At 36.6% G+C, this 119,866-nt stretch overlaps 1 protein-coding gene and 1 pseudogene across 10 annotated transcripts; one reads left to right on the top strand and one right to left on the bottom strand.

Moving 5' to 3' along the window:
• Positions 1 to 568: 568 nt before the first annotated feature.
• LOC119873806 lies at positions 569 to 689 on the top strand (annotated as a pseudogene).
• A 7,732-nt stretch (positions 690 to 8,421) lies between these two features.
• On the bottom strand, positions 8,422 to 118,825 carry CCDC138 (coiled-coil domain containing 138). 10 transcript variants are annotated; one of them, XM_038550842.1, is made up of 16 exons: positions 118,561 to 118,684; positions 118,201 to 118,323; positions 117,102 to 117,159; positions 108,383 to 108,503; positions 105,650 to 105,777; positions 101,534 to 101,721; positions 97,063 to 97,221; positions 85,323 to 85,442; positions 75,911 to 75,988; positions 75,694 to 75,801; positions 73,585 to 73,749; positions 53,678 to 53,794; positions 37,656 to 37,848; positions 30,765 to 30,941; positions 10,715 to 10,853; positions 8,422 to 8,916 (listed from the first exon to the last, which is right to left on the bottom strand). In XM_038550842.1, the coding sequence occupies exons 2-16, from the start codon at positions 118,291 to 118,293 to the stop codon at positions 8,751 to 8,753; spliced, it is 2,010 nt and encodes a 669-aa protein (XP_038406770.1). In that variant the 5' UTR covers positions 118,294 to 118,323; positions 118,561 to 118,684; the 3' UTR covers positions 8,422 to 8,750. The 10 variants fall into 10 exon arrangements, 9 of the variants coding, with proteins under 9 accessions (XP_038406770.1, XP_038406771.1, XP_038406769.1 ...); XM_038550843.1 differs by lacking the exon at positions 118,201 to 118,323 and having other exon boundaries at positions 101,534 to 101,718; positions 118,561 to 118,726; XM_038550841.1 differs by lacking the exon at positions 118,201 to 118,323 and having other exon boundaries at positions 118,561 to 118,726.
• Positions 118,826 to 119,866: the final 1,041 nt, after the last annotated feature.

Here is a 119,866-nt window from a genome sequence, read left to right on the forward strand (position 1 = left end):
GGGCCGCGCAGCCCCCTCCGCGGAGCCGCCGCCCGAGCCCCTTCAGCTGCTCCGGGTCCCGCCGGGTCCCGCCGTGCGCGCTGCAGCCCTTAGGGAGCTCGGCGCACTCTCCTGGGCGCGCAGTTGCTGTTACTGTCCCCGGGAGCCCGAGGGCATCCCCTCCCTCCTGGGTCCTGCTCCACCTCCCCACGAGCCCCTTTCCCCCGGGAAGGTCGGTGCAGCTCCTGCTCCTCCGGGACGGGGCTCTCCTGTCCTGGGGACACTCGCCCCGGCCTCAGCCCGGCTCCTCGCGGGGCCCCTCCCCCTTGGAGGCCTTTGTTCCTTTATTTCTTTTTCCCCGTCTTCCTACCTTGATAGAAGCGCGAACTCTTCTCACTGTTGCATTCCAGCTGGTCTCTCTTTAAATCTCAGGCCGAATTCATAGATTTTCAGGATAATTTGAAGGTTTTCTAGGTAGTTTGGTGGAGACAGGTGATTTGGGGACCCTAGTCTTCCGCCATCTTGCTCCTCCTCCCTGCTTTTAAATTTCTACTGTCTTTGGTGTTCTTGGTGTTCATTTTCTACCATAAGCTTTGCACACTGGCAGTATCATAGCCAATGAGGTTTATCCGAGGCGCAATTATTGATAATTGAAAACATTTTCTATTAATATGTTTTTAGATATGAGTATCTTTTTATTTATCTTGCTTTTAACCTGTTTGGATTCTTGAACTGGGATTCGTATTTTTCACCAGTTCTCAATAACTTATTCTGTCATTATTTTTTCATGTGTTATCTCTGCCCCATTCCCTTCTTTTTTTTTATTTTTTAATTTTTTTTATTATTTATTTATGATAAAATAAATCACACACACACACAGAGAGAGAGAGAGGCAGAGACACAGGCAGAGGGAGAAGCAGGCTCCATGCACCGGGAGCCCAATGTGGGATTCGATCCCAGGTCTCCAGGATCGCGTCCTGGGCCAAAGGCAGGCACCAAACCGCTGCGCCACCCAGGGATCCCCCATTCCCTTCTTCTGGAACCCATTTACATATATGTTAGATCTCCTTATGCTTTATCCTTCATGTAATACATACTCTTAGACTTTTCGTTTCTCTATGGGCATTCTGTGTAATTTCTACAACCATTTTTCTTTTAAATCATATCTTGAATTTCTCATTTCACTATTTTCACTTGTAGAAGTTACATTCCAAAACTTTTCAAGACAATTATTAATCTTCTGTTTCATTTTATTTCTAATTATCTCTTGTTTCTTTAAAACCACTGAACATAATTTATGTTGTATTATTGTATTGTAGTTGTGAGTCTATTCTGTTGTTTGTAATTTCTGGTCTCACTTGTGTGTGTTCATTGTGAACTCATGTTCCTTGGTACCTTATCTGAGGAAACTTCTAAGGTCTGGGATGCTTCTAACAAGCTCCTGAGAGTAACCAGTCTGGGACTTATTTCAACCAGATTCTCTGCTTAACTGTTTTGACTGCCAACACAGTGTGAATTCAAGCCCCATGTCCATGTAAATGAGGACCATTCTAAGTAATCACTTCATCTGATCTTTTTATTCTCCTTTCCCAAAGTTATGCTTCCTCAGTGAACTCCTTTATTCCTCATCTGAAGCATGTTTATACTGCTTCATAGTAAATTTGTTACTGATTTCATATTCCTTTAGGCACATTGTAATAAGTTTTATCAGAGATGTAAACTGAATTGTAACATTTTTAGACATTTATTAAAATAACAATGGCTTTCTTCCTTTAAAAATACAGTAAAATATACTTTTAAAAATTTATTTAAATTCAAGTTCATTAATATATACTGTATTATTGATTTCAGAGGTAGAATTTAGGGATAAAATATATTTTTCTTACCAGAAGGCCAACCTTGTATTTCTAGAATGCATGCTAGTGTACTTGCTCATGGCTTGTTCTGGTGATAAATGATTGGTATTGATTTGCTCATAATTCTTTAGACTTTTGAATCTATTGAATTCTTTCCAACTTCCTTTGACACTTTTGGTACTGGGTTCATGTTAACTGTATAAAATGAATTAGGATGCTTTTTTTTTTTTTAAGATGCTTTTTCTACACTCTGGGACAGTTTACATGCATTTAGTAAGTATTTCTTCCTTGAAATATTAAAAACAATTTGTCTGTAAAACATCTGGATTTGATGTCATTTTTATTTTATTTAATTTTTTAACAATTTTATATATTTATTCATGAGAGACAGAGAGGGGCAGAGACATAGACAGAGAGAGAGAAGCAGGCTTCCTGTGGGAAGTTCGATACGGGACTCCATCCCAGACCCCCGTATCACACCCTGAGCCAAAGGCAGATGTCTCTGGTGCCTCTTAATGTCATTTTTAAAAAGAATTCTTCCAAAATTTTATCAAAGACTTCACTGATTTCCTATTGCAGATTTCTTGTTGTTTTCTAGAAAATAGTTCATTTCATCCAGATTTTCAAATTTATCTGCAGAGGCTAACACAGAATTTATAATTTAAAAATTTATGATTTTTATACTTTTATTTATCCTAATAAATAGTTTTGTTCTTTACAAGTTACTATTTTTCTTTTCTTCTTCTTCTTCTTCTTCTTCTTCTTCTTCTTCTTTTTTTTTTTTTGCTAAGACTATACATTTTTTCTTCTTCAGTTGGGAATATTTATCCTGTCTTTAATTTTTTATTTATTTTTTTATTGGAGTTCAATTTGCCAACATATAGCATAACACCCAGTGCTCATACCATCAAGTGCCCCCCTCAGTGCCCGTCACCCAGTCACCCCCACGCCCACCTCCCTTTCCACTACCCCTTGTTTGTTTCCCAGAGTTAGGAGTTTCTCATGTTCTGTATCCCTCTCTGATATTTCCCACTCATTTTCTCTTTCCCCTTTATTCCCTTTCACTATTTTTTATATTCCCCAAATGAATGAGACCATATAATGTTTGTCTTTCTCTGATTGACTTATTTCACTCAGCATAATACCCTCCAGTTCCATCCACGTCGAAGCAAATGGTGGGTATTTGTCGTTTCTAATGGCTGAGTAATATTCCATTGTATACATAAACCACATCTTCTTTATCCACTCATCTTTCAATGGACACCGAGGCTCCTTCCACAGTTTGGCTATTGTGGACATGGCTGCTAGAAACATCGGGGTGCAGGTGTCCCGGCGTTTCACTGCATCTATATCTTTGGGGTAAATCCCCAGCAGTGCAATTGCTGGGTCGTAGGGCAGATCTATTTTTAACTCTTTGAAGAACCTCCACACAGTTTTCCAGAGTGGCTGCACCAGTTCACATTCCCACCAACAGTGCAAGAAGGTTCCCCTTTCTCCACATCCTCTCCAACATTGGTTGTTTCTTGCCTTGTTAATTTTTCCCATTTTCACTGGTGTGAGGTGGTACCTCATTGCGGTTTTGATTTGTATTTCCCTGATGGCCAGTGATGCGGAGCATTTTCTCATGTGCTTGTTGGCCATGTCTATGTCTTCCTCTGTGAGATTTCTGTTCATGTCTTTTGCCCATTTCATGATTGGATTGTTTGTTTCTTTGGTGTTGAGTTTAATAAGTTCTTTATAGATCTTGGATACTAGCCCTTTATCTGATATGTCATTTGCAAATATCTTCTCCCATTCTGTAGGTTGTCTTTTAGTTTTGTTGACGGTTTCTTTTGCTGTGCAAAAGCTTCTTATCTTGATGAAGTCCCAATAGTTCATTTTTGCTTCTGTTTCTCTTGGCTTCATGGATGTGTCTTGCAAGTTACTGTGGCCAAGTTCAAAAAGGGTGTTGCCTGTGTTCTCTAGGATTTTGATGGAATCTTGTCTCACATTTAGATCATTCAACCATCTTGAGTGTATCTTTGTGTATGGTGTAAGAGAATGGTCCAGTTTCATTCTTCTGCATGTGGATGTCCAGTTTTCCCAGCACTATTTATTGAAGACAATGTCTTTTTTCCAGTGGATAGTCTTTCCTGCTTTGTCGAATATTAGTTGACCATAAAGTTGAGGGTCCACTTCTGGGCTCTCTATTCTGTTCCATTGATCTATGTGTCTGTTTTTTGCCAGTACCACACTGTCTTGATGAGTACAGCTTTGTATGACAACCTGAAATCTGGCAGTGTGATGCCCCCAGCTATGGTTTTCTTTTTTAATTTTCCCCTGGCTATTTGGGGTCTTTTCTGATTCCACACAAATCTTAAGATGATTTGTTCCAACTCTCTGAAGAAAGTCTATGGTATTTTGACAGGGATTGCATTAAATGTGTAAATTGCCCGGGTAGCATGGACATTTTCACAATATTAATTCTGCCAATCCATGAGCAGGGAATATTTTTCCATCTCTTTGTGTCTTCCTCAATTTCTTTCAGAAGCATTCTGTAGTTTTTAGGGTATAGATCCTTTACCTCTTTGGTTAGGTTTATTCTTATGCTTTTGGGTGCTATTGTAAATGGGATTGACTCCTTAATTTCTCTTTCTTCAGTCTCATTGTTAGTGTATAGAAATGCCACTGACTTCTGGGGATTGATTTTATATCCTGCCACACTGCTGAATTGTTGTATGAGCTCTAGCAATCTTGGGGTGGAGTCTTCTAGGTTTTCTATGTACAGTATCATGTCATCTGCAAAGAGGGAGAGTTTGACTTCTTCTTTGCCAATTTGAATGCCTTTTCTTTCTTTTTGTTGCCTGATTGCTGAGGCTAGGACTTCTAGTACTATGTTGAATAGCAGTGGTGAGAATGGACATTCCTGTCATGTTCCTGATCGTAGGGGAAAGGCTCCCAGTGTTTCCCCATTGAGAATGATATTTGCTGTGGGCTTTTCGTAGATGGCTTTTAAGATGCTGAGGAATGTTCCCTCTATCCCTACACTCTGAAGAGTTTTGATCAGGAATAGATGCTGTATTTTGTCAAATGCTTTCTCTGCATCTATTGAGAGGATCATATGGTTCTTGTCTTTTCTCTTGCTGATATGATCAATCACATTGATTGCTTTACGAGTGTTGAACCAGCCTTGCATCCCAGGGAAAAATCCCACTTGGTCATGGTGAATAATCTTCTTAATGTATTGTTGGATCCTATTGGCTAGTATCTTGTTGAGAATTTTTGCATCCATGTTCATCAGGGATATTGGTCTATAATTCTCCTTTTTGGTGGGGTCTTTGTCTGGTTTTGGAATTAAGGTGATGCTGGTCTCATAGAATGAGTTTGGAAGTATTCCATCTCTTTTTATCTTTCTGAACAGCTTTAGTAGAATAGGTATGGTTTCTTCTTTAAACGTTTGATAGAATTCCCCTGGGAAGCCATCTGGCCCTGGACTTTTGTGTTTTGGGAGGTTTTTGATGAGTGCTTCAATTTCCTCCCTGGTTTTAGGCCTGTTCAGGTTTTCTATTTCTTCCTGTTCCAGTTTTAGTAGTTTGGTTTTCCAGAAATGCATCCATTTCTTCTAGATTGCCTAATTTATCGGCATAAAGCTGCTCATAATAAGTTTTTAAGATCATTTGTATTTCCTTGGTATTGGTGGTGATCTCTCCTTTCTCATTCATGATTTATTAATTTGAGTCTTTTCTCTCTTCTTTTTAATAAGGCTGGCTAATGGTTTATCTATCTTATTAATTCTTTCAAAGAACCAACTCTGGTTTTGTTAATCTGTTCCACGGTTCTTCTGGTCTCTATTTCATTGAGTTCTGCTCGAATCTTTATTAACTCTCTTCTTCTGCTGGGTGTAGTAGGATCTATTTGCTGTTTTTTCTCCAGCTCCTTTAGGTGCAAGGTTAGCTTTTGTATTTGAGTTATTTCCAGTTTTTGGATGGATGCTTGTATTGCGATGTATTTCTCCCTTAGGACTGCTTTTGCTGTATCCCAAAGATTTTGAACGGTTGTATCTTCATTCTCATTAGTTTCCATGAATCTTTTTAATTCTTCCCTAATTTCCTGGTTGACCCTTTCATTTTTTAGCAGGATGGTCCTTAACCTGCACGTGTTTGAAATCCTTCCAAACTTCTTCTTGTGATTTAGTTCTAATTTCAAAGCATTATGGTCTGAAAATATGCAGGGGACAATCTCAATCTTTTGGTATCGATTAAGACCTGATTTGTGACCCAGTATGTGATCTATTCTGGTGAAAGTTCCATGTGCACTTGAGAAGAATGTGTATTCAGTTGCGTTTGGATATGAAAGTCTGTAAATATCTGTGAAATCCATCTGGTCCAGCGTGTCATTTAAAGTTCTTGTTTCTTTGGAGATGTTGTGCTTAGAAAATCTGTCGATTGTAGAAAGCGCTATGTTCAAGTCATCAAGTATAAGTGTATTATTACATAAGTATGTCTTAACTTTGGTTAATTGCTTGATTGATATACTTGGCAGCTCCTACATTCGGGGCATAAATATTCATGATTGTTAGGTCCTCTTGTTGGATAGATCCTTTAAGTATGATAAGTGTCCTCTTATGTCTTACTTTGTCTCTCTTTGGGATAAACTTTAATTTATCTGATATAAGGATGGCTATTCCTGCTTTCTTTTGAGGACCATTTGAATGGTAAATGGTTCTCTAACCTTTTATTTTCAGGCTGTAGGTGTCCTTATGTCTAAAATGAGTCTCTTGCAGACAGCAAATAGATGGGTTTTGCTTTTTTATCCAGTCTGAAACCCTGCGCCTTTTGATTGGGTCATTAAGCCCATTCACGTTCAGAGTTACTATTGAAAGATGTGAATTTGGTGTCATCATGATACCTATTCAGTCCCTGTTTTTGTGGATTGTTCCCTTGGACTTCCTCTTTCTATTACAGAATCCCCCTCCTGTCTTTAATTTTAATAGTTACCTTGACCTTTTCCAAAAGCATTCCTTTATCCTTCATTTCTCTAATTGTCAAAGTTAATTTTGACTCTATTTCTGATGAATATATAAAACTTTACTTACTTCCTCCTCCATCTATACCTCAATCTCAGGGTCTCATTAATTTTCAGCTTTTAATACCAGTTAATAAAGTTTATCCAAATATCACTAAATTATTGCTTTTCCCATTATTTATCCTTTTTGAAGAACTTAACATTTCACTCCATTTCATAAAGAGATTTACAATTATTTAAATTTATTTATATTTAAGTGGTTTCAGTTTCACTACAGTCTTTTGGTATGAGGTGGATTTAATAAACCAATTCTCTTTTATGTCTAAATTGGCTAGAATAATCTAAGTAGCTTCTTTTCTCAAGAAGTGGTATAATTTCTAAACACTTGCATATCTGAAAATGTCTTTCTTCCATTGTTTTCACCTGTGCAGGTATCTTCACTAGGTATAAAGTCTTGGGTTAAAATTTTCCCTCTCCAAAAGTTGAAGGGATAGTTTCCTATCAACTCCTGGCACTCCATGACGCTCACTGGGTTTTTCTTCTCTTGCAGGTAACTGGCTTTTGTTTGTTCTTGCCCTTATCCTCATAATTTAATACTTATATAATTAAATTATAATTTGTGTCTAAATTACAGGATGTGTCTTATTATTGAATGTTTTTCTCACTGATTTTTCTGGAACATGAGTTCATTCAATCTCTACATGTAGGTCTTTCTTCGGTCCCCCAAGTCTTTTTTTCCCCCCAAATCTTTATTCAACTCTTTGAACAAGGCTTCTGCTCCACCTGTTCTGTTCTCTTTCAGAAACATCAAATATCCAATGCTAAAGTGCCAACTTTTGTTCTGCCATCAGCTGTCCACTCTCTTGTTGGCACCATCTCTAGGTACTCTGTATTCTGAGAGCTGCTTTTTTTTTCTCGTGACACTGATTCTATTTTCTGATATGTCAATAATGATATATTTTTGTGTCTGCTGTGCATTTTTGCTTCTGCATTTAGTTCCTGTAAGTGTCACCATACTCACCTTACCCTGTTCTCTTTATGGCTTTCTGTTTCTGCTTCACAAACAGCATATTTTCTTATATTCTTTTGAAGAGATCAAAAGTTTCCTGAAAATTCCTCCCAGTTCCTGGAAATGAGATTATATACTGAGAGAGCTTAATTTTATGAGTGTTTAGGACAATGCTCCTTTTCTTAATTTTGCAGTATTCTGCCCCAAATCCAACCTCTTCTACTTTACTCCAACCTGTGGCTACTTCATTCATCTTTGGCTGTAGCAAGAAATATCCCCGGGTATTCAGACTAAGATATTTTTGCTTATTTTTCAGGTTTTTTTTTTTTAAGATTTTTGTTGTACATATATACTTTGGTGATAATTATTTTGGAAAAAATAAAAATAGAAAAAAATTCTTTCTTTAAAGTACTCTGAACAGCAGTTTTTGTGAATGCACAAAAATCAGTTTTTGTGAATCTAGGATATATACAAAAGTTATGATATGAAGATGGAAGGTAAAAGTTATGTACTTTTGCTTCAAAAACAAGAAACTGCTAACATATTAAGAAAGAATGACAATATGATCTAATCTTCTTTCCCACACAAACACCGATTTTATTCCAAATAATCACATAATTTAAAAAACTTTCCTAAAACATTCTTACAAAAAGTAACCCCAATGTCATTAATTCTGAAAATTCCATTTTGTACATTAGTGAGTACTACCTTAGTTGAACTGAAAGAGTTCAAAAATTCCATAGCTTCTATAGATTTCATTTTAAAAGTTAATAAAAAAATCTATTTTTCATGATAAATGATGCTACTGGTAACTTACTTGGTGGACTTGTAGTTTAGTAATTTTTACAATCTTACAAATAAGCAACACACATATAATATATATAAAATAATAATCAGCTAATCTAATGGCTTGCATTGGAGGCCAAGGAGTTGCATTTTGTCAAACCCAAATTGAACAGAGTGGAATTTAGGTTGATACAGAGAAAGGCATGCTCTGGATGTGTTGTCCTTTGTAATTCTTGAAGCATCAGATGAATAGTAAAAAGTTCAAAGAGCTTCTTATTACTCCTGTAAGAGAATGAGTATATTGACTTAGTCGGACACTCTTAAGGAGTTTGTCTGAAATGACAAGGAGAGGTCATCTATTTGTAAATATGGGCAAACAGCACCTGGTTTCAACACAGTGCAGAACATAGGTAACTAAAGGATTAATATGCTGAGACAGACAAAACTGGTTTTAGGAGATAAGCCTAAAGTGGAAAAGTATTCAAGGAAAACCAAAATATGCTTTATAATACTTAAATCTGCAACCTCATCACCATCAAAATGCTTGAGAATTTTTCCTCACAGCTAAAAAGAGTAAAACACTTGATCATCTTATTTTAAGCAGCAGAGTATTGGATTACCTTTTGACTTAGCTACAAAATATCTTTTCAACCATCCTCCTTCTAATAATCAGTAATTTCATTTTCAATTAGTTCTAATAACATCTGAAACACATTTATTTCCCTGTCTCCATATGTTTACCTCTTGAAAGAGATTATTAAATAACCTAAGTAACCACCCACTTAATACAAAAGGATTCACATCTCTGTGGTTTTAAAGCTTTACTTGAAGACCTGCTTGCACATCAGCTGTTCCCAGCCCTCCTGCAGGGGCTTTGTTTCAGCTCTTATCTCTGGCTAAAATGAACATAAGCTATAACACACAGCAGGAATAGGGTACAGTTGCAAGTTGGGACTGCATAAAAAAATCCCATGAACTAAGACCTAAGACCAAATTAAACCTAAATAACGTTACTGCAGCTTCGTGACAGCACAGGTAAACTAAAACAGCTCTTCCTGAGAATTTACAGACTATAAATTAAGACAACCATGGTACAGTCAGTCTGCAAGCAAAGGAAGACGATGAATTGGTAAGTTTAACTGATACCAGTCCAAAACCTGCTGAGTATGAGGTTAGAGTTTGACAATAACGTACTGTGGTGTGGTATTGTGTGCTAGGCACCAAGCAGATCATATGGACCTTCTATCACACAACTACAGATAATTTTAAGATGTATTATACTTACTATTCAAGTATACTGAGGCCTGGTAACATATCTAAGTTCATGACCATGCAAATCACAGGTGAGAGGAAAGGTAGGGCAGGGGCAGAGGAGCTGAACCAAAACCGAAATTTTACTGTTACAACATGAGACAGGCGTTTAATCCACCTCCAAAGAAACTATAAACTGGTATAGCTAGACTATACCAGGATCAGGAAAATAAAGCTTAAAATCTGTGTCCTTTATTTATAATTTAAAAACTGGTTATACCAATGTTTGCATCAGGGGAAAGAAGAGGAAATATAAAAAGAAAGCCCTTGGTTCTTACAATGAAATCCAAATTAGTGGCATAATAAGCTCATAATTATTTCCTAAAATAAAACCAGTTACCAACATTATTTTAAATCTCTTCTGCCTGCTTCATTCTCATTCCCCAAATTCATTTCAGTATGTCAATAGGATCTGATATATTTTTATTTTTATCTGTGGTACTTCAGTGTATCAGTGTGTAATAATTCACTCTGATACTACCACTTGGTTGCTAAAAACTGCTTACTTCTGCATCCTCTATGGTTCCTAAAGTTTACTTAGCAAAAATGAACTACAGAAACAAGACATGCCTAGACAGACACTCTGATTCTCATCTATCACTGAGTATGTATCTTAGACATGCATTAATAGTTCAAGAATCTCAAGATTCTACATTTATTGGAAACCGTTACTTAATAACGTTGAACCAGTATAGGATTCAGAAAGGCCTAAATCTTCACAATAATATGTTTTTCAATAAAAAAATATTGGAAATAAAAAAATCCTTACTTGATTTTGGAAAGCTTCTGCAGGATAATACTGAGCTTTTCTAGAATCTGAAGGTCAAGTTTAGGCGTTCGGAGCAGCACAGAGCAAGTACGGAAAAACAAAGTGTTGCTACAGGCTTCCAAGAAGGGCTGCAGGGACTCTGCAAAACAAAACACCAGGGCTTTACTGTTACAAAGTAGCTGGAAGGGAAAGTGATAACAAAATAAACCAGAACTATGTGGTACTGGTACCATGTGGTTCATCAAGTACTGATTTGGACTTTCATTCTTTCATACTTAAACTTTGGGGCAACAATACAGTCATTTGAAAAAAGAAAATCTCTAATGGCTGTTGTGGAACAAGGCAAACCAAAGATCCAACCTCCAGTAGGTATTATGTAGCAGAAATCTCATGTTTGAAAGAACGTGGGGAGGTCATTCTTCAAGAAGTTCATAATAGTAAGCTGAGTTTAAAAATAATTAACAATAAAAAATACTTTGGGGATAGCATTTTTTAAAAAATATTCTACATTTAAGAATTTCATTTGAGTGACAATTCACATAATCAATAGCTGGGCAATAACTTTTTAAGCACAGAAGCCAAAGGGTGAAAAGATTTATAAAAGACAAAAATTTTACAAAATAAAAAATTTTAATGTCTATGTAAGGTCTGTATAAAAAACAACTACAAAACTTAAAAGGCAAAAGCCCTAAAAAAACAAAGGGAAATGTCAAACTCGAGGCAGAGGGATTGGGAAGAAATTCCCTTGTAATATATTTGCCAGGAGATTGATACTATTAAAAAAAGCTCTTATAAATCAGTAAGAAAAAGATTGATCTAATATTTTCAGTAATGAGCAAAGAGCACAAACAAGCAATCATGATGGAATAAATACAGGAAAAATATTCAACCTCAGTAGAAATAAAATAATTGGAATTTGGCAAATTTGTATCAAAAGCAATGTAAGAAAAAAAAAAAGCAATGTAAGTGGGGATATCCTTTGATTCAGCAATCCTGCCTCTGAGACTGTGTCTGAATCGAATGTATGCACAGGTTTGATAATTAGGGCCACAGTAAAGTTTGCAATAGTGAAAACTAAAAGATCTGTTAAGGTGGTTATGAGTTCAAAATACAGCATCTATTTCTGATTAAAACTCTTCAAAGTGTAGGGATAGAGGGAACATCTCTCAATATCATAAAACCCATTTATGAAAAGCCCACAGCGAATATCATTCTCAATGAGGAAAAACTGAGAGCCTTTCCCCTAAGATCAGGAACACGACAGGGATGTCCACTCTCACCACTATTATTCAACACAGCAGTACTAGAAGTCCTAGCCTCAGCAATCAGAAAACAGAAATAAATAAAAGGCATTCAAATTGGCAAGGAAGTCAAATTCTCCCTCTTTGCAGATGACATGATACTGTATATAAAAAACCCAAAGGAATCCACCCCAAGATTGCTAGAACTCATACAGCAATTCAGCAATGTGGCAGGATACAAAATCAATGCACAGAGATCAGTGGCATTTCTATACAGTAACAATGAGACAGGGATGCCTGGGTGGCTCAGTGGTTTAGCGCTTGCTTTCAGCCCAGGGTGTGGTCCCGGGGTCCCGGAAGCGAGTCCTATGTCAGGCTCCCTGCATGGAGCCTGCTTCTCCCTCTGCCTATGTCTCTGCACCCCCCACCCCTGTCTCTCATGAATAAATAGAATCTTTAAAAAAAAAATGAGACAGAAGAAAGAGAAATTAAGGAATCAATTCCATTTACAATCACACCAAAAACATTAAGATACCTAGGAATAAACCTAACCAAAGAGGTCAAGGATCTGTACTCCAAAAACTACAAAGCACTTCTGAAAGAAACTGAGGAAGACACAAAGAGATGGAAAAACATTCCATGCTCATGGACTGGAAGAATAAATACTGTTAAAATGCCTATGCTACATTTAATGCAATCCCCATCAAAATACCATGGACTTCACAAAGTTGGAAGAAATAATCTTAAGATTTATATGGAACCAGAAAAGGGACGCTGAATAGCCAGAGGCATGTTGAAAAAGAAAACCAAAGCTGGGCGCATCACAATTCCAGACTTAAAGCTGTATTACAAAGCTGTGACAAAGCTTCGTAATACAGCTTTGTAATACACAATATTACAAATTTGTGACAAATACTTGTCATCAAGACAGTATAGTACTGGCACAAAAACAGACATATAGATCAATGCAACAGAAGAGAGAACCCAAAAATGGACCCTCAACAATATGGTCAACTAATATTCGACAAAGCAGGAAAGAATATCCAATGGAAAAAGGATAGTCTCTTCAACAAATGGTGTTGGGAAAATTGGACAGCCACATGCTGAAGAATGAAACTGGACCATTACACCATACACAAAGATACACTCAAGATGGTTGAATGATCTAAATGTGAGACAAGAATCCATTGAAATAAAAATAAACTTTGTGTATGACCTTTATAATGGAAAAAAGCCAAGACCAACCAAAAACTTTAATATATCAGCATATTTAAAAAGGGAAGCTTGTAAAGGTCTTTTAGAAGTAAAAAAGGTTCACTGGTTTAATTTCCAACCTCCCCTTTAAACCTATGAGAAAGATATAGAGAGAAGGGAAATCCTGAAATTCTTATATGCATTGGGTTAGGGTTAACTTTAAGACCAAAACTGCAGTTTTAACATTTTTTCACTACTCCAATGTTCAAATTCATTATATTTTTTAAGCCTAGAAAAACTTCAATTTGAATAAAGGTAGCTAGTATGAGAGTGGAAAATATTGAAGGTCTAATAGGGCAAATGACTTGTCTTCTAAAATTCATGTAACACTGGATAAATTACTCAGCATGTCTTCACTATTTCTACATTAAAATGGAAAGGTAAAAATGCCTGATAGAATTTTTCTCCCCTAATACCTAGTCATAAGGATCAAAAATTGTAAGACAAAAACAAAAAACAAAAACAAAAAAACACCGAATAGTAAAGAAGAGCAAAACAAAAACAAAAGCAAACCCCTTAACTACAACAACCAAAAAGGGGGCAGAAGTCAAGGTCACAAACATTGGTGGCCAATGTTCTAGGATATAAACACAAAATTCTAGAGTGGAGAAGAGTTGGGAGTGTAGCCAGGGTCCTAGCCCAGCTTAACCACCTTTTTTCCATATCACATATCGGGGTTGACAAAATCTTGGGAATTCTCACTAATAACCCTAAACCTGAAGAGGAACAAACAAAACAGCTGCTGTTACTTTTTCAACTTCTGACTGGGAAACAAAGAAAAGGGGTTGCCAGGGGGGCAGTGGAAAATAATGTTCCTGAGTACACACTGTACTAGGGAACCAGTCCAAACCCGAAAGAATTTCTCTATGGGAACAGGATACTTAGTCAAATCTCAGAAGAATATAGTCCTGAGAATCTAACAGCATGTTATTGCTACACCCATGGGACACAGAAAAAAACATATATATTAAGGAAAATAGCTTTTAAACTATAGGTCAGAAGGAAGAAAAGAAAACTGGACTTGACTATGGTGGTAAGAAGAGAGTGTCCCACACCCTCTATGAAGACAAACAGAAAGTCTGGACAAGGAGGTCCAAGCAAGAACAAGATTGATTAGAAACAGCATGGCAATCTGGCATACATATTACATTGATCAATCAGTCAATTAATCAATAAGAAAGGAATATAGCACACACAAAACAGTCAAGTGTAATTAATAGAAAACACAACTCAAAAAACAATAGTTTTCCATAAGAGTTTTGAGGTATATATTAACCTAATAAAAACATGGCTAGTCAATAAAATAAGAAAAGATGATAAAGAACAGGATTTTAAAAAGAAAGACAATTTAAAATCCACCATCAAAAACCAAATATTTAGGGCACCTGGGTAGTTCAGTCATTTAAGCATCCAACTCTCCTGCTCTCAGGGTCGTGAGTTCAAGCCCCACATTGGGCTCCCTGCTGGACATGGAGCCAACTTAAAAAAATAACCAAAAAACCCTGATAAATCACAAAACTGAAGTGATATAACTGAAAATTAGATTATTATAGAAATTTCAGATAATCACAAACAATACAAATGAAAATCATGTAAAGAAATAATTAGAAAGAAATCAAAATATGGAAGACCATCAAGAAAATAAGGATAATTTGTATTCTTGATATTAGTTTATCCTGAACAATGTATGGGTTACAAGTGGCGACCCCCCTCCACACACACACAATCAAAAATCTGTGTATAACTTCTGAGTCCCCAAAACTACTAACAGCCTACCACTGACCAGAAGTCCTACCAGTAACAAATAGTTGATTATTAAATATTTTGTATATCATATGTTATATTCTACAATAAAGTAAGCTAGTGAAAAAAATGTTAAGAAAATCATAAGGAATTAAAAGAATTATTCACCAGGATCAAGTGGGATTTATTCCTGAGTTGCAGCGGTGGTTCAATATTCACAAATCACTGATGCACTATAGTAATAAAAGAAGGGATAAGGACCATATGATCCTCTCAATGGATGCACAAAAGCCCTTGATAAGATACAGCATCTATTTTTTTTTAAAGATTTTATTTATTTATTCATGAGAAACACGGAGAGGAGAGAGAGAAAGCGAGAGGCAGAGACACAGGCAGAGGGAGAAGCAGGCTCCATGCAGGGAGCCTGTCGTGGGACTCGATCCCGGGTCTCCAGGATCACACCCTGGGCTGAAGGCGGCGCTAAACCGCTGAGCCACCAGGGCTGCTCTACAGCATCTATTCTTTATAAAAACCTTCAACAAAGCAGCTACAGATGGAACATATCTCAGTATCATACAGGCCATATATGAAAGACCCACAACTAATATCATCTTCAACGGGGAAAAAACTGAGAGCTTTTCTCCTAAGACCAGGAACATGACAGGAATGCCCACTCTCACTATTACCATTCAACATAGTACTAGAAGTCTTAGCCTCAGCAATCAAGACAACAAAAAGAAATAAAAGGCATCTGGGACACCTGGATGGCTCAGCGATTTAGCGCCTGCCTTCGGCCCAGGGCGTGATCCTGGGGTCCCTAGGATCCAGTCCCACATCGGGCTCCCAGCGTGGAGCCTGTTTCTCACTCTGCCTGTGTCTCTGCCTCACTCTCTCTCTCTCTCTCTCTCATTAATAAATAAATTAAAAATCTTTAAAACAGATAGATAATAAATAAATAAATAAATAAATAAATAAATAAATGGCATCAAAATCAGCAAAGAAAGAGTAAAATTTTCACTATTTGCAGACAATATGTAGAAAACCCAAAAAGATTCCACCAAAATACTGCTACAAGTAATACATTAATTCAGCAAAGTCGCTAGATATAAAATCAATGTACAGAAATTTGTTGCCATTTCTATACATCAATAGCAAAGCAGTAGAAGACGAAATCAAGGAATCAATCCCATCAACAACTGCACCAAAAACCGTAAGATACCTAGGAATAAACCTAACCAAAGAGATAAAAGATCTGTACTCTGAAAACTATAGAACATGGATGAAAGAAGCTGAAGAGGACACAAAGAAATGGGAAAACATTCCATGTTCATGGATTGGAAGAACAAACATTGCTAAAAAGTCTATGCTACCCAAAGCAATCTACACATTTAATGCAATCTCTATCAAAATACCACCAGCATTTTTCACAGAGCTAGAACAAACAATCCTAAAATTTATGGAACCATAAAAGACCCCAAATAGCTAAAGCAGTCTTGAAAAAGAAAATCAAAGCTGGAAGCATCACACTGCCAGATTTCAAGATATGTCGCAAAGCTGTGATCACCCAGATAGTATAGTACTGGTACTAAAACAGACACATAGATCAGGGAAACAGAATAGAACCCAGAAATGGACCCACAACTCTCTGGTCAACTAATCTTCGACAAAGTAGGAAAGAATATCCAATGGAAAAAAGACAGTCTCTTCAACAAATGGTGTTGGGAAAACTGGACCATGACATGCAAAAGAATGAAACTAGACCACTTTCTTACACCATGCACAAAGATAAACTCAAAATGGATGAAAGACCTAAATGTGAGATAGGAAACCATCAAAATCCTAGAAGAGAACACAGGCAACAACTTCTTTGACCTTGGCGCCAGCAACTTCTTACTAGACATGTTGCTGGAGAGAAAGGGAACAAAAGCATAAATGAACTATTAGGACCTTATCAGAATAAAATGCTTTTGCACAGCAAAGGAAACAGTAAAACTAAAAGGCAGCCTAAGGAATAGGAGAAGATATTTGCAAATGATATATCAGATAAAGGGCTAGTATCCAAAATCTATAAAGAATTACAGTGCTATATTGTATTTATAGGGAAAAAAACCCACACAGAAGCAGGTAGGCACAGTTCAAACCTGTGTTAAGGGATCAAATATATATATATATGAAATGCTAAATGAACAAAGAAGGATGAAGATTGAAAGAGCCCAATAGTGACTCAGGAAAATTTGCCTCAGAATATTCAACAGCAAGATATACCCTAAACTTCCAAGATAAAAGTCATTAGCCACCTAAGCAAAAGAGTAAATTATCACTAACAGGGAAAAAATCAGGCTATCCTTTCACTTCTCTGCAACAGTAAAAGTATAGTTTACAAAATTTTGAAAAAGAAAGGGAGCTCTAAACCTACTATATATACTCAGGCACGATCTTGGTAAGTACAAAAAGGCCATCATTTTCAAACATGAAATGACTCAGCACCCACAAGCACTTCCTAAACTGGGGAGGAGGGGTGTAGGATACACATGGGGGAGGGAGCAATTAAGTGATTATTCAAAAATAAGAACACAGGGCAGCCCGGGTGGCTCAGCGGTTTAGTGCCGCCTTCAGCCCAGGGAGTGATCCTGGAGACCCGGGATCGAGACCCATGTCAGGCTCCCTGCATGGAGCCTGCTTCTCCCTCTGCCTGTGTCTCTGCCTCTCTCTCTCTTTCCTCTGTGTATTCTCATGAATAAATAAATAAAATCTTAAAAAAAAATAACACAGAAAAATGCAGAAGTCACAGTAAAAGAACTATTCCTGAGCACTTAATATAACTGAATGTAAAACTAATTTAAGTAGTAAGAAAACCAGTATGAAGCACATGTGCAAATTGTGGTCACAGAACAGAATGAACTGTGATAATGAAAGGGAAGTGGAAGAAGGAGAGATGGAAAGTGCACAGTGCGGCTGTCTTCATCTTTCCTGGCTGGGAGCCAATAAACGGCTAAAACTGAAAACAATACTTAAAAGACAGGATACACTTAAAAATGACTAATATGGTAGGGGTGCCTATGTAGCTTGGTTGGTTGAGTATCTGACTCATGATTTTGGCTCAAGTCATGATCTCTTGGGTTGTGGGATCAAGCCCTGTATTGGGCTCCATGCTCATCATGGAGTCTGCTTGGGATTCTCTGCCTCTCTCTTTCCCTCTGCCCCTCCCCCTGCTTATTCATGCTCTCTCTCTAAATTAACCAGTTAATTAATTTTTTAAAGTGACTACTATGGTGAATTTTCTTATATTATTTTACAATAAAAAAAAGAAAAAGAGAGACTCAATGCTTTTTACCTTTTCTTAACAGAAGGAATTTGATATAAAATATTTGTAATTCAAATCCATTTTATTTTTCCTGTTAATTTACTCTTTTGCTTAGGTGGCTAATGACTTTTATCTTTGAAGTTTAGGGTATATCTTGCTGTTGAATATTCTGAGGCAAATTTTCCTGAGTCACTATTGGGCTCTTTCAATCTTCATCCTTCTTTGTTCATTTAGCATTTGTAATTCAAATCCATTTCATTTTTCCTGTTAAATAGATTTCCGTAGGCTAACTGGAATTTAAATAAAAACTTGAAAAAAAAATAGATTTCATGGGACGCCTGGGTGGCTCAGTGGTTGAGCATCTGCCTTTGGCTCAGTTTGTGATCCTGGGGCCTGGGATCGAGTCCCGCATTGAGCTCCCCACAGGGAGTCTGCTTCTCCCTCTGCCTGTTATCTCTGTCTGTGTGTCTCATGAATAAATAAAATGTTTTTAAAAATAATTTTCATTAAGTAATGTATAATAAATCCCATTTCTGTAACAGTATTTTTCATGTTTATCCACTCAATATTTTCGTATGTACAACTACAGAAAAGTATCTGAAATAATATTTAATGATGGTGATTACTAAATGATGAAGTTTATATGGTGATGTTTTAAAAAAACATGCTTTCTACATTTCTTTTTGGTCTCATTTTTTTTTTTTTTAGCTCTAAAAGCTTATTTATATTTAGTTTCTAAACTGTGGTTAAATATGCAAAAAACCCTCAAACCCTTACATTTTAACCATTTTTAGGTGTACTGTTTGTTAGTATTAAGTACATTCACATTGTTGTGCAACCATCCATCTCCAGAAATTTTCCATGTTCTCTAAAAGAAACTGTACCCATTAAACACTAACACCCACTTCCATCTGTCCCTCTAGATCCTGGCAGCCAACATTCTACTTTCTTTCTTTGTAGATCTGACTATTCTAAGTATCTCACATAAGTGGAATCATATAAGATTTGTCTTTTGGGGGGCCCCTGGGCAGCTCAATGGTTCAGCATCTGCCTTTGGCTGAGGTCATGATCCCAGGGTCCTGGATTGGGCCCCACATCAGGCTCCCTGCCTAGTGGGGAGCCTACTCCTCCCTCCCACTTGTGCTCTCTCTTACTTTTGCTATCTCTCACTCTCAAAAATAAATCTTTATTTTTTTAATTTTTAAATTTATTTATTCAGAATTTATTTATTTTTATTCATGACAGACACACAGAGAGAGGCAGAGACATAGGCAGAGGAAGAAGCAGGCTCCCCGGGGGGAGCCTGATGTGGGACTGTATCCCAGGACCCCGGGATCACGACCTGAGCCAAAGGCAGATGTTCAACCACTGAGCCACCCAGGTGCCCCAATAAATAAAATCTTTAAAAAAAAAATTGTCTTTTTGTATCTGGTTTATTTCACTTAGCATAATGTCCTCCAGGTTCATTTGAGGTGGAGCAGGTACCAAAATTTCCTTCCTTTTTAAGGCTGAATAATATTCCTCGTTATGTATATACCACATTTTCCCTTGCTGCTTTCAAGATTCTATCTTTGACTTTTGGAGTTTAATTATCATGTATCTTCTCTGTGGGCTCTTTGGGCTCTTCCTGAGGTTCACTGAGCTTTGGAATTTGGTGAGCTTCTTAGATTTGTAAAACTATGTCTTTCCTCACATTGGTAAATTTTCAGCCATTATATCTTTAAGTAGATTATCGAAGAGGCAGATTATTCTGCCCCCTTCTCTGTCTCTTCTTCTGGGACTACCAAAATGTGCATATTAATCTGCTTGATGATGTCCCATAAGTCCTTTAGGCTCTGATCTGTTCCATTTTCTTCATTCTTTCTTTTTTGCTCCTCAGTCTTGATAACTTCAAATGTCCTGGCTTTAAGTTCATTCTTTCTTGTCCCTGTATGAATCTATGAATCTGATGTTGAACTTCTCTAGTGTTTTTAAAATTCAGTTACTGTATTTTTCAGCTCCAGAATTTCTATTTGGTTCTTGATAATTTTTGCTCTTTGTTCAAATTCTCACTTTTTCATATATAATTTTCCTGATTTCTTTTGGTTCTTTGGTCTTCTTTTAGCTCTTTGAGTGTATTTAAGATAGTTGCTTTAAAGTCTTTGCTGAATGAGTGTACTGCATGTTTCTTTGGGGATATTTTTCAAGATTTATTTTGTTTCTTTGAATGGCCATGTTCTCAGTTTCTTTGTATGCCTTGTGATTTTTTTTTTTTTTCTGAAAATTTATCATTTGAAAAACAGCCACCTTTCCTAGTCTTTGCAGACTAGGATGAAAGATCTTCTTCATTAATTAGCAGTAACTTGAGCCTTTGGGAACAGTGCCAGGCCTAAGGCCTAAGGTCTTCTCGGGTCTTTTATAGGCATAAGTCCTATCTGGGCCTATGAATGTGCTTCTTCTTTTCTAATTTCCCCCTGGCTGATTTTATAGGTCTTAATTTCCCAGAGTCTTACCCCAGCTTATTCTCAAGACCTCAGATGTTGTACTGTACTCTTCTGTCCATAATTTCTTGTCCCAGGCATCTGCAAGTCTATACTCCCGTGCAGCTTTCAAGCGCCATGGTACTTACCACTGCCTTTCTCGCCTTCAGTCAGATCCAAACTATTTGCATATGTCCCAGTCTGTGCTCTGAGTCAGGCAAGAGAGAAGAACCCAATCCTTTGGACCACCCAGAAAGGCCAGAATATTGCATACTAGTTCTACTGTCTTTTCTGTCTCAAAGAAGGAACAGGAATGAGCCACCCTCTCCCATCTGCCCTGTACCACACCAGGGGTGGGGTGGTGTAAAGACAATTAAAAAGTAACAAAATTTCTTAATGTTTTGAATAAGGCTTTTTTTGAATGTGCATTAGGTTGACTGTTACAGATCTTTGACTAGTTTTCAGAGCTCCTATAAAGTTAATTTAGTCAGTCTATAGTTGTTAATTTGATGTTTCTGTGAAAGAATGAGAGCCTGGAGCATCCTAGTCTACCATCTTGCTGACACCTGTCTTTATTTGAATTTTAAAATGATAAACCTATACAATTTTACCTTCCAAAGAAAGACTTTAAAGAAAATAGAATTTTTATAGGGTAAAATAAAACTAACTTCAATTATGATGTGGAAGTATATGTTGGTTCGGTTGGAAATGTAACAGAAAGTCCAATTTATAGTGGCTTAATCAAACAGATTCTTGGTTCTCTCTTAAAAGGAGGCACTTCCTGTAACTGGTTCAGGTACAAGACAGTGTCATCGAAAACCCAAATTCAGACTCTCTGTTTCTTCATGTGTAATTCATGGTCAAAAGGCTCTAGACAACAAGGCAAAAGAAGGGAGTCAAGTAAGAATAGTACTTATCATCTGTCCCCTCTTACCAGAAAATCAAAACATAAAGTGTCTCTGAACCTCTCAGTGGATTTCCAACCTCACATGCAGGACACATGTGGACATTCCTGCCAGCAAGAGGGCTGAGAGCAAGGGAAGGAGAAAGAGATGAGAATGGTGATGGGGAAGCCAGCCCATAATGTTTGCCACAAAGGACTAAATTAAATTATCTCTTGAAAACAATTATTTCCAATGCTTTCTTGAGTCACAGTATTTCATGTAAATTTGCAGTTCACAAGCTTGGTGGGCAGTACTTAAGTCTTCAATCTCAGTTACCCATTACTTTCAATAGTCAGGGGAAAGTGGCATAAAAACTCCCTGTACCAACATTACACTAATATCTGACAAAATACTGTATTAGTGGGCAACTTAAAATAAATACATTCTTATTAATTTAAAAGTCAATCACTGAAATTTCTCAAGAGAATTATTTATTCAAGATCTGCCAATTCAAAAGTGGTTATATGTTTTAAAAAGTATGTGCTGTCAGCAGTTCAGTACACTTTTTGGTAATGATTATGTCTCTGCATGTTAGACATCAACCTGTTGTTAACTGATTAGAATACTTTATGTAGTTCATATGCTAAGAATCTAAGTCTGTATTTTCCAGATAGCAGTTATTTTAATCTTTTCAGAATTCTTTTTTTTTTCTTTTCAGAATTCTAAGGCAAAGTGGTAATTAGAATAAAATTATTTTATTTTATTTATTATTTTTTTTGAATAAAATTATTTTAAAAGCAAACTCTCAACTCTCAGATATATATATTAACATGTTATTACATGGGACAAAATATAGAATTTTTAGATAGTATGGCTTTTTGTATTTCTACTTCTGATGATTCAAAAGTTAAAAGCTGGGGTGCCTGAATAGCTCAGTTAAGCAGCCAGCTCTTGATTTCAGCTCAGGTCATGATCTCAGGGTCCTGAGATCAAGCCCTGGAACAGGCTCCACGTTTAGTGTGGAGTCCACTTGAGATTCATTCCCTCTTCCTCCCCCTCCTCCCCACTCCCCTCCCCCTACTTGCCCACTCTTTTTCTCTCTCTAAAATAAATAAATCTTCAAAAGTTGTAACATTGTGACATTCAGTATCAACCAAAAAATGTCAGCTGCCCACCCTTGTACTGAATAAAGGTCAATAAATTCTTAAAAAGTAAACAAGCAACAGTAAGAAGGATATACATAGGCAATCTTTTGAAAACAATTCTACATCAATTACCCTCTTTAGTTTTTTCCAAGTCTACCTTCATTCCTTTATGGAACAAGGCAGGTTGTAAAACAGAAGGATATACATAGGCAATCTTTTGAAAACAATTCTACATCAATTACCCTCTTTAGTTTTTTCCAAGTCTACCTTCATTCCTTTATGGAACAAGGCAGGTTGTAAAACACACTGAAGATGACCTACTACTTGAAAGACAAGTAGGAGTTTGTCAGGTGCCTAAGTGGGAGAAGTGCTAGTCCAGAGACAGTCTCTTCAGAACAGAACAATCCCAAGCAAAGTTCCTAGTCTGCTCAAATCCCTGTTCCTCCCTCTACTTCTTCATTCTGGAGAGAATTCCAAAGCTCCCCAGCAACCAACCCCATCTTCCTTTTTTTTTTTTTTTTTAATTTTTATTTATTTATGATAGTCACAGAGAGAGAGAGAGAGAGAGAGAGAGAGAGAGAGAGAGAGAGGCAGAGACTCAGGCAGAGGGAGAAAGCAGGCTCCATGCACCGGGAGCCCGACGTGGGATTCAATCCCGGGTCTCCAGGATCGCGCCCTGGGCCAAAGGCAGGCGCCAAACCGCTGCGCCACCCAGGGATCCCCCATCTTTCTTTTCTTTTCTTTTCTTGGTTCTTTTTTTTCTTCTTTGATTTTTTTCTGCTTGGTTGTTTCTGGGGGGAGGGGTTCTTTTTTCTTTTCTTTTTATTCCTTCCTGGAGGTGGAGGGAGGGGGGAGGGAGGGAGGGAGAGGAGGGAGGGAGGAGGAATGAAGGTGACGGAGGGAAGGAAGGAATGGCAGGGCGTGACGTTTAATGGTGGGGAGTGTCTTTATGTCCTTATTTCTTTCTTTCTTTCTTCTTCTCCTTTCTCTCTCTCTCTCGTCTTTCTTTCTTTCTTCTTTTCTTTTTCTTTCTTTCTTTCTTTTTCTTTCTTAATCCCTGGGACATAGTGAGTGCTAACTACTTTCTGCTCTGGAATCCCTCAATTCTGGGGTCTTAAGTCCAAGGGAAGCTTCTCCCTTGTCTCTACCTCCTTTTTCTGAAAGACTTACTTATTCCTCATCACCACCCTGTCCATAACCATGTGACATTAAACAAGTCATGTAATTTCTCAGAGCATCGGGTAATCATTTATCTACAAGCATACCATGTTTTATTCACTTCATTTACTTCACTGATATGGTGGGGTTGTTTTGTTTTCCTAATTGAAGGTTTGTGGCAGCCCTGTGTCCAGTAAGTCTATCAGTGCCATCCTTCCAACAGCATTTCCTCACTTCATGTGTCTGTGTCACATTTTGATAATTTTTACAATATTTCATTATGATTTTTGACTTATTATTTTTGTTATGGTGATCTGTGATCAGTGATCTTTGTTGTTACTATTTTAATTGTTTTGGGGGGCCACAAACAACATCTGTATATAACATGTTGAACTTAACTGATAAATGCTGTGTGTGTTCTGACTGCTTCACCAACCGCCATTCCCCCGTCTGCCCTCCTCTCCTCAGGCCTCCCTATTCCCCGACACACAACACTATTGAAATCAAGCCAATTAATAACCCTACAATGCTCTCTACATGTTCAAGTAAAAGCAAGAGGAAGACATTGAGGAAGGCATGTCGAAAGCCAAGATATGCCAAAAGCTAGGCATCTTATACCAGAGTTAGCCAAGCTGTGAATACAAAGGAAAAGTTCTTGAAGGAAATTAAAAGTGCTATTACAGTGAGTATATGAATGATAAGAATGCAAAACAGCCTTATTACTGATATGGAGAAATAGTGGTCTGGATAGAAGATCAAGCCAGCCAAAACATTCCCTTAAGTCAAAGCCTAAACAAGCAAGGCTCTAAACTCTTTTTAATTGTATGAAAGCTAAAAGAGGAAAGGAAGCTATAGAAGAAAAGTTTGAAGCTAGCAGAGAATGGCTTATGAGGTTTAAGGAAAGAAGCCATTTCCATAACATAAAAGTAGGAGGTGATGCCCCAAATGCTGATGTAGAAGCTGCAACAAATTATCCAGAAAGTCTAGGTAAGATAATGAAGGTGATTACACTAAACAAAAGATGTTCAATGTAGATGAAATGTCTATTATTGGAAGAAGATGCCACCAGGACTTCATAGCTAGAGAGAAATCAATGCCTAGCTTCAAAGCTTCAGAGGACAGGCTGATTCTCTCATTAGGTGGTGCTGGTGACTTAAACTGCAGCCAATGCTCATTTACCATTCCCAAAATCCTAGGGACCTTTAAGAATTATGCTAACAGGAAATACAACTTAGTATTTTAACTGTTACAGTAAATGTAAATGCTAATATTCAGTCTAGGATTTTGAATAGGTAACCATAAGTGAGACTAGTTTATTATTTTCCTTTGCAATGCAAACAAACAAAATCAGCAGTACACTATAAGAAAAACATCCCATGGCCAAATGTAGTTTATTTTAGTAATCTAAAGATTATCACTTTTTAAAAAAGATTTTATTTATTTATTCATGAAAGACACCAAGAGAGAGAGGCAGAGGGAGAAGCAGGCTCCATGCAGGAAGCCTGACGTGGAACTCGATCCTGGGACTCCCAAGATCACACCCTGGGCCAAAAGCAGATGCTCAACTGCTGAGCCACCTGGTGTCCCAAGATTATCACTTTTTTTCCCTTTATTAATCACATGATCCTTTTTTGATATATCAAACTCCATAGATACTAAAAGTTCATTTCACAAAATTCAACATCTACCTTTAAATATAATTGTATGGAACAGATGAATATTTTCTTAAAATGATAAGATATATGTATCTCAACCCAAGCCAGCAACATTTTGCTTAATGAAACACTAGAAGCATTCTCATTTAAAATGAGGACTAAGATGAAAATGTTTACTACCATTGCTATTATTTAGCATTGTACTAAAGGTGACACCCAAATTCAATGAGACAAGGCAAAATAAAATTATAAAGATTGTTAAGGAAGAAATAATATTTATAGATAATATGATTATGTATCTGGAAAACCCAAGAAAATGAAATGAAAAACCATTACAAACAATAAGGAAATGGAAACGGGCAGTTTTTAGGCCACAAAATAGAATGAACTAAATAATACAAATACAAACTTAAATCCTTCTATTTAAACTAAGTCGGATAAGAAAAGGAAAGTACTCTTTGAAATAAAATAAGACTCAAATTCTTACACAGCTAACCCCAGGTAAGTGAATAATCACTTTTAACCACTGACAGGAAAAAGAAAAACCACAAAGTAATTTTCTAAAATCAACACTACTAAGTGATTATATATACTCACACCCTAAAAGAGGTATTATCAGAAACCCTCAATCTAAAAAAAATGTGCTCATAACATATAAGTTGAGGTATATCAATGAATAGATCTCAATTTATACTCAAATGTATTTTAAAATAAAATATCTAGATCATTTTCTAAAAAAAGAAATGCATTTTAGTAGCTTTCAAAAAACAGTAAATACCAATGCAGCTAATAACATTTCTCATATCTGAAAAGATGAATCTTCTGGGGAAAAGCACAAGGGGGACAAGAAAAAAACAATCACTCTGTAGCAGTACAAACTACAACACAGCTTAACATGAAGTATCCGGTGGAGATGAAGTATTGTATTGCTCCTCAAACTATTCTAAGAACTGGTCTGAGATTTTCAATCTGGCATACAGAATGCAACAGATAAAATACTTTTTAAAATAGTCCAACAAGAGGATGTGGAGAAAGGGGAACCCTCTTGCAGTGTTGGTGGGAATGTGAACTAGTGCAGCCACTCTGGAAAACTGTGTGGAGGTTCCTCAAAGAGTTAAAAATAGATCTGCCCTGCGACCCAGCAATTGCACTGCTCAGGATTTACCCCAAAGATACAGATGCAGTAAAACACCGGAACACCTGCACCCCAATGTTTATAGCAGCGATGTCCACAATAGCCAAACTGGAAGGAGCCTCGGTGTCCATCGAAAGATGAATGGATAAAGAAGATGTGGTCTATGTATACAATAGAATATTACTCAGCCATTAGAAATGACAAATACCCACCATTTGCTTCGATGTGGATGGAACTGGAAGGTATTATGCTGAGTGAAATAAGTCAATCAGAGAAGGACAAACATTATATGGTCTCATTCATTTGGGGAATATAAAAAATAGTGAAAGGGAATAAAGGGGAAAGGAGAGAAAATGAGTGAAAGTATCAGTGAGGATGACAGAACATAACAGATTCCTAACTCTGGGAAACAAACAAGGGGTAGTAAAAAGGTAGGTGGGCAGGGGGTTGGGATGACTCGGTGACAGGCACTGAGTGGGGGGCACTTGACAGGATGAGCACTGGGTGTTATGCTATATGTTGGCAAATTGAACTCCAATAAAAAAAAAAATCTTGTTGGTAAGGTTGGTGTTTGATGAGGAAAAAATAAAAAAAATAAAGTAAAATAAAATAATAAAATAAAATAAATAAAATAAATAAAAAAATAAAATAAAATATAAAATAGTCCAACAAAAAGGCTATATAGACTGGGGAGCTCTCATGCCTTCAGCAGGATACCCTACCTTGACATTTTACAAGTCAAATTCTAATACAGTCAATACACTTGAATCTAAGAAAATGAAACTCAAGAAAAACTAACCATCAATAGTCAGCTAGAGTTTCTCAAATTGGAGAAAATGAGCCTCCAGAAAAAACTATCATAACAGCCAACTAATTAAATTTTAATTAAATGTTTGCCCCAACAAGGCAAACATTTATATTACAGCCAATTAAATAATTTCCTTGCTTTGCTTCCCTGTCTTTTCTATAAAGACCTCTGCTCTAGGCCCCACCTGCAGAGCACACCCCTAACCATTTTCAGATTTGGTGCTGGCCTACTGGAGTCACTGTTTGTTCAAATAAATTTTTCAAAATTTATCTTCTTATTTTTAAGAATTTTATTTATTTATTCATGAGACAGAGAGAGAGAGAGGCAGAGACATAGGCAGAAGGAGAAGCAGGCTTCCTGTGGGGAGCCTGATGCGGGACTTGATCCCAGGACCCCAGGATCACGACCTGAGTCAAAGGCAGACACTCAACCACTGAGCCACCCAGGTGCCCCAATTTATCTTTTTACAATACCATTAGAAAACATTAGAAATGAAATAAGACAAACATACAAAATCCAAATCCAAATGTTTTAAGTTATAACTGAACTTGATAAAATTAATAATCTGACAACTACCATACAGGTTTTAAATACTGTTTCTATACTAACATGTGTTAGAGAACCAATACTAAGCAGTTTGAGTACTGCAGGGCTAGAGCTTGCTCCACTGACACTTTCCTCCAGCCTCTTGCTCCAAAGCCCTAAACAGACATTGGAGGAAGCCCTAGGCTCAGCACCAAAGCACTGCAAACACAATGCTTGAAACATACTGCCTCAAGCACAGCTGGCTACCAAGTCCCATTGTGAGATAAGCATCTGCAAATCCATTCTACCAAGATTTCTCTTCCAACAACTTTTTCCTAGAAACTTAAAAAAAAAAATGGCATGTGGAAATTATGTATATGGTGGAATGAGTTTCTCATCTCAAATCTCATCTCTTTCTCAAAAAACAGAACAGAAAACCAACAGCTAGGTGAGTACTTGCTGCATTTTTATCTATCAATCATTTAATCTCTTCAACACATTTCTCTGGTTAACATCAGGTACTGGATTTATATTAAAAATGAAAAATATATCAAGCAAATAAATATACTTCAGTCAGAGATCTCAAAGATTCACTCATTTCTAATCTTCCAAAAGTTTTCCATCACTAAAAATGATATGGCTTTCTAGCAATCCACATTAGAAATTGCTTTATTTACTCAATTTGAACAAGAAAGGATAACCTTGGATTTGCGCATAATCTGAACATGTGTGAATGAACTGAACACCTGTTGACTTTATCTACCATTATTTCTCCAAATGTAAATGTTATGGTGCCACAAAGTCATTTCACCCAAGTAGGTCCACTATTTGATAAAATTATATTTAGTTTTCCTTTGGCTATAAGATTTCCTCTCTGTTATAAACATTCAGACAGATTTGTTTCAAACGAATAGACATTTGCATCTGATAAAATTTTTGTTTTCCTCATTAAGAAAAATCCTATGGGGGTGCCTGGGTGGTTCAGTCAGTTAAGCATCCAAGCATCCAACTCTTGATTTCTGCTCAGGTCATGATATTAGGGTCATGAGATTGAGCCCTGTGTCATGCCGTCTTGGGCTCTATACTCAGTAAGAAGTTGGCTTGAGATTCTCTCTCCCTCTGTCCCTCCCTACGCTCTCTCTCAAATCTTTAAAAAGAAAGAAAAATCCTATGAAAGTAAACTATAAATCTACCCACTTTAAACAAGTAATCTTGAGTATCTCTCATTTTATTAATTCTTCACCTTTTTGCTCTATAGCATATATTAGTAAATCAAGATATAAAACCCCAAGATTATTTAACTAGGTAGCTAGACCCTCAACTATAAGTCCAATATCTTAACAGTCACAAATGGCTAAAAATATTAATAAAAAATGTCAGAGAAAATTTAACATTTTGGGGAAGGAAAAAAGCCTCTGGAAAACCTAATCACAGTGCCATAGGAGAATGCATCTTGTTACTTCTAGAATCAGAAACATGGTTTCAAGTCTAAGTCTTACGATGGCCTAGGAATAAAAGCCATGGACAAGTTACCGGATTTTTCTTGGCCTCAGTTTTTCTACTCAGGCCCTTCATAGGGATGTTGTAAAGGAAAAACAAGAAAGTATATAAAATGAATTGAAAATGTGAAGCCATACACTGAAGGTACCTAGTTAGAAATATAACTATGCTTGGGCACCTGGGTGGCTCAGTGGTTCAGCGTCTGCTTTTGGCTCAGGTCCTGATCCCAGGGTCAATCCTGGGGATCAAGTCCTGCACTGGGCTCCCTGAAGAGAGCCTGCTTCTCCCTCTGCCTCTGTCTCTGCCTCTGTGTGTCTCATGAATAAATAAAAACAATTTAAAAAATAAATATAACTATGCTTTACATCCAGCTGTTAGGGATTCACCCACAAGCAGCAAGCAGCACCAAGTACCAGACTGCTTACTACCACACTGAGCAATGACAATGACTTTCTAGTTTTAGTTTCAACCTTCTGGAAGGCATAAACATTTCATCTTTAGAAGTGCCACAGAAAGAGGAGAGAATAGGGAAAAAGAAAAGCTACACTGAAAAAGAATTACTGAGGCAAAATGGTTGCTTATTACAAGTCAAGGGGCTATTTGAGGTTCAAAGAGCACTACCAACCAAAGCAAATGAAAATACATATTTTCATATGTACCCATATATATCTGGGCTAAATTAGGAACCATTAACAGCAAGTTAAAAGAAACTGTTACACCAACATAAGAACCGAATAGAAAAAGTAAAGCCACAGGCTACAAAATGTTACAAATATGAATGAAAAAGAGTAGCCACATGTACAACTGAGTGCCTTTCCCACCCCACCCCCCACCTTCCCACAAAACAGTAAGGTTGAAGAGGAACAGGAATATAGCTCTGTCATTACTCTCCTTTAGACAGGAACACACCTGAACATCTCGCTCCCTCTGAGAAAACAGGGAATACAGGTTTAGATCTTTCAGAACGATGAGACAGAGATGCTTGAAAACAGGACTCGCAATGTAGAGTATATCCACGTGACTGAGATGAGTACTGGAAATTGTGCTAGGTTAATGGAAATTTGAACATACGACTTCTAGAAGTGTTATTAACCATTGTATTACACAGCTATCAAAAATACTTTTTAACCATTTCTATTATAAAACACATTAAAGTCTGATATGTAGTTACACATTCAGAGTGCAAAGAAAATCATCCTACTGTCACTTCTTACTGTATCTAAAAACTTTAAAACTTACTAGATTCCACTGTCATCTGAAGCAAACTATCAATGACATTAGAGAGGAGTCCTTTACTGGAGATTCTTAGATGATTCAGTATTACCGGAACAGCTTGATACTCCAAAAACAAGACTTTTCCTTCATCTGTCTTCAAGTCCAAACATAGAGAATCAAAAGCCTGAGCCAGGTAGTCAGCTGAAAAACAGTACATAAAATCAACTGACATTATCAGTCAGGAGTATAGTTGGTAATCAGAAACAAAAGAAAGATAAAACCACCATTTAAATTCAAAAGGGAAACAAAAATAAAATGACCAGAGATCACCGGCTAAATTTAAAATGTTAGAACCCAAAGGCCTGAAACATGAAGAGGAATCACACTATGATGGGGTAAATTTCATTCATATTTTAATATCCAAATAACAATAAATTCCATTTTTAAAGAAAAAAGTTGATATTTAATAGTAAAGACCGTAAATAATGTTTATTTTCCATATTTGATAACTGCCATATGCTTCCAAAAGCATATTTATCTTTACCTAGCTTTTGAGATATTTTTTTGTTGCTAAGTAACTTTATGCAAATTTTTAAACAAGGATTTTTAATCTCTTAATAAAAATCAAACAGCCATTCAAAAGACAACTTCAAAGAACTAGATGTGCTCTGGTGTATTACCTTTTGTGATATATCTGCCATTAATGCAGCAAGGTTTTGCCAAGGCCAATGTTATGATGGAATCCATTAGATTAGAGTCCCTGGAACTCTCTTAAAGATGATTGGGAAGCTTAAAGCCAGGATTGAGAAGCATTAATTTAACCAGAATCAATGCAAGTGAGATATTAAGATACTTAAATTGTTACACTTCAATACACTAAACCCAAATCAGTAGTCTTACAACAATTTTACATTGTGCTTTTAATTGTACAAGAATACTCCAGTTTCCTAAACTCCTTCAATATACTATGGAAAGGAATTTTTTAAAAAAAGTGTTTGTGCTGTTCAAATACTAGTGAGCTAATTTTTCTACTGAGATTTCTGTTTAAAGAAGCCTTGAGAGTACTTTGAAAGACTGAAAATATGACAGAGTCACCTCCATTAAAATTTACTATCTTCTGGTTGATGTGTTGCATTTCATTCAAATTCCTAATTATTAAGAATGAGTAGCTGAAAATAACCGGTGTGAAATACCTATGAAAGAATTGAAATGCATAAACACATATTAAAATACATATGAAAGAATTTTGAGAAATTAAAATCTGTGCCTCAATTTATAGTATATTCTATTCTTACTTTTGGTAGAATTTAGTTCAAGGAACACTGCTACTATTACACTTACTTTTTGTGATTAAATAAAATATTGCAAACGAGTGTTAGGGTAAGCAAAGCTGCTGGATTCTGTTCAGGTTTACCTCATTAGGAACCTATCCTTATTTAGCAAAAAAATCAGTAGAAGAGTATATACATTAATTCTGAACTCAATTCTTCACAGAAAAGTGTTTATCACAGTGCCACCTGCTGTATTTGACACAGATTACTTCACTTCTCATTAATATATTATGAGATTAAATAAGCTAAATGCTATATGATACAGCAAATTTATAAACTTAAAAAATTGTCCCTTATTAACTTGGGGAGGGGGAGATGGTATTTGGTGATTTTTTTTTTTAAGTTGACTTATCTTTTAGGGAAAAGTAAAAGAATCATATTCTTATTTTCATTTCTCTACTAGTGAAGATTTTCTAAAAATCAAGACCAATTTAACTTCTAAGAGAGTATTTTAAGTAATTTGAGTTACCAATTTTACCAAAACTGGTTGTTGTCTTAAGCAACAAGTGTTTGGTGGTTTATTATGAAACAATAGAAATCCAACGCAGCCTAAGAGACCTCAATTCTGATCTCAAGTAAAACCAACTCTTAGAAGTTAGATAAAATAAATAATAATGTTTATGATAATGATAGCAGCTAATGCTTACTATATGTCACATTCTTTTCTAAACTTTCACATCAATTCTAATTTAATCTTCAAAAAAATGTGGTGAAACACAGAAAAGAAGGGACTTGCCCAATGTCACATCCTTAGTTATCTGACTGTAAAACTGAAGTTCTTAATACTACATTGTTCCTGCTATCTGAGAATGGCAATAATTCCTACATTTCTACAGGCCTCAAGTATAAATAAATACATAACTTATAAATATATAAGTCTGCGTAAGTTGGGGGCCAAGTGTTGCAGGAGCAGGACAGCACAACTGGCCGATGCACACAACTAAACGGGGAGAGAGTCTAATGAGAAAGACAAGAAATCTGTCCCTAAAACAATACTATTAGATAAGATTCTTATCTTTCAGTTCTCATATCTTTACATAGATCAAATTAGTATGTACATACTGAAGGTTTTATTAATTAAAATATTTTTACATTGACTGCCACACCTACATACTTAAAAATTGCTAATAACATATAATATCCTACTCTCCTCATGTGACACTGTTAAAGCTTGGAATATTTAGGGTCAAGAAAAGATCTAGGTCCCTTACAAATGCCTGACCCTCAATTTGCTCTTTTGTAAAAATGACATCATCATCTACCTCTTAAGGTTACTGTGGGGAATAAATTTGAAAAAACCAAATGAATGATTAGAAAAATGTCAACAACAGTGCAAGAACTTATTTCCTTCACTATTCCAATTGTGGGTTTGTCAATTATTTATCCTTTGTCATTATTAGACAGCACAGGTTATGATACATTTTGGTGATTCCTGTAAGCAGAACGCACTTCAAAAATGGTAAGCTACAACACAATCAAAACTGTACTTGTTTCAACTCTGAACTAGACACCACAAAGTTAGTACCTCTGGTTACTAGAGGGGAGGTGGTAGAGGGGTGGGGATAGAGTGAAATAGGTGATGGGGATTAAGGAGGGCACTTGTCATGATGAGCAATGGATGACACATGGAAATGCTGAATCACTCTATTGTACCCCAAAAGTTACATAACACTGTATGTTAACTAATGGAATTAAAATAAGAACTTAAAAAAATCCCACATTTCTAAAGATAGTTTTGGTAAATATTATATATTAATCTTAGAAATGAACTATTGCATTATAATTTGAAATACTGAATATCGAAATATTGTATTATAATTGGAAAATACATGAATTTTATCAATAAAGACTTAGTTGGCATTATATTCAATTACTTTATTTTTGTGAGTGTAATGGATATAAGACTATACCTTACAGTTAAATTTTATTTCTGAGGATCAGTGTAGCACAGTGACTAAGAGTGCAGACTTAACCTCTCTATGCCTCAATTTCCTCATTTATAAAATTGAGATGTTAATGACATTTTATAACCTTGTTATAAGAATTAAATGAGTTGGTACACATAAAGTGCTTGGCCCATAACACAGGAAATGCTATGTAAGTATTTATTATTATTTCTTTCATTATCTCAGGAGTACCGGCTCTTAGGAAGTCACACAATAGGGTCAAGAGGGTGGGCTCTAGATATGGATAGAGGTGAGCTGAACCAGACTCTGTCAAATACTGGCTGTGTGGCCTTGACACAATTATCTAACTTCTATAAACTAATAACCACTAATATAGGAATAATAATATTCAGAGACAATCTATAAAGGGCTTAGCATTATAGCATCAAATTTATACCAAGTATTATGTTTTTGAACAACCTATTTGCACTGTCTATTCAATGGAAATCAGGTATTATCTTACAAATATATTTATTTAGGTTACTGAGTATTTAATATTACCTAACACATTTATCTACTTCCTCTTTACTTTTTATAATAAATTTATTCATCTTGTAATGTATACTTTTCTTTTTATAAATAGGAAATATCTTCTTACCAGAGTTTTTTTGTTTTGTTTTGTTTTGTTTTTTTATTTCTTACCAGAGTTAAGACAAGTCTGTTACTCTAAGAGTTTTTATGTATGAAATTTTAGTTCTTCCAAATTTGCTGCAGCACATAAGACAATATATCTAACTTTTATTTTTCTCTATACTTTTAATTATTTCCCTTAATTGTATTTAACACATGTCTTTTTCCTTTTCTGTTCTTTTACTTGGCTGGCTTTGCTCTATCCCAAGAGACTATAAACTAAGGTCCACCAGCTGTCTTTCCAACCCTCAGCCTACTGAACCTCTAGAGCACCTGACAATGAAGGCAGAAAACACAAGGTCAAGAAGGATCAGTTCATTAGCTCTAGAATTTGATACCAATGTGAATTTCACCTTTCGTCCATTCACCTTTTTTAACATTAATTTTCTCTCCCTGAAAGTGTTCCTCAGGGTAATATGAACCTTCATAAGGTATTACAATTTTGCCTCAGAAACTGAAAGACAGCATTTCCCAAATTGTTCTTTGCAGAAAATTAGTGCTGCATATCACTTTTCCAAAAAGGGTTTGGAAGTTAAGTAAGTTTCGGAAATGTCGCATAAAAGTGTATTCAAGTTTTATAGATTCATAAAGCCCACTAGTAATGAAATTAAAGTACTGGCATTATTAAGTTTTAGTTACTCCCAAATTTCTCAAACATTTTTAACTGAAGGCCATAACAGTGAATTGAATGAAAACTAATCACAGATGTGTTTGTCATAAATGGCAAATTAGGAATGGTTTTACAACTTTAGAGAACCGTATTATTGCTTTATATGCTTTGTTAATCAAAATTAGGAGAGGATCATGGGTGGTAATTTTTTTTTAAGATTTTATTTATTTATCCATGAGAGACACAGAGAGAGGGGCAGAGATATAGGCAGGGGGAGAAGTAGGCTCCTAACGTGGGACTTGATCCCAGGACCCCGGGATCACAACTGACTCTTGATTTTGGCTCAGGTCATGATATCATAGTGGTGAGACAGAGCCCTGTGTTGGGCTCTGAGCTTAGCCCGGAGTCTGCTTGGAATTCCCTTCTTCTCCCTCTGCACCCATCCTGGCTTGCTCTCTAAAATAAATATATATATTTTAAAAAGTGTTATGATATAATTTGTATGGTTTTTAAAAGAAGATAAAAGTAATGTGCTTTGAGAGGTTGATAACACCATTTGAGGAGCAGCTTGTGACTGTACCACATGTTATTCTGTTGAATAACTCACTGTTCTTGCATGCCATGCTCTTCCATAATTCCAAACTCTGGCTCATACTGTTCCTTGAGGAATGGCCTTCTTTATTTTCTGCCTATAAAATCCTATACATCCCTGATAGTCCAGCTCAAATCCTAACTCCTTATACTAAATCCTCTCCTGATCTCCTAATTATACCACCAGAACTAATTTTTATCATCTCTCTTTAACCAGAAGCACATTATTTAAACTTCTGTATCAATAATAAGATGAAGCAGAAAAATATTTACAACCTACTTACCCAACAGACTCTAAGGACTTTGAAAGCAAGAACTGTCCTATAATTCTTTCTTCAAAAAGTGACTTACATAAGAAAGCAACCAATTCACTAATTCAATATATATATATTAAGTGCAAATTGTGTCATTTCTGGACTTAATATTCCTATTGCCCTATTTTAGTGTTTTAGAAGTACTCATTTTTATTATATATCATGACTATTTCAATTTAACTTTAAAATTTTATTTTTATTTTTTAAACAAAAATACAGTTGATGTATAATGTTACAATTGTTTCAGGGTTGTGAGATTAAGCCTTGCATCATGGAGCCTGCTTGAGATTTTCTCCCCCTCTGCCCTCCCCCGCCCTAAAAAGTCCTTTATTTCTGTCATTTAATCTCAGCAATAATCTTTATTACTCTGTCCATTCATCTATTATTTACCCAGATCTTGTTTTTTTAAGATTTTATTTATTCTTAGAGGGAGTGCATGTGAGCAAATGCAAGTGGAAGAAGGGGCAGAGGGAGAGGGAGAATATCTTTATTTATGCCCTATTATATTTCACAAAGAAATGAAGTTTACAGATACCATACTAGATTTATATCCAAATTTTACACTCTTTGTTTTACTTATATTAACAAGATTTCTTTACATATATGATTGCTGTTAGTGATATTCACAGTAGTCATGATATACAGCCATGGGTAGTCATAGATAGTAATGATAATATTGAAAGTCAACAGACTGTGAATTTCTTTGAAGCTCATTTTCTGAAACACAAATTTTATCAGGCTACTATAACAAATATCAGAGACTGTGTAGCTCACATACAACAGGAATTTTTTTGCTCACAGTTCTGGAGTCGGTGAAGTCCAAGACAAAGTTGCCAGTATGGTCGCCAGTATGGTGAAGACCCTCTTTCTGGTTCACAGCCTGTACCTTCTTTCTCACTGTGTCCTCACAAGGTGAAAAGCTAGAGATCTCTGTGGAGATTCTTTTATAAGGGCAGTAATCCCATTCATGAGGGCTCCACCCTCACGATCTAAGCACCTTCTAAAGGCCCCAACTAGTATTACCATCATCTTTAAGGGTCAGCATTTCACCATATGAATTTTGCAGGAGACATAAATATTCAGAACCCAGCATATGATATTCAATAAATTTCTTAGCTAGTTTTATTGAATGTCCTTGATTTATATAGAGTGAATGAATGAATGAATAGTTTTCTGTATTCCTTCTGGACATTCATCTTTTTTTTTTTTTAATGACTCACTGAAGATGGTCAGCATGTCCAATACTCTACTGCACAGAAGTGGTATTGAGTCCCACATCGGGCTCCCTGCATGGAGCCTGCTTCTCCCTCTGCCTGTGTCTTTGCCTCTCTCTCATTCTGTGTCTACCATGAATAAATTAATAAAATCTTTAAAAGATAAATAAATAAAAAATAAAAATGGAAAACATATTTGGCTATGTAAGAATTATTTCATTACGTAGAATTCCCTTCTGTTTATGAAAAACTATATCATAAGCAAATGTGAAAGCTTACCTTGAGTGACTGTTTTGAGAACAATTAAAGTTGATAAAAATCTCAATGGTAAATTGGAGCTTTTAAAGAAAGCAGCTGTCTTTGGTTTATTCTCCACTGAATGTTCTAAAGAATTATCCTGAATTCCCTTAGTTACTACTCCTTTGAATATGTCTTCACCCAATCTCCTCAATGTTGATGTCATGGTTGAATGCTGTCAAAAATATGTACCATCTTAATATATTTACTTATATCCATGATATATTTCAAATACGACAATCAAATATAGAAACTAAAAATGTCGATTTTTTCTAATTAAAAAATGGGTTAGAAATATGCAAGATTAAAAAGAAGTAATTTTATAATCAACTTTTCTAAATTATTTATGACTTTTCCTAAAAGAAATGAGCAGCCTACAAGAATTAAGAAATTGGAGATGTAATTTTCTAAGAACAAAATTAGGAGAATTGAGTCAAGATTCAATTTGAAAATGTTTAAGAACATAAGATCATGATATGTTTCTGGCACATACAAATCAAAGGAGCAGAGACACTATAGGTTCTTCACACTCCTCCACCATTACTGACAAATGGCTTGTTTGGGTATATCTTACAGTGTTGGCTTATAAAGTGATCACCTAGGGCCTTCCTGTTTTATAGATCACTATGATCATAACCATCACAGTAATTTTGATAACTTTTAACAATTGCAGAAGAACAAGACACTAGGTTAGAATCATGGATAATTCTCATGATGAATAAACTAAAACAAGACAATGGGCAAAACAGAAATACTGACATAAATACTTCTAAAATAATATAGGCTTAAAAAAAATAAAATAATATAGGCTTTTATGATATTCCATATATATTTTAAGAACCAAGTAAAGGAAAATCATTTTACAGAGAAGAGTGCATGAGCTAGACTCAGAAGTAGCTTAAATATAGGTAACAAGTATTTGCTTTAGAATTTCAATATATTAAAATTAGAGAGATATGGGCACGTGGGTAGCTCAGTTAAGTGTCTCTTGATCTCAGCTCAGGTCATGATCTCAGGGTTGTGAGATCAAGCCCTGTGTCAGGATCCACACTGGGTGTGGAGCCTGCTTGAAATTCTCTCATTTTCTGCCCTCCTCCACTCCCTCCCTAATTATAATAACAATAATAATAATACATTAAGATTAGAGAGATATATTGAGATTTTATGGGTATCAAAAGGCACAATGTTTCGGTGGTGAGTGGCATAACAAATGCAATCTAATTTAAATATATGGCCAATAAACTTTAAATTTGAAAAGGAATACTTATATACTATTGGTGGAAATATAAGTTGGTATAGCCACTGTGGAAAACAGTATGGAGGTTTCTCAAAAAATGAAAAAAAGAAATACCACACTACCCAGTAATTCTATTAGTTATTTACTCAAACAAAACAAAAACATTAATTTGAAAAGATGTGTAGGGCAGCCCAGATGGCTCAGCGGTTTAGTGCCACCTTCAGCCCAGGACGTGATCCTGGAGACCCAGGATCTGAGTCCCACATCAGACTCCCTGCATGGAGCCTGCTTCTCCCTCTTCTTGTGTCTCTGCCTCTCTCTGTGTGTCTCTCATGAATAAATATATAAAATCTTTAAAAAGAAAAAAAAAAAAGATGTGTATACTCCTTTGTTTATTGCAGCACTAATTTACAAGAGCCGAAATATGGAAGCAACCTAAGTGTCCATTAACAGGTAACTGGATAAGATGTGGTGTGTGTGTTTATATACATATATATACACATATACATATACATACATACATACACAAACACACAATGGAATATTATGCTGCCAAAAAAACAGATGAGATTTTGCCATTTGTGACAACATGGATGGACCTAAAGAGTATTATGCTAAGTGAAATAAGTCAGATTGAGAAAGACTGTGATTTAACTGCTATATGGAATCTTAAAAAAAAAAAAAAAAGGAATAAACAAACAAAAAGCAGAATCAACCTTTAAATATAGAGAATAAGCTGATGGTTGCCAGAGGGAAGAGAGGTGAAAAGAAGGGCAAGATGGGTGAAGGGGAATGGGAGATACAAGCTTCCAGTTATGGAAGGAATAAGTCACACTAATCAAGGCACAGCACAGGGAATATAGTCAATGATGCTGCAATAGTGTTATAGAGTGACAGATGGTACTTATACTTCATGATGAGCAGAGCATACATACAGATAATTTGAACCAGTACGTTGTATACCCAAAACTAATGTTAACACTGTGCATCAACTATATTCAAATTAAAAAAAAAAAACTAAGTTTTTACAATCATTAGGAAAAGATAATATGTATGTATGTGTTCTAAAACTTTGGTATAAAAATAGAAGAAAATATTAGAAATTCTACAAGTTTGTTAATGCCTCACATTTCTCAGACTTGGAGTTGAAAAAGCTGACAACCTGGCAAATGCAGACAAAAAAGACCCAACATAAGCTTGTTCTCTCTAGCCAAAAGGCTAGGAAAAGAGCAGCCTTGCAAGACCAAAAACGTTTTTAAAATTTTTATTTAGATTTTTTTTTTAAGATTTTATTTATTTACTCATGACAGACACACAGAAAGAGAGGCAGAGACACAGGCAGAGGAAGAAGCAGGCTCCATGCAGGGAGCCCGACGTGGGACCTGATCCCGGGTGACCAGGATCACACCCTGGACTGAAGGCGGCGTTAAACCACTGAGCCACCTGGGCTGCCCTAAAATTTTATTTAGAGAGAGAAAGAGAGCGAAGAGTGGAGAGGGAGTGACAGAGGGAGAAAGAGAATCTAAAGCAAGCTTCACACCTACGCAAAGCCTGATGTGGAGTTCGATCTCAGAACCCTGAGCTGAAATGAAGAGTCAGGGGCTTAACCAACTAAGCTACTGAGGTGCCCCAAGACAAAAACTTTTAGACAAAACCACAATCCAACCAAATATCCCACCAAATATCTAGATGATCTAACACCCACCTAAATGAGCAAAATTCCAAGGAGAGCTTACACTTCTACCCTCAACCAGGCAGTTACAAGGTATCCATGAAGGCTATGTGAGGGGTAGTAATTAGATACTCCCATCCTTCCCAGTTAGGGAGGTATCAGTGGAGGCCTAGTGGGGAATCTGGACTTCTACTTCACTAGGCAATAAAGAGAAGCCAACCTGTATTTCCTCTGCAAGAGCAGTGTCAAAAGAAAGTCAGATAAAACAGAGACCCAGAGTCTTATAACAGAATACCAAAATGTCCAGTTTTCAATAAAAATCACTAATCACACAAAGAACCTGGAAGATCTCAAACTGAATGAAAATCAGTAATTGCCAACACCAATGGCACAAAGATTTAAGAATTATCTGACAAATATTTTAAAGCAGCAATGATAAAATTAGTAATTATGCATTTTTTTAAAAAAATGAAAAATAGAAAACCTCATCAAAGAAATAGAAGTCTTACTAAAGAAAACATAAGGAACCAAATGGAAATTTTATAACTGAAAATACATTAACCAAATTAAAAACAGATGGGTTTACTAGCTAATTGAATCCAACAGTACATTAAAGGGATTATTCACCACGATCAAGTTGGATTTATTCCTGGGCTGCAGGGGTGACTTAATATCTGTCAAACAATCAACATGATATATCACATTAATAAAAGAAAGGATAAGAACCATATGATCCTCTAAATTTATGCAGAAAAAGCATTTGAAAAAATACAGCATCTTTTCTTGACAAAAACCCTCAAGAGAGTAGGGATAGAAGGAACATACCTCAACATCATAAAGGCCATATACAAAAGTTCCACAGCAAATACCATCCTCAATGGGGAAAAACTGAGAGCTTTTTCCCCAAGGTCAGGACCATGACAGGGATGCCCACTGTCACCACTATTGTTCAACCTAGTACTGGAAGTCCTAGCCTCGGTAGGTAACAGAAAGAAATAAAAAGCATTCAAGTTGGCAAGGAAGAAGCCAAACTTGCACTCTTTGCAGATGATATGATACTCTATGTAGAAAATCCCTAAGACTCCACTCAAATATTGCTACAACTAAAATATGAATTCAGCAAAGTCCAGGATATAAAATCAATGTAGAGAATCTGTTGCATTTCTATACACTGATAATGAAGCAGCAGAAAGAGAAATGAAGGAATCAATCCCATCTACAACTGCACCAGAACCAGAAGATACCTAAGAATAAATTTAACCAAACAGATCAAAGATCTGTACTCTGAAAACTATAGTACACCAATGGAAGACACTGAAGAAGACACAAAGAAATGGAAAAATATTCCATGTTCATGGATTGTAAGAATAAATATTGTTAAAATGTCTATACTACCCAAATTCACAGTTTAACACCAGTAAAAGTAACACGAATATTTTTCATAGACCTAGAAAAAACAATCCTAAAATTTGTATGGAATCACAAAGACCCCAAATAGCCAAAACAATCCTGAAAAAGAAAATCAAAGCTGGAGGCATCACAGTCTCAGACTTCAAACTGTATTACAAAGCTGTGATCATCAAGACAGAATGACACTGGCAGAAAAACAGACACATAGATCAACGGAACAGAAGAGAGAACCCAAAGATGGGCTCTCAACTCTACAGTCAATTGATCTTCAACAAAGCAGGAAAGAATATCCAATGAGAAAAAGATAATCTCTTCAACAAATAGTGTTGGGTAAACTGGACCATGACATGCAAAAGAATGAAACTAAGACCACTTTCTTACACCATGCACAAAGATAAACTCAAAATGGATGAAAGACCTAAATATGACATAGGAAACTATCAAAATCCTAGAGGAGAACATAGGCAGCAACTCTTTGACCTTGGCCTCAGCAACTTATTACTAGACACATAGCTGGAAACAAGGGAAACAAAGGCAAAACTATTGGAATTCATCAAAATAAAACACTTTTGCACAGCAAAGGAAACAACAAAACTAAAAGGCAGCCTACAGAACAGAAGAAAATATTTGCAAATGATATATTGGATAAAAGTATAGTGTCCAGAATGTATAAAGAACTCATCAAAATCAATACCCCAAAAATAAATAATCCAGTTAAGAAATGGGCAGAAGATATGAACAGACATTTCCCCAGAGAAGACATACAAATGGCCAACGGACACATGAAAGTGCTCAACACTGCTCATCATCAGGGAAATACAAATCAAAACCACAATGATGGGATCCCTGGGTGGCGCAGCGGTTTAGCGCCTGCCTTTGGCCCAGGGCGCGATCCTGGAGACCCAGGATCAAATCCCACGTCAGGCTCCCGGTGCATGGAGCCTGCTTCTCCCTCTGCCTGTGTCTCTGCCTCTCTCTCTCTCACTGTGTGCCTATCATAAATAAATAAAAATTAAAAAAAAAAAAAAAAAAAAAAAAACAAAACCACAATGAGATACTACCTCACACCAGTCAGAATGGCTAAAATTAACACCACAGGAAACAACAGATGTTGGCTAGAACGCGGAGAAAGGGGAACTCTCTTACACTGCTGGGAATGCAAACTGGTACAGCCACTCTGGAAAATGGTATGGAGATTCCTCAAAAAGTTAAAAATGTAACTACCCTATGACCCAGCAATTGCACTACTAGGTATTTATCCAAAGGATACAAAAGTGCTGATTCGAAGGGGCTCACATACCCCAATGTTCATAAAAGCCCTATGGATAATAGCCAAATTATGGAAAGAGTCCAAATGTTTATGAACCAAGGAATGGATAAAGAAGTAATAGTGTATATACAATGGAGTATTACTCAGCCATCAAAAAGAATGAAATCCTGCAACAAGGTGGATGAAGCTAGAATGCATTATGCTAAGTGAAATAAGTCTGTCAGAGAAAGACAGATATTGTATGATTTCATTCATTTGTGTAATTTAAGAAACAAAACTGATGAACACGGGGAAAAAAAAGAAAAACAAGACAAAAATAGGGAAGCAAACCATAAGAGACAACAAACTAAGGGTTGCTGGAGAGGAGGTAAGTGGGGGGATGGGCTAAAGGCTGACAGGTATTAAGAGGATACTTGTTGGGATGAGTCCTGGGTGTTATATATAAGTGATGACTCACTAAATTCTACTCCTGAAACCACTACTACACTATATGTTTACTAACTTGTATTTCAATTAAAAAAGAAAAAAATACACAAACAAAAAAATAGGTTCAACAGCAGAATGGAGGACACAAGGAAGTAACTGGTTACCTGGAATTTAAAACAATCTGAACAATGAAAAAAAAAAAACTGGAGGGGAAAAATAAACAGAGATTCCAGGAACTGAGGAAATATAACGAAAGATTTAATAATCATATCAATCAGAATTCTAGAAGGAAAAACAAACATGAGGTGAGGCTGAAAAAGAAGTAATGGCTGAAAACTTCCCAGATTTGGAAAAAAAAAAAATTAGAGACTGAAGAAGCTGACCAAACCCTAGAAAGGATAAATCCAAAGTGATCAACAAGATATATCAATAGCCCATCTTATGAAACCTAAGGAAAAAAGAAAACAAAAGCAGTAACAGAGAAATTAACATAAAAGAAGCAAGCAATTCAAGTAACAGTAGATTCCTTATCATAAGCCATGGAAGTTGTCTAGAAGAAATTAGCACCTACATTTTTCAAGTATTAGAAGAAAAGAACTATCATCTCGGAATCCTCTACCAAGGAACACGTGGGTGGCTTAGTTGGTTAAGTGTCCGCCTTTGGCTCAGGCCATCATCATGGGGTCCTGAGATCAAGCCATGAGTTGGGCTCCCTGCTCCCTGGGAGGTCTATTTCCCTCTCTCCTTCTCCCTCTACTTGCTGTTCTCCTTGCTTGTGCTCACTCTGTCAAATGAAAGAAAAAAATCTTAAAAAAAAAAAAAAAAAGAATCCTATACCCAGTAAAAATATCCTTCAAGGATGAAGAGGAAACTTGGACACTATAAGATGAAGTGAAACTAAAATAATTTGTCATCAACAGACCTATTCCAAAACTGCTTAAGAGAAGTTCTCTATGGTGAAATGAAATAATAAAAGAAGGAACCTTGGAATATCTGGAAGGAAGAAAAGAACTCAGTAAGCAAAACATAGACAAATGCAATAGACTTTCCTTCTCCTGAGTTTTATGTTTGACAGTTGATGCAAAAATGATAACACTGTCTAATGTGATCCTTAATATATGTAGAAAAATATTAGCACAATAATATTATAGACAGAGGATTAATAAAGGGATGAAAAGGCAAAGTTTCTATACTTCAGTTGAATTAGCAAAATGAAAACACCAGCAGACTGTGGTAAGTTATTTATATACAATGTGGTACCTAGAAGGACTAATAAAAAAAATACTATAAAAAGAGACTCAAAATTCTATAAATAAACCAAAATGGAACTTTAAAAAATGTTCAAGCAACCCACAGCAAAGCAGGGGAAAAGAAAACCCAGAGAAGTGAAAAAGATTCACAAAAACAAACAGTAGCAAAAAAATAAACTTAAGCCCTAACATATCAATAACTACATTAAATATAAATGGCCTAAATATACCAGTTATAACACAAAAACTCAGTAAAGTTGATTTAAAAATAAAATCTAGCTATCTGCTATCTATAAAAATTTCATTTCAAATATAACAATGTAAACAGATCAAAATTAAAAGAATGGAAAAGACACTATGAATCTAAGGAAAGTAGAGTGGTTATATTAATACTAGAAAATAGATCTCAAAGCAAAGAAAACTACCAGGGAGAGTGAGAAACTTACATAATGATAAAAGAGTCAAACCACTAAGAACACGTAACAATCATAAATTTATATTCATAAAGCAAGAGAGTTGCAGAACATATGAGGCAAAAGATGATAAAACCAACAGGAGAAAAATGTAAATTCACAATTACAGCTGAAGACTTCTCTGAACACTCAATACAAATAGACAAAATATTAACAAGGATATAAACTAACTCAAAACACCACCAACCAGTAGGATCTAATCCACATTTCTAGAACACTCCACATAATAAGAGCAGAATACACACTGTCAGCCAAACAATGTCAACAATACAACCAAACCAGAAAAACAGAAAGGTAAAAGATCTAAAACGAACTTCTAAATAATTCATGAGTCAAAAAGGAAGTCTCAAGGGAAATTTTTAAAATAAATTAAACTACAAGAAATGAAAATGCAATATACCAAAATTTGCGGGACACAGTTAAAGCAGCACTGACAGAAAAACAGCATTAAAAATAGCAATATATTAGAAAAAAAGGAAGTCTCAAGTGAATAATTTAAGCTTTTACCTAGTAAACTAAAAAAGGAGAACAAAATAAATCCAAAGCAAACTGAAGGAAGGCAATAATAAGGGATAAAAGTGAAAACTATAAAATACTGAAACTAAAAGATAATCCTTTAAAAAAAAATCAACATAACAAACTTCTGGCAAGAAAGAAAAAAAATGACAAATTAATCAATACTAGGAATGAAACAGAGGATATTACTACAAACACTGAGGACATCAAAAGGATAATAAAAGAATACTATGAAAAACTTTACACATACATCCTTAACATGTTTGAGCTTAGACAAGGGTTCACTCAATTCCTTGAAAAGCACAAACTTCTACAAATCACTCATATAAGTTACATGATATCCCTATAACTATTTAAGAACTTGAATTCATAAAATGTTAAAACCTCCCTGGTGCACCCAGTGGCTCAGTTGGTTAAGTGTCTACCTTCAGCCAGGTTATGATCCCAGGATTCTGGGATTGAGGCCTATATTGGGCTCTCTGTTCAATGGGGAGCCTGCTTCTCCCTCTGCCTGCTACTCCCCATGCTTGTGCTCTCACCCTTTCTCAAATAAAATCTTTAAAAAAATTATAACTAAAAAAAATTCCCCAAAAAAGACATCTCCAGGGTGACAGTTTCATAGAAGAATTCTACCAAATGTCTAAAGAAGAATTAACAATAATTCTATTTTCTTTCAAAGAAAGAAGATGTAACACTTACCAATTAATTCTATGAACATAGTATTACCTTGATACAAAACCAGACAGATAGTATAAAAGAAGAGAAACCTGCAGGCCAATATCCCTAATGAATATATACTCTTTAACAAAATATTAGCAAACAGAATTCAGTGAATATAAAAAGAACCATACCACATAGCTAAGTGGGGTTTATTTCAGGAATATATGGCTAATTCAGTATTTGAAAGCCAAACAGTAATGCACCACATTATCAGGTTAAAGAAAAAAAAAATCACATGATTATATCAATAAATGCCAAAAAGTGTTTAAAAAAAGTTTCAATACTCATTCATGATTAAAAAAAAAAATCTCAGAAATATAGGAATAGAGGGGAACTTAAATTTGATAAAAATCACCTATAAAACCACAGCTAAAATTATGATTAATAGTGAAGGACTATTTTCTCCTCTAAATTCAAGAACAAGCCAAAGATGTCCATTACCATTCATATTTACTATAGTCCTACATATCATAGCTAATGCAATAGAAAAATTAGAGGCAAATGTATAAAAAAAAAGGAAAACAAAAGAGCTTTCTTTATTCGCAAATGCATGACTATATAGGAAATCCCAAATAATCTTTAAGACAAATCCTAAAACTAGTAAGATCATGGTCACAGGATACAGAATAAACAGAATATCAACATGGATACCAAAATTTAAAAATAACATTAAATATGCAGCTGAAAATCTAACAAATAATGTACAGGAATTTTATGCTTAAAACCATGTAACATGGATGATAAAAATCAAATTTATAAATAAAATGGAGGAACATATCATTTCCTGAAATGGAACACTCAACACAGTTTTCTCAAATTAAATACAGGTTAGTGCAATTCTATCAAAATCCCTGCAAGATATTTTGTAGATAAAGAAGATTATTCCAAAATTTATAAGGAAAGGCAAAGGAACTATTATAGTTAAAACATTTTTGAAACACAACAGTAAAATGAGAGAAAATCAATATACCCAATTTCAAAACCTATTATAAAGGTATAGGAATCAACGGTATGGAATTAGCAAAGAACAGACACACATATACCTGGAAAATAACAAAGAACTCAGAAAGAGACCCACACAATTATTTCTAACTAACAAAGGTACAGAGGAAGGAAAGCCTTTTTTATAAGTGGAGCTTGAGTAATTAGACATTTATAGGTCAAATATTAACCTTGATCCAAGTCTCACACCTCATACAAAATTAATTCAAACTACATAGCCTTACATGTAAAATGCAAAAGTTTAAAACTTTAAGAAAAAACAGGATAAAATCTTCACAGTCTAGGATTAGTTAACAAATTCTTACACTTGACCCCAAAAGCAACATTTGCAAAAGGAAAAAATGATTCACTGGAAATCATTAAAACTTCAAAGCTCTGCAAAAGACTATCTGTTAAGAGGATGAAAATACAAGCTACGAAAAAGAAAAAAAAAATTTCCAAACGACATACCAAACAAAGGACTAGTATCTAAAGTATATAAAGAACCCTCAAAACTCAACAACAGAACACAAAGAGTCCAATTACACAATGGGCAAAAGACACAAACAGAATAAAGAGGCTACACATGTGGAAAAGTAAACACATGAAAACATATGTTCAGCCACTGGAGAGATGCAAATTAAAACTCCAATGAGAAAACAATACTATCAGAATGGTGAAAATAAAAAATAGTAACAACACTAAATGCTGGTGAGGCCATGGAGAAACAAGATCACAGATATTGCTGGTAAGAGTGTAGGCCCATTAGCAAACTAGACATGGATGAAGAAATAATCTTTAAAGATAGATCAACAGAAACTTCAAAAATTAAAATATAAAGAGAAAAACACACAGAACAGAATATCCAGAAATTATGGGATAATTACAAATGGTGTAACATACAGGTAATGGAAATAAATACCAGAAGGAAAAGAAAAGAAAGGAATAAGAGAGATATTTGAAGCAATGACAGAATTTCCTCCAAATTAACATAGGAAATAAAACCAAGAAGTTCAGAGAACACCAAGGAGGATGAATACCAACTCCATCCCCAAAAGACGACACCAAGGTATATCATATTCAAATGGCAGAAAATGAAAAAATAAAGATTTTTTAAAAAATTGATAGAAGCCAGAGGAAAAATATAGCTTATTTATATGGAAGCAAAGATAAGAATTATATCCAAATTCTCCTCAAAAACCATGTAAGCACAAAGAAGTAGAATGAAATTTTTTAAATATTGAGGAAAAAAACTCCACCAACCTAGAATTCCAAATACTGTGAAATTATCCACCAATAATAAGGATTTTCTCAGACCAACAAAAATTGAAGGAATCTGTGACCAGTAGACCAGCCTTGAAAATAATATTAATAAAAGGTCCTTAGAGAGAAGGATAATTATATCTGGATGTGCATAAAATAAGAAATAGCATTAGAGAAGGAATATGTACATAAAATACTTTTATCTTATTAATTGATCTAACATAAATTTCTTGAAAATAGCAACAATTATTGATGCTTCTGTGTGTGCACATGTATGTGTACATATGCATGCTTATGTATGCCTATGTATAAGTGAAATGAACGACAGGAATGATACAAGGGAATACAAGACAGAAGAAATGAGCAGTATTTTGTTACAGTAGTACCCCTTTATCTGAGGGGCAGATGTTCCATGACTCCCAGTGAATACCTAAAACCATGAATAGTACCAAACTATTTATAAACTATTCTTTTCCTATACATATATATATATGATAAAGTTTAACCTATAAGTGAGGCATAGTAAGAGATTAGCAACAATAACTAATATTAAATAGATTATAATAATATGAGTTATGTGAAAGTGGGCTCTCTCTCTCCCTCCCTCTCTCAAAATATCTTATTGTAACTGTACTCACCCTTATGATGATGATGATGTAAGACAGTAAAATATTTACAGGATGAGATGAAGTGAGGTAAATGACACAGGCATTATGACCTTACTTAGCGTTAGGCTAATAATGACGTTCTGACAATACTTCAGAAGAGGATCATCCACTTCCATACTGTGGTTAACTGTGGGTAACTGAAGCCACAGACAGTGAAACCACAGATAAGGTGGGTCTACTGTATTATAAGATACTTATATTACATGTAAAGCTGTATAGTGTAATTGTAAAGTGGATTTACATTAGTTGTAAATTGTATATTGCAAACAGTAGGACAACCACTAAAAAAGGTAAAGAAAGAGATGCTAAGAAAGAAGGGAAAGTAGAAGCATATAAAATGTCCAATTAAAACCACAAAAGGCGGGAAAAGAGAACAAAACAGGAACAAAGAAAATTGTTAATGAATAAAAACAGTAAAAACTTATGGTAGATATTAATTCAACAATAACAATAATCACTTTCAATATCAATAGTCAAAATACAACAATTAAAAGAGACTATTAGAGATGCCTTGGGTGGCTCAGCAGTTTAGCTCCTGCCTTTAGCCCAGGGCGTGATCCTGGGGTCCTGGGATCAAGTCCCATATCAGGCTCCCTGCATGGAGCCTGCTTCTCCCTCTGCCTGTGTCTCTGCCTCTCTCTTTCTCTGTGTCTCTCATGAATAAATAAATAAGATTAAAAAGAGAGAGAGAGAGAGAGACTATTAGAGTGAATCAAAATAGAAGACCCACTATACAATGTCTATAAGAAACTCACTTTAAATATAAAGACAAATACAGACTACAAGTAAATGGATAGAAAGATAGACCATGCTAACACTAATCGATAGAAAGCTAGAATAACTGTATTAACTTCAGACAAAGCAGACTTCAGAGCAAGGGAAGTTACCAGGGAAGGAGGGGCACTACATATTGATAAAGAGTCAATTCTCCAAGAATACATAATACCTTTGATATAGTAAATACTTTTTAGATACAACACCAAAGGCATGATCCACAAAAAATAACTGAGAAGCTAGACTTCATTAAAAACTACTCTGTCAAGAGATTGAAAAACAAGCTACAGATTGGAAATAGAAAATATCTCCAAAGACAAATCTGATAAAGAACTGTTAACCAAAATATAGAAAGAACTCTAAAAACCCAACTGTAAGAAAACAAACCAATTAAAAAAAAAATGGGGAAAGAACCCGCAAACCTCACCAAAGAAGATATACAGATGGCAATAGGCATATGAAAAGATCCTCAACGGTATGTCATTAGAGAATTGCAAATAAAAACAAGATCTGACTATTCGCCAATTAGAACAGCCAAACTGAAAACACCAAATGTTGATAAGGATGTGGAGCAACAGGAATTCTCATTCACTGCTACTGGAAATGCAAAATGGTGTAGCCACTTTGGAAGGCAGCTTATAGTTTTTCAAAAAACTAAACATACTCTTACCATATCTATCCAACAATTGTGCTCCTTGGTATTTATGCAAAGGAGTAATGTCCATACAAAAACCTGCACATGGATGTTTACAGCATCTTTATTCATACTTGCCAAAACTTGGAAGCAATCAAAATGTCCTTTAGTAGGTGAACGGATAAATAAACTGTGGTACATCTAGACGATGGAATGTTATTCAGCACTGAAAAGAAATAGGCTATCAAACCATGAAAAGACATGGAGGAATCTTAAATGCATATTGCTAAGTGAAAGAAGCCAATCTGAAAAGCCTACATACTGTATAATTCTAGCTATATGATATTCTGTAAAAGGAAAAACTATCACATTATGTAAAAGGCAAAGAGTAAAAGAATTAGTGGTTTGCAGGAGTTAGGGATCAGAGAAACATGACTAGGCAGACCACACAAGGTTTTTAGGGCAAACTATTTTTAGTAACAAATTATTCTGTATGATACCATACTGGTGGTTACATACCATTATATTTTTGTCAAAACTCATAGAAAGTAAAACACCAGGAATGGTAACTAATATATGTAAACTATGGGCTTGGGGTGAAATAACATATCAATGTGGGGTCATCAGGTTTAACACACTGTAACAATTTTTTTTTAAAAGATTTTATTTATTTATTCATGGGGGGGGGGCAGAGACACGGGCAGAGGAGAAGCAGGCTCCATGCAGGGAGCCCGACGTGGGACTCGATCCCAGGTCTCCAGGATAGGACCTGGGCTGAAGGCGGCACTAAACCGCTGAGCTACCGGGGCTGCCCCACACTGTAACAATTTTAACAAATTCTGGTACAGGAAGCTGACAGTGTGGGAGACAGTATTTAAGTGGGGTCTGGGAATATACTGGAAATCTCTGTTCAATTTTGTTGTGAACCTAAGTTTGTTCTAAAAAATAAAAGTCTGGGTAGCCCTGGTGGCACAGCGGTTTGGCACCGCCTGCAGCCTAGGGTGTGATCCTGGAGACCCAGGATCGAGTCCCACATCGGGCTCCCTGCACGGAGCCTGCTTCTCCCTCTGTCTGTGTCTCTGCCTCTCTCTCTCTCTGTGTCTCTGAATAAATAAATAAAATCTTATAAAATCTTTAAAAAAAAATAGAAAGCAGTCTCATCTCTTTAAAAAATAAAAATAAAAATAAAATAATAATAAAAATAAAAAATAAAAGTCTGTATACATTAAAAAACAAGCAACATGAGGAATCAGTATGATGACTGAACAATCATTTGCCTATATCAATGTCAATACTGTGGTTGTGATATTGTACTAGTTTCACAAGATGTTATCACTGGGGGAAAGTGGGTTAGGGACACAAGTGATTTTTTTGTATTAGTTCTTATTACTACAAGTGAATCTACAATTATCTCAAAATAAATAGCTTAATTTAAAAAGTACATGCAATCAGACAATTGTTACAACTAAAATATTAGAAATCCTTCAATAAATGTTGAATAAACAAACAGGACAGTGGCAAGAATGCTACTTTCTACTAGAAATGTAGAAGCACACTGGTAGTCCTGTCTATAATAGCACACAAAGTACATGCAGAGTATATATTTGTAGATAAAAATAAACTGTAAATTATCTGAAAATGAAAAGAATATTTGGAAAGAAGATAAAAGAAAATTTTACTTGATTGCTGAGCACAGCCTTTTGTGGCTGAGACAAGCATTCAGCCAACCATTTTTAGAAACCATTATACAAACAGAAAAATCAAATTGTAAAAAGAAGATAGCAACAATACAAGATCTGATAATCCATACAACTTTGTTTAGTAAAACATGTAGTTAAGACCAATAAATTAAAAATGATTTTCTGTGGGTGGGGGGCACATGCACATGTGCATACCTGCTCACATTGCCTACTTACGCACCACAGAGGCAAAATATTTGAAATACTACCCAAGGAAAGTTATTTCTCCTTAAGTTTAATAATCATACATATAATAATCAGTGTTATTACTATGATTTATATATAATTATAATCAATTAACACTACTTGATCATCAGTACTACACTAAGTGGTTTAGCTGTGTGCTTCTTAAATTCCACAAGACCAAGATTACACTACCCAAGCACAAATTTGCATCTCTCCTTTAAGTAAATGAAAGCTATAACAGTGTTTACCAATATTAACTAGGGAAATAAAATTTTACAAAATTACTACAGCTAATAGCACAAATGATTACATACATATGACATAATTTAAATTGAATGAACCTTATATAAATAGGTAACATGTATGATTCATTTTATAGATACTGGAATAATTTTTCTGCTTTGATTAGGCTACTGTAAAAATCACTGTCCAATTTACCTAGTGTGCATTTACTGGCATTAACACAAGAAATCTTTAATTTCTATTACCTTCAGTAAAATATGAAAAATTATAAGTTAAATAATGGGGGAAGGGGACAGTGGTTTTAACAACCTAATAGAGTGATATTTACTAAGTACTCCAATTTTCAAACTTAAAAAACGTTACATATTAAATAAAACCTATAGCACTGAGAAACAGTATTTATAAAAGACAAGATAGTAGTGAATAAAACAAAGAAGGCAAAAGTCCTGAAATATAAACCAAAGAAATCTGTAAAAGAACAAGATCAAGAGAAATAATACTGAACAGAGTATCACTTAAAGAGACTCCTATTAATCAATTACCTGTGCTGCCGCATCCAGCTGTCTTAGAGACCAATATATAAATTTCACAAAAGGCTCGTGAAGTTTGGTATTCACAAATGGCATCCACTGTAGCTGCTCTGTCATCAGAGGCAAAAGCTAAAGATAAAATAATGGAAGTTATAAATGCACAGTAATGTTAGATGGCAAAAATCAATTACCATGATTTCCCTAAAGTTTCCTTTTTCAAAAGAATAAAATTCTGTAAAAAAAACCTCACTTTGGAACCACGTTCCACACAATATAGAAATACATATTTGAAATTTTAAATATGCACATCCTTTAACCCACCAGTAGCACATCTAAGATTTTAAGGAGATGAACCTATATAAACATATTCTCTGGACTTTAAATGGTTAAATAAATTTATGATAAATATATAACCATTAAAAATGATAATAGAACCTGTATTTAGATGATAAAAGCAGGTTACAAAAGAGCAAGTATAACTGGGTCCCGTTTATATAAAATACCTATATGAATTTATATTGAAAAAGAGATATATGAAAGAATGTTTTTTTAAAATATTAACAGTAGAGGCACCTGGGTGGCTCAGAAGGTTAAGCCTCTGATTCTTGGTTTTGGCTCTGGTTATGATCTCAGGTTTGTGAGACTGGGCCCCATGTGGGACTCTGTGCTCAGCTCAGAGTCTGCTTGAGATTCTCTCCTCCCCTCACCTGACCCCTCCCTGCCACACTCACCCTCGCTCACACACGTGTATGCACACCTGCTCTCTCTCTAAAATGAATAAAAAACAAAAAATAAAAATAATAGCAGTAAAATTTAGCAGTTGCTGTAATACTTTCCTCTTAATATATCTGCCTTGCATAAATAAAAAGCATTAAAGTCAATTTGTAAAAATAATAAAATGTTTAAAAAAGATGTCTATGAACACTGCTTCAAAAATATGTTACTTTGCTACAGGACTTCAAGACCATAGAGATATTCTAAGCCTTTGATTGAATAATCCTACTTCTGGTATATTACCTAAGAAAAACACCTAAAATACAACCCTCCAAAAGTACAGTATTATTACACTGCTTGTAAGAATAAAAATGCAAAAAATAAATAAATAAATAAAAATGCAGAGGTAACTTAATCACCTAGCAACACGGAAATGGTTCAAGTCAAGTGTACAGCCACTCAGGGAACTAAAGATTATGAACAAGAAAAATATTAATGTTAAATTAAGTGAAAATAATAAAAGTTAGGATACAGAATCATATGTAATTAGATCACAGATATGATCAATAAATATGGAAATAAATGTTCGAGTTTGGAAGGACATATATGACCTTTCATAGTACCATCTAGGGACTACTGACCACCTCCTCCTTTTGAAATACTCATTCGTGGTGGGGGAGGCAAGATGGCCGAAGAGTAGGGGACCTCATTTTATCTGGTCCCTGAATTTAGCTAGATATCAAATCATTCTGAATACCCATGAATTCAACTTGAGATGTAAGAAAATATCTGGAGCTCTACTCATAGTTTTTGCAAGGTAGGACATGCAGAGAAGTGATTCTGAAGGGATATGTCAGAAGATAAACAGTGGGCGGGAGGGAGCCTCTTAAGCCAGCTACCAGAAAGTGATATAGCTCCAAAGGGCAAAATCGGAACTCTTAGAAACCAGCTCCAGTGAGAGACATCCCTACTTGAAAGGTGCTCAGGTGGTGAAATGGGGCAGAATTCTAGACAAGAAAGTATGTTCTCAGGATCCCTGGAGTCACAGAAAGAATGGGGGTGCCTGAGCTGGTAGAGTTCCCAAGCATTGGAGCGGAGAAACATTATAGTCAGGGAGCCCAGGATAGGGCCCTCAGCTCAGTTTGCCATAAAACATGAGCCACAGCGTAATCAAGTGATGGTTTGCTACATGGGGACCCTACAAAGGACAGGAACACAGGAACCCTCCACCTTCTCCTGGGAGGGTCCGGGTGGCTGTGCACACCACCAAGGGGAGAGCTCTCAGTGCCAGAGCCCTGTGAAAAACAGCAAAGCAGCGATCCTCTCCTTACCCCAGAAGGGGCAGATCAGCTCTCAGGGTGGGGATCTGTAAAGGACAGTAATAGGCGACCTTCTGTCTTCCCCTGGGAGGAGTGGAGCGGGTTCATGCAGGATTGGGCGGATCACTCTCTGAGCCAGGGCCCTGCAAAACGCACAAATCAGTGACTCTCCACCTTCCCCTGGGAGAATCCCACCGCAGGAGTCTATAGAGTTTGGCAGACATAAAAGTGAAGACCATTTATTCCTGAGGGTTTACTGCAGAGAATGGGCCACGATCTTTTGATCTTTCAAAAGGCTCTGGGGCTAGAGATCCAGCATGGCCATTTTTGTTTTGATCCTCTGAAGAGGCACAGAAAGTCTTCAGAGAACAAAAGCCACATAGAGCAACCAAAAACAGCTTACACTGAGCTCTGCCCCTCAGTGTAATGAGGGGTCCAGTACAACTCTGCCAAGGTACAGAAATCTGAGAATCAGCATAGCAGACCCCTCCTGCTGGAAGGAAGATGAGCTGGAAGAACAGTGAACAGCAAATTTATAGACCACATAGGACTGTAAAACTCAGAGTGAGAGAGGGTAAATAGTATATAGAATTCAAGGTTTTTCCTCATGATTCATTTATTTTTCAGTCTAAAATTTTCCATTTCTTTTTTTTTCTCTTTTCCCTTTTCAACTAGTTTCTTATTTTATCAACCTTTGATTTTAAAATATTTTTTAACTTATTTTTTTATATTTACATTTCATATGTATACTCTTCATTTTTGGCTTCCTTTCACTCTATTCAATTTTATTTTTGTATATATATACACATATATAAATTTTACATTCTTTACAATTTGGGATTTAGCATCTCCTAATACACAGACCAAAATACACTCAGGACCAACTGCATCACCCTGTTTTGTCCATCCTGTGAGATTATAGTCTTTTATTCCATTCCCCTTTATTTTTCTTCCTTTAAAAAATTTTTTTTTCTTTTTCTTCTTCTTTTCTGGTTTCTAATCTCTTTGGATTTGTCTAGTGTGTATCTTAACTTGGGTTGTGGTTGATATTTTTGAAAGTACTCACTCATTCATCTTCTCTTCTCTGGGCAAAATAACTAGAAGGAGGAATTCACAACCAAAGAAAGAACCAGAGGTAATACTCTTTGCCACAGATATAAGTAAAATGTCAAAGATGGAATTCCAGATAACAATTATAAAGTTACTAGCTGGGCCTGAAAAAAGCATGAAAGACTCTAGAGAATCTACTAGTACAGAAATGAGATCTAATGCTCTGACATGCAGTCTAAATTGGATGCTCTAACAGCTAGGGTAAATGAGGCAGCAGAGAGAGTAAATGACATAGAAGACAAGTTGATGGAAAGGAAGGAAGCTGAGGAAAAGAGAGAAAAACAACTAATGGACCATGAGGGCAGGCTTCGAGAAATCAAAGATGCCACACAACTTAAAAATATTGGAACTACTGGAATCCCTGAGGGAGAGGAAAGAGAGAGAGAGGACCAGAAAGTATATTTGAGCAAATCATAGCTTAGAACTTTCCTAATCCGGGAAAGGAAATAGGCATTCACGCCCAAGAGGTAGAGACGTATAATAGTGAAGACTGAAAATTTCAGGGATAAAGAAAAACTCCTGAATGCAGCTCAATACAAGAAGTCCTTAACCTCGAGGCATAGGAACACTAGACTGGCTTCAGATCTACCCATAAAGACCTGGCAGGCCAGAAAGGGCCAGCATGATATAGTCAGGGTACTAAATGAGAAAAACATGCAGCCAAGAATACTTTATCCAGCAAGCCTCATTCATTTGGAAGGAGAGATAAAGGGCTTCCAGGACAGACAGAAACTGAAAGAATATGTCACCACCAAGCCAGCCCTGCAAAGAATACTAAGGGAGATACTGTAAGCAAAGAGAGAGCCTAAGAGTAACATAAACCAGAAAGAAACAAACACAATCTACAGAAACAGGGACTTTATAGGTAATAAAACGGCACTAAATTCACATCTTTCAATAGTTACTCTGAATGTAAATGGGCTAAATGCCCCACTCAAAAGACACAGGGTATCAGATTGGATGAAAAAGCAAGACCCATCAGTATGCTATCTACAAGAGACTCATTTTAGACCTAAGGACACCTTCAGATTGAAAGTGAGGGGGTGGAGAACCATTTCCCATGCTAAAAGCCCTAAAAAGAAAGCTGGGGTAACAATCCTCATTATCAAACTAATTAGACTTTAAACCAAAGACTGTAGGAAGAGATGCAGAGGAGCACTATATCATACTTAAATGGTATACCTAACAAGAAGATCTAACAATTTTAAATATTTATGCTCCTAATATGGGAGCAGCCAATTATATCAACCAATTAATAACCAAATTAAAGAAACATTAATAATAACACAATAATAGTAGGGGACTTCAACACCCCACTCACAGCAATGGACAGATAATCCAAGCAGGAGATCGACAAGGAAACAAGGACACTGAATGACACACCGGACCACATGGACTTCACAGATATATACAGAACATTCCGTCCTAAAGCAACAGAATACACATTCTTCTCGAGTGCAAATGGAAATTTCTCCAGAAGAGATCACATACTGGGTCACAAATCCAGTCTCAGTACCAAAAGACTGGGCTCATTCTCTGCATATTTTCAGACCACAACACTTTGAAACTTGAACTCAAACACAAGAGGAAATTTGGAAGGAACTCAAACACTTGGAGGTTAAAGAGTATCCTATTAAAGAATGAATGGGTCAACCAGGAAATTAAAGAAGAATCTTAAAAATTCATGCAAACTAATGAAAATGAAAACACAACTGTATGAAACCTTTGAGATACAGGAAAGGTGGTCCTAAGAAGGAAGTACATTGCATACAAGCCTCTCTCAAAAAATAGAATAATCCCAACACAGCCTAACCTTGCACTTAAAGGAGCTGGAGAAAGAAGAGCAAAGTCTAAGCCAAGCACGAAAAGAGAAATAATAAATATCAGAGCAGAAATCAATGAAATAGAAACCAGAATAGTAGAACAGATCAGCAGAACTGAAAGCTGATTCTTTGAATTAATAAGATCAATAAACCCCCAGCTAGACTTAGCAAAAAAAAAAAAAAAAGAGAGAGAAAGAGAGTAAAGACTCAAATTAATAAAATCATGAAAGAGAGGAGAGATCACAACCAACACAAAGGAGATACAAATGATATTACGAACATATATGAGCAACTATGTTCCAACAAATTAGGAATTCTGGAAGAAAACAGATGCATTCCTGGAAACTTAAAAACTACCAAAACTGAAAGAGGAAGAAATAGAAAACCTGAACAGACCCATAACCAGCAAGGAAACTGAAGTAGTCCTCAAAAACTTCCCAAAACAAATGGCTTCCCAGGAGAATTCTACCAAACATTTAAAAAGAAGAAATAATACCTATTCTTCTGAAGCTGTTTTAAAAAAATAGAAATGGAAGGAAAACTTCCAAATTCTTTCTACGAGGCCAGCATTACCTTGATCCCCAAACCAGATAAAGACCCCACCAAAGGGGATCCCTGGGTGGCTCAGCAGTTTAGTGCACCTGCCTTTGGCCCAGGGCATGATCTTGGAGTCCCAGGATCAAGTTCCACATCGGGCTCCCTGCATAGGGCCTGCTTCTCCCTCTGCCTGTGTCTCTGCCTCTCTCTCTGTGTCTCTCGAGAATAAATAAATAAATTAAAAAAAAAAAAGACCCCGCCAAAAAGGAGAATTACAGACCAATATCCCTGATGAACATGGATGCAAAAATTCTCACCAACATACTAGCCAATAGGATCCAACAGTACATTAAAAGGATTATTCACCACAACCAATTGGGATTTATTCCTGGGCTGCAAGGGTGGTTCAACATTCACCAATCAATAAACATGAGAGATCACATTATAAAGAAAAGAACCACATGATCCTCTCAAATAATGCAGAAAAAGCATTTAAAAAAATATAGCATCCTTTCTTGATTAAAACTCTTCACAGTTTAGGGATAGACAGAAGATACCTCAATATCATAAAAGCCATCTACAAAAAGCCCACAGCAAATACCATTCTCAATGGGGAAAAACAGAGCTTTTCCCCTAAGATCAGGAACATGACAGGGATGTCCATTATCACCACTATTGCTCAACAAAGTACTGGAAGTCCTAGCCTCAGCAATCAGACAACAAAACGAAATAAAAGGCACTCAAATTGACACAGAAGTCAAACTCCCAGTCTTCACAGATGACACGGTACTCTATGTGGAAAACCCAAAAGACTCCACCCCAAAATTGTGAGAACTCGTTCAGCAATTCAGCAAAGTGACAGGATATAAAATCAACACACAGAAACCAGTTGCATTTCTATACACTGACAATGAGACAGAAGAAAGAAATTAAGGAATCGATCCCATTTACAGTTGCACCAAAAACCGTAAGATACCTAGGAATAACCAGAGAGGTAAAGGATCTGTACTCTAAAAACTAAAGAGCACTTATGAAAGAAACTAAAGAAAACACAAAGAAATGGAAAAACATTCAATGCCCATGGACGGGAAGAATAAATATTATTAAAATGTCTATGATACACAGAGCAATCTACACATTTGATGCGATCCCTATCAAAATATCATAGACATTTTTCATAGAGCTGGAACAAATAATCCTAAGACTTGTATAGAATCAGAAAAGACCCCAAACAGCTAGAGGAATGTTGAAAAATAAAACCAAAGCTGGGGGCATCACAATTCCAGATTTCAAGCTGTATTACAAAGCTGTGATCAAGACTGTATGGTACTGGCACTAAAACAGACACATGGATCAATGGAACAGAATTGAGACCCCAGAAATGGGCACTCAACTCTATGGTTAGCTAATCTTTGACAAAGCAGGAAAGACTATCCACTGGAAAAAGGACAGTCTATTCAATAAATGGTGCTGGGAAAACTGGACAGCCACATGCAGAAGAATGAAACTAGACTACTTCCTTCTATCTATACACTGAGATAAACTCAAAATGGATGAAAGACCTAAAGGTAACATAGGAATCCATCAAAATCCTAGGAGAACACAGGAAGCAACCCCTTTGACCTCTGCCTCAGCAACTTGTGCTAGACACATCCCCAGGGGCAAGGGAGACAAAGGCAAAAATGAACTACTGGGACTTCATCAAAATAAAAAGCCCAGGGGCAGCCCTGGTGGTGCAGCGGTTTAGTGCCGCCTGCAGCCCAGGGCGTGATCCTGGAGACCCAGGATCGAGTCCCACGTCAGGCTCCCTGCATGGAACCTGCTTCTACCTCTGCCTGTGTCTCTGCCTCTCTCTCTCCCTCTGTATCTCTCATGAGTAAATAAAATCTTTAAAAAAATAAAAAAATAAATAGCCTTACACAGTAAAGAAAACCGTCCACAAAGCTAAAAGACAACCTACAGAATGGGAGAAGATATTTGCAAATAACACATCAGATAAAAAGTTAGTAACCAAGATCTAGAAAGAACTTATCAGACTCAACACCCAAAACACAAATAATCCAATCAAGAAATGGGTAGAAGACATGAACAGACATTTCTCCAAAGAAGGTATACAAATGGCCAACAGACACATGAGAAAATGTTCCACATCACTTGGCATCAGGGAAATACAAATCAAAACCACAATGAAATACCACCTCACACCAGTCAGAATGGCTAAAATGAACAAGACATGAAACAACAAATGTTGGAGAGGATGTGTAGCACTATTCGTGGGAATGCAAGCTGGTACAGCCACTCTGGAAAACAGAGTGTAGGTTCCTCAAAAAATTAAAAATAGAGCTACCTTTCCACCTACTAATTGTACTACTAGGTATTGACCCCCAAAATATTAATGTTATGATCTGAAGGGGCACCTGCATCCCAATGTTCGTAGCAGCAATGTCCATGATAGCCAAACTGTGGAAAAAGCTGAGATGTCCATCAACAGATGAATGGATAAAGAAGATGTGGTATACATATACAATGGAATATTACTCTGCTTACCATTTACATCAACCTGGATGGAACTGGAGGGTATTATGCTGAGCAAAATAAGTCAAACTGAGAAAGAGAATCATCATATGGTTTCACTCACATGTGGAATACAAGAAAAAGCGCAGAGGATCATAGGGTAAGAGAGGGAAAACCGAAGAAGTCATCAGAGAATGAGAAAAACCATGCGAGACTCTTATCTATAGGAAACAAACTGAGGGTTGCTGGAGGGGAGGTGGGTAAGGTGATGGGGGTAATTGGGTGATGGGCATTAAATAGGCCCACATGTGATGTGATGAGTACTGGGTGTTATACAGAACTGACAAATTATGAACACTATATCTGAAACTAATGATGTACTATATGTTGGCTTAACTGAATTTAAATAATTTTTTTTAGAAAGAAAAGAAATACTCTTCGGCTTTTGTGACACCAGTTTCTCCTAGTTTTCCTTCTACTGCTCTAGGCACTATCAGTCTCCTGGGCTGGTTCACCATCACTTGCCTGATCATTAAATGTAGGGGTTCCTCAAATTCAGTATTAGCCCACACAGCCTACTGACGTATCTAGCATAGACCTCTCTCTCTGCTGAGCTCTGGTCCCTTATATCAAAACCTACCAGAAACACCCACTTTGGTATCTCAAACTCAGCTTTTGCAGAATGTATCAGATTAAGGAGGCTCAAACCGAGATGCACTCCAACATTTCCTATTTTGAGTGAATACTACTTACATTCATCGAGTTGCAAAAGCCAGAAACCCGGGAGCCAAAACGGTCACATCAACTGATATATTAGATGCCTTACCAAGTCTCATCTGTTACCTTTTAATTCCATAACACAATCTCATTTCACCTCAACAACTTAAGAGTTTCCTAACTGTTCTCCAGCATCTGCTCTGGTGCCATGTAACCTGTCTCCATGTAGCAGCCAATGGGATCTTTTTATTTTTTCTTTTATTTTTTCTTTTTATTTTTTTTTAAATTTTTATTTATTTATGATAGTCACACAGAGAGAGAGAGAGAGAGAGGCAGAGACATAAGCAGAGGGAGAAGCAGGCTCCATGCACCGGGAGCCCGACGTGGGATTCGATCCCGGGTCTCCAGGATCGTGCCCTGGGCCAAAGGCAGGCGCTAAATCACTGCGCCATCCAGGGATCCCCGGATCTTTTTAAAAGCATAAACTTGATGCTATTTTCTCCTTAAAGGTCTGCACTGGTTTCCTACTATCTTAGTAATCATTTTCTGGAATGAAATCTCAAGGAAAATTGAAAAATTACAGACATGTCAAGTTGAAAAATGTCTAAACTGTACTTCTGTGTGTGAAAGGAATTTAATAAATACCTACTCTCTTAATTCCAGTAAGATCTTGTATACTTAATTCCCCCCCACCCTATATTTTAATATGAGATTTAAAACTAGTAAAGAGTCAGTAGAGAAAATGATCCTTATCTTGGGATTGTGCGAGTTCAAGCCCCAACCTAGGCAAAATAGGCAAAAAAAAAAAAAAAAAAAAAAAGGAGGAGGATGAAGAAGAAGGAAGGAAGGTTGGTCAGTGATTTTTTTCAGAGGGAATCTTCCAAATGCAACTACACATATGTAGGCACGATAAAATACACAGAATTACCTATAAAGTATCTGTCATACAAATTACATAACACCAAAAGAACGTATGTAGAAGAATTAACACTGTGACATACTCAACTGAATTTGACTCTTCAACAAGTTATTAGCATAAAAAATGGGAAGGAACAGGCGGACCCAGTGGCCCAGCGGTTTAGTGCCGCTTACAGCCCAGGGTGTGATCCTGGAGACCCCGATCGAGTCCCATGCTGGGCTCCCTGCATGGAGCCTGCTTCTCCCTCTGCCTGTGTCTCTGCCTCTCTCTCTTTCTGTCATGAATAAATAAAATCTTAAAAAAGAAAAAAAAAGCTAAGAAAGGAAGATGGTGGAGAAAGTGAAGTATCCCAAGGTTAAAGAGACTTAGGAGACACTAAGACCAAGACACCACAAAGGGCTGGTTATATTTTGTTTCTGTTGTGGTGGTGGTGAATTTTTTGTTAATAGTTTTACAATTCGCTCATCATACAATTCACCTAAAGTGTACAATTAAGTAATTTTTCACAGTTGTGAAATCATCATCACAATCAGTTTTAGAACATTTTCATTGCCTTCTCCCAAAAGACTCTAACATTAGCAGTCACCTCAATAGTTTGCTCCAACTACTCCAGCCCTAGGCAAACACTGTTCTGTCTTCTTTATATACATTTACCTTTTCTGGATTTTTCATATACATGGAATCATATAGTATTTGGTCTTTTGTGACTTGCTTCTTCCACTGTCAATATTTTCAAAGTTCTTTCATGTTGTAGAATGCACCAAAAACATCATCCCTTTTAACCACCAAACAATATTCCACTGTACAGATGTAAACCATTTTATTTATTCATTTGTCCACTCATGGACATCAGAGTTATTTCCACTTTTTGGCTACTATGAATCATGCTTCTATGAACATTCATGTATAAATTTCTCTTGTGCACACATAACTTCATTTCTCCTGTATATACCTGGAAGTGGAGTTGCTGAGTCATAGAGCAAATTGATGTTAAATCTTTTCAAGAGGGATCCCTGGGTGGCGCAGCGGTTTGGCGCCTGCCTTTGGCCCAGGGCGCGATCCTGGAGACCCGGGATCGAATCCCACGTCAGGCTCCCGGTGCATGGAGCCTGCTTCTCCCTCTGCCTGTGTCTCTGCCTCTCTCTCTTTCTCTCTGTGACTATCATAAATAAATAAAATTAAAAAAAAAAATCTTTTCAAGAAGTGCCAGACTTTTTCCAAATGTGCTACAGAGTTTTACATTTTCACCAGCAGTGTATGAGTTTCAATTTCTTCATTCACATTTTGGTCACAATTAAGATTATCTGTTTTTGTTGTTGTTTTTTAATTTTAGTCATCCTATGGGTAGGATATATCAATGTTTTGATTTGCATTTCCCAAATTAGTAATGCTGAACATTTCATGTGCTAATTGACCATTTGTATATGATTTTTAGAGAAATGTCTAATCAGATCCATAGTGCATTTTAAATTAGGTTTTCTTTTTATTACTGAGTTATAAGCCTTTTTAAAAAATATTTCAGATGGAAGTCCCTTATCAGATACATGATTTGAAAAATAGTTTCTTCATTAAGTAGGGTTATCTTTTGACTCTCATGATGGTATCCTCTGAGGCATAAAAGTTAAAAAAAAATTTCATCTTAGATTTCATTTTTTATTAGTTAGAATTTTCTCAACAATGGAGGTTTGTGTGTCTTCTGGATTTGGCCTCAACAACAATTCACATTTACTGGAATGTGGTTTTATCAAGGCAATGTAATAGGCTGCAGAGATGCAGAAGCCAAATTTGTTGGCAACGCCCCCAAAGATAACCATACTTCAACCCTGCCTTCTTTTCCCATACTCCAACCCTGCCTATTACTCTGTTCATATCCAAATCTTTTGTAAATAATTAATATACACTGCTCTTTCCCCCAATTCCATGTTTTTCCACATGTTATTTCCACATCCCTTCCATTACTGAGATATGACCGACAAAACTGAATATATCTAAGGTCTATAATGTGGTCTTAATATATGCATACTTTGTGAAAAGACTACCACAAGCAAGCTAATTAACATATCCAGTTATCCTTTTTTTTTTGGTGGTAAGAACACGTGAGATCTCATTGTAGTTTTGTTTTCATCTGTACTTCTCAGATTATCAGCGATATTGAGCTTTTCATATACCTGTTAACCATGTATATGTCTTCTTTGGAAAAATGTCTATTCATAGGGCACCTAGGTAGCTCAGTCAGTTGAGCATCCGACTCTTGATTTTGGCTCAGGTCATGATCAGGGTCATGGGATCAAGTCCAGCAAAGGGCTCTGTGCTCAGCAGGGAGTCATTTGAGATTCCTTCTCTCCCTCTGTCCTTCTGCAACCCTCCACCACACACATGCACGTCCACTCTCTCTCTAAAATAAGTAAATAAATCTTAAAAAAAAAAAAAGTGTATTCAGGTCAACTCGTTTATTTAAGTAGTTAATTAAAATATTTTGATAAAGCCCAATTTACCCTTTTTCTTTGGTTTCTTATGCTTTGTGTCATATTTAAGAAAACACAGCCAAATCCAAAGGCACAATTTGCTTGTATGTTTTCTTTAAAAGAATTTTGTACTTTTTAACCTCTTACGTGTAGGCCTTGGGTACACTATGAGGTTCAGTTCTGGAGTCTGAATTCTATTCCCTTGATTTGTATATCTATTCTTATGCTAATATCACACTCTATTCATTACTGTATCTTTGCAGGAAAACTTAAAATCAAGAAGTGTGAATCCTCCAACTCTGTCCTTTCTCAACCTTGTTTTGGATATTCTGAGTCCCTGTATTTCCATTTGAATTTCAGGATGAGGTTATTAACTCCTGCAAAGATGCCAGCTGGGATTTTATAATAAAGGTTGCACTGAATATGTAGATCAGTTTAGGAAGCATGCTAGCTCAATCCATGAATAAGGATGTCATTCAATTTTAATTTCTTTCAACAATGTTTTACAGTTTTCAGAGCATGAGTTTTATTTACACTTCTTTTGAAAAACTGAGTCCTAAGTATTTTATTCTTTTTGATGCCACTGAAAATGGAACTGTTTTCTTAAACTCATTTTCAAATGGTTCATTGCTAGTATATACACACAATTGCTTTTCTGAATATTGAACTTGTATCCTTTAATCTTAATTTGTGTAATAGTTTTAACAGTTTTTTAGTGAATTCCTTAGGCTTCTACATAAACAAGATTATGTCATCTGCAAATAGTTTTACTTTCTTCCTGCTCTGGTTGGGTTTATTTCATTTCCTTGGCTAACTGCCCTGCACATGTCGAATAGAAGAGGTGGGAGTATTCCTCTCTTCCTAATTTTAGAGAGAAATCATAGTTTTTCCTCACTAAATATGATGTTAGCTGTGTAGGTTTTGTAGATATGCTTTATCAGGTTAAAGAAGTTCCCTTTTATCTCTTTTATCTCTAACTTTTCACAGCTTTTATCATAAAGGTATGTTGGACTGTCAAATGCTTTTTCTGTATCTACTGAGAAAATCTTGTGATTTTTGTCCTTATTCTACTGTTATCATGCATTACATGAGTTGATTTCTGGAGGATAAGTGAACCTTATATTCCTGGGATAAACTGCACTTGGTAATGGTATATAATTCTTTTTATAATGGCTGGATTCAATCTGTTTGTATTGGGTTGAGAATTTTTGTGTAATAGTAAGAGATTGGTTTCTAGTGTTTTTGTGATATATTTGTCTGGTTTTGTTATCACTATGATACTGGCCTCATAAAATGAGTTGGTAAGTGTGAGATCCTTCTCTATATTTGAGAAGAGTTTGTAAAGAATTTATATTAATTTTTTAAATGTCTGGTAGATTTCACCAGTGAAGTCATATGGGCCTGTATTTTTCTTTGTAGGCAGTCTTTTGATTAATTTAATGTCCTTGTTACAGATCAATTTAACTCTTCTATTCCTTCTTGAGTCATTTTTGACAGTTTCTGTATCTCTAGGAAGTTGTCACTTATTTATCTTATTAGCTCATGATTATTCATAGTATTTCCTTATAACCTTTCTACTTCTATAGACTGGTAACGTCTCCACTTTTATTCCCAATTTTAGTAATCCTGGTTTGGTTTCCTCTTTACTTTGCCAATCTTGTTAAAGGTTTGTCAAGTTTCAAAATCTTTGCAAAGAACCAACTTTCACTTCTTTTGATTTTGGGTTTTTTTTTTCTTTTTTTTTTAAGATTTTATTTATTTATTCATGAGAGACACAGAGAAGGAGGCAGAGACATAGGCATAGGAGTCCTTTATCAGGCTCTGTACAGGGAGTCTGATAAAGGACTTGATCCCAGGATCACGACCTGAGCCAAAGGCAGACACTCAACCACTGAGCCACCCAGGTGCCTTGCTCTGCTGTTTTTCTACTGTCTATTTCATTAGCTTTTGCTCTACTCTTTAGTACTTCTTTCCTGCTGGCTTTAGGATTAGTTTACGGGACTATTTCAGTGTCTTTTGGTAGAAGGTTACATTACAGAGATTGTTCATCTTTTCTAAGGTAGGCATTTGCAGCTGCACATTTCTAAGTATTGTCCTAGCTGTATCCCATGCATCCTGGTACATGTATTCTCTTTTTTTTTTTTTCATCTTGTTTTCTAATTTTCCTTGTGATTATTTCATTGGCCAGTTGTTTAGGTATATATTATTTAATTTCCATATATTTGTGATTTTCTCAAATTTTTTCTGTTACTGACTTCTAATTTCATTCCACTATGGTCAGAAAACATACCCTGTATAATTAAGATTTGTTTTATGAAAAAAAAAAAAAAAAAGATTTGTTTTATGGTCTGCCATATGGGCTTAGGCTGGATAATGTTCCAGATGCACTTGAGAGGAATGTATACTCTAAAACTGAATGGAGTGTTCTAATGAATATGTGCCTTGTTAGGTTCTAATTTGAACTAAATATAAAAAAGCACTGAGAGCCACCTATAGACATCTATATATGGACCGGTTAATAAGTATTCTAGTAAGATCTCTAAGCTTCCACAATTTTACTGATTCTTGCATTCTAAATATTTATAACAGAAATTATTACTTCAAATTTTATAGGCTAGAAATTCTAGGTTATTTTTCTTCTGGAATCAATACATAGAGGGAAACAATACTAAAAGCTTCTTTTAGGGTCTCTAACAGATTCCCAAAATATGAATGAACTTTGACGTATAGAATCAAGATGTTATAAGCAGTTATTTTTAAATACACAAAACAGTCAATTACCTAGCATTCAGGATATATGTAGAAATGAGATAATAGCCAGTGCACAGAAAATACACGGTAATGAAAAGACCTGACAGGAAATCTATTGATACCAAATGTGTCAGTCCTAAAGGAAGCTCACAATTCTTGTAACAATTTTTTTGCATATCAACCTTCAGCTTTTCAACATGGAGAAAATACATAGATACAGATGGAGAGATATGGCTATCTTAGGGACCAGTACTTATGACAATCTTAGCTACCATATAAAGTTTCAAAGCTGTTTTAAACCATTATTTCATATTCTTTTACTATTTTAACTATGTAGTTTAGAATAGACTTTTGTACATCACTGAAACTTGAACTTTAATATTTTAGTAGATAATGAGTTATATCAACTTTAAAGAAAATTTTTATTTACAAAGGCAATAAAGCAATGAATAGCTAGCTCCTCATGGAAAACTGTATTGATGCTTATAACCTTAATAGAAATTTATTTCAATTTTGTTTTTCACCATGGATTATTAGAGACAAGACAGTAGAAAGTACATGCATTAAGTTCCAAATTTGCCATTTCCTTCCTAGCCATGTAAAATAATAAAATCTCAAAACTCTCTTATCCTGCTTGTAAAATTGGCATGATAGGTGTGCTAATTATCTCACAAAAACTGTTATGAGGATTACATGAAAAAATAAATGTGGAAGCATTTTTAAAACTATGAATAATAGGTGATCCTGAGCTTACCTTGTCCCATGGGTGCACCCACACTAAACAGCTACACCAATGTAACTTACTATGCAAACAGCATGAAGACTGGAAGAACAGACAGACATTCCACAGTTAATTGTAGAGAGGAGGCAACTTCAAAAAGTGTAAGAGGGGTGGGATTTGGCTGGAAACCAAACCTCTGTTAAGACTAACCACAAATGGGAGGAATACCACAAGTACAGAGAAGCAAGATCAGACTCTACAGAGGCACTCCAGCCACTGGAGAGTTGAACTGGGAAGACTCGGAAGAGGAGTTACTGTAACATCTGGCTTTGAAAACCAGTGGGGCCTAACTCTGGGAGCTTTTGAAATCAGATGGGCTTAACTCCAGGTATTTTGAAAATCAGCAGGCTTAACTCTAGGAGAGCCAGAGGGCAATAGGAAACTGAGTCCCCACCCTTAAAGAACCAGCATAACTCCAGCCCCAAGACACAGCACAGAAGCAGCAGTCTGAAAAGCACCTGGAGTTTATATAAAGAAGATTCATTTACTAATCTCAGAAGGTACAGTGGAGAGGCAGGGATCTTCAGATTCCTCTAAGAACAAAAGTGCCAGAGGGCCCCATTTTAATTTCCCTCCTCCAGACTTGATAGCCAGACACTTGTTGGAGCCAAGGCTAAAACTCTCCATCTATCTTGCTAACACTGCATTCCTCATGCCAGCCCAGTGTTCCCTTAAAAACCTGTCCCAACCGAAGGATCGCTCGCCAGGGATCCATCCAAAGCTGCTCCAGCCCCAACACACCCTGCAAACGCTCCAGCAGGGATGGGCATCACTCCAAAGTGACTCTTGCTCTGGGAGGAGAAATAACCCCACACACTAGCACACCCACAGTTCCAGCAGCTGAGTCTTCTAGCTGGCTGCACTGGGAGAAAGCCCTGCCATTGGGTGCACTGGTATCTATGGTAGAGAAGCCAAGCGCAGAATCTAGTCTGACTGCCAGCTCCACTGACAAAGGAAAGCCTCTTAGTTGGTCCTGCAGGTAGAAAGTAATGCTGCTCAGTACCCTGCAAGTGCAGCTGAGAGGTTAACTGCAGACTGCTGGCACCACCCACCTACAAGCCCATGGAAGCCTCAGACAAGTCCCTGAATGGCAAAAACCAAATTCTGCCCAGTATGCCAAGAGCAGGCAAAGCAGGATCACTGTAGCCAAGGGGGCTAAAGGCTCAGATCCAAAAGGAGAGCACACACAGCCCACATCAGAGACACATCTGGAGTACCTGGTCCTGGTCACTGGGGGCACAGCGCTACAGGGCACACAGGGACCTCTTCTATACAAGGCCAGCATTTTCAAGATGAAGTGATACTACTGACCTACCTAATACGTAGCAACAAACAAAGAGAGTTACATGAAATGAGAAAACAGAGAAATATGTCCCAAAGGAAAAAACAGGACAAAACCACAGCAAAAGAGCAAAGGGAAACAGAGATAGATAATATGTAAAAAGATATTCAAGGCAGTATCTTTGATATTACTAATAAAGAACTCAAAGTAATGACCAAAAAGATACTCACTAAACTTCAGAAGAGTGTATGGATTCAGTGAGAACTTCAACACATACATAAAAGATACAAAAACAAAAACAAAAACAAAAAACAGTAAGAAATGAAGAATCTATTCAAATAAAAAATACAGGGCAGCCCCGGTGGCGTAGCGGTTTAGTGCCATTTGCAGCCCGGGGTGTGATCCTGGAGACCCAGGATCAAGTCCGTCGGGCTCCCTGCATGGAGCCTGCTTCTCCCTCTGCCTGTGTCTCTGCCTCTCTCTCTCGCTCTATATCTCTCATGAGTAAATAAAATAAAAAAATCTTAAAAAAAAAAAAATAACCAGAAACAAAAAGAATAACCAGAAACTTCCCTACTCATGTATAATCATGTATTACAGTCAGAATCAATCAGAACACTGCAGCAGTAAGTAGTACAGGAACAGACAGATCAATGGAACAGAGTAGTGAGTGCAGAAATAGACCCCACCTCATATATACATTTCTTATATAATATATATTTCATATACATTTCAAATCAATGGGTGAAATAGGAGTGACTCCACAAAGATAATTTACCATTTAAAAAACAAAACAAAAATGGGGGAATCCCTGGGTGGCTCAGCTAAAGTTTAGCAACTGCCTTTGGCCCAGGGCATGATCCTGGAGTCCCATCGAATCCCACATTGGGCTCACTGCATGAAGCCTGCTCCTCCCTCTGCCTGTGTCTCTGCCTCAATCTCTCTCTCTCTCTATGAATAAATAAATAAAATCTTTAAAATTAAAAAAAAGAAAGAAAATGGATCTCTACTACACTCTTTATACCAAAATATATCACAGATGAATTAAATATTTCAACCATGAAATAAATGAATAAATAACCATGAAATAAATAAAAAGCCTAGAAACATAAAATTAAATATTTCAACCATGAAATAAATGAATAAATAACCATGAAATAAATAAAAAGCCTAGAAACATAAAAAAATACAAAGTTAAATATTTTCCAAATGTTGGGGCAAGAGAAGTCTATTTTAACACTGATGCGATGGTAAAAATAAAAGAAAGGATATGGATTTTACTACATAAAAATGTAAAACTTTTATATTCCACAGAATACTATTCATTCTAAAATTCATATAGAATCTCCAGGCAGAGTCAACAAAAAATGATCTTGAAAATGAAAAAAGCTGAAGGTTTCACACTCCCTGATTTCAAACTTGGTGCAAAACTACAGTAATCAAAATAGTATGGTATTCGCATAGAGATATACGGGTCAATGGGATAGAGATTGTGAAATGATGTTTGTCATTCATGAGAGACGCCAATATCACTCAATAGGGAAAAAGACAGTCTCTTCAATAAATGGTGCTGGGAAAACTGGATATCCACATGTAAAAAACGAGCTACACTTTTATCTTGTACCAGAGACAAAAAACCTGAAAACTAAAAATGAAGCAAAGACTTAAATGTAACTAAAACTAAACTAATTTCTTGAAGCATTTCTTGGCATGGCCCTTTTACTCCACCTACAAAGCCAGCAAGCATGGGCTGAGTCCCTGACCTGCTTTTCTGCCCCTCTGGTTAAAAGCTCACATGATTACTGAACTCACCCAGACAATACTGGTCAATCTCTACTGGAAGGTTATCTGATTAGCAACCATAATTCACTTCTACCACAGGATATAACATACAGGGATTAGGATACGAACTTCTTGAAGGAAGCAAGCCTTCCAGCAAGCAGAAAAGGCATTTAGAAGACAGATTCTAGGTAAGGATGAAAACTAGAAATAATTTTCTAAAATGAAACTCTAGGGCAGCCCGGGTGGCTCAGCGTTTAGCGCTGCCTTCAGCCCAGGGCTTGATCCTGGAGACCAGGTATGGAGTCCCACATCGGGCTCCCTGCATGGCGCCTGCTTCTCCCTCTGCCTGTGTCTCTGCCTCTCTCGCTCTCTCTCTCTGTGTCTCTCATGAATAAATAAATAAAATCTTAAAAAAAAAAAGAAAGAAACTCTAATAATTATGAAATTGTTTCTGAAAACATTAAACCAACAACTATAGATGTTCAGTCTAAAAAGTTTTAATATATTTCTTGTAGAATATAATCATCAACCTCTAATGACCACATAGACTAATGAGAAATCATGAGTACCAATATCCAAATTAATGTCTGTAACTTAAGAAAATGATCACTTCTTTTTGTTAATGAGAAGCCTCTTGCAAATAGACTTTTTATCCCTTCGTGACAAAAAAAAACAAAATTATTTTAGTGGAATTGAAATCCTAAAATGATTGCTATCACGAATTATTCATAGCACTAATCATTTGCCTAACAATTATTCTGCCATTTTTATTTTATTTTATATATTTTTAAAATTTTTATGTATTTATTCATAAGATACACAGAGAGAGAGGCAGAGACATAGGCAGAGGTAGAAGTAGGCTCCCCATGGGGAACTCACTGTAGGACTCTTACCAGGACCCCAGGATTACGACCTGAGCTAAAGGCAGAGGCTCAACCACTGTGCCAACCAGGTGCCCCTATTTTGACATTTTTAGACTAAGTTTTTAACTTCTAGTCTCTATTTTTAAAAAGAAACTCCCATTATGCTAAGAAAAATAGAAGTATGAATTAATTTTAATGAAGTCTGAAGTGAATCATTTTATAACTACCAGTATGGTCAATTTTTTATGAAAAGTACTTTAAATATTTTTTCTCTTGTAACATATACACAGGCTCTCCAGTTTTATTCTCCATGAATCATATATAACAAATCAAAAAACAAACCTTTATACACTTTTCTCGAATATCATTTCTCTGAGAAGCAAATTTGAGTAGTGGCTTTTCACCATCCATTCCAGATTCTTCACTTTTTATTTTACTAAGGTGATGATCTGAAATCCAGTCCATGAAGACAGTTAAAAGTTCATAAACTTGTGCATTAAGTGGTACCTATATGTAAAAAATTAAGTCAAATATTTATTTCCACTCACAATCGCATAAAATTTCAAGAGCAAGCTTTAAATTTGGGGAACATAGAATAATTTACCTAAAAAGAAGGTCACTAAAATATGTAATGAATGACAAAGCTTCCCTAAACAAAGGAAATTCCAAATCAAATACCTCCAATTAACCTTAGAAACATGTTAAATGATGGCTGAGAGAAGAGAAGAAAACCCATCTTAAATAAGAAACTGAGCAAAGGGTTGTAGAAGGGGAGGTGGGTGGTGATATAGGGTAACTGGGTGATGGGCACTAAGGAAGGCACACGAGATGAGAAGTGGGTATTATACCATATGCTCGCAAACTGAATTTTAATAAAATGAAATTCCTGGTAGAAAAATGTATGAGATGCAAATTAATTAATTAATTGATTGATTAATTAAAAATATAGAAGATGTATGAGACAAAACGGAACTTTATTTCTGAATGAAGTAGATTTGAAAGCAGAAACAAGATTTTATTTATTTATTTTTTTAAGATTTTATTTATTTATTCATGAGAGGCAGAGACAGAGACACAGGCAGAGGGAGAAGCAGGCTCCATGCACAGGGAGCCCGACGTGGAACTCAATCAAACAAGATTTTAAATAACTCTCTCTTGTACCCTAACAGTTCTGTCTTCAGAGGAGCTGAGGTCCCATTATAATTAACAGGGTCCCATTAATAATTCAATATTTTACATGTAACAGAAAAATAGTTTCATTTTTCTGCATGTAGCTGTCCAATTTTCCCAGCACCATTTGTTGAAGAGACTGTCCTTTTTCCATTGGATATTCTTTCCTGCTTTGTCAAGGATTAGTTAACCATAGAGTTGAGGGTCCATTTCTGGGTTGTCTATTCTGTTCCATTTATCTTTGTGTCTGTTTTTTATGCCAGTACCATACTATCTTGATGATTACAGTTTTGTAATACAGCTTGAAGTACAGAACTGTGATGCCTCCAGCTTTGGTTTTCATTCTCAACATTCCTTTGGCTATTTGGGTTTTTTTCTGGTTCCATATAAATTTTAGGATTGTTCTGAACAGGGGTAATTGTAACGTATTTTTTTCAAACAGAAACTTTAGATGATAAGTTCAATCATTTTAGATACTAAGTATAAAAACATCTCCTTTAATAAACATGGAAAGTTGTATGACAGGAAAAAGGTGAAGGTGGGAATAGTGAAACATTTTCATTTACAACCACAAAAAATCTATTTACATATGTGTTGCCTGGCAGGCCAGAGCCAGCCCTACTTGTACAAGAAATCATAGGTCCAAGCCCAGAGAGAAGGCAGACCTTGGACTTGGAACCTCAGAAAAGATGTGCAGGTTGGTGTTGATGCCTTCACTGATGTCCCCTCCACCCACTTGGATTAACAGCTACTTCTTGTAGGAAAGAACTGAAAAAGACACAAGGGCACTTTCTAGGATGATGGAAATGTTCTAAATCTAGTTGTATGCTACATTGAGTATAGGCATTTTCAAAATTGACTAAGCTATATACTTAACAACCTCTGCATTATGTTACTGTATGTTATACCTCAAAGTAAAAAAATCCTTAGGAAAAATAAACAAAGCCCATTCAGGCATGGATTGGAATCTAGACAGAAAATATTGAAAGCTTGTAGAATCTTCAAATACAATGAATAGTAAAGCTCTTAATAAGTTTAAGGTCTGCGTCTGAAACACTGCTGAAATACTTTGTTTAGCTCTTGTAAATAAAAGCATATTAGAAATATTATACAAATATTTCCTGTAAAGCAATTATTATGGTGAATCCTTCCATAACACACAATGATGTTTGCCAAAAAAAAAAATAAATAAAATAAATAAATAAATAAATAAATAAACATTCAAGAACAAAGCAAAAATGTCTTTGTTTTCTATTGGAAAAATTTTCTATTGTATCATACCTTGTGAGTTTTTGAGACTGGTACTTTATCTTGTTTTAAACTTTTCATTTCATTGGCAGCATGCGAATTTCCTTTCAACCTCTGTATTGTCAAAAATTCATACTTCCTCTGCAACAATACATTTCCATGAATTAAAACACAATTGTTTAATTAAAGATAAGAAAACCCAAAAGTAATAATTTAAAATTCACTTGTGTCAAAAGAGCAGGCAACTTACCTGTAAATTATCTAAGCGAGCTTGAACTCTCTTAGCCTGAATCTCCATCTTCTTGTTTTCTTCACTTACTTCATTTAACTAAAGTGAGAAGATATTAAATATTTCAACATAAAAGTTAAGCTGATTTCATACTAAAGGTTTCCCAAATTATCTATCTTATCTAATCCATATAACCAAAAAATGTAACAAAACAGAGTTAGCAGTCATGACTAAAGATCATAGCTGATGGTAATTAGACATCGTAGAAATCATTTTGAAATGCATAAAAATACTGAATCACTATGATATACACCTGAAAACAATAGGATATTATACGCCAATTATAGTTCAATAAGATAATAAAAATTTTAATGTAAAAAAATATCATAGCTAAAATCATCATTGGTCCCTAAAGTACTAATAGTATCTAAGTTTACTTCATTCTATAAAATTTGCAAGTCTCTTGACATCTTACAAGTATATGTTTTAATGGGAAATGTCTTTTGATTGAACTTTTTATGTATATATAGAAAATGTACAAATTAACTATGTAGTGTAACTAATTATTGAAATTGGAATATATAAATTTAAGAACTGACATGTTTATAAATATTGAGTCTTCATATCCATAGTCTTCAATTTACCTAGATGTTCTCTATTTTCTTTTAACGTTTTGTACTTTTCAGTATATATATTATGCATATCTTTCCTTTAGATGTATTCCTGGAAAGCTATCTTTTTTGATGCTATTATCTGTGGTATCTTTCAATAAATAATACTATTTTACTGTTGCATATAAAAATACACTTGATTTTTGTATATTGAACTTACATCCAAAGATTCTCCTACATTTGCTTACCTGTCTGTATATTCATTTGGATACCTACATATACAGCTACATAATCATGTTATCAGTAGATAATTCTTATTTCTTCCTTTCCAATCCTTATCTTCTTTTTCCCTATCATACTAACTAGAACTTTCAGTACACTGTTCAATAGAAACAGTAAGTACTCTTACTTCCTTCTGATTTCAGAGGGAAAACACTTCAATAACTTATTTTGTTGTTGGATTTTTTTTTGTAGACACTTTATCAAAATTAAGTTCTCTTTTATTACTATTATCATGAGCTGATGAATTTTATTATCAGTAGAAATTACGATTTTTCTCCTTATCAGATAATGTGTTTCAAATGAGAAACCTTTGTATTCCTCTATTAAATCCACTCAGTTGTATTATTTTATGTATTGCTAGATTCAATTTCCCAATTTGCATCTATATTCATGCAACTGGTTTGAATCTTACTTTTCTTGTAACAATTTTGACACATTTAGTTTCAAGGTTATGCTGGCCTTGTACAGGGGAGTTTTTCTCTACTTATATTTAAGGTACCTGATTTCCTCCTTAAAATTCCTAAGTCTTACCATTCCTTCTTTGGAAGTAAAGGGTCTTGTTTTTCTTTGTTCACTTTTAAAATTTTATCTTTATCTATTGTTTTCAGCAGTTTTAAAACAATGTTCCTATGTATGGTTTTAATAATTGTCCTACTTAAGCTTAAAATAATTTCTTGAATCTGTTAAATTGTCATTTTCTTTTACCAGTTTTGGTAATATGTGGCCATTTCACTTCATATATATTGTTTTTACTCTATGATCTCTTTTTGGATTCCCATGTTAAAAATTTTAACTAAACATCTCTTTTATTTTTTTAAAAGATTTTATTTATTTATTCATGACACAGAGAGAGACAGAGACAGAGGGAGAAGCAGGCTCCTCATGGGGCAGGTAACCCAATGTGGGACTCAATCCCAGGACCTCAGGATCACATTAGCCAAAGGCAGAGGCTTAAGTAACTAAGCCACCCAGGCGCCCTAAACATATCTCTTTTAGAAATTTTTTTTATTCTTTCTGTACTCAGTGTTTTTATTCCAAAACTTTTTAGGAAATTATCTTCCAGTTCATTAATCCTGTCTTCTGCTGCACTCATCTGCTATTAACCCATTCATTGCAGTTCTGAAATTCAATTATTTTTTAGTTTCAGAATTTCATCTTAATTTTTTTTATAAATTTTGCTTCTCTAATGAAGCTCTCAATCTTTTTTTCTACTCTCTTGACCATATTAATCATTATTTTAAAGTCATTGACTACTAGCTCCAATATCTGGAACACTGGCAGGTATATTCATATTATCTGAGGCATTTTTGTTTTCTTCATATTGAGTATATGATCCTGTACCAGAAAGTCATATAGGAGTCAAGTGCAAAAATCAGAACTTTTAGAAGTCTGCTCTGGTGAGGGATGTCCCTGCCTAAAAAGCACTCAGGTGGGTGAAGTGAGGCAGAATCCTAGGTGGGACAGTGTGGTCTCCCTGGGGTCACAGAAAGAACAGGAGTACCTGAGTACAGCCGGATTCCCAAGGACTGGAGTGGGGAAGCTGAATGCTATCTGCAAACCCAAGAGTGGGCTCCCCGCTCAGGGTTACTATAAACCACAAACTGAGCAGGGCCTAGTAAGTGGCAGAACTATGGTGAGACTACCCTCCCTCATCGGGGAGGAGCAGCACAATGCGTGCCACAGGAGTCTGCGGGTTTGGAAACTTGAAGCAGGGTTGTGTGCCTGAAATAAAAATGCTTGGTCACAGGCTGGGTGAGCATGGAGTGCAGACAGAGACAGGACAGACAGGAGTGACTGCTTTCCCCAAGGACACACTGAGGAGTTGGGGGCATGAGCTTTCAGCTCTGGGGCTGGAGATTGGGAGGCTGCCATTTCCATTCTCATCCTCTAAATCAGAGTGAAAGCCTTCGGGGAACAAAAGCCACACAGAGCAATCAGAAACCGCTTACAGAGCCTGGTCCGCGGCAAGGGCAGTGCGGTTCCACCCGGGGAAAGACACCTGAGATTCAGTGCAACAGGTCCCTCTCCGAGAAGACCAGCAAGAACATCCAGCTGAGACCAAGCTTACTCATCACACAGAACTGCAAAACTCCAGTCCTAGGGGAACACAGTATATAGAACTCATGGGTTTTCCCTCCATGATTCTTTAGTCTTCCAATTTTAATTTCTCTTTTCTCTTTCTTTTTAAACCAATTCCTTATTTTATCAACTCTTTTTTAAAGTCTTTTTAAGCTTTCATTTCCACAGTTACATTCTATCCATTCTATCCATTTATCATATTTAATTTTACTTTTGTACATATATATGTTTTTCTTTCACAATACAATTTCTTTCACAATATAATTTTGGGATATAGTTTTCTATTCTAATAAACAGACCAAAATACACACAGGATCTACTGTGTATTGGTCTGCTCTGTTCACCTATTTAATTATATTATCTCTCTAATATTTTTAATTTTCTTTTTCAGTTTCAGGTCTCTTCTGATTTGTTTAGTATATATTTCTCTGGGGTTGTTGTCATTTTAGTACTTTGATCTCTCATTCATCTATTTTTCTCTGGATAGAAACAAGACAGAAAAACTCACTCAAAACTCACTCACTTGTTTACTCAGAAATTCACTCAGAAAAACTCACTCAAAACTCACTTGTTCTCAAAAAAGAGAACAAGAGGCAGTACTGATTTCCAGGGACTTAATCAGTATAGATATAAGTAACATGTCAGATCTAGAGTTCAGGACAACAATTATAAAGATACTAGCTGGGCTTGAACAAAGCACAGAAGTCACTAGAAAATCCCTTTCTCGAGAAATAAAAGAACTAAAATCTAATCAAGTTGAAATTAAAAAGAGATGAGAGGCAACAAAAAAATGGGAGTCTCTAACTGCTACAATAAATGAAGCAGAGGAGAGAATCAGTGATACAGAAGACAAAATAAGAGAATAAAGCTGAAAAAAAGAGATGAATAACTACTGGATTATAAAAGGAGAATCTGACAGATAAGTGATACCATAAAGTGAAATATTAGAATAATTGGGATCTCAGAAGAAGAGGAAAAAAGGAGGGGGGGCAGAAGGTGTATTTGATCAAATAATAGTTGAGAACTTTGCTGATCTGGGAAAGGAAGCAGCATGAAAGTCCAGAAGGCACAGAGAAACCCCCTCAAAATCAGTAAAATAGGTTAAAGGGTATCCTACTAAAGAATGAGTAGGTTAACCAGGAAATTAAAGAAGAATTTTAAAAATTCATGGAAACAAATGAAAATGAAAATACAACTGTTCAAAACCTTTGAAATGCAGCAAAGGTGGTCCTAAGAGGAAAGTATATAGCAATACAAGCCTTTCTCAAGAAACAAGAAAGGTCTCAAATACACACACCATCTAACCTTAACCTAAAGAAGCTGGAGAAAGAACAGCAAATTAAGCCTAAACTCAGCAGGAGAAGATAAATAATAAAGATTAGAGCAGAAATCAATGAAACAGAAACCAAAAGAACAATAGAACAGATCAACAAAACTAGGAGCTGGTTCTTCAAAAGAATTAGTAAGATTGATAATCCCCTGACCAGACTTATCAAGAAGAAAACAGAAAGGACAAAAATAAATAAAATCATGAAAGAGGAGAGATCACAACCAACACAAAGAAAATACAATTATAAGAACATATTATGAGCAATTATATGTCAACAAATCAGGCAACCTGGTAGAAATGGTGCATTCCTAGAGACATATAAACTACCAAAACTGAAAGAGGAAGAAACAGAAAACCTGAACAGACCCATAAACAGCAAGGAAATTGAAGCAGTAATTGAAAATCTCCCAACAAACTACAGTCCAGGGCCGGAAGGCTTCCCAAGGGAATTCTACCAAGAATTTAAAGAAATAATGCTTGTTCTTCTAAAGCTGTTTCAAAAAACAGAAATGGAAGGGAAACTTCCAAACACATTCTATGAGGTCAGTACTACCTTGATTCCAAAACCAGACAAAGACCCAACCAAGTAGACCATAGACCAATACCCCAATGAACATGGATGTCAAGATACTAGTCCATAGGATCCAAGAGTACATTAAAAGGATCATTCACCACAACCAAGTGGGATTTATTCCCGGGCTGCAACGGTGGTTCAACATCCACAAATCAATCAATGTGATATACCATATTAATATAAGAAAGGATAAGAACCATGTGATCCTCTCAATAAATACAGAAAAAGCATTTGACAAAATACAGTATCCTTTCTTGATTAAAACTCTTCACAGTGTAGAGTTAAAGGGAAGATACCTCAGTATCATAAAAGCCATCTATGAAAATCCCACAGTGAATAATATTCTTAATGGGGAAAAACTGAAAGACTTCTCCTAAGGTCAGAACACAGCAAGGATGTCCATTATCACCACTGTTGCTCAACATAGTACTGCAAGTCCTAGCCTCAGCAATCAGACAAAACAAATAAATAAAAGGCACTCAAACTGACAAAGAAGTAGTCAAACTCTCACTCTTCATAATGACATGATACTGTATGTGGAAAAAATAAAAGACTTCACCCCACAATTGCTGGAACACATACAGGAATTCAGCAAAGTTGCAGGATATAAAATCAATGCACAGAAACCAGTTGCATTTGTATATACTAAGAATGAGACAGAAGAAAGAGAAATTAAGGAATTGACCCCATTTACAGTTGCACAAAAATCATAAGATACCTAGGAGTAAACCTAACCAAAGAGGCAAAGGATGTGTACTCAGAAAACTATAGAACACTCATGAAAGAAATTGAGGAAGACCTAAAGAAACAGAAAAATGTTCCATGTTCATGGACTGGAAGAACAAATATTGTTAAAATGTATGCTACCTAGCGTAATCTATACATTCTATACATTCAATGCAATGTCTATCAAACAGGGATCAAATAGGATCAAAATACCATCAACTTTTTTCAGAGTTAGAACAAATAATCCTAAAATTTATATGGAACCAGAAAAGAACCCAAATAGCCAAAGCAATCTTAAAAAAGAAAACCAAAATTGGTGGCATTCAAACTCGGACTTCACGGTATTAAAAAACCATAATCATTTTCAAGATATACAAATCTGTAATCATCAAGACAATATGGTACTGGTACTAAAACAGACACACAGATCATTGGATCAATTAATCTTTGACAAAGCAGGAAGAATATCCAATGGAAAAAAGATAGTCTCTTCAACAAATGGTGCTGGGAAAACTGGACAACCACAAGCAAAAGAATGAAACTGGACCATCTCCTTAAACCATACAAAAAAACTAGACTCAGAATGGATGAAAGATCTAAATGTGAGAAGGGAACCCATCAAAATTCTAGAGAAAAACACAGGCAGCAACATCACTGTCCTCAGCCAGAGCAACTTCTTGCTAGACAGTCTCCAAAGCCAAGTGAAACAGAGGCAAAAATAAGCCACTGGGATTTCATCAAGATAAAAAGCTTTTTGTATAATAAAGGAGACAGTCAACAAAAGTAAAAGTAGCCTTTGAGATGGGAGAAGATATTTGCAAATGTCTTATCAGATAAAAGGCTAATATCCAAGATCTATAAAGAACTGATCAAACTAAACACCCCAAACACAAATAATCCAATCAAGAAATGGGCAGAAGATATGAACAGACATTTCTCCAAAGACATGCAGATGGCCACCAAACACAAGTAAAAATGTTCCACATCACTCGGCATCAGGGAAATAAATACAAATCAAAACCACAATGAGATACTACCTCACACTGGTCAGAATGGCTAAAATTTCCAAGTCAGGAAATGACAGATATTGGCTGAGATGCAGAGAAAGAAAACACTCTTACACTGTTGGCGGGAATGCAAGCTAGTGCAGCCACTCTGAAAACAGTATGGAGGTTCCTCAAGAAGTTAAAAATAGAGCTACCCTACAACCCAGCCATTGCACTACTAGGTATTTACTCCAAAGATACAAAATGTAGTGATCTGAAGGGGTATTTACACCCCAATGTTTATAGCAGCAATATATACAATAGACAAACTGTGGAAAAAGCCCAGATGTCCATTAGTAGATGAATGGATAAAGAAGATGTGGTTTATATATAGTGGAATATTACTCAGTCATCAGAAAGGAGGAAATCTTACCACTTACATCATCAACATGGATGGAACTAGAGAGTATTATACTGAGCGAAATAAGTTCATCAGAGAAAGACGATTATCATGTGATCTCACTCATGTAGAATTTAAAAAACAAAACAGTATTATAGGGGAGAGAGGGAAAATAAAACAAGTTGAAATCAGGAGAGGGATACAAATCATAAAGAGACTCTTAATCATTGGAAACAAAGTGAAGGTTGCTATACGTGAGGGGGATGGCAAGATGGGATAACTGGATGATGGACATTAAGGAGGGCACATGATATAATGAGTACTGGGTGTTATATAATGAATTATTGAACTCTACCTCTGAAACTAATAATACATTAGATGTTTATATCTCAGTTAACTGAATTTAAATTTAAAAAAAAAGAGGGAAAGAAAAGAAAAATGAACATTTAAAAAAGAAGAAGAAGAGGGGTGGATGCTGAGGAAGGGAGGAGGAATGGAATAAAGTGACCCAGATCAGCAAAGCATACTCTTGAGAAGTGATGGGAGAATGGAATTCCCAGCCAGATATTTCTCATTTCCAGTGTTACTAAAAAATAATTTTCCTGAATGTAATGAGAAAAAAAAATAATAATAAAAGATGGTAGACTCTGACATGAAAAAAAAGAAAAGAAAATCATAAGGAAGAGAATATACATTTACAATACTGTATTGCATTTATCGAAAAAAAACTTCATATAAGTGGAACACAGTTCAAACCCATGTTATTCAAGTGTCAACTGTATATATTATTCATCATGCCAAAAGCTGGCAAACTATAGCCCATGGGCCAAATCTGAACACGGCCTACTATTATATATAAAGTCTTATTAAGAACATAGTCATGCTCATTCAGTTTCTTATTGCCTACAGTTACTTTTGCATTATGTCAGAGTTCAGTCACCATGACAGACTGTATGGTTCACAGAGCCCGAAATATTTACTACCTCATCCTTAACAGAAAATAATTGCTCCCCCTATCTACACTAAACAAAGTGACCATAAAAAAGCATTCTGCCAGCTGGTACCAAAGGGTTTCTCCCACGTTCTTTCAGTTTAGACACACTAGATCAAAAATCCAATTACCAATAAATCAATCACTTAAAAAGTTACTCTACTCAGCACACACTCATGCAAAGACATACAAAATTATTAAGAATTATATAATCTTAAGAGAGAGGTGTGGGCAATAATGTTCTTTGGCTAGCAATTAAATCCTTCTCAAGAAGAATGCTAGAGTTATATGGTGATAGATAGTATCTATACTTGTGGTGAGCATAGCATACCATACAAAGTTGTCAAATCATTTTGTTGTACACCTGAAACTAATATAATGTTCTGTGTCAACCAACTATACTTCAATTAAAAAGAGAAAGAAAGAGTACATGCTAGCTTAAGAGTGTAATGGGAAAAAGTCATGTCTCCAGAGATAAGGCAGGCTTCCAGACAGCAGTAAGTTAAGGCCATCCATACTCCTACTGTGGGAGGCCATAAATGAAGCTAAAGAAATTCAATCAAATGAGAAACGGTGTAGCTAAGTATCACTGCCTATGAAAAAGACTTTAACAAGCAATAACTACAGAACATCAAAAACAGAAACTGAGAACACATAGCTAAGAATTCTAGGATGCATATTATCTGAGAGTCTAATCTCAGTTACATTTTAAAATCCATGAAGTCTTCCAGCCCAAAGCTTTCATTTTTGAAGTGACTGGGTTTATCTCAATTTCTGTTCAGTCTACTATTCCGCCTCACACAAATGCACACATAATCATTCTCCTGTCTCTCTTCAACATACTTTCACATCTTTCAGTCAAAAACTGGCAAAAGGTAAAAAAAAAAAAAAAAAAAAAAAAAGATACAACTCAAAATATTTGCTTTGCAACTTCAGTATTAAGCAGTGACCTAGATTATATCAGTACAATAGGAGAGCACTCTGTATGACAGCACTCTGTACTCACGAGACCATGAATAATGTGAAGGCTTCCTTCAAGTACAATGCCCAGCATATAATAGATGCCCAGAAAATAAACAAATCTTAAATAAGCAGTGGTATAAAATAGCAATTATAAGAAGTATTAGATAAAATCAATGCCTAAAAATCCCCAGATTATCATGTCTTTTATTTCTTTTGCTTGTTTTAAATCTAGTAATTGCTCTTATATTTTAAAAATTCCAAACTGCAAAAACATCTCAGCTGGATGCTAAATCAGATGATGAGAAATCAAAAGCTTAAGAATATCATATTTATATTTGAAAGTATTCTAGGAAATAAAGTTAGCAAATAAGGTTAATCAAAATTTTCTCTAGCCAGAATATAATCTAAGACTTGGATATATAACTTGTTAAATATACATGATACAAGTTTTTAAAATCTTATAATCTAGTATTTATCAACATAAATCTTACCTGTTTTTTTAAGCTATCATTCAATTCTTTCAGTGCATCAAAAGAGGATCTTAGCCTCTTACTTTCTTTCTTTCTTTCCTTAAGGACTTCAGTTAAGTGCTCAACTTCTGCATCGTGTTGCTAGATGGGAAGAAAAAAAGTCTGATCTAAAAATTAGGTAAGGATTCCATGTCACTAATGCTACTGAACACAAAATAATTAAAATTTTTAACTCCTTAAATCAGGACTTTAATCAGTGCATTTAGGCATACATGACTAATACTGTAAATAATTTATAAAAACTGTATCATCAACCAATGTAATAATTAAGTGTTAAAAGCATTTGTTAAGTCCCTATTAAAAAACTATTTTCTGCTTCTGCTCAAAAAAAATCCAATGAAACTCACTGAAATAATTTCTTTCACATTATAGAGTGAGAAAACAAGGATTTCTGATCTTTTTCAAGAGACTAGCTATTCGTATTTATAAATTAAAGATTTAAATTACCCTTGAAAAGAAATATTCATAGATAGAACAAACTAATTTCTCATTAAATAGCTAAAATTGTTTACATCAATATACCTGCCCTACGACCCAGCAATTGCACTGTTGGGGATTTACCCCAAAGATACAAATGCAATGAAACGCCGGGACACCTGCACCCCGATGTTTATAGCAGCAATGGCCACGATAGCCAAACTGTGGAAGGAGCCTCGGTGTGCAACGAAAGATGAATGGATAAAGAAGATGTGGTTTATGTATACAATGGAATATTACTCAGCTATTAGAAATGACAAATACCCACCATTTGCTTCAACGTGGATGGAACTGGAGGGTATTATGCTGAGTGAAGTAAGTCAGTCGGAGAAGGACAAACATTATATGTTCTCATTCATTTGGGGAATATAAATAATAGTGAAAGGGAAAATAAGGGAAGGGAGAAGAAATGGGTGGGAAATATCAGAAAGGGAGACAGAACGTAAAGACTGCTAACTCTGGGAAACGAACTAGGGGTGGTAGAAGGGGAGGAGGGCGGGGGGTGGGAGTGAATGGGTGACGGGCACTGGGGGTTATTCTGTATGTTAGTAAATTGAACACCAATAAAAAATAAATTAAAAAAAAATAAAATAAAATTGTTTACATCATTTAACCCTCTAATTATATTTAAATGAGATAGCACATTTTGATTTAAAGTGCAAATATGTATAGTTTATTTCACCTTTTATTCTGAAATTATTTATAATGTATTAAAACAAGCAATTTTTTACAGGAAATCAAAAAACTGAATCAATTTCTTTCTTCCAAGTAAACATATAGGTATCATTAAAATAAGGCTGTTATCTTTACACTTAATAAGAATAACAACAAACAAGTCTAAAGAGAAAAAAAAATCAAGCATAAATCTAGGATGGAAACTTCTTGAGAATCCAAGCATTTCTTCTCCTGCCCTATTTAAAAATCCAGTCATGTGAAAATATTAGCTTTAAGTAATTTAACTATTACATTAAATGGTTCTTTAAATAACTTAGTATATAGTCGCAAATACAGTTATTTCAGTTAACATTCTCATTTTCCAAATTTAAACAAAAATAGGATATAAGTTCCATTTCCAGAAAGACAAGAAAAGCCCACTACTCTCTAGTTCTGTTACTAATAACAACTAAAATCCTTAGAAAAAAACACAAAAAGTAACTACCCTAAAGACTGTAAAAAGTAAGCAGAAGCAGGGAATTGTAAAAAGGAGTGAAGACACAGAGCAACCCTCAAGATGAAGTTTTCAGGGTTTTTGTTTTTCCCTTTCTCTAGTAGTCTTGCCCCAAAGCAGGCCCCTAACTACTTAAGTGCAGCTTTAAGCTGTATAAGCTGCTAAAACTCTAAGAGAAAATTCTGCCTTTCCATCCAGGGAAGCCAGGAAACAGGCCACTGTGAGCCAAGGAATGTGGGGAGTATATTAGAGAAGAGACTCAGAAAGAGGATCCTTTCATTCTAGTGTACATAAACCTGTGGAAAACTGGCTAAAGCCTAAGCTGCTTAAGCACAGCATAAACAAAAGCAGCAGAGCAAATGTAGCGAGATCAGAGCTCAGTTTAAATATACTACCCAAGTTGCAGACTAACCTCCCAATTCCTTAAGCACGGAAAAGACACTGAGCACCACAATAAAGGTCTTGACAATTGAACTAATAAGATTTATATCACTGCCTGAGTATCAGACTAAACCTAAGTGGCACATGTATAAGACAACTCTGAAGCAACATCATAAAAGCTTTGAAAACTGAACCAAGATTGGGTCACTTCCCACAGAAGGTGACAAACAACTCTGGCCTACACCTAATCAGGATGGAGGAGGGAAAATGGAGCATGAAGATCCTGAACTCACCTCTTTCCATGAATACACCAAGGTTGCAACTACATGGAGAGCAATCTCCTCTGAGAATAACGTGAAGACGAGCAAACAGCTCTTCTACAGGTAAAGATATGAAGAAACAGGGACATCAAGAAGGGTGAGAGAGGCAGAAATACAATCTGGTCGGAAACAAACCCAGGCATGGCAACCCACAAGCAGAAGGGATAGCACAAAAATGGAGGTCCTAAGGAGTGTGGAGTTCAAAGCCCCATATCAGGCATACTGCCACCCTTGCCCTGGGATCTGCTCTAGGAAGACAAGTCCCCATAATATCTGGCTTTGAAAATCAGCTGGGCATAAATCCAGGAGCACTGAAAAATCAGCATGGCTTAACTCCTGGAGAGCTGCAAGCTAACAAGAAACCAAGACTCCACATTAAAGGGTCTGAACACAATCTCACTCACTTCAACACCTACCATACAGGTAGTGTGAAAAGTGCCTGCACCATATATTAGGGATATTTACTAATTTTAGCATATGTGCCAGAGGATCAGGAATCTGGAGGAAATGTCTCTGGGAGAAGCAGCCATGGAGTGCCAATTTTTGGTCCCTCTTTCAGCCTAGCTGTTCCAATGCTAGTAGGTGCCAGTTTTAACACTCTCCATCCACCTTGCCAGCACTGTTCACCTCACTCTGGCATTCCCCTGGAGATCCACCCCACCCAACTCACTCAACCCAGCAGGCATCCCTGGGCACCCACTATACTTGGCAAACAATCTCTATAGCAACTACCCTGACACAACCAGTTGGCATCCTTGGTCAGGATGGCAACCATTCAAAGAAACTGTTGTCTCAGGGAGAAGGAGCCAGACCCACCCTCCAGAGTCACAGTCACCCACTCAGGCAGCAGCCACAGATGGGCCTTCAGCCAGCATGCTGGCCAGCCCCAAACACCAATGCACCTGCAGTAGTCATGGCCAGACATTGTAGCCAGGTGCTGGGCCAGGGCACAGTCTCATCCTCAACTGTACCAGCAGCAACTGTAGTCCAGTCACGAGAGGAGGGCATACATAGTTCACACAGGGAACACCCCTGGAGTACTTGGTTCTGGTGACCAGGGGATTATACTTCTGGGTCCTACATATCACCCTCTACTCATTGTCCATACTTTCAATGTCAGGAGATGGAAGTGTCCTACCTAATACGCAAAAACAGAAACTCAGACAAAATGAGAAGACAGAGGAATATGTTATGAACAAGAACAAAAAAAAAAAAATATCAGAAAAAGAACTAAATGAAACAGAGATAAACAATTAACCTCATAAATAATTCAAAGTAACGGTCTCCTCTACTTTGGGGAGAAAAATGGATGAACTCAGTGAGAATCTCAACAGAGACAGAAGATATAAAAAATGAAGATGAGATATAAAATATAAAAAATGAGAAATGAGATGAAGAATATAATAACTGAAATAAAAAATATACTAGAGATAATCAACAGCAGATTAGAGGATGCAGAAGAAGAGAAATCAGCAATCTGGAAGACAGGGTAGCAGAAATCATCCAAGTTAAACAGCAAAAAGAACATGAAAATAGGCTAAGGGACCTCTAGAACAACATCAAGCATACTAACAATTGCATTATAGGGGTACAAAAGGAGAAGACAGAAAGAAATGGGTAGAAAAATTATTTGGAGAATAGCTAAAAACTACCGTTACCTGGGGAAGGAAACAGATATCCAGGTCCAGGAAGCACAGAGAACCCCAAACAAGACAAACCCAAAAAGGTCCATAACAAGAATCATAATAATTAAAATACCAAAAATTAAAGTTTTTTTAAAAAAGATAATCTTAAAAGAAGCAAGAGAAAAGTAACTAGCTACATGAAAGAGTACACTTAGGAGCACCTGGGTGGCTTAGTCGGTTGAGCATCCAACTCTCAATTTCAGCTCAGGTCATGATCTTGGAATCATGGAACAAAGCCCTGTGTCATGCTCTGAGCTCAGCAGGGAATTCACTTGAGGGTCTGTCTCCTCTTCCTCTACTTCTCCCTCAATGCATGCACACAAACGCTCTCTCAAATAAATAAAAAGATAAATAAGAAGGAAAGAAAAGGAACACTTATAAGACTATCAGCTGATTTTTCACAGGCTAGAAGGGAGTGGCATGATGCACTCAAAGTGCTTAAATAAAAAAGCCTTCTTGGTTGTAACCAGAAATATTCTATCCCACAAGGTTATTACTAAGGTTATTACTCAGACTGAAGAAGAGATAGGGTTTCCAAAATAAACAAAAGTTAAAGGAGTTCATCACCACTAAATAAACCCCACAAGAAATGTTACAGGAAAAAAAAAAAAGAAAGAAATGTTACAGGAATTTCTTTAAGTGGAAAAGAAAGTCATAACTAGAAGGAAAAAAATTATTAAAATATTTCACTGGGAAGAGTAAACATATAGTAAAAGTAGTATACCAAAGTAAACATACAGTAAAAGTAGTATGCCACTTGAAAAGCTAGTATGAAGGTAAAAAACAAAAGTAGGAAAGTCAACTATATTTACAATATGTAGTTAAGGGATACACAAAATTAAAAGATATAAATATGACATAAAATACATAAAATGTAGATGGAAGGGAGTAAAATGTATTACTTTTAGAATGTGTTCAAATCTAAGTGACTATCAATTTAAAATAGAGTGCTAGGAGCACCTGGGTGGCTCAGTTAAATGTCTACCTTCAGCTCAGGTCATGATCCCAGGGTCCTGGGATCCAGCCCCGCATCCAGCTCCCTGCTAGGTGAGAAGGCTGCTTCTCCCTCTCCCTCTGCCTACTTGTGCGCTCTCTGTGAAATAAATGAAATCTTAAAAAAAAAAAAAATTGGAATGCTAGAAACATAGAGTGTCATATTTTAACTTCATGGTAACCACAAACCAAAAACCTGTAACAGATTAAAAAAAAATAAAGAAAAAGGAATCTACACATAACACTAAGTTCTCAACTACAAAGGAAAAGAACAAGAGGAGAAGAATGGTACAGAGAAGAACTATGAAACAACTAGAAAACAAAATTGCAACTAGTATATACCTGTAAATGGACTCAATGCTCCAATAAAAGACAGAAGGTGAGTGAATGGATTAAAAAACAAACCCATATATGCTTCTGACAAAAGACTAACTTCAGATCTAAAGACACGTAGAGACAAAGTGAAGAGATGTAAAAAGATATTACAATAAGTGGAAATGAAAAAAAAAAAAAGCTGGAATATAATTCTTGTATCAGACAAAACAGACTTTAAAACAATGACTGTAACAAGAGACAAAGAAGGGCACTACATAGTGATAAATGGATCAATCCAACTAGAGAACATAACAATTATAAGTATTTATGCACACCCAACATATGAGCACCTAAGTATATAAAGTAAATCTTAACAGACATTAAGGGAAATTGACAGAAAAAGAGTTACAGTTGGGGACTTTGTCACCTCGCTTATATCAATGGATAGATCATCCAGACAGAATGTCAGTAAGAAAACAGTCATTCTGAACAACACATTAACAGATATATACAGAGCACTCCATCCAAAAACAGAATACACCTTCTTTTCTAGTGCACATGGAAACATACTTTTCCAACCATAGTGGTATGAAACTACAGATCAATTATAAGAAAAATGGAAAAAACCCCACAAATACATGGAGGCTAAACAACATATTACTAATAACCAGTGGATCAACAAAAAAACAGAGGAAATTAAAAAATACCTGAGACAAATGAATATGGAAACACATCATTCAAAAATTTTTAGGACACAACAAAAGAAGTTTAAGAGGGAGATTTACAGCATTACACGCCAACCTCAAGAAACAAGAAAAAAATCTCAAATAAACAATTTAACCTCACACCCTAAAGGAATCAGAAAAAGAAGAACAAAGTCCAAGTTCACAGAAGGAAAGAAAATATAAGTATCATGAGCAGAAATAAATGAAATAGAGACTTTAAAAGCCAGGAGAAAACAGAAAGAGAAAAGATGAACAAAATTATGAGATTTAAAAAGATAAAATAGATAAACCTACAGCCAGATGCACCAAGAAAAAAAGGGAGGACTCAAAAAACTAAAATCCAAAATTAAAGAGAAGTTATAACTGACATCACAGAAATACAAAGACTCATAAGAAACTATTATTAAAAATTATATGCTAAAAACTTGGATGATGTAGAAGAAATGGATAAATTCCTAGAAATATACAATCTTCCAAGATTAAATCAGGAAGAAATAGAAAATCTAAACAGACCAATTACTAGAAATGAAATTGAATTAGTAATCAAAAATGCCCAACAAACAGATGGCTTCAGAGGAAAATTCTACCAAACATTCAAAGCAGAGTTCACATCCATCTTTCTCCCAAATATTCCAAAAAAAAAAAAACTTAAGAGGAAGGAATGCTCCCAAATTCATTCTGTGTGGTCAGCACTACCCTGATATATTCCAGGGATGTAAGAATGGCTCAATATTCACAAATTAATGTGATATGCAATATTAACAAAATGAAGAATGAAAATCGTATGATCATCTCCACAGATGCAGAAAAAAACATTTGTCAAGAGGCAATAACCATTCATGATTAAAACTATTAACAAAGAGAGTATAGAGGGAACATATATCAACATAATAAAGGATATATGAGAAAGCTACAGCTAACATCATACTCAATGGTGAAATGCTTAAAGCTTTTATTCTAAGATTAGGAACAAGACTAGAATGCCTACTTTCACCACTTTTATTCAACATAACACTGGAAAACCTAGCCATAGCAATTAGAGAAGAAAAAGAAAAAGCATCCAAGTTGGTAAGGAAGAAGTAAGACCAACATTATTTGCAGATGACAGTATGTTATATATAGTCAACCCTCAAGAATTCACCAAAAATTATTAGAATATGTGAATTCAGTAAAGTTGCAAGATACAAAAGTAACATACAGAAATCAGTTGTGTTTCTATACTAACGCCAAAATAGCAGAAGGAGAAATTAAAAAAACAATCTCATTTACAATTGCACTAAAACAATAATAAAAATACCTCTGAATTAATTTACCCAAGGAAGTGAAAGACCTGCATTCCAAAAATTATAAGGCATTAATGAAAGACATTGAAGATGTCACAAATAAACAGAAAGATATACCATGCTCATGGATTAGAACAATTAATACTGTTAAAATTTCCATACTACCTAAAGTAATCTACAGAGTCAGTGCAATCCTTACCAAAAATGCCAAAAGCATTTTTCACAGAATTAGAATACTAAAATTTGTTTGGATCACAAAAGACCCCAACAGCCAAAGCAACACTGAGAAAGAAAAACAAACTTGGAGATATCATACTTCCAGATTTCCAACTTTACTACAAAGCTATAGTTATCAAAACAGTATAGTGCTGGCACAAAAACTGATGTGGAGATAAATGGAACAGAACAGAGAGCCAGAATCAAACTCATGCTTATATGGTAATCTACTACAAAGGAGGAAAGAATATACAATAGGGAAAAAATAGTCTCTTTAATAAATAGTGCTGAGAAAACTGAATAGATACATACAAAAGAAACTGGACCACTTTCTCATACTATATACAAAAATAAACTCAGAACGAATTCAAGACCTGAAACCATAAAACTCCTAAAAGAAAACAATGGTAATAAACTCCTGGACATCAGTCTTAACAATATATTTTTGGTCTGTGTTTTCAGGCAAGGGCAACAAAAGCAAAACTAAACAACTGGAGAAAAAAAAATACAATTCAATTTACATCAAACTAAAAAGGTTTTGCACAGTGAAGGAAATCATTAATATAATGGAAAAACAACTTACTGAATAGGAGAAAATATCTGCAAATGATATATCCAATATATATTTGGACACTTGTATTCAAAATATTCAAATAACATGAAGAACTCCTACAACTCAGGGCAGCCCAGGTGGCTCAGCGGTTTAGCGCTGCCTTCAGCCCAGGGTGTGATCCTGGAGACCCGGGACTGACTCCCACATCAGGCTCCCTGCATGGAGCCTGCTTCTTCCTCTACCTGTGTCTCTGCCTCTCTCTGTCTCTCTGTCTCTCTCTCTCTCTCTGTCTCTAATGAATAAATAAATAAATAAAATCTTAAAAAAAAAAAAAAGAACTCATACAAATAAACAAACAATCCAATTGAAAAATAGGAAATGGACCTTAACAGATATTTTTCCAAAGAAGACATACTGATGGCCAAGAGGTACATGAAAAAATGCTCAACTTCACTAGTCTATCAGGGAAATGCAAATCAAAACCACAATGAGATATCACCTTAAACAGTCAGAATGGCTTATATCAAAAACACAAGAAATAAAAATGTTGGCAAGGAGGAGGAGAAAGGGAAACCTCATGCATGAACTGTTGATGCGAATCAGAGCAGCCACTCTGGAAAATACATGGACGTTCCTCAAAAACTTCAAAATAGAACTACCGTATGATCCTGCAACTCTACTTCTGGTTATTTACCTAAAGAAAATGAAAACATTAATTCTAAAAGATATATGCACACCTATATTCACTACAGCATTATTTACAACAGCCAAGATATGGAGGACACCTAGGTGTTCACTGAGAGATGACTGGATAAAGATGCTGCATAAATATACAGTGGAATATTACACAGACTTAAAAAAAGAATCAAATTTTGCCATTTGTGACAACATGAAGGAACCTTGAGGGTATTTATGCTACGTGAAATAAGTCAGAGAAAGACAATCACTACATAACTTCACTTTTACATGAAATAAAAACAAAACAAATGAATTAACAAAATATAACAGAAATAGAAATAGACTCATAAAAGAAAGAACTAGTGCAGCTGCCAGATGGGGAGGGAGGTGGGCAGTGGGCAAAACAGGTAAAGGTAGTCAAAAGGTACAAAATTCCCAGGTATAATAAGTCAGGAATGTAATGTATAGCATAGAGAATATAGTCAATAATATTATAACAGCATTATATAGTGAGAGATGGTAACTAGTTTATCATGGTGAGTGTTTCATAATGCATTTAAAAATGTCAAATCAGGGGATCCCTGGGTGGCGCAGTGGTTTGGCGCCTGCCTTTGGCCCAGGGCGCGATCCTGGAGATCCGGGATCGAGTCCCGCGTCGGGCTCCCGGTGCATGGAGCCTGCTTCTCCCTCTGCCTGTGTCTCTGCCTCTCTCTCTCTCTCTCTCTGTGTGACTATCATAAATAAATAAAGAAAAAATATATATATTAAAAAAATAAAAAATAAAAATAAAATAAAAATAAAAATGTCAAATCAGGGATCCCTGGGTGGTGCATCGGTTTGGCGCCTGCCTTTGGCCCAGGGCGCGATCCTGGAGACCCGGGATCGAATCCCACGTCGGGCTCCCGGTGCATGGAGCCTGCTTCTCTCTCGGCCTGTGTCTCTGCCTCTCTCTCTCTCTCTCTCTGTGACTATCATAAATAAATAAAAATTGAAAAAAATATATTAAAAAAAAAATAAAAATAAAAATGTCAAATCACTACGTTTACATCTGAAACATAAAGTATGTCAATTATACTTCAATTTATAAGTAAACAAACACCTCAATTGGGCTGATTGCTTAAAAAATAGTCTCCAGAGGATTATAACCAGATCCAGAATCTGTACAATATCCAAAAGGTCCCAAATACAATAGGGACAAAAAGTCACTGAGCATACAGACAGCCAGAAAAATGTGACTAAATCTCAAGAAAAATGCCAATCCTTACATGATCCAAACACTGAATTTTTAGATATGTTCCCTGAGGTAAATATGAACAAATATAAATGGAAAGATAAAAATTCTCATAAGGAAAATTAAACTTAATTAAAAGACCATAATTAGCAATCTTAGAACTTTAAAATATTAAAAATAAAATTCACTAGATGATTTCAGTAGCAACATGGAAATAAAAAACAATGAACATAATTGTAGGTAATAGATATTATCAAATCTGAAGAACACAGAAGAAACAAATGAGAAAAAAGAAGCAGAGACTCTGTGGTATAACAGCAAAAGACCTAATATGTAAGTCACCGGAATTACAGGAGAAGAAAGAAGTTGGAAAATTAAAAAATAAGAGAAGAAATATCAGTTGAAAACATCCCAAATTTGGTGAAAGACATTAATTTAAAAAGTCAAAGATATTCAGTTAATCCCAAACAGGATAAACTCAAAGAAAAGTATGTGGAGCTATCTCATAATTAAATGTCTGCTAAAAACCACAGATAAAGAAAAATCGTAATTTTATTTACATAACATTCTGGGAAAGGCAGAAGTACAGGGTCAGAAAATAGGTCAATAGTTATTGGCAGGGGGCACAGAGTGCTAGGGGTGGGTAAGACTACTAGCCTGGAATCTTCAAAGAAAGTCTCACAAAAAAGAAAATGGTTGACTGCTCTAGATTTACAGAAACCAAAAACATATAAAAATCCAGTACAATGCGTGAAATTCTGTCTAGTTCTTTAATCAGAAAATAATAATAAAACATGCTGGGACGTCTGAGTGGCTCAGCAGTTGAGTGTCTGCCTTCAGCTCAGGATGTGATCCCAGCATCCGGGATTGAGTCTCACATCGGGCTCCTTGTGGGGAGCCTGTTTCTCTGACTTTGCCTGTGTCTCTCTTTCTCTCTGTGTCTCTCATGGATAAATAAATAAAATATTTAAAAAATTGTTTTACTGGGGGTTATTCTGTATGTTAGTAAACTGAACACCAATAAAAAATAAATTAAAAAAATTGTTTTAAATAATAATAAAACATGCAATAAAAGATTTCAAGACAATGGGGTACCTGGGTGGCTCAATCAGTTAAGCATCTAACTCTCAGTTTCAGTTTAGATTATGATCTCAGGGTTGTGGGATTGAGCCCCACATCAGGCTCCATGCTCAGTGGGGAGTCTACTTAAGATTCTCTGCCTTAAATAAATAAAAGCTTAAAAAAATAATAATAAAAAAGATTCTCTGCCTCTTCCTCTGCCCCTCACACACACACACTTTCATAAATAAATAAATAAATAAATTCATTCTTAAAAAAAAATTTCAACACCTAACTGGGAAAGTGAATACAGACTATATATCAAGTTAAATTATTCAATTAGCATGAATTTCCTAATATGATAATGATGTGACAAATATCTTTATGCTCAGGAGATACACAGTCCTAAGATTAAGTATTGATAATACTAAGGAAGTTTCAGGGGTGCTGAGTCATGATTTTTGCAAGTTAGTTTCAAATGGTCAGGAAAAAATTGGTGGGGTAAGGAAGGACAAAGAAGAAATAGAGCAAATGTGGCAAAATGCTAATAGTAAGTGAATCTAAATTAAGAAAAACAAATTATAATATTACTCTGAAATCAAATGCTATATAGTTACCTCATTTATAATCTGAAATCTTGTAAGAACCTCTTCTTCAACACCTTTAATTTTACTCAAAGCAGTTTCATGTCTGAAAAGCAGCTGTTCTCTTTCAACTAAAAAACGTTCCCGCTTCTGAAGTTCTTCAGCAAACTCCTGTTGTGCTGCAGTTTCACACTGCATTAAAATGTCAGATTCAAATGTTTTTAGAAAGTTCATTCACAAATTCTACAAATTAGGTTTTATTTACTGAGGCTGTAGCTTAATCAAATGGTATTTAGGATTACATGGGTACAAGTAAAATCTGTATTATAGCAACAGCTAGACTACCACAGCAAGTAAGCTTACACAGAAATTCTATCTTGTTGCAAAATGATGTGACACCATAGTGAGATTCCACCATGAAGACTCTAGAGAATTTGAGGTCTAAAATGCATCAATACTATAGAGAACAATCCCCTATCCAGCTTCTATTCCATGCTCCACTTCAACTGTACCATCTTTTCTTTCCCTATACTCTATCCCCCTCTTCTTCTTGTCCATCACTTAGACTGAAAAATCTTAGCTCTGCATTACAGCTCTAACCTCAATGCCGCGCTGCTCGATACCAATGGAGAAAACACACATCAGAAAAAGTTGTACTATTTTAAATTCAGGGAACCTCTACTGCATTCTCAATGTAGTCCAGAAATCGTTTTATATTTTCATGGTTGGCTCTCTCTCTCCCACTCATCATAGTGCCTGCCTATTTGCCTATTTCAAATCTTCTCTATTCTTTACTTCGAATACCTCTATAGCCAGAAAATAGACTAATAGTTGCCTAGGGTTGACAGGAAATGGGGCGGAGGGTGTCAGGGGAGTGTGGGTGGTTAATGAGGAGAGCGATCTAATGAGTAGGGGGTTTCTTACTTGGATAATGAAAATATTATAAAATTGGCTACGGTGATGGTAGCATAACTCTTTGAATATTCTAAAAATAACTGAATTGTACACTTTATAAAGAAATTTTAAAGAGGCCCTTTTAACATGTGAGAACACAGCAAAAAGATAGCTGTCTGTGAACCAGAAAGTGGGCTCCGAATAGACAATGAATCTGCTAGAGCCTTCATCTTGGACTTTCTAGGTCTGGAATTATTTGATGTGAGTTCATTGTTTCCTTCAGTGCTCAGCAGGCCACTGTGAACGTACATCACATTTTCCCTATTTGAAGATAGCTCAAGATGTATGGAAGTTTTGAATCACTACATTGCACATCTGAAACTAATATAATACTATGTTAACTAATTGAAATTAAAATAAAAACTTAAAAAAAATGTTAACTTTTTTTCTATCATTTCTGGATGTGGAAGTTTTCTGTATGGGACCAGGCCACTACTCTGGAAACCCAATAAGACACTTGCCTTCACCTGTCTCAGGTCCAGCAGTTCTTGAGGCAGATATATATAGCCTTGAAAGAAATGAATTCTAATACAATCACTAACAGATTCCCCATCATTGGTCCACTGTTAATAAAAAATTTGCTGTAATTCTTTTATCTCAGCATATGATGAAATCCAGAAAGTTCTACTATTGTGCTTATATTGTTTAACAAAAAACTGTAGAATTCTAGAGAATCGAAACTTAATTCCTGGACACGGGGTTGTCATCTCATTTACTTTCAACATTTAGATTTGATATAAAAGAAACTGGTCTTTTTACTCAAAGTCCTGTGTATGCACCTGCAGATTACTATCTTGGTTCGCTTAAAAATATGGTCTTATCAGGATCCCTGGGTGGCTCAGCAGTTTAGTGCCTGCCTTCGGCCAAGGGCATAATCCTGGAGTCCAGGGATCGAGTCCTACATTGGGCTCCCTGCATGGAGTCTGCTTCTCCCTCTGCCTGTGTCTCTGCCTCTCTCTCTCTCTCTGTCTCTCATGAATAAATAAATAAAATCTTTAAAAAAAATATATATATATAGTCTTATCATTAGTGTTTCAACTCAGAATCATCTTAATGGATTTAACACTCAAAGGCAAAAAAATGCAAACTACATCAGTGAGGTATCTGTCATATTATGGGAGAAGATAACTCCAGAATGTTGCTGATGGGAATGTAAACTAATAAGCACAGTTACTTTGGAGAACAATTTGGTAGCACCCTACAACTATTACCTCTTGCAGGCTAAGGACACTTAAATAGAGCTAATCATAAAATATAAACTCCATCTTGTATATTTATGTAGACATAAACAAATAGGGGTACCTGAGTAGCTCAATCAGTTAAGTATCTGCCTTCAGCTTAGGTCATGATCCCAGGGTCCCAGGATCAAAACCCCATGCTGGGCTCTCTCCCTTTCCTCTCCCACCCCCACTTGTACATGTGCTCTCTCTCTCAAAAAAAAAAAGCTGTTTATTTAGAGGCTAGAATGCTACATGGCAGGTATGACGAATGAACTAGAACTACATTTTCCAAACACATACAACTAAAAAATTTAGCAACAAATGAAGGATGCTACAAAAAGAAATCCACAATACATCACTACCTACGTAACATTTTAAAACATTCAAAGCAATACGTATATAAGAATATATAAAAGGGTTAAAGAAGAATATAATGGATCTACATCAATTTCAAGGGAGTGCTTAATCCTTGGGAAAAGGAAGAGGGTATGGGATGGAGGAAAGCTGTTTCAACTGTAATTGAAACATTTTATTTTCTTTCAAGTATCAAACAGAATTATTAATAAAATTTTAGCATTATGCAATATGGGCAATGAGTATATAGTTGATGTTATAATATTCCCTATGTTTTTCTATATGTCATAAATATTTTATAAACTTTTATTTTTTTTTTTGAAGATTTCATTTGCTTATTCGTGAGAGACACAGAGAGAGGCAGAGACATAGGCAGAGGGAGAAGCAGGCTCCATGCAGGGAGCCTGATGTAGGACTCGATCCCAGGATCCTGAGATCAGGACCTGAGCCAAAGGCAGATGCTCAACCCAGGCATCTCATTTTATAAACTTTTAAAAACAAAAACACTGTGTTACCTAGAAGAATACTGCAAATGAAAAGATAATATTCATAATAAATGAATTATTTCCTATATAAAAATTAAAGTTACAAATTAAAAAAAAAATAGAATCCTCTCCCTCCAGTTTTGTTTCCTATCTCAGCAAAAAAGGCAGTATCATTTATCCAATAGCCAAATTAATAAAGCTGAATTTCATTCTTGACTGAAACCTACTGTAGACCTCCCACATCAAAACAATCTTCAAGATCTACTGATTCCATCTCTTAAATATGTTTAGAATCCATCTACTTCCCTCTATCCCTACTGCCCTCATCCTAATATCCACCATCAGAATACCTACATCTCTTCACACTCTGCCCTCTCTCTAGATCTCAACTACTGGTGACAGTTTTTAATATCTATATGTAAATGACTCCCAATTTAGATACCCATCCAAGACCTATGTTTTAAATACTGAGCTGGTACATTTAACTACTTACCTTAGGTCTCCCTTAAACTCTCAAACCTAACCAATTCCAAACTAAAATCTTGATCTTTCTCCCTATAATATAATCTGAATTATTCAGACAAAATGAGGTATTAGGGTTTTTTTTTAAGGTATTGGTTTTTTTTTCTAAATGTTTAACTATTTCATCGTATACAAATACAGCAGAATTCCAACTATAACAACTTCAGTCAGCAACTGTGTATTATACATACTTTTGTTCCCTTCTGTACCCCTACCTAGTGGATACTTAATACAAGAATTACATCCTTTGGAAACAAAAAATCTCAAAGAAGACAAAGACCAATGTTCCAAATAGAATTTTGGTGAGAACCGACAAGAGAACTTCTTACAAATAGGTATTTAAAACAATGAATCAGGAACACTACTTCAAAAAAGCATACTTTAGGGAGACCCGGCTGGCTCAGTTAGAGGAGCATGGGACTCTTGGTCTCAGGGTTGTGAGTTCAAGCCCCATGCTGGGTAGAGAGATTACTAAAAGAGTAAACTTAAAAAAAAAAAGTATACCTGGGACACCTGGGTGTCAGGGTGTCATCCTGGAGTCCCAGAATCAAGTCCTGTATCAGGCTCTCCACAGAGAGCCTGCTTTTCTCCCTCTGCCTATGTCTCTGTGTCTTTCATGAATAAATAAATAAAATATTAAAAAAAAGTATACTTTACCAGCAGATTTTATTTCTTAAGCAAGGATGGGATGGAAATAAAGAAATAAACACAAAACACAGAACAGTGTGAAATCTAAGAAATATACCTATACATAAAAAAATCATTTATTTTTTCCCTTAGGGATAAATTTTTCCCTTCAATAACTATCTTAAATGTTTGTTCCTTTTAATAAATTTGTCCTCTTCTACCTTTGTCTTGACATACTTATTTAAATAATTAAAATTAAATACTCCGTATTCAAATTTTATACATGTTTGGTGCACAGAACATAAATATTTCTGAATTTTCAATTCAGTTTTTAGTTCTTACCTGCAGTTTCTGATGTATTTGAAATAATTCATCATATATCTGATTAATCTGATGTGGAAGTATTCTCTGCTTGTTTGGTGCTTTAGATGTTGGATAGCTGACACGTCTGAGAGGGGAGTCACTTTCATCACTACAACATTCAGTCCAATTTCTTAAATTTGAAGCCAAATTGGTTGGCTGGGGAACTGCTAAAAAGAAAAAAATTATAAAGCTTATCAATTTACAGTTTTAAGTATTCTCAGACAGACTACTCTTCAGGATGAGTTACTTTAAATATGAATTTTAGTACTGTTAAAAAGTTTCGAGTATTAGAAACAGTATGGAGGTTCCTCAAAAAGTTAAAAATATAAATAGACCTACCCTACAACCCAGCAATTACACTACTAGGTAGTTATCCAAAGCATACAAAAATAGTGATTCTTTTTTTTTTAATAAGATTTTATTTATCTATCATCTATCTATCTATCTATCTATCTATCTATCTATCTATCTATCTATTTATTTATTTGACAGAGAGAGGGAGCACAAGCCGGGGAAGAGGCAAACAGAGGCAGAGGGAGAAGCAGGCTCCCTATTAAGCAGGGAGCCAAATGCAGGACTTGATCCCAGGACCCTGGGAGCCAAAGGCAGACACTTAATGGACTGAGCCAGCCAGGCGCCGCCAAAAATAGTGATTCGAAAGGACACACACATCTGTTTATAGGAGCAATGTCCACAATAGTCAAAATATGAAAAGAACCCAAATGTCCATGATGAATGGATAAAGATGATGTGGAATATATATATACACACAGAATATCACTCAGCCATCAAAAAGAACGAAATCTTGCCATTTGCAATGACGTGGATGGAGCTGGAGGGTATTATGCTCAGCGAAATAAGTCAGAGAAAGACAAATACCGCATGATTTCACTCATAGGTGGCATTTAAGAAACAAAACAGATGAACATATGGGAAGGGAAGGAAAAATAAGATAAAAACAGAGAGGGAAGCAAATCATAAGAGACTCTTAACTATAGGAACCAAACTATGGGTTGTTGGAGAGGAGGTGAGTGGGGCATGGGAGAACAGACATTTCTGGTGGGCATTAAGGAGGGCACTTTGATGATACTGTTTCCCTCAGGGATAGCTATTACAAGGTAAACTTTCTCAGAGTATGGCTACTGGAGCTATCTTAACACTCACCCACACTGACAACTATGCAAAATAGAGAAATAAAGGAAAAAGAAGAAAATACAAAAAAAAAAAAAAGGAGGGCACTTGATGTAATGAGCACTGTTATCTGCAACTAATGAACCACTAAATTCTACCTCTGAAACTTAAAAAAAACACTAGATGTTAACTAAATTGAATTCAAATTAAAAAAAAATTTAAGTCTCCAATATTATATGCAGAAAGAATTATATAGCAAACGTGGTAAAATGTTAAAATTTAGAAAAACCTGTCTGAAGGCCTTACAGAAATTCTCTATGCTCTTCCTGTATGTCTGAAATTATTTCAAAATAGATTTTAAAGTGCATGAAAACACTTATGTATGAACCACCTAGGCCAAGAAATGTAAAGTTACTTCAGAAACCCCTAATCACATTCTTTTCTCTTCCCTAAAACCAAACTAATCTCTAACCAAAATATAGCATTAATCATTGCTTTATTTTTAAGTTTTTACTATCTGGGTAAAAATTAAAAGATTTTTAAGACCTTGTTTTGCCTGTTTTGTTTTTTAAGATTTTATTTATTTATTCATAAAAGACACACAGAGAGAGAGAGGCAGAGACATAGGCAGAGGGAGAAGCAGGCTCCATGCAGGGAGCCCGATGTAGGACTCGATCCTGGGACTCCAGGATTACGCCCTGGGCTGAAGGCAGGTGTTCAACCGCTGAACCACCCAGGCATCCCGTTTTGACTGGTTTTAAACACTATATAATGTCTGTAGTTTATATAATGATGTAATCATGTAATTTCTATAACCTTTAAATATGTTCTTGAATTAATGACAGAATCAGGGTTAGGGTTAGGGTTGGGGCTAGAGATTACTAAAAAAATAAACTAAAAAAAAAAGTATACTTTACCAGAAGATTTTAACTCTTAAGCAAGGATGGGATGGAAATAAAGAAATAAACACAAACACTGAACAGTCTGAAATCTAAGAAATACACCTATACAAACTTATAACCCTGAGATCAAGAGTTGCATGCTCTACCATCTGAGCCAGCCAGATCCCTTGACAAAGCTACTTTTATCCTATTTTGTATTTTTATATGCCAACGTTTTACTACAGGTGGCTATTTGAGCTCTTTGTCGCCACAGGTGCCCTACAGTCTTGCATGTGGCTGCTGGTACACGTGTTTAAGAGTTTCTCCAGGGTAAATGACTAACAGCAACATTGCTGGATCACAGGGAACATGTGCAGGTTCAACTGTGCTAGTGATGACAAAATGCTTGCCAAGGTAGTTATATTAATTTACTCTCCCAACAGCAACGGACGAACAAGTTCCTCTTGCTTCACTTCTTTGCCAACACTGCACTGCCAGAATTTATTTTCTGTTAGTTTTAACTTGCATTAGCCTTCCTGGGAACCCTAGCTTTAAGAAAGGGGTTTCCTATTGTACTCCGCATCTTGGACAGACTCTAGGGAGCCAAAATAAAGAATAACATGAATTTTTAACAAAGAAAAAAGTTTTAGGGTGCTTGGTGGCTCAATCGGTTAAGTACCAACTCTTGATTTCAATTCAGATCATGATCTCAGAGAGTGAGATCGAGCCCCATGTGGGGCTCTGCACTCTGTGCAGAGTCACCCTGGGATTCTTTCTCCCTCACCCTCTGTCCCCCACCCCCCTGCTCCTCACTTGTGCATGCAAGCAGGCCCATTCTATAAATTTAAAAAATATTTAAATAGAAAAAGAAAAAAGTTCCACTTCACTTAATTCAGCAAATGCCCTTAAAGTAAAAGTTTCATTTTTTAAAAGATTTCATCTATTTACTTATTTAGCACATGTATTCACAGGAGGGGAGGAGGGGCAGAGGGAGAGAGAAAGAAAGAATCCCAAGCTGACTCCAGCAGAGTACAGAGCCTTACACTGGGCTTGATCAGAGGACCCTGAAATCACAACCCTAGTAGAAATCAAGAGTCAGACACCCAACCAACTGAACTACCCAGGTCCCCCTAAAGTGAAAGGCACTTTCACTGCTTTGCTTGCTTCTCTAGGTTCTCATCTCACAATCTGTAGTTTAAATATTACTTAATTATGTCAACTTCTAAATACATTCAACTTTTTTTTTCATTATCCTATATTTTCAGTGGGAAAAGCTGTAAAACAGCAAGAAATATAAGTCCAGGCACAATTACTTTTCATTTTCCTCAAATGCTGAGATGAATGGGAAAAGGATGAAAGAGAGTGGGAAGGGACAAATGAGTATATGTTCTGTGTAGACAATGTATGCCCAGAAGAGATGCACAAAGGCTATCAAAGGAGCAATACTGTTCTCAAAGTCTTATAGCCAAGAGGAAGCCATTTCTGGTTGCCTCCTTCCTTGAAATCTCAACATGCAGCCACATGCAGAGAGTTACTAAAAAAGTACCTGAAGAAGTCATACCTTAAGTAATCTGGAGTACTGTCTTAAAATAGTCAAAGATTACTCAAATCTACCACAGTATTTAGTGACTTCCTAACCAATACTTAAATGAAAAAATATGAAGAAATTATAAAAAAGTATGAAGAAATATGAAAAAATTATAAAAAGTATTCACTTGATTGCTAACTTACTACTTGATAATTTGAGAGCAGTGGGATACTACTGGAAAATAATGATGCTTACTTTTCTCTTCTCCTTTAATTAATAATCAGTTACTATCCCATGGCTTACAAAAATGCAGAACACAGAAATATACAGACACCTGAGGACCAGAGTTATTACTAAAGGATAAGCTTTATGTGCTCTATTTGACAAAACCTTTTTTTTTTCTTTAAGATTTTATTTTTAAGTAATCTCTACACCCAATGTGCGGCTCAAACTTACAACCTTGAGATAAAGAGTTGCATGCTCTACCAACTGAGCCAGCCAGATGCCCTGACAAAGCTACTTTGAAGTAATTGTTCTAAAATGAATATCTCTTACCTTTTTCTATATCTTTAAAAGACTGCTTGGTTAACTTAGAGGTACTAATTCTAGGATCATTCTCAATTAACTCTTCTTTTGTTTCTTGTTGCTTCAAATCTTGAAAAGAATCCAGTTCATCATCTAGGCTTTAAAAAAAATAAATTTATTACAGCATTCTGGAAGTTTACTGTAGCATTTTAAAAAATAAAACTGCTTTATTATTAACAGCATAACAATTGAAAAAATGTAATAAGTAAACATTTTTAAAAATGGAAAACAGGGCAGCCCGGGTGGCCCAGTGGCTTAGCGCTGCCTTCAGTCCAGGACCTGATCCTGGAGACCGGGATCAAGTCCCACATCAGGCTCCCTAAATGGAGGCTGCTTCTCCCTCTGCCTGTATCTCTGCCCCTCTCTCTCTCTCTCTCTCTCTCTGTGTTTTTCATGAATAAATAAAATATTTTTATTTTTTTAAAAAAGGAAAACATAAAAATGTGAAAAGTAACAGTCACTGACCTTAAAAATTCACTACAGGTATCTTTCTACATATTCCAATGGGCTTAATCTAAAATGACATATAGAGGGGATCCGTGGGTGGCTCAGCGGTTTGGTGCCTGCCTTTGGCCCAGGGCACAATCCTGGAGTCCCGGGATCAAGTCCTGCATCGGGCTCCCAGCATGGAGCCTGCTTCTCCATTCTGCCTGTGTCTCTGCCTCTCTCTCTGTGTCTATCATAAATAAATAAATAAATAAATCTTTAAAAAAAAATAAAATAAAATGACATATAGAGCTGTAGAATGCTCTATAACCATCAAACTCTTTTCATTCCTTATACTTCTGTAAGGTAGATATCACAGGTACTGTTAGCTATAATTTTAGCTAAAAGAATTAACATTTAACAGAAAGAAATTAAACTAGTTAGAAGCAGAACTAGAACCTCAGGTATTGGGGCAGCCCGGGTGGCTCAGCGGTTTAGTGCTGCCTTCAGCCCAGGCCACGATCCTGGAGACCCAGGACTGAGTCCCATGTCGGGCTCCCTGCATGGAGCCTGCTTCTCCCTCTGCCTGTGTCTCTCTGCCTCTCTCTCTGTGTGTGTCTCTCATGAATAAATAAATAAAATTAAAAAAAAACATCTCAGGTGTTCTCTCCAAAAAGATGGTCTCAAAGTTTAAATTTCTAGAGCAGTGCTGTTCAAAGGAATATAATTCAAGTCACATTAGGCAATTTAAAATTCTCTAGTAGCCATATTAAAAACATCAAGACAGGAAAGCCTGGGTGGCTCAGCAGTTTAGCGCCTGCCTTCAGCCCAGGGCATGATCCGGGACTCTTGGGATCAAGTCCCACATCAGGCTCCCTGCATGGAACCTGCTTCTCCTTCTGCCTGTGTCTCTGCCTCCCTCTCTCTCTCTCTCTCTCTCTGTGTCTCTCGTGAATAAATAAAAATAAAATCTTAAAAAAAAAAACACACATAAAGACACAAAATTTTAACATGTATTATACTTAACCCACTATATCCAAAAGATTAATATATAATCAATACGAAAAATTATTAACGTATTTTGTATTCTTTTATCCATCTTTAAAATCCAGTGTATATTTTGTACTTCTATTTTAAGTACTCAATAGCCACCTGTGCCCTATGGCTACTATGCTAGACAGCACTATAATTCTAGACTAGATCATAATGAGAGATTGTGAAAAAGCTGTCCAATGTAATAAAAACTTTCATAGTTCAAAAGCTTCAAATTATAACTTGAAATATACCCAGGTCATTTATGAAAACAAAAAAATGGTATCAGTTAACATATGAAACTAATTTCCAGAAATTCATAATTATCTGAAAACAATGTTTACTTTCCTTACTCTATATTCAATCTACCTCTTGTCCAAATCTTAAATCCAGATCAACAAAGCAACTTGGTGAATGCCAAATGAAACAGTAAATAACAATAATAGTACATCTGAATGCTTTTCAATATACTAAGCACTGTTCTAAGTGTTTTACATTTAAGCAGAGAATGAGAAAATTATGTAAAAAAATTCAAGCTCCCAAATATCAATTACATTAATAATATCCATATATTTTAGGCACTGTTATCTTTTCTTCTCCCCACGATTATCTCAATATTTACTGTATATATACATCTTTATGGTTTAACATTATTCCAAAACGTTCACTACTTCTTGATATCCATAGCACTTCCTTCTGCCACTTATTTCTGACATTTAAAAGTATCTAATTCACAATTTTATTTCACCTTAGCTGCCACTGTTTTTATACTGTTTTCACCCACTCACAACCCAGCATTCTGCATATTTGTAGTTATCATTTCCCTAGACTGATTTCCTCAATCTCTTTCAACTACCTAAAATATAACTTACCACACTAGTAGACACACAATGGATACAGTTAAATATCACTAATAAACCTGCATTCATTTTTGTCCTGGCTCCTTTAACCAAAAAAAGGGGGAGGGGGCAAGGTCTTCATTTGGGTCCTGGATGAATAATCATAAAAATAATTTTTCATTTTTCATACTGTATAACTCTGCATTATACCACTAGCCATAATGCTTTTATCACAGAGATTCTCAGTAAAAATTAATAAATCAGTCTCTTCAACCATTCAGCAGGCTCCAGAATGCTTGCATGTCCTCTCAGAAAAAAAGCAAAGACGTAAAGAATCCACCCTTTAACTTCTCCATTTTTTAGATACCAAAGGGATAGTAATACTAAGGATTGAGGGGTACTTTACCAATTCACATTTAAGAGTTTGAATGAACTACAAAGCGGTGTTGTGCAATGTTTTCTTTCATCAGAGTGACACCTCAAAGATGAACCCACTTTATCTCCAGATGAGAAGATGTCCAAATCATCTGTTAACAAAAAAGAAAACAGCAGAGATTACTAAGATCACATACTAATCTCATTCTAGGCTTCTGAAGGTAAGACAGCAAAATTACCTAATGATTTATCTGTATGTCTGTGTAATGCAAACTTCAGAAAATAGGCATCAGTTCCTATATAGCACTTTACTCATTACAAAATGTTTTCATTTATTACCTTATTTGATCTTAGCAACAACTAGTTTACTGTGAAGTAAGGAGAATGGGTGCCTTTAACCCTATTCTAATGGTGTGAAGTCTAAGGACCACAGAAGTTATGTGAAGTTATCCAAGTAACAGAACCAGCAAATGGAAAGATTAAAATTCAGAATCCTGTCTTCTTTCTACCTATCATGATATTTCATCAGTCCTCAAATATTAAACATTTTATTTTTTAATTTTATATATTCTAAACACTAAACATTTTTTTTATTAGAGAGAGAGAGCATGAGTGGGAGGGGCAGAGAGAAAGAGAGAGAATCTCAAGCAGACTGCATTGACAGTGGAGCCAAACCCAGGGGCTTGATCTCATGATCCTGAAATCATGACCTGAACTGAAATCAAGAATCAGACACTTAACTGACTGTGCCACCCAGATGCCCCTAAACACTAAACATTTAACAGACTGTTAGCCTATATCTAAATTCAGTGAATAAAATGCAAAGAGAGCCTCTCTGATAAGAAATACAGAAATATTTTTTAAGATCTTTAAAAAATTTCTGGGAGGAGGGGCAAGATGGCAGAAGAGTAGGGTCTCCAAATCACCTGTCTCCACCAAATTACCTAGAAAACCTTCAAATTATCCTGAAAATCTATGAATTCGGCCTGAGAATTAAAGAGAGAACACCTGGAATGCTACAGTGAGAAGAGTTTGTGCTTCTATCAAGGTAGGAAGACGGGAAAAAAGAAATAAAGAAACCAAAGGCCTCCAAGGGGGAGGGGCCCCGCGAGGAGCCAGGCTGAGGCCGGGGCGAGTGTCCCCAGGACAGGAGAGCCCCGTCCCGGAGACGCAGGAGCTGCACCAACCTTCCTGGGCGGAAAGGGGCTCGCAGGGAGGTGGAGCAGGACCCAGAAGGGCGAGGATGCCCTCGGGCTCCCCGGGACAGTAACAGACACCTGCGCCCCGGGAGAGCCCGCCGAGCTCCCTAAGGGCTGCAGCGCGCACGGCGGGACCCGGAGTAGCTCGGAGGGGCTCGGGCGGCGGCTCTGCGGAGGGGGCTGCGGGGCAGGAGCAGCTCGAGGGGGGCTCGGGCGGAGGCTCCGCGGAGGGGGCTGCGGGGCGGGAGCTCGAATCCAACAGCGCAGGCCCCCGGGGCACAGGGCGCCGGGACACAGCCCAGGATCCGGCCTCCCCCGGGGCAGGCAGAGGCCGGGAGGGCCCAGGACAGCGAGGACGAGGACGCTCCTGCCCCGAGCTGAGCAGATCAGTGGCCCTGCCCCGGAGCCTCCAGGCCCTGCAGACGGAGAGCTCCGGAGTTCCTGCCGGAGCTGAATCCAAGTTTCCAGAGCTGGCCCCGCCACTGCGGTTGTTCCTCCTGGGGCCTCACGGGGTAAACAACCCCCACTGAGCCCTGCACCAGGCAGGGGCACAGCAGCTCCCCCAACTGCTAACACCTGAAAATCAGCACAGCAGGCCCCTCCCCCAGAAGACCAGCTAGACGGACAAGTTCCAGGAGAAGCCAAGGGACTTAAAGTACACAGAATCAGAAGATACTCCCCCGTGGTTCTTTTTTTTTTTGTTTTGCTTTTTGATTTGTTTCCTTCCCCCACACCCCTTTTTTCTCCTTTCTTTCTTTTTCTTTCTCTTTTTCTTCTTTTTTTTTTTGTTTTTTTTTTTCTTCCTTTTTTTTCTCTTTCTCTTTTCTTTCTTCTTTCCCTCCTCTCTTTTTCTCCTTTTCCCAATACAACTTGCTTTTGGCCACTCTGCACTGAGCAAAATGACTAGAAGGAAAACCTCACCTCAAAATAAAGAATCAGAAACAGTCCTCTCTCCCACAGAGTTACAAAGTCTGGATTACAATTCAATGTCAGAAAGCCAATTCAGAAGCACTATTATACAGCTACTGGTGGCTCTAGAAAAAAGCACAAAGGACTCAAGAGACTTCATGACTGCAGAATTTAGAGCTATACAGGCAGAAATTAAAAATCAATTGAATGAGATGCAATCCAAACTAGAAGTCCTAATGACCAGGGTTAACGAGGTGGAAGAACAAGGGAGTGACATAGAAGACAAGTTGATGGCAAAGAGGGAAACTGAGGAAAAAAGAGACAAACAATTAAAAGACCATGAAGATAGATTAAGGGAAATAAACGACAGCCTGAGGAAGAAAAACATACGTTTAATTGGTGTTCCCGAGGGTGCCGAAAGGGACAGAGGGCCAGAATATGTATTTAAACAAATTCTAGCTGAAAACTTTCCTAATCTGGGAAGGGAAACAGGCATTCAGATCCAGGAAATAGAGAGATCCCCCCCTAAAATCAATGAAAACCATTCAACACCTCGACATTTAATAGTGAAGCTTGCAAATTCCAAAGATAAAGAGAAGAAAGATCCTTAAAGCAGCAAGAGACAAGAAATCCCTGACTTTTATGGGGAGGAGTATTAGGGTAACAGCAGACTCTCCACAGAGACCTGGCAGGCCAGAAAGGGCTGGCAGGATATATTCAGGGTCCTAAATGAGAAAGAACATGCAACCAAGAATACTTTATCCAGCAAGGCTCTCATTCAAAATGGAAGGAGAGATAAAGAGCTTCCAAGACAGGCAGGAACTGAAAGAATATGTGACCTCCATACCAGCTCTGCAAGAAATTTTAAGGGGGACTCTTAAAATTCCCCTTTAAGAAGAAGTTCAGTGGAACAGTCCAAAAAAACAAGGACTGAATAGATACCATGAAGACACTAAATTCATATCTCTCAATAGTAACTCTGAATGTGAAAGGGCTTAATGACCCCATCAAAAGGCGCAGGGTTTCAGACTGGATAAAAAAGCAGGACCCATCTATTTGCTGTCTACAAGAGACTCATTTTAGACAGAAGGACACCTACAGCCTGAAAATAAAAGGTTGGAGAACCATTTACCATTCGAATGGTCCTCAAAAGAAAGCAGGGGTAGCCATCCTTATATCAGATAAACTAAAATTTACCCCGAAGACTGTAGTGAGAGATGAAGAGGGACACTATATCATACTTAAAGGATCTATTCAACAAGAGGACTTAACAATCCTCAATATATATGCCCCGAATGTGGGAGCTGCCAAATATATAAATCAATTATTAACCAAAGTGAAGAAATACTTAGATAATAATACACTTATACTTGGTGACTTCAATCTAGCTCTTTCTATACTCGATAGGTCTTCTAAGCACAACATCTCCAAAGAAACGAGAGCTTTAAATGATACACTAGACCAGATGGATTTCACAGATATCTATAGAACTTTACATCCAAACTCAACTGAATACACATTTTTCTCAAGTGCACATGGAACTTTCTCCAGAATAGACCACATATTGAGTCACAAATCGGGTCTGAACCGATACCAAAAGACTGGGATCGTCCCCTGCATATTCTCAGACCATAATGCCTTGAAATTAGAACTAAATCACAACAAGAAGTTTGGAAGGACCTCAAACACGTGGAGGTTAAGGACCATCCTGCTAAAAGATGAAAGGGTCAACCAGGAAATTAAGGAAGAATTAAAAAGATTCATGGAAACTAATGAGAATGAAGATACAACCATTCAAAATCTTTGGGATGCAGCAAAAGCAGTCCTAAGGGGGAAATATATCACAATACAAGCATCCATTCAAAAACTGGAAAGAACTCAAATACAGAAGCTAACCTTACACATAAAGGAGCTAGAGAAAAAACAGCAAATAGATCCTACACCCAAGAGAAGAAGGGAGTTAATAAAGATTCGAGCAGAACTCAACGAAATCGAGACCAGAAGAACTGTGGAACAGATCAACAGAACCAGGAGTTGGTTCTTTGAAAGAATTAATAAGATAGATAAGCCATTAGCCAGCCTTATTAAAAAGAAGAGAGAGAAGACTCAAATTAATAAAATCATAAATGAGAAAGGAGAGATCACTACCAACACCAAGGAAATACAAACGATTTTAAAAACATATTATGAACAGCTATACGCCAATAAATTAGGCAATCTAGAAGAAATGGACGCATTCCTGGAAAGCCACAAACTACCAAAACTGGAACAGGAAGAAATAGAAAACCTGAACAGGCCAATAACCAGGGAGGAAATTGAAGCAGTCATCAAAAACCTCCCAAGACACAAGAGTCCAGGGCCAGATGGCTTCCCAGGGGAATTTTATCAAACGTTTAAAGAAGAAACCATACCTATTCTCCTAAAGCTGTTTGGAAAAATAGAAAGAGATGGAGTACTTCCAAATTCGTTCTATGAGGCCAGCATCACCTTAATTCCGAAACCAAAGACCCCACCAAAAAGGAGAATTACAGACCAATATCCCTGATGAACATGGATGCAAAAATTCTCAACAAGATACTAGCCAATAGGATCCAACAGTACATTAAGAAAATTATTCACCATGACCAAGTAGGATTTATCCCTGGGACACAAGGCTGGTTCAACACCCGTAAAACAATCAATGTGATTCATCATATCAGCAAGAGAAAAACCAAGAACCATATGATCCTCTCATCTTTATTCACCATGACCAAGTAGGATTTATCCCTGGGAAACAAGGCTGGTTCAACACCCGTAAAACAATCAATGTGATTCATCATATCAGCAAGAGAAAAACCAAGAACCATATGATCCTCTCATTAGATGCAGAGAAAGCATTTGACAAAATACAGCATCCATTTCTGATCAAAACTCTTCAGAGTGTAGGGATAGAGGGAACATTCCTCGACATCTTAAAAGCCATCTATGAAAAGCCCACAGCAAATATCATTCTCAATGGGGAAACACTGGGAGCCTTTCCCCTAAGATCAGGAACAAGACAGGGATGTCCACTCTCACCACTGCTGTTCAACATAGTACTGGAAGTCCTAGCCTCAGCAATCAGGCAACAAAAAGACATTAAAGGCATTCAAATTGGCAAAGAAGAAGTCAAACTCTCCCTCTTCGCCGATGACATGATACTCTACATAGAAAACCCAAAAGTCTCCACCCCAAGATTGCTAGAACTCATACAGCAATTCGGTAGCGTGGCAGGATACAAAATCAATGACCAGAAATCAGTGGCATTTCTATACACTAACAATGAGACTGAAGAAAGAGAAATTCAGGAGTCAATCCCATTTACAATTGCACCCAAAAGCATAAGATACCTAGGAATAAACCTAACCAAAGATGTAAAGGATCTATACCCTCAAAACTATAGAACACTTCTGAAAGAAACTGAGGAAGACACAAAGAGATGGAAAAATATTCCATGCTCATGGATTAGCAGAATTAATATTGTGAAAATGTCAATGTTACCCAGGGCAATATACACGTTTAATGCAATCCCTATCAAAATACCATGGACTTTCTTCAGAGAGTTAGAACAAATTATTTTAAGATGTGTGGAATCAGAAAAGACCCTGAATAGCCAGGGGAATTTTAAAAAAGAAAACCATATCTGGGGGCATCACAATGCCAGATTTCAGGTTGTACTACAAAGCTGTGGTCATCAAGACAGTGTGGTACTGGCACAAAAACAGACACATAGATCAGTGGAACAGAATAGAAACCCAGAAGTGGACCCTGAACTTTATGGTCAACTAATATTCGATAAAGGAGGAAAGACTATCCATTGGAAGAAAGACAGTCTCTTCAATAAATGGTGCTGGGAAAATTGGACATCCACATGCAGAAGAATGAAACTAGACCACTCTCTTTCACCATACACAAAGATAAACTCAAAATGGATGAAAGATCTAAATGTGAGACAAGATTCCATCAAAATCGTAGAGAAGAACACACGTAGAGAAGAACACAGGCAACACCCTTTTTGAACTCGGCCACAGTAACTTCTTGCAAGATACATCCACGAAGGCAAAAGAAACAAAAGCAAAAATGAACTACTGAGACTTCATCAAGATAAGAAGCTTTTGCACAGCAAAAGAAACCGTCAACAAAACTCAAAGACAACCTACAAAATGGGAGAAGATATTTGCAAATGACATATCAGATAAAGGGCTAGTTTCCAAGATCTATAAAGAACTTATTCAACTCAACACCAAAGAAACAAACAATCCAATCATGAAATGGGCAAAAGACATGAAGAGGAATCTCACAGAGGAAGACATAGACATGGCCAACATGCATATGAGAAAATGCTCTGCATCACTTGCCATCAGGGAAATACAAATCAAAACCACAATGAGATACCACCTCACACCGGTGAGAATGGGGAAAATTAACAAGGCAGGAAACAACAAATGTTGGAGGGGATGCAGGAGAAAAGGGAACCCTCTTACACTGTTGGTGGGAATGTGAACTGGTGCAGCCACTCTGGAAAACTGTGTGGAGGTTCCTTAAAGAGTTAAAAATAGACCTGCCCTACGACCCAGCAATTGCACTGCTGGGGATTTACCCCAAAGATACAGATGCAATGAAACGCCGGGACACCTGCACCCCGATGTTTATAGCAGCAATGGCCACGATAGCCAAACTGTGGAAGGAGCCTCGGTGTCCAACGAAAGATGAATGGATAAAGAAGATGTGGTTTATGTATACAATGGAATATTACTCAGCTATTAGAAGTGACAAATACCCACCATTTGCTTCAACGTGGATGGAACTGGAGGGTATTATGCTGAGTGAAGTAAGTCAGTCGGAGAAGGACAAACATTATATGTTCTCATTCATTTGGGGAATATAAATAATAGTGAAAGGGAATATAAGGGAAGGGAGAAGAAATGTGTGGGAAATATCAGAAAGGGAGACAGAACGTAAAGACTGCTAACTCTGGGAAACAAACTAGGGGTGGTAGAAGGGGAGGAGGGCGGGGGGTGGGAGTGAATGGGTGACGGGCACTGGGGGTTATTCTGTATGTTAGTAAATTGAACACCAATAAAAAATAAATTTAAAAAAATTTCTCTTAACCTTGCAGGAGCTGGCTCCTATGTATTCTTCAACTTAATAGTTTTCTGTGGGCCATTCAGTTGTTTGATTCTGATTTTGAACCCTCTGCCTATGTCATTTTATAAACATGGATTGTTTGCTATTTTATCAAAAAAAATTTTTTTCTGGAATTATCTGACTTTTTTAAAATTAATTTCATAGGTAGATTTACTGATTCATCAGTTGCATATAACACCCAGGGCTCACGACATCAAGTGCCCTCCTTAATGCCCACCACCGAGTTATCCTATCCCCTACCTACCTACCCTCCAGCAACCCTCAAGTTTGTTTCCTAGAGTTAAGAATCTCTTACGGTTTGACTCCCTCTCAATTTCATCTTATTTTATTTTTCATTCCCTTCCCCTATGTTCGTTCATATGTTTTGTTTCTTAAATTCCACCTATAAGTGAAATCATATGGTATGTCTTTCTCTAACTCATTTATTTCACTGAGCAGCTCTAGTTCTATCCATGTCACTGAAATGTATGCACCTTTTGTCTAACATGCTTTTTCCCATCAGAAATTAAACAAGCTATACTTTTTAGTTATAGTTTAGAATGTTGGAAATTTTAGGACAAATTTCAAAACTAAGATACAATTTAAAAAATGTTTTAAGGGATCCCTGGGTGGCGCAGCGGTTTGGCGCCTGCCTTTGGCCCAGGGCACGATCCTGGAGACCCGGGATCGAATCCCCCACATCGGGCTCCCGGTGCATGGAGCCTGCTTCTCCCTCTGCCTATGTCTCTGCCTCTCTCTTTCTCTCTCTCTCTCTCTCTCTCTGTGACTATCATAAATAAATAAAAGTTAAAAAAAATTTTAAAAATGTTTTAAGATACTAAACTCAGTAATAACTGGGTTTGTTCATACTGAAGGAATGTTTCAGAAGAGTGTTTACAAAATTTCAAAGAGAAATAAACTTGGAAAAAAATGAAATTCCCTAATCTACCATCTCATAAACTTACTGTTTCTGCTGCAATGACCTCAAAATTCAATGATAATACTTACTAGTAAAAACATCACTGAAGAAGTATCAACAAATCAAAAGACTAAAGGTTAATTAGCTATATATGTTAGTTCCAGATTACCATATAATGTTCCAACCGACCCCATTTCACAGTATAATTCTCTTTATCAAGTACATTTGAAAAATTCTTCTGGTGCAACAATTACTACCCCTGTAACTTGGAAAAGTTTGTGCCTTAAAAAAATAGCAATTAGTTTTCTTTCCCCAATATACTGTTTAATTTTTAACATTTTTAAAGGCAAAAATACTGTAACTGAAACACCAAAAAAATTCACTCAATTTGATTTTAGAGATATCATACCTTTACCCCCCCAAATCTTGATGACTATTAGTTCATTACCTGAATGAAAAAAGCCTAGTATCACAAGATATCTGGCACTTAGTGTTAAGCCTAAACATTTTTTTTAATGTTTTTTCTCAAATTAAATTTGTTAAAACCCCCAAATACACAAAATACTCGATCAGCTTACCTGGAGAGATTAGCGATCTTCTCTTCCACCTAGCCTGATCAAAATTTGAAAAATCATACTAAAAAAAATCAAAAAAGACATTTAATTTATATATTAAGAATCAACCTACAATCTCAAAAGAGTTCCCCACAAATTATGTATTAAGTACAAGAATTAATTACAAAAATTAGCATGGACAAATCTAATAGATACTATCTTAATCAAGCGGTCAAAGTTAGTATCACCAATAACAGGACATAGAAATGTTATACCTCCTAGTGAACAAGAGAAACCTACACATCACTCCTGCCAAAAACGCACAAAGTCAGTATCTATGTACAATCCTGAGGTATACGCATCCGAGAAAATCTGACGGAGGGACAGTCCCATATACAGTTGTCCTGTAGTCTTCAAAAATACATCATAAAGACAGAGACTTAGGGACGCCTGGGGGCTCAGCGGTTGAGCGTCCGCCTTCCGCGCAGGGCATGATCCTGGGGTCCCGGGATCGAGTCCCACATGGGGCTCCCTGCATGGAGCCTGCTTCTCCCTCTGCCTGTGTCTCTGCCTCTCCCCTCTCTGTCTCTCATGAATACATAAATAAAATCTCAAAAAAATAAAGACAGAGACTTAGAACCTGAGCCAGAACAAAGGCAACAGGAGAGAACCAAATACAGATGGACTCTATCTGCACCGGGGAAACAAAGTTTACAAAGGACATCAATGAGATAATCGGAAATCTGAATATTAACTCTATGTTAAATATTACTGTGCAAATGGTCAGTTTGTTCAGTTTATTGCTATGGATATGTGAGAATCACCCTATTCCCAGAAAATACACTTAAGAATTTCCATGCGGGGGTGAGGGTGCACAGCGCCTGCAAGTCCCCTCCATCAGTTCAGGGGGAATGTGTGCACGCCACGTCAGAGACGGGAAGAGAAGTAACGCAGATGCGGCAAAGTATGAACGACTGATGAGCCCAAACCAAGGGTTCGGAAGACTTGTTGACAGGATCCTTGCAGCTTAAAGTTGGTAATTACCTCAAAATAGGAAGGTTTTTGGAGGAGTTAAAATTGCTTTTTGAACTCCGCACAAGTCACTGTAATACAAGGGGCCTACCACCACGTCCGGGGCGTCCCACGCCTTCCAGGGTCTGTGCTGGGTGAAGGGCTTTTTCTGACGGAAAATCCGCTTCTCCAGGGTGCGGAGCATGCGCTGCCCCTCCGGCTACCGTTCCTGACCCTGCTGGGGCGGAGCGGAGGGCGGCCCCAGGCTCGGGGCTGTGGCGGAGGGGGAGCGGCGGCCCCAGGGGTCCCATCCCTCCCGGCCCCGGGCTCCGGGCTCCGGTCTCCGGGCTCCGGGCTCCGGGCTCCGGGCTCCGGGCCCCGGGCGCAGCCGCCGGCCGGCCTGCTTGCTTTACCCCTGCACAAACCAGCCCGCGGGCCCGGGGACAGCCCGAGGGGAAGGGCGAGACCTCACCTCGGCCAGGCGGCTGCCCCCTAGTCCGTAGCGGCTTTTGAGTCGCTCCACCACCAAATCCTGCCCGGGGGGCTTCACCAGCCTCGGCTCCATAGCGAGCGGACGCCGCCGTTGTCACCCCGGGAGCAGCGTTCAAACACGGCGGCGGGACGCGCAGGGGCGGAGCTCGCGTCACGGACCTGCGACACGACGCAGCACGCCCCGCCCCCCCGCCTCGGGTGGAGAGCGCCCCGGAGCGCCAGGGGCACCGGGCGGGGGGGCGGGGGGAGCGACCCCAGGAGCGCCGGCACCGCCAGGGCCCAGACCAGGCAGCGAGGCCCTCCGTCTCACCCTCTACGCAGTGTTCAAAACGTCCTCTTCTGACAAGTGTTCTTCCTGCTGAAGGATTTAGTAACTAATTTCTCTACGACTGCGTTCTTTGGACTGATAAACGGCGTCTCACCTTTTGTCTTAAAAAGATTCTACTTCAGTTTTCCTCGGTCATGTCCACAGCAATCGCACCTCTGCAGGTGGCCCCTCTGGGAGGCGCTGGCGGCCTCAGCATCCCGACCCCGCGGGCCGCCGCCGCTTCCCGTCCCCCGTGCGCCCCGCGAGCGTGCAGGAATGAACGTGCACACGCGGTGGTCACCAGCACCGTGCACACCTGACTGCCGGCGACTCCCTCTTCCTCGAACCTAACACATTTAGGGTGCGTTCGGGCATACAAGAACACACCTCATGAATCGGGATGGCCTTTGCTAACTAGAGGCAGAAATCAAGGACGTCTTGTACTCAAAGCACAGAATTCTCAGAGGATGACTCCCTCACTTTCCCTGCCATTGGTCTGGGATTAAAAAGCAGTAGTAGAATGTAAGCTCCCCGTACGAATGTAGTGAACTTAAGAACGAGCATGTACTTTCTTTTTTGAACAGTTTTTCCCAGTACTTAAGAACAATGCCAGGCATTTAGTAGGTGGCTCAATATTTATTGGAACGGTCTATCAACCTAAATCCTTTATCAAACCAAGACTAACTGAAAGGAATAACTGAATCCACTTCATTAATTTATACAATTACATTAGCACGATCCTTTACCTTTCTAAATTATGAGTTCAACGTGTCTGGACTAACAAATCCTAGATTCTCTGGATTATCTTTCAAGTTCTTCAAATGCCAAAGTTTTAGAATATCATGAAGTTATCTGAAAATTATTTTTACCAATATTCTTTCCCATCGAATATTACATGTACAAATACTTTTTTATGCTCTATTTTAAGCAGATTTTTATTGAGACACTATGAAGTTGAGCCAGTTGGGGCAAAAAGTAC

The sequence above is a fragment of the Canis lupus genome, chromosome 10 (genome assembly GCF_011100685.1).
Source record: "Canis lupus familiaris isolate Mischka breed German Shepherd chromosome 10, alternate assembly UU_Cfam_GSD_1.0, whole genome shotgun sequence".
Lineage (NCBI taxonomy): Eukaryota > Metazoa > Chordata > Mammalia > Carnivora > Canidae > Canis > Canis lupus.

What these genes read in the sequence shown, in the direction of transcription:
- CCDC138 (XM_038550841.1), bottom strand. Translation starts at nt 118,653, where the DNA reads ATGGAGCCGAGGCTGGTGAAGCCCCCCGGGCAGGATTTGGTGGTGGAG. An exon ending in AAGATCGCTAATCTCTCCAG is followed by an intron (nt 108,504 to 117,101) that starts GTAAGCTGATCG and finishes TTTTGTTAACAG; the next exon opens with ATGATTTGGACATCTTCTCA. An exon ending in TCTCAAAACAGTCACTCAAG is followed by an intron (nt 30,942 to 37,655) that starts GTAAGCTTTCAC and finishes ACTGTTTTTCAG; the next exon opens with CTGACTACCTGGCTCAGGCT.